General features: G+C 38.3%; 3 protein-coding genes and 2 long non-coding RNA genes across 8 annotated transcripts; 3 read left to right on the forward strand and 2 right to left on the reverse strand.

The window, feature by feature from the left end:
- Window positions 1–24,678: 24,678 nt before the first annotated feature.
- Window positions 24,679–32,124, forward strand: LOC104211123 (sulfate transporter 1.3-like). 3 transcript variants are annotated; one of them, XM_009760126.2, is made up of 14 exons: window positions 24,679–24,921; window positions 27,250–27,603; window positions 27,693–27,741; window positions 27,828–28,035; window positions 28,137–28,311; window positions 28,410–28,475; window positions 28,562–28,675; window positions 28,771–28,887; window positions 28,974–29,100; window positions 29,377–29,663; window positions 29,756–29,946; window positions 30,033–30,118; window positions 30,209–30,285; window positions 31,638–32,124. In XM_009760126.2, the coding sequence occupies exons 2-14, from the start codon at window positions 27,274–27,276 to the stop codon at window positions 31,779–31,781; spliced, it is 1,971 nt and encodes a 656-aa protein (XP_009758428.1). In that variant the 5' UTR covers window positions 24,679–24,921; window positions 27,250–27,273; the 3' UTR covers window positions 31,782–32,124. The 3 variants fall into 3 exon arrangements, with proteins under 3 accessions (XP_009758428.1, XP_009758436.1, XP_009758441.1); XM_009760134.2 differs by lacking the exon at window positions 24,679–24,921 and adding an exon at window positions 26,903–27,097; XM_009760139.2 differs by lacking the exon at window positions 24,679–24,921 and adding an exon at window positions 26,903–27,074.
- Window positions 29,205–30,222, reverse strand: LOC138880375 (uncharacterized). Its single transcript, XR_011403007.1, has 2 exons — window positions 30,134–30,222; window positions 29,205–29,685 (listed from the first exon to the last, which is right to left on the reverse strand). It is a non-coding gene; the product is annotated as an uncharacterized lncRNA (long non-coding RNA).
- A 6,726-nt stretch (window positions 32,125–38,850) lies between the features above and the next one.
- On the forward strand, window positions 38,851–40,205 carry LOC138879325 (uncharacterized). Its single transcript, XM_070158931.1, has 3 exons — window positions 38,851–39,020; window positions 39,566–39,782; window positions 39,831–40,205. Exons 1-3 carry the CDS (start codon window positions 38,851–38,853, stop codon window positions 40,203–40,205), a joined length of 762 nt encoding a protein of 253 aa, XP_070015032.1.
- Window positions 40,206–47,591: 7,386 nt separating this feature from the next.
- Window positions 47,592–67,781, reverse strand: LOC104211137 (acetyl-CoA carboxylase 1-like). Its single transcript, XM_009760148.2, has 32 exons — window positions 67,486–67,781; window positions 66,455–66,839; window positions 66,013–66,219; window positions 65,768–65,929; window positions 65,530–65,622; window positions 65,331–65,426; window positions 64,995–65,168; window positions 64,677–64,770; window positions 64,402–64,589; window positions 64,263–64,313; window positions 64,145–64,184; window positions 57,850–57,974; window positions 57,648–57,764; window positions 57,466–57,540; window positions 57,320–57,376; window positions 57,020–57,124; window positions 56,747–56,833; window positions 56,471–56,662; window positions 56,214–56,402; window positions 55,963–56,073; window positions 55,786–55,872; window positions 55,485–55,661; window positions 54,812–54,889; window positions 54,598–54,720; window positions 52,646–52,915; window positions 52,206–52,549; window positions 51,746–51,983; window positions 51,273–51,622; window positions 50,981–51,194; window positions 50,390–50,566; window positions 48,158–50,305; window positions 47,592–48,064 (listed from the first exon to the last, which is right to left on the reverse strand). The coding sequence occupies exons 2-32, from the start codon at window positions 66,827–66,829 to the stop codon at window positions 48,008–48,010; spliced, it is 6,801 nt and encodes a 2,266-aa protein (XP_009758450.1). The 5' UTR covers window positions 66,830–66,839; window positions 67,486–67,781; the 3' UTR covers window positions 47,592–48,007.
- An 8,548-nt stretch (window positions 67,782–76,329) lies between these two features.
- On the forward strand, window positions 76,330–98,580 carry LOC138880356 (uncharacterized). 2 transcript variants are annotated; one of them, XR_011402980.1, is made up of 2 exons: window positions 76,330–77,265; window positions 98,314–98,580. It is a non-coding gene; the product is annotated as an uncharacterized lncRNA (long non-coding RNA). The 2 variants fall into 2 exon arrangements; XR_011402981.1 differs by having other exon boundaries at window positions 76,330–77,258.
- The last annotated feature ends 45,599 nt before the right edge of the window (window positions 98,581–144,179 follow it).

Below are 144,179 nucleotides of genomic sequence, written 5' to 3' on the forward strand. Positions count from 1 at the left end.
GAGTACACTAATAATATACATTGCAAGCTGCCTCATTAAAAACCTTACTAGGAAAAACCCAGTGGGAAAAACCCGAGCAAGGGAAAAAGAGTACAGTGCAGAGATTTGGGTATATCTGGACCAAGGAGTTCATCATTCTCTTCTAGAGGTAAGAACGGATCCTTAATCCGTGTAGGAGAAAACTATATCTTACTAGTAAATTAACAAAAAATGATATGTCAGTCCTTGTAGCATTAGCAAGATACATTAATGCAGCAATTGCACTGAGATAGGGTACTTCGGGACCAAGGAGTTCCTCATCCTCTTTTGGAGGTCGGAACAAATCCTTATCCACTTCAAATGATCGAACAATCATTTTTTTACTCAATGGGTGCGCTTTGTCCATGTAAAAGCATTTCTAAGACCCTTTATGCATAGGCAGATTGATGGATAAAATCATGTCCGCTAAATGTATAATTTGCAGACCAAGACAAAGTTTTGTCTCATCAAGATCTTTCATTTCAAATGCTTTCTTAAGATATTCAATTATCATTTGGAGCTCTTCTGGAGTTCCAACAAGATTTATGTCATCAACATAAACAGCAAGTATATCAAATTCTGAATACATGGACAAATAACATCATATATGTAACTTTCTTTCAGTAAATATTCACTGAGGTGTCAGGACTACTGGTCCGATCCTCACAATATTTCACAGTATTGTGCACTATATCATATCAAATATATCGTCGACGATCATTTTGTATCGGTTCAGAAGTGACATAACTTGTTGAGATCTCATCACTTTCTTTATTTTCAGGTACCTGAACTTCTTCTGGAGTTTCATGAAATGTTATGTTGTGAGCTCTTCTAGAGCTCATTTCCTCCTCATTATGATCATTTTGATCATTAGCTCCTTATTATTTTTCAAGAATTGTTACCTTTGGAACCGATTGGTCTACCACGCTTCATGCGAACAGTAAACTCTATCCTTCAGGGACTTTAAATTTTAATATGAGCATTTGCAGCTAAAATATGATATTTGATTTTGGATCAGCAAATGCTTCTGGCATTTGACTTGAATTATCTTCTAAGTGAGGATCATATTAATGATAATTCGATTCATATATTATATTTTTCAGTTGTTTATTCCATCCCCTAAATGTTAGAAAACTAACATATATTCCCAATCTTTTTTTAGGAAACATATCTTTGTGCATTGTGGTAGAGAAATTAACCATATACTACATATCAAAAAATAGTAAAAATATTTAGTTTCTGATCCTAAACCAATTGTGAGGGGAGGACTTATCATATATTATTGGTCTGATGCATATAAGTGATGTTATATGCAATTTAGAAAATCTTAGACCAACACATGAATCTTTGTTCTCATAAGCAATGGTTTAGCTGTTAATAGGAGGTATTCAATGCTAAACCAGTTTGGATATAAGCCAGCATTATCAAGATGAACTGTCTTGATTTCATAATCTGAAAGTTTTGCTCTTAGTTGAGAAAACCAATTTCAAATGTCAAACTACAAGTTGACAATGAGCACACATGTAACCATCTTATATATGCATCTATGAGTGGTTCATATGATAGGTGAATGGGACCATATTCACCTTTATATATTCTAGAATTCATGGGTTAGTCCCAACTTTAGCCGGTATAACCAATTTATTATGAGAACAAGTAGCACAAGAAAATTATTGAAGAATCTTTTGGTTCTTCAGTATATGCTTATCAGAATTCTCAAATAGCTCATTTAAAAAATGGCAAATGAAATTTCAAGTTTATCATGGCATGTGCTATCTCTTAGTAAACTAGAAGTTTACTATGGCATAAACTTTTTCAATAGTAAACTTCTGGTTTACTATGATACATGATGAAGTACAAATTGAAGATATAAGACGGGTAACTTCTCATATACATATTATTTTGCCCCCTATGATTGTGGAAACATGAAGCTTTTTAATCTTCCAATTATTTGTAGCCTCAATATGATAGTCATTTGTATTAGTAAAATTCAGGTTTACTACAACATATGTCTTGACCATAATCATATAATATGAATGACATATTTGTACATAAACTCTTCGAAAGCCTTCATTTATTATTCACAATTTAATATTTATCATACACTACTGGTGTCATGTGTCTTCTAAACAAACAGTTAGCTCTTCAGGAGTTGTTGATATATTTGTACTATCAAATATTACTCAGAAACTTCTGGTATCATGAGAGAAAATCATAATAAAATGAACACTATAAAGACAATTCTAAGTTTATAAATGTGAGAAATTAAGAATTTCAGTATTTTTACCACCAACTTTGTGACAAATGTCTCCTTCAGGGAGAAACGCCATTAACATCTGAATATTTTATATCAAAGCGGCAACCACATAATCATTACATCCTTCAGGGAAAGATACATGAGTTGTTATTTCCTTCGGGGAACTCGATAACTAACCATAGCATATTAATGTGGTTGTAGTACAAAGCATTCTACAAAAATGTTTTTGCCTTAGAATGATATTTAATAAAATAATTTAAGATATTTTACGTACAACGGATACGTGCGATAGTGATTTTTATGTCACAAAAACAAGATTTATATCCTTTGTTATTCTACCTCTTCAGGAGGTGAGTTGTGGTATTTCTTCATTCACTCCAGGGAATAAAAATATGCTTCAAAAATAACTTTGAATAGCTTATTATTTTATTTAAGCACACAAAGACAGAGTTTCATAATATTTTCCTTCTTCAGGAGAAAATTTCAGTCGTGTTACTTCTTCAGGAGTAAATTTAAAATACGAAAAAATGAGTATATATTCTCTCAATCATATTACCTCTTTTGTAGGTGAATTGTAATATATTTACATCAAAAGCGCGTTCACATTTACGAGCTTTATTAATATTGTCACATTCACTTCGGAGAATGGATTAATATTTATCAAAAGTTCTCATCCTTCATGGAACGGAACATAATTATCTGAACGTGCATTAATCACACCAAATTGTGTGATGCTTCAACCTCATTTAAGATAATGTTACTTCAGGAGCAAATCGAGGCATGCAAGTAATATAGAGAAATTTTCTCTAGCTTATCTTCAATTGTAACCATAGAAAGCCTAAAGTATTACTTTTGGTGGTCATATGCATATACCACTTCTGGTGGTTAACAAAATTTCACAATGAGATATATGAAACATAACCAATTCAGGTGGTTGTATATATCTTACAAACTCTGCTAGAGTTTAAGTGAATCTAACAATGTTATCCAGTTTGCAACCCTTTATTAAGATAACTAGAATGAAAATAAGCACAAAATAGCTATTGTATACATATATGTAGACCGCATTCGTTTGCCACATAAAAACTGGTGTGTCTCGCGACCATATAACAACTTAAGTAAAATCAATTGTTCTTTTCAATTTCACGAGACCACATCCAAGTAAAACGACATCTGCATCATTAGTTGGCTAGAAAGACATTAATTAACATACATGATAAACATATATTTATTCAAGCTTGAAAGACATAAAGAACATAATTTAATAGTAGTACTTATCTTAAGAATACCAGTAGGATTGCATCTCATGTGTTCAGAGAAATGGAATTTATAACAAAGATTAACCAATTACTTCACGAGAGAAGAAGTACTCCATTTCAAGGATATAATCTGCTTTATGATGCTCGGAATGAAAAAGATCTAACCACGGATGTAAGAGCGTCGCCTTACATCGGAGATGAACACTGAAATAGAAATTAAATTTGAAGTAAGTGCTCAAAGTTGCGGAGTCCCGTGCTGATAACGTGTGATAAAATAAAGACTTTAAAGTAAAGAAATCAAAGACAAGTAGAGAGAGAGAGATTTATTATTCAACTTCAAATTCATGTACATAATAAACTGAAATCTCCTCTATTTATAGAAGAAAGGAAGTTGTTGTATAAGCTGCTATTGCAAGTTGCTGTGTAACTGTGTAAGCTTTTTATAAGTTGCTTGTAAGCTGCTACTGTACCAGATATAGATAATCTTCTGTCGGGGGTAATATTTATCCATAACGAAGTACCGAAATGATAAGCTTCTTCAGGAAACTTATTTACAATGGAATACTAAATGAACATCCATAATATAATATATATATATATATATATATATATATATATATATATAACATAATATAGGGAATAGTTGGTAAAGTTGCGTTCTGATTATTCCAACTACTACGCACCACTTAAATTCAGGATACCAATCACACCGACTAGGGATGGCAATTGGGGCGGGTCGGGGCAGGGTGGGGCAGGGCAACCTTTGACCCACTAAGATTTTGACCCGCCCTGCCCTGTCCCGTTTAGCCTTGTTCCAAAATTTTGCCCTGCCCTGCCCTGCCCTGCCCTACCCTATTAAGCCCTGCCCCGCCCTGCCCCGTTTAGATTCATTTTCATTTTTTTCTTTTTTTTTCATTTCCCAGTAAATACTTTGTCTTACCCGTATATTTATATAAATACCATTTGGTTTTTATCCATCATCTTCGAAGATTAACTATGAGAAGATACATAATTTTTACCAGGTATTGAAATATTGCAATTATATGTATTCATATACTGATGTTTGTCTTTATAAATATTGACAATTAAGAAGGGACTTCGGTATTCTTTTTAAAATTTTATCACGAATTATAAATTGCGAACAATTAAAGTTGGCATTAGTAAATATCACGGTTGAAAATCATACAACACATGGCTTCTCTCACTCTCAAGATAACGCATAGTATGTATACTTTGGATTGTCTATTTCTTTAATTGTAGCTTCCATGTTACATTCATTAATATGTAGAAAATTCTACCATCTTTTAAAGGTATTATTCCAAATTTGCGTATGTGACATCCTCTAGCTACTTCAATATCAATTTATGAAAAATAAGACATGGACAATAAAGTAAGCAAGGTGCTGACCTACAACTTGCCCTGCCCCATTAAATTTTTTCAAAAATATAGTTTTGCCCTGCTCTGCCCCGCCCTGCCCCATTTACATATTTCCCTGCCCTGCCCCGTTTACTGTTTGCCCTGCCCCGCCCTGCCCTGCCCCAATTGCCATCCGTAACACCGACTATCGTCCTCCACTGGTCATATACTCACCGGTCATCCCAACATAATTATTCATATATATTTCTTATTATTTCTGTCGTGTTTTAGCTTGACTAAGACATAGAGCTTTAAAATATTAAGAAATTTAAATCATTTGATCTTAAATTAAATATATAAAAAATACTCTTTGAATCTTGTGTTTTTAAGCTAAATGCATGTATAACATATAAAAAATACCCTTTGAATTTTATGATCTTAAATTAAATGCATGTATGATATTTCAAAAACATCTTTTAAATCTTGTGGCATTAAATATATCATGGTATCCCTACGATACAAGTGTCATTAAATGTAAAATGAAAATCTTGAAATTAAAAACTTACTAAATAAAAGAGTGATATTCTCTTTTAAATCGACTATAAAAAGTAGTATTCTCTTCGGTCCACAATAAGTGACCAATTTGCTTTGGGTACACTCATTAAGAAAATACTAAATTCTAGACGAAAATAGTTTGTGTGACTAAACTACCCTTCATTAAATGTTGCACCGTAGTTATAGTAGCACTTACTTCTCTTTTCAAATGTGATGAGTAAATGACTTTTTAGGGATACATACATAAGGATAATTTTAAAAAAATAAATTGAATTTTTTCTTGATTATATAAATGGACATTTATTTTGAACCAAAAATAAAAATGTAAATTGATCACTTATTGTGGACCGGAAGGAGTAGTAAAATGGAAGGAGTATTATTAATCAATTACACCATAAATAACACAAATTCGTGCAAGCTATAGCAAAAAATTACACTATAAATAACACAAATTCGTGCAAGCTATAGCAAAAAAAATTCCCCAGGACACAAATTTTTTTTACTTTTTTCGAAATCAGCGTTTATTCATAAAATTTTCAATTTTCACTTGAAGATGCATTTTGAAATTTTTTGAAAATTTAAAAAGTTCTAAAAAACTGTTTTTCAAATTTTCACTCACAAAACTTCAAAAACAACCCAAAATTTTATTCATGTCCAAACACAACTCTAATTTTCAAATACCATTTTTACTTAAATTCTTTTTTTAAATTTTTTTGGAATTTTACCATTCTTATGTGCAAAAGCCCACTAAACCTCCAAAACTTTCGTCTACCAAAGACTTTTCCGACGTAAGACCTTTTTGTCAAATAAGAACGAGGTCGTCATTTTCCCTTTTTTGTTTTGTCCAATTATTGACATTGGATTATAATAAAGTATCAGTAATAAAAGAAAGATAATATTCCTTTTATTAAAATTCAAAATTCAAAACAAAATACTCAAAGAAACTTCCATGACATTAATGGCACATCCAACGCCAACACATCATCTTTATTAAGCATATTTAAATTTGTTGTCTTAACACTTTTATTTTATATTTAATTCTTCTATTTTTAATTGAATATGTTTTATTAGGCCCAATCGAAAGAGAAAATATACCCGATTTTGGAGTCAACGTTGAATCTTGCATTGCACAAAAATTTATAAAATTTATCCGCTTCGAAATACACTTCAGAATTTACATCTGAAATTACAAATTTAGGGTTTGTAAAATTTGAAGTTCTTCTATCGCTTCAATGTGTAACTTCATAATCGGATATAAAGTTCTTCCATTACTTCAATGCAGCTTCAGAAAGTCGGATCTCAAGTTCTTCCATCGATTCAGTGCAACTTTAGGAAATTGAATATAAAATTCTTCTATCGCTCAGCTTCAGAATCGCGTCTGAAGTTCGCCTGAAGCAATCTTAACTTCAATTCTCTCTGGTATAAGATTTACTAATTAGCATCAACCATGCTCTCTCTAACGGATTTGATTCGAAATTCTTCATTTTTGAGCTAAAGTTGTTTTATGGTGCAAACAACTAGCACAGTACAAAAAAGAATAATCGGATGGTGAGAAAGGAATAGACCTGTGGGTTCCTCAGTAAATACAACATAACCTATAAAGCTTTTCTGGAGAAGGGAAGAGAAGAAGAGAAGCGAAAGAAGCAGAAAAAGCGGAAGAAATCTGAAGTGCCTCTATATTGGGTTAAGAAAGTGATTTTTAACTTTTTATACACTATTTGAAACCTTATTATCTTCTCTACTCAAGTTTTAATTTAATTACATGGTCATGTACAATTTATAAATTATATACAAATAAATTTTAAATGAGTATCTCTTTATATTAGGAATTGAATAAGGAATATCAATTATTTTCTTATCCCTTTATATTTGCCCACTCTCTCCCCTCGTCTCTCTCTCTCTATACTATCATTCTCTATTTTTTCCCCCAATTTTTCTTCATTTGATGGTAAATAAGATTCAAATATTGTATAGTAACGAAAAATCCATTAAAAAAGCGGGTACATATTAAATGGGGACGACCAAATTAAAAGCCCCGTGAAATTTTTAGTAGTCTCGATCAAGCCTCAGGAGCCACAGACTTACTTGGGCCGGGCTAATCTCATTCTTAAATGGACTCTAAATCATATCTCAATCCTACTCAATCACGGGCCGAGCCTGGATGACACAGTGGACCAAGCCCATATCATCAACTCTACCCATCAGCATAGAGTTTATTGACATTAAAGTTGGGATCTGATTATTCTAACTACTTTTTACACTACTTAAATTCAGAATACCCAACGTCCATCGTCATCTCTTTTATCTTATAGTTCTCTACTGTTCATATACTCACCCCACAGAAGAAGAAAAATTAGCAGGAAAAAAATAGATTTCAATTTCTCCCTTAAGAGGGGTTGAGCTGGTTTTATTTTCAGAAGTAGCACAAAAGGAGAGGAAATACTTTTTCGTACTTGGTGCATATATTAAATTAACAATTGCATGATATTTTTCTTTTATATAAGACTTACCATTAAATTAAACATAATTAATTCATATATACGTTTCTTACGATTTTCTTTATTTTATGTAATGTATCTAGTTTGATAAGTCAGGATTGTAGGCATATAAATTTTAAATCCTTAAAAGAATTTGGACTATATTTTAAATTCAAGATATATTGATCCAAATAAATATATGGGCTAATATAATTAGATTAATTATATAAGTCCAACATATATGGATTGAATAAATAAGTCTTAATCCATTGGGCTAGCCCATTTAATCGGGCTGAAGTGATGAGCCCACTTCATTAAGCCCAAGAGTCATCTTCCTAGAGGCCCAGTTTGGTGCCACATGTCAAATGACGTGGCACGCCAAGTCAAGCGGAAGAGCCAATAGGACCATGCCACATGTCAAAATGGCAAGGCATGTCCAGTCACGCTAAAAGGCCAATGAAATCGCGCCACGTGTGCAAGTAACATGTTTTGGCCAATCAAATGCAGTCATGTCACACTTCAATTTGATTAGTCGGAAAGAGTTTGTTCTTATCACAACTCTTCCCTTCCACAACTATAAATAGGGGTCTTCATAACTCAAAAAAGACACCAGAAGTTATAACAAGAAGCAAGAAAGAGCTCGTGGATCAAACGCTGCAAATTCCTCCACAAGTTTCAGGCTTCAAGTTCAAGTTCAAGAAATCAAGTGCAAGTTCAAGAACGAAGAACAAATCAAGGTCAAGTTCAAGCAATCAAGCTCAATCTCAAGAACAAGATCATCGTTCGAGGCAACAAATACATATTCAAGATCAAGCTCAAAGGTCCTTGAATTTATTTACTATTGAAAAGTAGAATCAGAGGATTCATAGAGATTGTACACTCATATTATTTGAAATCAAATACTACGATTGTTGCGATATTTTTCGGTCTTGATTTTATTTTATCGACGCAAATTTATTGTCTACAAATTCTGGCACGCCCAGTGGGACAATCTCTACCTCTCATCTCAACTTTTCAATCACTAAAGTTCAAGAACATTGAAATGGCTTCGAAGAAAATCAACTCCAGATCAACATCCACCAAGGCTGCTAACTCCGGGTTCTATGCTGATGTGGAAAGCATCCTCGATGTCATCTTTGGAAGCTTCGGACCAGTTACGAGGAGCAAAGCAAGCTCTTTAGGACAACAAGCACCCCAAGTGTCGTCCGCATCAACCCCTGTTTTCGAATCTTCATCCTCAAAAGGAGCACGATCTTCCACAAACGCATCTGAAGGAGGAGGCGATGTTGCTGAAAAGATCAAGAAAACTCTTGCTCTGCTTGACCTCTCCGGCTCCAAGCACGCTGTTGTGAAGGAAGATGATGATGCTTCAAGCGATGGATCCTCCCCACTTACACCACATAGCGTGAGCCAGTCAAGGATCAATCTGTATGAAAATCCATGCTACTCTCCGTCATCCACGACAATCATGCAAGCCATGGTGACAAACACTTCATCTACAAAGTAGCAGTTGACAAACTTGACGGAAGCAATCGCTGGCTTGACCAAATGCATACAAAATCAAGAAGCTAGAATTGACAAGCTAACAGACATGGTGGGAATCTTGATGGAAGAAGAATCTACCCATGCACCCGGCAAGCTCTCAGAAGTTCTAGAGAGTGGCTCTCCCCCAAGACAAGCAGCATCCACTAAGGCTATCCTTGTCTCATCTGAAGGGATGATTCCAATCGATCAACTGAAAGAGTTCATCGAAGGAACCATTAAGAACAAATATGAAGTTGCTGCCAAATCCTCCCTTACATATGCAAAGTCGTACACTGCAAGGATCGATATGTTGAAGATGCCTGCTGGCTATCAACCTCTGAAGTTTCAACAGTTTGATGGTAAAGGTAACCCAAAGCAACATATTGTGCACTTCGTGGAGACGTGCAACAATGCTGGAACTTATGGAGATTACCTCATCAAGCAGTTTGTCCGCTCGCTAAAAGGAAATGCTTTTGACTGGTACACGGACCTCGAGGCTGGATCTATCGACAGCTGGGATCAACTAGAGCAAGAGTTCCTCAATTGCTTTTATAGCACAAGACGCACGGTGAGTATGATAGAGCTTACAAATACTCGTCAACGAAAGGGGGAACCAGTTATCGACTTTATCAATCGTTGGAGGAACGCAAGCCTCAACTGCAAAGACAGTCTTAGTGAAGCTTCAGGCATAGAGATGTGCATCCAAGGCATGCATTGGGGATTGCGCTACATCTTGCAAGGTATCAAGCCTAGCACATTTGAAGAACTTGCAACTCGTGCCTATGACATGGAATTGAGCATGGCCTCCGCTGGAAATGAAAGGTTACCCATCTATGAACCTCGCAAAGTGAATGACAAGCAAGAAGTCAGGAAGTGGGGCAAGTTCGTACCCAAGTCTGAAAGCAGAGAAACTATGAATGTCAATACGTCACCTATGAAGTTCACGACGAAGGTGAGCAAGAAGCAGAGTATGAAATCCACTTCTTTTCAAGACAAGCCAAGTGGAAAGTTGACTCTAAACGAAATGCAGGAAAAAGAGTACCCATTCCTGGATTCTGATGTGCCAGCCATTTTTGAAGAACTCCTCGAGTTAAATCTCATTGAGCTTCCGGAGATGAAGCGACCAAATGAAGCTGGGAAAACAAATGACCTAACTACTGCATATATCACCGACTTGTAATCCACCCTCTGGAGAAGTGCTTTGTCTTCAAGGATAAAGTCATGGATTTGGCTCGCGAAAAGAAGATCGTTCTTGAAGATGAGAAAGCAAGCACAAACCAAGTCTCTATCACCTTTGGCTCATTCAGTCCGGATGACTTATGTGGTTTTAAAGAAAGTAAAGATGAAGAATTACTGGAGAGCGACAAAGTTGAAGTCAATCAACCTGATGACGATGAAGGTTAGACATTGGTGGCTCGTCGTAGGCACCACAAAAGGAGCCCACGAAAAGAATTAATAGAACAACCAACAAGGAAGATGATGGTAAAAAGACCAACGAAAAAGAATCCAGTTAGGCATTTGAAGAAAACAAAAGTGGAGATGCACCATTCTCAAAAGTCACGAAATCCAGTGACCTTGGAGGAGTTTTTACCAAGTTGGTTCCGCATGAAGATTTCCCATGAGGGTATTGATGCCTCTTGTTGCCATGCTGACAAAGGGGAAGAAAAGAGTGATGACCTACCGTTGGCACCATCTTCAGAAAAGCCCATCGAGTCCATTCCTCAAGAAGTTAATGCTTGTGAGGAAACGGTCACGTTCACAAATGATGATCTTTTTCTAGGTGACACTCCTCATAACCGCCCATTGTACATGGTTGGCTATATGCGCGATGAAAGGGTAAATCGGATTTTGGTTGATAGAGGATCCTCAGTGAACATTTTGCCAATCCACACTATGAAAGAACTTGGTATTCCCTTGAACGAACTCTCAGAAAGTCGTGTGATGATCCAAGGATTCAACCAAGGGGAGAAAAGAGCCATAGGCGCGATTAGGCTAGGAATCACTATTGAAGATATGCAATCAAGTGCATGGGTGCATGTGATCGACGCAAAGACTTTATACAATGTTTTGCTTGGGAGGCCTTGGATTCATGAGAATAAAGTAGTTCCATCTACCTACCATCAATGTTTAAAATACTACGAGGGTAAAGTCGAGAAGACGGTAGTTGCTGATGATGAGCCATTCACCGAGGCTGAGTCACACTTTGCCGATGCAAAGTTCTACTTGAAGAACCGCATTATGAAGGAGCTGAAAGTTGATGATGGTACGAAAAGCAAGAATGACGAACCCATAACTAAAAGAGCTGATGTGACTATTGGTAAAGCCAAAACTGTTACTGAGGAGGTACCCGCCAACGTGAATAAATCTCATTAAATGGGTATTGCGTCTTATGGAAAGAAAGTAAGTACCGTGCTCCAATATGTCCCTAAAAGGAAGAAAGACGACGGCGGATCACATAATCTCCAAACCAAGACGCTAAGAGAGTTAACTCTTCCGGTAAAACGAATTGAGGCAGTAAAGTTGTCTTCAAAGCCACTTGCAGGGTTTGTAGCCCAAAATCGTTTGTAGAATGTGGCACTTCCTACAAAGCGAATAGATGAAGGTTTCGATCCTAACGCTTACAAGCTATTTGCAAAAGCTGGATACAATCCCAATGAGCCGTCAAAGTTAGGGAAGCTCCCATCAGAAGCTCCAATGAGGCAACCACGTGAAGGTTTGGGATACAAGCAATCATCACCAGTGCGCATCTCAATAAGAAGGGCGAGTAGCAATTATATCAGTGTAGAAGACGAATTTACCGCTTCTAACAGGCCTTCTGTTTTTGATCGGCTTGGAAAATCAACTGTAAGAACTTCTGTATTTGAGAGATTGGGTCCATTAAAGAAGGTGAATAAGTTCCAGAGAAACCATCAAAATACAAGAACACCCGCTTCACCCAAAATTCAGGAGATCTCTAAGGATTTCCAAAGTTTGGTTCCTTCCAGAATGAGGCGACAAACAAAATTGGTGGTTTCATGTGAAGAAGTACTGAAGGTAAATCCATATACTGTGGTCTACACTAAGGAACATGACGAAGATGAAGAAAGTGTAGGTTCTTCGTATCATGTCACTGTACAAGGCGAGAATGGTGTTTCGTCTTCGATGGAAGATAATGCGGAATTGGAGGATGTTTCGCCGTATTATCACATATCCTTCAATGATGGGGACCCTCAAGAAGATGAAGATGTGAAAGATGCTCCACCTGAACTTGAAGAAGGAGTGAAGACGACAGTTGATGCTTTAAAAGAAGTTAACCTTGGCACCGATGAGGAACCAAGACCCACCTACCTAAGTGATTTACTAGAAGCTGATGAAGAGAGCACTTATATTGAGTTACTCAAAGAATTCAAGGATGTCTTTGCTTGGAGTTACAAAGAGATGCCTGGCTTGGACCCGAAAGTAGCAGTCCATCACCTTGCAGTCAAAAATGGTGTTCGCCCTGTTAAACAAGCTCAAAGGCGTTTTAGGCCGGACTTGGTTCCCCTGATTGAAACTGAAGTTAACAAACTCATTGAAGTTGGCTTTATTCGTGAAGTTAAGTACCCAACATGGGTTTCAAGTATTGTTCCTGTAAGGAAGAAAAATGGCCAGATTCGAGTGTGCGTTGACTTTAGGGATCTTAACAATGCATGTCCCAAAGATGAATTCCCGCTTCCTATTCCAGAGCTGATGATCGATGCTACTACTGGTTACGAGGCAATGTCTTTCATGGACGGTTCGTCGGGCTATAACCAAATTCGTATGGCACCAAAAAATGAAAGAGCTTACTGCGTTTCACACCCCCAAGGGTATTTATTGCTACAAGGTAATGCCTTTTGGCTTGAAGAATGTTGCTGCTACTTACCAAAGGGCTATGCAGAATATTTTCGATGATCTTCTCCACAAGAATATCGAATACTATGTTGACGACTTGGTGGTGAAATCAAAAGAGAAGGGCGACCACATGAAAGACTTGAGGATGGTATTTGAATTGCTCCGGAGATACCAACTTAGGATGAATCCATTGAAATGTGCCTTTGGAGTTACTTCTGGAAAGTTCCTTTGTTTCATTGTCCGACATCGAGGGATCGAAATTGATCAAGAAAAAGTGGATGCCATTTTGAAAATGCCCGAGCCTCGAGATATCCATGAATGAAAAGTCTGCAAGGAAAGCTAGCATACCTTAGAAGATTCATATCAAACCTGGCTGGGAGGTGCCAACCGTTCAGTCGTCTCATGAAGAAAGGCGTTCCTTTCAAGTGGGACCAAGCTTGTAGCAATGCCTTTGAAAGTATCAAAACCTACTTGATGAAGCCTCCAGTTTTAGCAGCTCCTATACCTGGAAAGCCATTGATACTATACATTACAGCGCAGGAAAGATCTGTTGGAGCACTGTTGGCCCAAGAAAATAGTGAGGGGAAAGAAAACTCTCTTTACTACTTGAGCAGTATGATGACACCTAACGAGTTGAATTAAAAAGTTGTATTTGGCGCTAATCTTCTTAATTCAAAAGTTGAAGCACTACTTTCAAGCTCATGTTGTCCGTCTTGTTTTTCGTGATGTCAAAACCTGTTCTTAGTGATCGACTAGCGAGATAGTACCTCTAATTTCAACAATTCGAGATTTTGTACATCCCTCAAAAGGCTGTAAAAAGACAAGCGTTGGCAGACTTCTTGGCAGATCATCGGATACCTGATGACTGGGAGCTAACTAATGAACTACCTGATGAGGATGCAATGGTCGTTGAAGTTCAACCTCCATGGAAGATGTACTTTGATGGTGTTGAGCATCGTGGGGGAGCCGGGGCTAGAGTAGTATTTGTCACTCCCCAAGGTGAAGTCTTACCCTACTCCTTCACCTTGACACAACTCTGTTCCAATAATGTTGCTGAATATCAAGCATTAATACTTGGGATTGAAATGGCCGTTGATATGAAGCAATTGCAATTGCAAGTCTTTGGTGACTCCCAGTTAGTGGTCAATCAGCTTTTGGGTAGTTACGAGGTCAAGAAGCCTGAACTACACCCATATCATGATTACGCTAAAAAGTTGATGGGATGGCTCGGTGATGTAACTATTCAGCATGTGCCAAGGAAAGAAAATAAGAAGGCTGATGCTTTAGCTGCTCTAGCTTCATCATTAGCCCTGCCTGACCAAGCGCAAGTTACTGTCTGCCAAAAATGGGTAGTACCACCGCCAAATGAGGCTGAAGGTGAAGAAAACGAACTCAAGCATCTTTGATGCTGTTTCTGAAGTTGAGAAAGAAGAATGGCGACAACCCATTATCGACTACTTATGCTATGGGATCGGATACTTCCAGAAAATCTGAGGAGAAGGACTGAAATCCGTCGTCGCGCACCTCGCTTCCTTTACTACAAGGATACTCTATACAGAAGGTCGTTCGAGTGGGTGCTCTTGTGATGCCTAGGAGAAGAAGAAGCACTCCAAGCTTTACAAGAGGCACATTCTGGGGTATGTGGGTCACACCAGTCTGGACCAAAGCTCCACTTCCATATAAAAAGGATGGGATATTATTGGCTAATGATGGTAAAAGATTGCTTGGACTACGCCCGAAGATGAAAGGCTTGTCAATTCCATGTGAATTTTATTCATCAACCTCCTGAAGTGTTGCACCCGACTGTTGCATCCTGGCCATTTGACGCTTGGGGATTGGATGTTGTTGGACCACTGCCAAAGTCCTCTGGTGGCCACCTATACATCTTGGTTGCAACTGACTACTTCTCAAAATGGGCTGAGGTTGTTGCTCTTAAAGAGGTAAAGAAGGAAAATGTTGCAAGTTTCATCCAAGTAAACATCATCTATCGTTTGTCATTCCCCGTTACATAATAACAGATAATGGCAAGCCGTTCGACAATAGGTTGATGAATAAGATTTGTGAGCTCTTTGACTTCAAGCAACGTAACTCTTCGATGTACAATGTTGCCGCCAATGGTCTAGCTGAGGCATTCAACAAGACTCTATGCAACTTGTTAAAGAAAGTCATCTCCAAATCCAAACGAGATTGGAATGACCGTATAGAAGAAGCTCTATGGGCATATAGGACGACTCACCGCACGCCGACACAGTCGACTCTTTATTCACTCATTTATGGAGTCGAAGTCGTCTTGCCACTTGAGCGTCAAATACCTTCTTTATGACTGGCTATTCAAGAAGGGGTCACTGATGAAGAAAATGCTTGACTTCGGTTAGGAGAGTTGGAAGCTCTTGATGAAAAGAGATTGGAAGCTCAATAGAGCCTTGAATGTTATCAAGCTCGATTATCTCGCACCTTCAATAAAAGAGTTCGCCCGAGATCCTTTCAAGTAGGAGATCAAGTCCTTGTCGTACGAAGACCCATAATTACTTCCCATAAACCTGTAGGGAAGTTCACTTCAAAATGGGATGGTCCATATGTCGTACAAGAAGCTTACTCAAGTGGGGCTTACAAGCTGGTTTATGTAGATGGTATGAGGATCGACCCTATCAATGGCAAGTTTTTGAAGAAGTATTATCCATGAAATTGCAAGTCATAATGCTCCTCGACGTACGAGCCTAAACTGCAAGTCATGATGCTCCTCGACGTACGAGCCTAAACTGTAAGTCATAATGTTCCTCGACGTACGAGCCTAAACTGCAAGTCATGACGCTCCTTGACACACGAGCCTAAACTGCATGTTGCTACACTCCTAGCCCGCATGAGTCTAAACTATGTACACCCCACCCACCCCAAAAAAAATCCGCTAGGTTGAAAATCTCGAAAGAGGTGGTCTAGGAAAAAGTTAGGACGTAAAAAAAAAATCTACCCAGTCTGAACTACGGTATGACTTGATCCTCTTCACCGAGGTACGTAGGCAGCTTAGAGTTTCATTCTAAGTTCAGTCGCATAAGTTCAAAAGATACATATTGCCCCAATTATTGTTCGAATGAAGTATAAAGGAATGTAAGATCAAGCTGAAATGCCATCCTCCTACTGAACTTTGACCTCATTTGATTTAAAGGGGCAACCCTCCATGGTAAATTGATATCTTCGATGGGCCGATTTTAGGAGAATGTCAAGTATTTGCATTGAAGTCCAGGAATTCTCTATGTCTTCAGGTTCGCCAAACCTTCAAGTTTGTTGGTCTCCAAGTCCGCCCTTTGCCTTATAAAAAAAGGGGAAGAGAAGAGAGACATCAAAAGGAAACACAAGTATAAGGAAAGGATTGCTTGGCACAATGTTTCAAATTCAGTGAGACTTGAACTCAAGATATTTGTGAGAATATGGATCTTAAATTTCGATTGATGGCAAGTAAGACATCTTCTAATTTCGACGTTCCTACACTAAAACATGATTTTTTTTGGTGAGACTGCGCAAATCTGGAATTGATAGCGTGGTGCAATATAAAGTTGATTTCAAAATATTATCTGGGACGATTCTGAAGTTTTTTGATTCAGAATTTTGGATATATGCTAAATCTTGAAGTCTAGTTTTCTTGAAATCAAACGGTTTGCAATTTCGATATTTCTACATCGAGATATTAATTTTTTGGTGAGACTGCGCAAAACTGAAATTTTTAACATGGTGAAATCTAAAGTTGGTTTCAAGATATTATCCGGCGTGATTCTGAAGGTTTTTGATTTTGAGTATTGGATATATTCTAGATATTGAAGTCATCAAACGGTTCATTATTTGGACTCTCCCACGGCAAGATATGAATCATTTGTTACAAGCACGTAAAGCTAAAAATTATGCGACTAAGATAAAAGTCGAACAATGTAAAGCAAAAGAGAAGATGAAATATTTAAGCCCTCGAAGTCTCCAAGTTGAAGTCTTCAAGTGTATCCAAGTTGAAGTCCCCAAGTTGAAACCTTCAACCACGTCGGTCTTCAAGTTGAAGTCTTTAAATTCGCCGATCTTCAAGTTGAAATATTTAGGCCCTCCAAGTCTCAAAGTTGAAGTCTTCAACGCCGTCGGTCTTCAAGTTGAAGTCTTCAAATCCGCCGATCTTCAAGTTGAAATATTTAGGCCCTCCAAGTCTCAAAGTTGAAGTCTTCGAGTTCGTCGGTCTTAAAAGTTGAAATATTTAAGCCCCCCAAGTTGAAGTCTTCAAGTCTTTCGGTCTTCAAGTTTCAGTCTTCAAATTCGCCGATCTTAAAGTTGAATTGTTTAAGCCCTCCGAATCTTCGAGTTGAAGTCTGCAAAGTCCACCAAATCTTCAAGGTTTTCCAAGTGTTCAAGTCGATGTCGTCTTCAAGTTGAAGCTTTATAACTTTCCAATCTTAAGGTGTACATATAAGTCCCTTTGCACCTTAAGTTGGCCTCTTCGCGGGTTTGCCCTTAAAAGGAACTATAACTTTCCAATCTTAAGGTGGACATATAAGTCCCTTTGCACCTTAAGTTGGCCTTTTCGCGGGTTTGTCCTTAAAAGGAACTATAACTTTCCAATCTTAAGGTGGACATATGAGTCCCTTTGCACCTTAAGTTGGCCTCGCCGATAGTCGAGCCACATTGAGAGTAATTTCTCCAAGAATCGGGCCACATTGAGAGTCATCTCTCCAAGAATTGGGTCATATTAAGAGTAATCTCTCCAAGAATCGGGCCATTTTGAGAGTAATCTCTCCAAGAATTGGGCCATATTGAGAGTAATCTCTCCAAGAATCGGGCCATTTTGAGAGTAATCTCTCCAGTAGTCGGGCCATGAAAGTAATCCCTCCGATATTTGGGCAGGGATGAGTACCCATCCCCTCAAACCCCAAGATTGTCTTCTTCATGCATGGATCATCTTGTTAAACAAAAACACATCATTCTCGCTTGACCTACAAAAAAAAAAGACAACAAAACAAGAAAAGCATAAGAAAAGAAGAAGAAATTACCTTCGCGTTATGCTTCCGAGTCTACAAAACTAGACTCAAGTGGCTTGCGAAGACTGCGACTGATGCTGAATAAACACTGAGTATATGGCTTTATATAGATTTTCGTAGATGGCTTGCTTTAGCCTATTCTCGATGTGGGATCAGTTAGGAGGCGGCAGAAATTGCAATTCGAGTTGAAATCGAATTGCAATTCTGAGTTGTAATCTGACGCCGACGGTTTAGCTACTCAACAACGAAACCTTCCATTCATTCTAATAGGCCAAATACACAACCAAGTACCAACTCCGTTAAATGTCCATCTTCGTTATTTTACTTTTTTTTATAAAGTAGGACCATGCCACATGTCAAAATGGCAAGGCATGTCCAGTCACGGTAAAAGGCCAATGAAATCGCGCCACGTGTGCAAGTAACATGTTCTGGCCAATCAAATGCAGCCATGTCACACTTCAATTTGATTGGTCGGAAAGAGTTTGTTCTTATCACAACTCTTCCCTTCCACAACTATAAATAGGGGTCTTCATAACTCAAAAAAGACACCAGAAGTTATAACAAGAAGCAAGAAAGAGCTCGTGGATCAAACGCTGCAAATTCCTCCACAAGTTTCAAGCTTCAAGTTCAAGTTCAAGAAATCAAGTGCAAGTTCAAGAACGAAGAACAAATCAAGGTCAAGTTCAAGCAATCAAGCTCAAGCTCAAGAACAAGATCATCGTTCGAGGCAACAAATACATATTCAAGATCAAGCTCAAAGGCCCTTAAATTTATTTACTATTGAAAAGTAGAATCAGAGGATTCATAGAGATTATACACTCATATTATTTGAAATCAAATACTATGATTGTTGCGATATTTTTCGGTCTTGATTTTATTTTCTCGACGCAAATTTATTGTCTACAAATTCTTGCACGCCCAGTGGGACGTACCAATACTTCAAGCCTTATCTTGTGTTCAACAAATCTACATTTTGACAAATCTTGAAGTAGGGGGCATTTGTAGGCATATAAATTTTAAATCCATAAAAGAATTTGGACTATATTTTAAATTCAAGATATATTGGTCCAAATAAATATATGGGCTAATATAATTAGATTAATTATATAAGTCTAATATATATGGATTGAATAAATAAGTCTTAATCCATTAGGCTAGCCCATTTAATTGGGCTAAAGTGATGAGCCCACTTCATTAAGCCCAAGATGTCATCTTCCTAGAGGCCCAGTTTGGTGTCACGTGTCAAATGACGTGGCGCGCCAAGTCAAGCGGAAGAGCCAATAGGAGCATGCCACGTGTCAAAATGGCAAGGCATGTTCAGTCACGCTAAAAGGCCAATGAAATCGCGCCACGTGTGCAAGTAACATGTTCTGGCCAATCAAATGCAGTCATGTCACACTTCAATTTGATTGGTCGGAAAGAGTTTGTTCTTATAACAACTCTTCCCTTCCACAACTATAAATAGGGGTCTTCATAACTCAAAAAAGACACCAGAAGTTATAACAAGAAGCAAGAAAGAGCTCGTGGATCAAACGCTGCAAATTCTTCCACAAGTTTCAGGCTTCAAGTTCAAGTTCAAGAAATCAAGTGCAAGTTCAAGAACGAAGAACAAATCAAGGTCAAATTCAAGCAATCAAGCTCAAGCTCAAGAACAAGAACATCGTTCGAGGCAACAAATACATATTCATGATCAAGCTCAAAGGCCCTTGAATTTATTTACTATTGAAAAGTAGAATCAGAGGATTCATAGAGATTGTACACTCATATTATTTGAAATCAAATACTACGATTGTTGCGATATTTTTCGGTCTTAATTTTATTTTCTCGACGCATATTTATTGTCTACAAGGATATTTAAGAATTGAAAGAAAACATTTAAATCTTGTGATCTTAACCAAATGCATGTTAACATATTAAAAATATCCTTTGAATATTGTGATCTTAAACCAAATGCATGCGTGACATATTAATAATATACTTTGAATCTTGTAGTCAAATATGTTATGTCATCCCTTATAATATAAATAAATGTGTCATTATGATAAAATAAAAGTATTGAGATTACTCTCTCCGTTCACTTTTACTTGTCCAGTATTTTAAAAATGAATTTTCATTTTTACTTGTCACTTTTAGCATATCAAGAGAAGATAATTTTTTTCTTGTTATGCCCACAGTATTAATTGCTCATTTCAAATCATTTTCTCAAATTCATTTAAATTATGTATCAATTAATATGGGTATCATAGTAAATTATGCAACTCATTTATTATTTCTTAAGGAATGTGAAAAGTTCATAGTGGATAAGTAAAAGTATGGGTGTTTATCGGGCGGGCTGGGACGGGCTGAACGGGAAAATCCCCAGCTCGTTCGGTTAGCGGGCGGGGCTGTTAGCGGGCTGGGGATAACGAGCTGTTATAGGGTTGTGATTTTTCTGGTTTTTGTGGGCCCATACTGGTTAGGACTCACACGGGCTCGGGCGGGCCGGGCTCCAATTTTTTTTTTAATTTAAATTTTATTTTTCTTATTCAATGTTATTGATAGTTAAGTATTTGCAAACTTTTAAGGGTTAGAATTAAATATTGAAGTTTAAAGTTTAAAGTTTTAAATTTGAAATTTGTATTTTAAAATTATAAAATTGAAATTAGAAAGTAAGTGGCTACAAAAAATTATTTAATAAGAGTATATGACCAATAGGCAAATGTAAGAAACAAACTCTGAAGGCTTTCATTTATATTTTTAATACTTCAAATTAATTTGCAAGTTCTTTTTTGATTTTTTATTTATTTTTGAACTTGCAAATTAAAACTTAAAGGTTTACAATAATTATAAAAAATAAGAAATAGTACATCACATGCTTTGCATCATTTTTGTAAGTTCTTCCATGTTAACATGAAGTTCTTGGTTTCCGGGATTGGTTGAATCGGAACCATAAACCATTATATCTCCAATTTCTTGGTCCTCCTCTTCGTCTACCTCGTCACGCCCTTGATATCGTTGTTCTGATCTTATCCAATCTCTGAAGCACACTAGAATTTCCAAAGCATTGCTGACCAATGATGACGGGTATCTCCTAGCTGTTGCCTTGCTTGGCAAAATGTGCTCTCTGATGCGACTGTTGAAATCGGCACATTTAGCACGTCTCGAGCCATGGCCGAAAGAACAGGAAATTGATTTGAGTTACTCTTCCACCAACTCAGCGGTAGAAAATTCTTTGTGAGGGGCTCTGGTGACTTTTGCAAGTAGAATTGTAGTTCATCAATATTCCTGCTGCTAGTTTGTTGATGCTCTCCTAGTGTAGACCAAATCTGATAATCTTGAACACAATTATCATCATCCATAGTTGTTCCAGATGTTGAAGGATTAGTTGAAGGAATATTTGCATCTACAACCGAAGAAGCATCAACAATGTTAGCATAATAATTATATAAAGTTTGTAAATGTGTGTGTAGCTCAGAAATACAAGTGTCAATATCAGGAGTTTAAGTTGGGCCAATATCCATATAAGTATATAAAGCTCTAATTAATTGGCGATACTTTATCATTTTGACAGTAGGGTTTAAAATAACACCAATTAGGTAAATATAGGGAATTGGATAGAAATACTTTTTAAATTTATCTAGCATAGATTCAACAACAGTAGCATATCCTTCTTTCTGCTTCAAATTATGTAGTAAAAGAGAAATTTCAGCAATATAAACTAAACCATTTGAAATGGTAGGATAATAAGCTCCAGAAAACTCAAGTGTAGCCACATAAAATTTTTGTAAAAATTGTATAACATCATGAATGACTCAAGTTCTAGATGTTAACAAACGGTTAGGACCAGTACAATGAGAATTAACAACTTCAGTTATAGGCATTCTATATTTATAACAACATATTAAGAACAAATAAGTATAATTCCACCTAATAACTATTTCTTCAGGTATGAGTCTTGGTTTTAGTCCATAGTGTACACATTTTTCCTTAAATGCATTTAATCTAGCACTTCTATTATTTCCTTGAATTACACCAACAGCTCTCCTAACTAAAGTAATTTCATCTCTAAATAATTCAAGGTCACTCTTCACAATCAAGTTATAAATATGACATGCACATCTAACATGAAATATTTCAAGAATTGGTGGGTGTAGATGCAATTTTAATATTGTAATAGCAGCAGTATTATTAGAAGCATTATCAAATGACATACACAAAACTTTTTCTGCAAGATTATAAAATATAGCAACTTCATGTATAGTATTACTTATAAATGCACCAATATGACTTTGATCTTCATCATATTTAAAAGCAATAATACGTTTTTACATAGAAAAATTATCATCTATCCAATGGCATGTAACAATCAAATAATCATTACCATTCACAGCACGACCAATATCAGAAGTAAGAGAAACTTTACAAGGAAGACGTGCGAACAAATAACGTACATATGTCTGATATTGTCCAAAATGCCTAAATATATCAGCTCTAGAAGTACTTCTAGGAATACCTTTAAACATAGGGTTATAAATTCTTTAAATATAAGTAGCAAGATATGGTGAAGAAGCAAAACTAAAAGGTAAACAACCTAAAACAATCATTTTAGCTAATTCTTCCCGATCTTTCTTAATATCGTATTTCCCCAATAACCCCCAGTACTCGGGTTAAGTTTTTGTTGCCCAGATTCCTCATCTATTCCTCAATCAAGAGGGTGTTTCTCTTCTATATTCCTATGAAGTTGACCCGTTCCCCCTCCTTTACCGGGTTCATGTTTATAATGTTCACTACAAATTTTACATTTTACATAATTTTTTTGATCTTCTAGTTTTTCAAAAAACATCCAACACTTACTTCTTAATTGTCGATTCTTCTAATTTGGGAGGGGTTTAAAAGAAATAAAAAAAATTGTCGATTCTTCTTAATAGGGAGAGGAGGCCTATTTGTTGCACCCCTAATATTTTGAGTTTGACTAGCATTATCAGATGTAGGTGGTGATGTTTCAAGATTATCAGGTGATTGAATATCATCTAACAAAGCATCTAATCATCATCTATACCAAAATTTTCTTGCATTCGATCATAATCTACATTTAAATTCTCAGGTGAACTTTCAGAAATATGTGTAAAGCTACTAGAAGAACCAACACCACCTCTTGTTCTTTTTGAAGTTTTCTTACTACCACCTCTACTAGTGCACGCTTTTTTGGCCGTTGTAAGTAAATTCATTGTATAAATTAAAGTAAGAAATTAAATTAGGAAATTCAAGTAAGAAATTAAATTAAGAAACTAATTAATAAAATAAGTGTACACCAAATAAGAGAAAGAGATGGAACGAGTGTACCGGGATTCCTTATGCCGCACTAATTTTGAACTTTTTATATCAAAATTCAAACTTTAATTGAAAGACCGAAACTTGACAGTTGATAATATTTGAATACTTGATAATTGATACTACACTTCACTTGAACAATTGTTATTTGTAATAATAATTTTGTAATGGCTAAACTAAATAATTGATGAAACTTGAAATAATAAATAATTGAGAATTTGAGATTTGAGAATTTAAGAACTATAATATCAAGAGAGAATTGAGAGTTTGATACTTGAGAGAGAATTAGAGTAGTAAGTGAATGAATTTGTGAGAAAAAAATGAAGAAGAAGGGGAGCTATTTTAGATTTTAGGGTGGGAGGGCTATATTATTAATGGGGGGGGGGGCGAAATTGGCCATTTCTGCAATTTTTGGCCATTCCCCAACGGTCATTTCTGAATTTGACCGTTGGGAACGATCCAATTTAATTAAAAAAAAATAATTCAAACGGCAACCAGGCTGCAGCCCGGGTTTAAGCGATTTCGAGTTCAACGGGTTCGGGGCATCGTTAATCTAAACGTGAACGTACACAACCCGCCCCCCTCCCTATAACAACCCGTCCTAATATGAATAGTAACAGGCTGAACTGGGTTGAAGCAGATTGAAAACGGGTCAGCCCAGCCCGATTAACACCCTTGAGTAAAAGTGAACGGATGGGAGAATAACTTGATAAATTAAAAAATCACTCTATTTTATAAAAATAGTGGCAAATTTTTCTGAAGAAAGTGGGCTCCAGAAAGCTCCACAGTGGAAGACCCAAAGTCCCAAACTCCAAAACCGAAGACTTTTCCAACGTAAGACTTTTCGTCAAATAAGAACAAGGTCGTCCTTTTCCCTTTTTTGTTTTTCTCCAATGAACCGGGACGCTACTACGTCAGGATCCATTAAAACTCTAGACCCCACATTCTGTGGAAATTAATTAAGTAAATCTCATACAGATGACGAATGACTTCTATGGTATGAAGTTTACTTTTTTCCCCTCACACACGTTGAATAAAATATATTAAATTAGTAGTATCTTCTTTTCCCCTTTTGACACAAACAATGCAAATAATACTACTTTCGAGCAGTCTCTCATTGTGCTTTTTCCTCCACTTTCTGAACATGCATTCATCTGGATATCCAAACAGAGGATAGCAAATCTCCAGGTTTTCCGTTTTCCCTTCTGTCATGATTAGAGGGCAAAGTAAAATAATTAAAAAACAATTCCAGGAATAAAGTGGATACATTGAACCTGGACAGTACTTGGTTTCTTGATTCTCTTCAGGTCAGTTGTTTTTTCTTTTTTTTTCTTTTGTTTTTAGCTTCAGAATAACTGGAACTTAATTTTTGATCCCTGAAGTATGAGGACCATTGAGTGTGCGTACCTTGCTTTTTTATCTACATTTTACTTTTTGAAAGAGATTGATTCAAAATTTTAAGTTAATGATCCTATTGGAGAAAAAATACTACCAGGCATTTGTTCAAGTCTTGGTAGTGAAACCTGATATTTGTGCCACTAGAGGTAGCAGATACCTCGTGAAATTAGTCGAGATGCGCACAGGCTAGCCTCAAAACCATGGTTATGAAAAAAAGAATTTTAAGTTAATGAATTATAAAATGTGCTTACTTCCATTTTTTTTTTCGTCTGTCCAAATTTTGGTGGCCACAGAGGTACCGCTACTTGTGCTAGTAGGGTAACAAATATCCCGTGGAATTAGTCGAGATTCACTCAAGCTAGTCCGGTGATCATAGTTATGAAAAAGAATTTTAAGCTAATGAATTATAATGTGCTTACTTTCATTTTTATGTGCGAATTTAATATAGATATATGTATTAAAAAATTTGGACTATATACCAAATAAAGAGAGTTGGAGTTGAAACTAATTGATGCCTCAATAACCCAGAAAAGTGGGACACTATCCTCTTAAGGCATTATGATTTTTGATTTATTATTTGCTCTGACCAAATATGTGCTTCTTTTGTAAAAATGGACAAAAGTTATGAAACACATAACTGCACTTTTACCCTTTTGTAGTTTTTTATAAGTAGAATTATATGGGACCTAAGGCTAAGTGGATGTACGTTTTATGGTTATTTTATTAGGTGCTAATGTGGTCCACTATCAATGGTTTCTAAATAAGGCGTATGGAAGTTGGCTTTAGTCTAGCCAATGCTTGTTTGTTTTGCTAAAATTAGAATAACAAACTTTATTATATTAAGTTATTCCAATAAATTAATCTGGACTTCAATTTTTTAGTCAGTTCATGACTTCTTTTACTTAAATTAGCATTTTCATCATCCTCCGTCAAAACACATTTGATGGAAATACTTGGACAAATTCTGAGACGGTGGGAAATAGAGAGAAGTTAAAAGAGAACGAGCATAACCTTGGAAACGTACCATGAGTTTAGTGTCAAGTCCAAAATTTAGACGATGTGTTTGAGTTGTGAGAGTATGTTTTGAAATGTATATCTAAAGTTAAAAGAGAACGAGCATAACCTTGTAAATATACCATGAGTTTAGTGTCAAGTCCAAAATTTAGACGATGTGTTTGAGTTGTGAGAATATGTTTTGAAATGTATATCTAACTTTATCAGTACTTGTTTTTCGCACATGTATATAGGTTCGTTCCGCTTTTAAAATCGTTTTGAGTCTCATTTTGTGGTGCTTTATTCATCTCTACTTAGTTCTTTAACTTTTATAAAGCACTCAAGTAATTTCAACAAGACATTTTAAGTGAGCTTTGTCTACCTTCACAAGGTAGGGATAAAGTCTGCGTACACTCTACCCACAGACCCTACTTTTTGGGGTTACATTGGGTTTGTTGTTGTATTTAATGTGAGCTTTAATAGATGCCTGCATTAGAAGAGGCATGAATAAGTTCCTCAAACAGAATAAAATCAATGCCTGATAAAATCTTAAAGCCCCTTTTGAGTTGAAGAAAGTATTAGGTTCTCTTTCATGAACTTAAAACTAGAGAAACATTACAACATTTAAGGTTCTATATTCCTCCTGGTGAAAAGATATGTCCCATGTTAGGAGAATGACCTGCCTAATTCTGATAACATACCAAACTGTAGATGCTGTTACTTTGTGTTGTCAATTGTTCAAGCTTTTCATACCAGCTTTATTCAAATTATAGCGGTCATTAACAAATCGTACTTTCTTTAAATCAATGGTTATCAATGATCCATTTGTCTATTGGTGAGAATATAAAATTGTGCTGTAGCTTCTAAAACCAGAATGTGCTAAGCAAAAGCTTACTTTTTGACCACCACTAATACTCTTATAGATTGAAAAACTTTAACCTGTAGTTTCCTGATTATCTATATAATGGACAAGCACGAACTTTCTAATGTAGTACAAAGTTCAACAAGATTTGGAACTTTATTAGCACTAAAAGTCTCCCTCTGCATTGATCTAATTTGAAAGATTGGTGTAACTTCTTAATTTATCACATGGTTTCACTTCTTATTATGGCCTTGATTGTTTTACTAATGAAATCCCAATGATTGTTAATCTAATATCTTGATTTGGCTTGATTAACAAGCTTGAATTTAGTGGAGCATTTCATTTGGTGATATAACTCAGTTGTATTTCCGCTGCATTACAGGTGAATTAGCTGTTCTTATCTAGTATGGGTCATTCTAGTGTTGAGGCAGAAGAAACCAAAGAGATGGATATCAGAAGTTTTTCATCCTCGCGACACAACCAAACGCCCTATATTCACAAGGTTGGAGTCCCCCCAAAACAGGACATATTCAAGGAGTTAAAGACTACTGTGAAGGAGACGTTCTTTGCAGATGATCCACTGCGTTGCTTTAAGGATCAACCGAGGTCTAGGAAGTTTGTCCTTGGTTTACAGGCCATATTTCCAATATTAGAATGGGGTAGAAGCTATAACTTTGCTAAATTCCGAGGTGATCTTATTGCTGGTCTCACCATTGCAAGCCTTTGCATTCCTCAGGTAAAGAGAATGTGTTACTGTGCTAATGAAATCAAGATTGTAAGGATCTTTACAAATCTCTTATCAAAAACGTTCAACTGTAATGACAGGACATTGGCTATTCCAAGCTTGCAAATTTAGCTCCTCAGTACGGATTATGTGAGTTTCCAGCATGTTATTAACTTTATTTGAGTTACTAGACTATGAAAACCCCTTTTAAATATTTTCTTTGTTTGAAATCCCAGACTCCAGCTTTGTTCCGCCTCTGGTTTATGCCTTCATGGGCAGCTCGAGAGATATAGCCATAGGGCCTGTGGCTGTTGTCTCACTCTTGTTAGGTACTCTACTCCGGAATGAAATTGATCCGACTACAAATCCACATGAGTATCTGAGGCTTGCATTTACAGCTACCTTTTTTGCTGGCATTACTCAGGCTACTCTTGGGATCCTAAGGTGATTAATACAATAAGTACCAAGTTTAGGACTTGTAATCTTGTCCATTCGTTTCTTTGTTTCATCAGATTTAGTTGTCTTTTGCTTCGCTTTCTTGGCAGATTGGGCTTCTTAATTGACTTCCTATCTCATGCTGCTGTTGTTGGATTCATGGGTGGTGCTGCCATTACAATTGCCCTTCAGCAACTTAAAGGGTTTTTAGGCATCAAGAAGTTTACTAAGAAAACAGATATCATATCTGTAATGAAATCAGTGTGGCATTCAGCCAACCATGGAGTAAGTTTTCTTGCCACTAAAGAGCATTTTACATAAGATGTGTTTTATGGATAACTTGAAATTTATTCCTTTTTGTTTTATTTTTCAAAAATTTGCAGTGGAACTGGCAGACAATTCTCATTGGAGCAACCTTTTTAACTTTCCTTTTGTTCGCCAAGTACATTGTAAGAGTCCTAAGTTCTGTGGACTAAATTATATAAGAATTTGGTAGCCTTTAATTTCCTTGGTTCTAAAGTAACTTGGCAACCAGGGTAAGAAGAACAAAAGGCTGTTCTGGGTACCTGCAATTGCGCCGTTGATTTCTGTCATTCTTTCCACCTTCTTTGTCTACATTACTCATGCTGAAAAAAAGGGAGTCGCGATTGTAAGTGCTTGTTTTAGGTGCCTCCTGCTTTCATTAAAATTTTCTTTTGGAGCATATTGATCTATTTTTAATCATTTCTATGACAACCTTACCAGGTAGGACACATTGAGAAAGGAATAAATCCTCCTTCCGTCAAGGAAATATATTTCACTGGTGACTATCTCTTAAAAGGGCTTCGGACTGGTATTGTAGCTGGCATGATTGCATTGACGGTAAGCAAATTATTAAGGGAAATGTCGAAACAGGAACCTTCACATTTTTCTAGTAAATATCGGATCTTTCACCTTCTCTTTTATAGGAAGCTGTTGCAATTGGAAGAACCTTTGCTTCAATGAAGGACTACCAGTTGGACGGAAACAAAGAGATGGTGGCGCTTGGAGCTATGAATATTGTTGGCTCAATGACATCCTGCTATGTAGCTACTGGTAAGACAAATTAATGAGCAAATGGAGTATAAGTAAAGATACAATGTGTTTTACTTTCAGCACCTACGCTTCATTTTTAATCAGCCAAAAGAATCAATGCCAAATAATCTAATTATCTTTCATCTTATACACTATCATTCCTGAATTTTTATGTTCTATTATCAGGGCAGCAAAATAATGTGAAAAGAACTCATTTTTAATATAAATATTATTCAGTTATTTTCTCTTTCATGTATAAAGGTTTGTCCAAATAGTTGATCAGTTCATCTCGTGCAGGCTCCTTCTCTCGCTCAGCAGTAAATTACATGGCTGGCTGTCAAACTGCAGTTTCCAACATTGTCATGTCTGTCGTTGTGTTCCTAACTTTGGAATTCATAACCCCTCTTTTTAAGTATACTCCGAATGCAATCCTTGCTGCCATCATCATCTCTGCTGTACTCGGCTTAATTGACTATGAAGCAGCAATTTTGATTTGGAAGATTGACAAATTTGATTTTGTCGCTTGCATGGGGGCATTTTTTGGCGTGGTTTTTGCCTCTGTTGAGATTGGTCTTTTAATCGCGGTAAGGGCATCCAGCAACTTAACTGTTTACTTGAGAAAAATTATCATCATTCAACAACCAGAGCTGATCGATAACATTTTATCATTAAATAGGTCACAATATCATTTGCTAAGATTCTCCTCCAAGTCACAAGGCCGCGAACAGCTACTCTTGGTAGGATACCCCGGACAAATGTATATAGAAACATTCAGCAATACCCCGAGGCAACAAAAGTTCCTGGTGTATTGATTGTGAGAGTAGATTCAGCTATATACTTCTCAAACTCTAACTACATAAAGGAAAGGTAGGACACTTGTCTTACTTTTAATCTGAAGTTTTTTATATTGACAAGAAATAGCTAGGAACTTAACAAACTAACTTGTTATTCAGGATATTGAGATGGTTAACGGATGAGGAAGAACAACTAAAAGCAGCTGGCCTTCCTAAAATTCAATTCCTGATTGTTGAGATGTCACGTAAGTAGAGTTTACCTTAATTTGTCGCTGAAATTAAGAGCATGTTATCCTACTTAGCGACTCCCCGTGTTTCTTCTTTTCTACTTGCAGCTGTTACTGACATTGACACCAGTGGCATCCATGCCTTGGAAGAGTTGCTCAGAAGCCTAAAAAAGAGAGGTGTTCAGGTAATGATCTTAATTAACTTCATAATGTAGAAAATGTTTGATCGCGTTTAGAGCTGTCAATATGGGTCGGGCCGGGCTAGCCCAGCCCAACCCACGTAGGCTTTAGCAATTGACGGGCTGGGCTGCGCTAGCCCACCATTTTGATGAGCCTTAAAATGGTCAGCCCACCCCAGCCTTATGTGGGCCGCGGGCCCCACGGGCCGGCCCATCATTTTTAAAAATATAATTTTATATTTTTTCTTTAAGTTCTGACCTAAAAAAATAATAAATATTTAAAAGTTGAAAAATATCTTATTGGAAAAAATTCGCAAAACTTAATAACTTTTTATATTATTCCACTATATCACAATAAATACTAAAAAAAGTAAAAGACATGACTATATTTCATTCACTAAAAGTCAAAACTTAAAACAAACTATTCAAGAGAACGTTCACGATGCTTATGAGATATGCAACACATCATCTTCATCAAACACATTTGAATCCGTTTGTGACAAGGTTATCTTCACTTTCATCTACAATTCATACGCAATATTAATTAGTTAAATATTAAAAATAACTAAAGTTTAAAGATTAATAATATTTAGATTCACATAAAAAAATATTACCAGTTTGAGTTCGGGAAAACCTGTGCAGCCAATTTCGAGCAATAACAAGTGTTTGGACATTTTCATAATAAATGCAACTTCTGTACTTTGTAAGAACATGCCACTAATGCTAAATGTTGATTCCGATGGTATAATGGTAATAAGATGCTAAGTACATCATGCACCATCATTGAAAGATCAAGATAATTTCTAGAATGGTCCTTCCAATACATGACAACATCATCTCTTGAAACTTCTCAAGATCAAGTTTTGGTTCCTCTTAGTAAAGATCCAATTCTGACTTTCCATCTCTAAAGACAGTATACTTTTTATTTTTTATATATTTTAAATAAATATTTTATTAGGCCCACGGGCCGGGCAGGCCCAGCCTCAGTCAAGTCTCACGGGCCATAGACTTACTCGGGCCGGGCTTAAAAGCCTCGTTTTTAAACGGGCTCCAAAAATTCTAGCCCAGTCTTGCTAAATCATGGGCTGTGCTTGGCGCTCTAATCGCGTTCTAGCATAATGGCTATTTGACTAAATTACTCTTTATCTTTTCCTTAAACCAGTAATTAATCACTATAAGCCTTTTTGGAGTAGTGAGGTCAAAACCAACAAGTTAATGCCTTCTTGGATTTTCAAAATGACAACTTGGAATTTTTTTTTGGTAAATCGACAGATAAGAGGACCGTAGGGAGTAGTATTTTAACCTCAACAACTACAATTTTGTGTCTAAAAACCTTACCTTGTTCATTTCTTGAATAGCTTGTTCTCTCGAACCCGGGAAGAGTGGTGATTGACAAGCTACATGCATCCAATTTTCCAAGTCAAATCGGCGAGGACAAGATATTTCTCACAGTTGCAGATGCTGTGCTAACCTGTTCACTAAAATTGCCAGAAGAAGTTTAACAATGTAAAGAATGGATGCAAAAGAAAAAATCAACCAGAACCAAAATTGAAAAGAGTACACATATAGAGTGGTAGATAAAGGGACTGGATTCTATTTTTAGCGAGTGGTGGGATCCTCAGAAAAGTGATATATGATATGATATACTAATCCCAAACAGCCAATTGCGATAAGGAGTTGTTATTTGGTTTTTAAAGTTAGTACATGTTAGCCATGCTTTTAACTTTTATGGTTAAAATACAGTCGTCCATAAGAATTCCTTGTTTTTGCTACAGGCAATTATGTACTAATTAAACTCCTCTTGTGATCATAATCTGTAAAATATATGAGATGGTTTGCTGATAACATCTACAAAACGCTGTGTTTTTAGTTTTATAGTTGCTTTTTTTGGGGTCCTGTCCTTGTATAATAGATTGTGTCAGTGTTGATTATTTTCTCTAGCAAGTAGCAGACATATCTACAAAACCAAATATGTTACGGATAACATAACTATACTAGACATAAGACATTAATATGTTTTTATTTTTTATTTTAAGTGTTTAACTTCTATATATCAGGATTCAAGTCATCTAAGGGATAATACTGTACATACTAGGCGGAATTAATTACTTGGAATTAAAACACTCTTTATCATTTAAGACATAGCCACCATATCTATCTCCTGTGTTTTTGTCTAGAATGTTGTATTATAATATTTATTGATTTTTTTACTCGGTCAATCTAAAAGTTCTTGCCCTCGTCCAGCAGCTTTGGTCTCACAAAATTATGGTGTGGGTTTTTTTGAAAGTAAAGATAAACGTGTGAATCGGAAATGGATGGAAAAAATTAGAGAAAAATAAAAATTTGAATTTTTTTTTTTTACAAAGGAACTTTGTCCCCCATTAGGTAGGAAGAGGAAAATTGTTGTGCTTACATATAATAATACTTCTTCTAGCTCTTAAAAATTTCAGAAGAGAGCAAGCGCGCTGTCATCGTAGATCAGTTTCAAATTCAAATTTATTTTTTGCGCGGGATTTTAATTTAATTATGAGTGAATTAAATTCCTTAAGTAAACATAGTTTTTTGTTGGGCTCAAAAAAATTTATTGTTTTTTTTGTTTTCACATTTTTATTTGGGAAAGTTTACTATGAAAAAAGAATTAAATTTACCCTCCGTTATATTTTTTGTACAATGAATCGAATCTCTCTTCCATTAAGGTTGTTCAAAGGTGGACATCTAATCCTACACGACATTGACATTTTGGCCACGTGGCATGCTACCTTACTACACAAACCCATTTTATTCCTCTCATTCACTTCTTCTTCCACTACTAACACCTCCTACCCATTTTATTCCTCCCATTCACTTCTTTCTTCCACTACTAACACCTCCTACTCTTTCACCATTAGTACCACCATCAACACCATCATGATCACCATTTTCACCATCTCCACCTTCACTTTCTAGACCGAACTTAGGGAAAAATATAAAAAATTGTAGCAAAATATTTTGTTAATATTTGTCATGAGTTTTTTTTAATTTTTTTTTTTTTCCAAAAGGAAGAAGAATGTTTTGGTGATAAAGCGGAGATTACAAACATGCATTAAAAAAGAAATCAAGAACAAATGACAGTTCAGTTATCCAGCTACTGGATTGGTCGAATTATGCTTTTCCTTTCTTTTTTTTCACATAGTGTTAGTACACATTTTGGCACTGGATTAATTGGGATTAACGCCGGGAGTCAAACAAGCATTTACAAATAAAGGAAAATTTTCGTTCCTATATCATAGGAAACTATATTACCAAATATGTTTATAGTTTGCATATTACCCTTCATGCTAATAGTATTTCTACAAAATATAGATCATGCATTAAATAAGGAATCATTGTAGTTGTAGGCTTCCTTATTTAGGCGCGCTAAAATTGGAGGATTAAATATTCTTGTAGATCTTCCAAATGCAAATCACGCACATTAATCTTCTTCGTCAGTTTCGTTTCAAATTTAGCGTCTCTACATCAAACGCAATTATTCTTCTATAATTCAAAAACGAATTGATTATTCTTCTACAATTCACAAATCAAAAACGACTAAATCTTCTACATCAAAGGCAATTATGTCCAAATTTCAGTAATACAAAGCAAAGGAAAAGAGAGCAACAATTCCACCATTGACAACCATTAAAAAGCTTGAAAGCTTTGAATTCAAATTTGGGTTTTCAAAAATCATTATTTGTTTGGATTGGGTATTGTTGAAAATAATTGGGAATATGATTTGGAGTTTATATCTCAATTTTGAGGGGTTTTGGTGAAGATTAGACTTGGTTTTGACTGAATTTCAAATTGAAGAAGAAGAAGAAGACGTATATTGCAGAAATTATAGAAAAATTGTAGATAAATTGAAAAAAATTGTAGACTGTTGTTTATTTATTTTTCTTTTATTCATTACCTATTGTATGAAAGTTGAACAACATTGTATAAAAATTGTATTTAAGTGGATGATTTAGTACTGTTTTGGACAAAAATATATATAAAAAATGTGAAACATACATTTCAGGGGAAACATGTCGAGTCCAAATATGTACCCAGTTTGTAAATATTTTGTAGATAAATTATAGATTATTTGTATTCTGATTGTAGATGCTTTATTTTCTATTTTCACAAATAAAAAAAGACTAAAACTTCTACAAATCTTCTGAAAAAACGCAATTATGTCAAAAATCTCAATTATGCTACAATTGAATGAGAATTGGGATATTAAAATTCAATGTACCCAGTTTGTAGATATTTTGTAGATAAATTGTAGATTATTTGTATTCTGATTGTAGATGCTTTGTTTTCTGTTTTCACAAATCAAAAACGATTAAAACTTCTACAAATCTACTACAAAAAATGCAATTATGTCGAAAATCCCAATTATGCTACAATTGAATGGGAATTGGGATATTAAAATTCAATGTACCCAGTTTGTAGATATTTTATCGATAAATTATAGATTATTTGTATTCTGATTGCAGATGCTTTGTTTTCTATTTTCATAAATCAAAAAAGACTAAAACTTCTACAAATCTTCTGCAAAAAACGCAATTATGTCGAAAATCCTGATTATTTTATAATTTTGTGATTCTCATATATGCTCTTGTTACTCCTTACGAAACTGCTATGCTAAATATGGAATCCAAAAAAATATTTCTGCAATTTTTCTTCAAGAAAAATAAATAAACAATAGTCTACAATTTTGCTTCAATTTATCTACAATTTTCTATAATTTTTGCAATATACGTCTTCTTCTTCTTCTTCTTCTTCTTCTTCTTCTTCTTCTTCTTCTTCTTCTTCTTCTTCTTCTTCTTCGAATTTCAATATGAAATTCAGCCAAAACCAAGTCTAATCTTCATCAAAACCTCCTCAAAATTGAGATATAAACTCCAAACCATATTCCCAATTATTTACAACAACACTCAATCCAAACAAATAATGATTTTTGAAAACCCAAACTTGAATTCAAAGCTTCAAAGCTTTTTAATGGTTGTCAATGGTAGAATTGCTGCTCTCTTTTCCTTTCCTCTTATATTACTGAAGGAACCCGAAATCATAACCATCAAAAGTTATTGCTGTGTATGAAACTTTGAAGATTTGGCTTCAATTTTGACTGGTTGTAGAAGAAAAAACCTTGATTTTGGACGTTAATGGTAGAGGGTTTCAATTGTTTTTCTGGATTTAGCAGAGAGTTTTAATTGTTTTTCTGGTTTTTCTTTTTTCTGGGTGTGTGATGATACATGGGTGAGGGTGTGGGGTTGGGAGAGAGAAACGTGAGGGGGGGGGGGCGGATTTGGAGGAATATACGGTACCATAAATGTAGGAGTGATATAAGGTACAATTAATGTACAGTTAAAAAACCTTATGGTACATAATTGGTAATTAGGTATACTAAATGTAATTATATCAAACCTTAAACATTGAGGGTAATATAGTTTCCTATATGACATAGGAATGTAAAAATTCCTTACAAATACCAGACGAAGCCTAATTGAAATATGCATATTTTAATGGCTTTGAAAATTATTACAGTGATTATAAATTTTATGAAATGAATATAAAAAAATATTTTGCAACCATTGTTTATATTTTTTCCCTAAGCACGGTCTAGAGAATAAAGGGGGAGATGGTGAAAATGGTGGTGTTGATGGTGGCACTAGTTGTGAAGGAATATGAGGTGCTAGTGGTGGAAGAAGAAGTAAAAGTGAGGAATAAAATGGGTTGATGATAGTGAGGTGGCATGCCACGTGGCGAAAATGTCAGTGACACATGGAATTGAGTGTCCACCTTAGATAACCTTAACGGAGAAGAGGTATATTTGACCTAATTGTATAACAACAGGTAGTGCTAGCAAAATGAGCCCATATTTTATCAATTACCCGTATTTTAGTGGGTTGGATGAGTGATATTTAAGTTGAATAAAATTTGGGCTTCAACCCATAGAAATATAGGTATTCATTGTAAAATATGGATTAGCCTAGTGGGTTATCTTCCAACTTCGTAAGTTTCTTCTGACTATAATTGACTGTGTGAGCATTATTGTTTTTTCTTCTTTTTTTTTTCCTTCTAAATATTGTAAGTGCTTTTTATGATTTTTTAGCGTTCTTGTTCTTTCTAGATGCATATTTGAATACCGAAAATAGTTTTAGAAGTAGAAGCAATTTCGTCTATTTTTTCACCCACCCCCACCCAACACCTCTCCCCACTCTAAATAGAAATACTATTAAGAGTACTTTATTTTCATGTTGTAGATAGAGAACTTTCTTTTTCATTTCAACAAAATGAGTTTTTTTTTTTTTCATGATGTAAAAAAAATATTCTCTTTCATTTCAACAAAAAAAAAGCACTTTCTTTTCATGAAGTAGAAAAAATATTTTCTTTCATTTCAACAAAATAATATAGAAAAAGTATTTTCTTTTATTTCTTTTCATGATAGAAAAAATATATTTTATTTTATTTCAACAAAATGAGTACTTTCTTTTCATATTGTAGAAAGAGTACTTTCTTTTTCAACCAAAAAAATATTATTTTCTTTTTAATTATGGAGCACAAATTTCAACATTATCATGCGTGAAAAAGTAAAGCAATACATTAGTTCATTTGGGTTTGTTTGGTTTTTTAAAAGAATAATTAAATTCTTGAAGAAAATAAGTCTTGAAAACGTTGGGTATTTGGTGTGTGGGGGGGGGGGGGAGAGCACAGGAAATATGAGGATTTGGGGGAAGGGGGTGAGGAGAGTAACATAAAAAATTATTTTCCTAAAAAATATTTTCTACTCTCTAACCAAATAATAAAAAAAATTGAAAAAGTTTTTCACTCACCTATCAAATAAGGAAAAATAAGTGATAAAATTTCATTTTCCATGGAACGAAACACACCTTAAGAATTTGTATTTTTGCTCTTTTTCCCTTTTTATTATTATTACTATTACTACTACTACTACTATTATATTTTTTATTTTTTTTTAGTTTTATATTGGAATGCAGACGATATATGAATAAAGTGGAAAATGCAGAGTTATTTATTAGTAATGATTATTGCTTAAGTGTATTAAACACATTTCTTCCTAGAATAAAAATTGTCATATTAAAAGTAACTTAAGTTTACAATATGATAGTCAAATTTGAATAAATTTAATGAAGAATAGTATATATTATTCCAGTTAAGATTATGTTACTAAATAATATGAGCAAAAGAAAAATCATCAAGAGCTTCTGCACATGGCTCATTCTCTCTCGCCGCAGGATAACTAACGTGCACCTACCATGGGGAAAAGGGCACGTGTGCCATCACAGGAGCTACTAATGGCTCAAGCTTCATCTTTGCTACTTCAGAGAGGACAGAAGAACAATCAAACTCCTGCTCAAACTCGTCGCAGTCCAAATTGGGGAAAATCCAATGAAACAGTAACAAGGAAAAGTGAGGCACAAAAGCAACATGCAAATGTTTGACAACAATGGGAGGAAGCCATTAATGAACCTATCAGTGAATCATCAAGCAGTGGGAAGAAATCATGGGCAGATCAAGTTAAGGAAGAGGAGAGAACAGAGAAGACGAACTCAATCTTGGACAATTTTCATATCTCTAAGATATCAAATGCTGGATTCAAACTAGAATATGTATCTCCAATTAAGCAGGGTAAGTCTATTATTGTTGAAATTGATTAAGAGGATATTGTTTTTGAAGTGGTATTTTGGAAGAATCATGTTGTTTTCTATGTTTTAGGAGCGTTTCCCCCTTTTTCGGTTATAAAGGGATATGTACAGAGTTTATGGGCAAAGCATAGTTTGAACAAAATAGTGATGCTGAAAAATATAATTGTACTTGTTAAATTTGATAGTGTTATGGGTATGAATGAAGCTTTACAGGGGGGAATATATCACTTTGACAATAAGTTGTGAAGCAATGGAACCCAGACATGGAGTTCACAAGAGAAATTATACACAGTTCCAATATGGATCAAACTTCCAGGTTTAGAATTTAAGTATTGGAGAAAAAAAGGTCTGAGTAAGATCGGAAGTCTAGTAGAAAAACCAATGATGGTGGATCAAAACACTGAGAAAAAGTTGGGACTCAGTTTTGCAAGACTTTTAGTGGAGGTGGATGTGAAGGCAGACCTTCCAGATGTTGTGAAGTTCAGGAATGAAAAAGGGGATGTGATTGAACAGAAAGTCTTGTATGATTGGAAACCAACACTCTATACCTATTGTAAAAAGTATGGGTACTTTGAGAATGTTTGTAGGAAAAAGAACCCCCCCCCCCCCCCCAAATCTGTTGAAAAGCAGGAGGCAAGGGTTCAGGATGACAAACAGAAGAAGGGAGAGGAGGAAAAGCAGGATAGAAGCAAAGACACAGAGGCAATACAAACTGCAAACAAAGCCAGTGGAAAGAATATAGGATGGATCACACCTTTGAGGACAGCGAAAGCTCAGATAATAGGCTCTTAACAAGTTGCAAGGGCAAACTCTTTTCAGGCACTTGATAAACAAGAAACTAGTAAGGCACAAGAGCTGGTTTCAGTGGGAAAAGTGGAAGGCCAATCCATTCCTGTGTCAGGGAATGGTTAATATTCTCTCCTGGAATGTAAGGGGGCTTAATACTCCCAATAAGCAAAAGGAGACTAAACTCCTTTGCAATGATGAAAAGGTTGGAATGATAGGATTATTAGAAACAAAAATAAAGAAGGATAGAATTGAACAAATAGCAGGGAAACTATTTAGTGGATGGCAGTATATCACAACTTGGAGGCTCATTATAATGGGAGAATATGAGTTACATGGAGGCCAGACTATTACAGAGTTATTCTAAAGAGCAGCACTACACAGGGAATAACATGTGAAGTCTATTATATTCCTCTCCAGATGCAATTTGCTATCACCTTTGTGTATGCATTTAACACTAAGAAATAGAGAAAGAGCTTATGGAGTTGGTTAATTGAGCAAAACTCATATTGTAAGTTGACATGGTTAATCACAGGGGGACTTCAACTCAATTTTAAATATGGAGGACAAGATAGGGGTAATCCAATTACATGGGCAGAAGTAGTAGATTTTAATAACTGCATGGGAGAATGTGGTTTCATAGAACTACCATACCAGGGCAGTAGATATACATGGAATAATAGGCACTGTCAAAAAATAGATTCAAAAATAGATTGGACTTTCATTAATGGGGAGTGGTTAGACCTTATACCATCATGTAAATCTAAAATTCTACCTGAGGGTATAAATGACCATTGTCCTGTATATATAACTCTTTCATATGATAATCATAGGATTAAAAGATACTTTAAGTACTGCAATGCTTGGGCACAACACCCTCAGTTTAATCAGATTGTTTCATATGTATGGACAACATTTGTAGAAGGATGCAAAATGTTTCAGATTGTTAAAAAGATGAAGTTACTGAAAAGGAAGCTTAGGGAACTTAACAGTCAATACTTCAGCAATATTGAGCAAACAACTAAAGTAGACAGACAAGCATTGAAGCAGGTGTAGGAAAGGTTGCAAACTGATCCTAGTAATCTTGGTATTCAACAGGAAGAACATGAGAAATATCAGAAGTTTAAAGAATCATCCAACCTTGCTGAAATGTTTCTACAACAGAAAAGTAAAGCTACATGGTTAAGGCTGGGAGATGACAACACTGGGTACTTCTACTCAGTAATAAGACACAAAAGATTGAAGTTAGCTACTATCCAATTGAAAGATGACCAAGGGGTATGGCAGACAGAACCAGAAGCAATTGTAGACTTGTTCCTAAGCTACTATCAAGAACTGCTTGGGCAAAAGGCTAGTTCAAGAAGGAGAGCATACAAAGGCTTCATACAAAATGGTTCTTTACTGACAACAGAGTTGCAGCTGAGATTACTGCAGCCTATTGAGGAAAAGGAAGTTAAGAAGGAATTATTCTAGATTGATAGTAATAAAAGTTCAGGGCCTGATGGGTATAGCAGTGGGTTCTTTAAAGATTCTTGGCACATTCTAGGCAGGGATATTACTGATGTTATACTGGATTTCTTCAGGAATGGAAGATTGTTAAAGCAGATCAATTGCACCAACATTGCTCTAATTTCTAAGATAACTGATCCTGAGTTTGCAAGCCAGTTCAGACCAATTGCATGTTGTAATGTCTTGTACAAATATATCTTAAAGGTGATTTGCAGCAAGTTGAAAAATGCAGTAAATTACATAGTAGCAGACAATCAGTCAGCATTTGTGCAGGGTAGATCTACGATGCATAATGTGCTTATTTGCCATGATTTACTCAGGCATTATAATAGGAAGACAACACCTAGATGTCTAATGAAAATTGATCTCAGAAAAGCCTATGATATGGTCAGTTGGGAGTTCTTAGAAGAGATTCTGCTTGGCTATAGATTCCTAGAAAGATTTGGCCAATTGATTATGACTTTTGTGACTTCACCAAAGTTTTCAGTCACTGTAAATGGAGAACAACATGGGTATTTTGAGGGGCAAAGGGGACTTCAATAAGGTGATCCTATGTCACCAAAACTCTTTGTGTTGTTTATGGAGTACCTCTCCAGGACTTTAGGAAGGATGGTTGAATTGCTAGATTTCAAATACCATCCAATGTGTAAACATTTGAAGCTGAACCATCTCATTTTTGCTGATGATTTAATGGTCTTTTGCAAAGGTGAAGGGCATCAGTGAATAGAGTAAAGGAAGCACTAAAACATTTTAGTGAGGTGTTAGGTCTGAATGCAAACTTGGACAAATCTAACATATTCATGGCAGGAGTGACTGATTAAACTAAGAAGAGACTGTTGAATGTCACTGGGTTCTCAGAGGGATCTTTTCCTATCAGATATCTTGGACTACCTTTGTCACCTAAGAAGTGGAGTCTATTGGAGTGTCAATAGCTGGTAGAGAAGATCACTCATAGAATCAGTGTTACCTATGTAAAGAGGCTGTCATATGCAGGAAAGCTTCAAGTGATAACTGCACTTCTATTTTCAATATACAGATTTTGGGGTACAGTGTTTATTTTACCTCAAAGTGTATTAAGGGAAGTAGACAAAATATATAGAAATTACTTATGGGTAGTTCAAAAGACAAGAGAGGAGTTCCACTAGTTTCATGGGAGAATATATGTTGTCCTAAGAAAATGGAGGCCTAAATATCCAAGGATGCAGTAATTGGAATAAAGCTTCAGTGGGAAAACTGTTTTGGCAACTAACTCAGAGTAAGAATTCATTATGGGTCAAATGGGTGCATCGCATCTACATCAAGAATGATCCTAATGTATGTTCTCACATTGTGCCCCAAGATTGTAGTTGGTATTGAAAAAATATCACGACCCCAAACCACCCCGACCGTGAAGGCGCCTATCGCAGTACTAGGCTAGCCGATTCGACATTTATAACATAAACATGTCTTTTTCTTAATTCATTTACTAATTAGATATTATTACAAATCTTTCGTTTAAACATTTCAAGACAAGCGGATAAATATGCAAAACATCAGACACTGCCCGATCCTGGAGTCACTAGTCATGAGCCACTAAAATACAATCTGATAATGTTTTCTCAATACAAGATGAGTCTAATAAAATAAACAAATGCTAAATAGATAGGAAGGAAAAAGGCAAGGCTGCGGATGCCGTGCAACTACCTTGTTAACTCTGGAAATGCTCTGAAGGAAAGGAACAGCTCTCACTCGGATGCCCTAGCACCTGGATTTGCACACAAGGTGCAGGGAGTAACGTGAGTACGCCAACTTAGTAAGTAACAATTATAAATAAAGGCTGAGTGCAGTGACGAGCATTAATAATCAAATACATCTCATAACATAAAAACCTCAGTGGAAATAATAAGATCAAATCAGTAATTAAATTCGGAACATCTCGTATAATAAAACTCCAGTTTCAATAAAAATTGTTTAAAACATTTGTTCAACATTTTCAATAGAGGCTTAGTATAAAAGAAAAGTAAAAACAGTAATTTCATAATACAAGCCCAGCACTCACACTCAGCACTCACACTAAATAGGTACCTTATAATAACCGTTGCGGCGTCAACCCGATCCATAAATACATAGTCAATTGCGCTCATTGGGGGTGAGCAGACTCCGGAGGGGCTCCTACAGCCTAAGCACTATATCGTTGCGGCGTGCAGCCCGATACACACACACACACACACACACACATATATACCTCTAGGGGTCCAAATAGTACGGCACAAGGCCCCAAACGTGGCATTCAACCCAAGTTAACAAAATCATTTTTAAAGCACATAGATATCACATTAGAGTTTATCAAAATATGCAACTCTACAGTTGCCACGGGACGGACCAAGTCACAATCCCTATTGGTGCACGCCCACATGCCCGTCACCTAGCATGTGCGTCACCTTATTTATCAAAATAGTACAAAATTTCGGGGTTTCATACCCTCAGATCTAGATTTACAATCGTTACTTACCTCAAACTGAACGCAAATCTACTTTGCAATGCCTTTGCCACTCGACTCGGTCTCAAATCGCCCCGAATCTATCTAAAAATTAGAATCATATCATCAATACATGCTAAAGGAATAAAGCCCATGCAAGAATTATCAAATTAAATCAATATTCCTGAAATTGGCCAAACCCGACCCCCGAACCCACGTCTTAGATGCCAATAAAAATCACAACACTAGAATCCTTATTCACTCACGAGTCTATACATACCAAATTTACGAAAATCCAACTTCGTTTGACCCCTCAATCGCCCAATTTTAACTCTCAAGTTCCAAGCCCTAATTCCCCAATTTTCACCCTTAAATCCCACAAATTACAAGCTTAATCTACTGAAAATCATCATAGAATCGAGTACTAAGTCAAAAAACCTTACCTCAACAAGTTTCCCCCTTGATTCCCTCTTCAAAACCATCCAAAAGCTTCAATCCCAACTTCAAAAATGGTGGAATGGGCCAAATTTCGCGAAGGGGAACTTATATAATTTCTGCCCCAGGAATTCCGCACCTGCGGACAATATCTCGCACCTGCGGTCACAGGTGCGCACCTGCGAAAATCACTTAAAGGACCGAGATCGCATCTGCGCCCAGTCACCGCACCTACGATGCCGCAAATGCGTCCAAATAACCGCATCCGCGGTTCTTCTCCTGATGGACAAAACACGCACCTGCGATCTCCTTACCGCATTGCGTCCTTGCACATGCGGTCCCCAATCCGCAGGTGGGGAAATGATAGAAGCAGCAAAATCTGCAGCAATAACTCAAAGTGAAACTTCTCGTCAACCACCCAAATCCATCCCGGGGCCCTCGAGACCTCAACCAAACATACCAACAAGTCACATATCATCATTCAAATCTATACCATCCTTCGGAACACTCAAAACAATATCGAAACACCATATCACCCTCGGATTCAAGCCTAAGGATTTTCAAACTTCCGAATTCCGCAAACGATGCCAAAACCTATCAAACCTCGTCCGAAAGACCCGAAATTTTGCACACATATCACAATGACACAACAGACCTACTCCAATTTTTGAAATTTCATTCCGACCCCGATATCGAGATTTCCACTGCCGACCGAAAAATGCTAAATTTTCAATTTCGCCAATTCAAGCCCAAATCTACCACGTACCTCCAAATAACATTCCGAATCCACTCCTAAATCCTAACACCTAACGAAGTTATCCGAACCATAAAACTTCAATTCCGAGATCATTTATCCACATGTTAACTTTCGGTTGACTTTTCCAACTAAAGCTTCTTAATTAAGAGACCAAGTGTCTCATTCCATTCCACGACCACTTCGAACCCGAACCAACCAACACGATACGACGAAATACAGCTGAACAATACATAAAGAAGCAGAAATGGAGGAAACGGAAATGTAACTCATGAAACGATCACCCGGGTCGTTACAAAAATATTGAACTCCCTTAAAGAGAAGATGCGTGAATGGTATGTACAGGGTAAATATATACTAACTCCTAAAGGGGACTATTCCCTAACAAGTAGCTATAACTCATTACTGAGAGGACAAGAGAGGATGGATAATGCGAGCCTATTTTGGAGCAAATTTACACAGCCAAAATACAGATGTATTGCTTGGCTTGCAACTAAACAAAGACCACTGACAAAAAAAAAGACTAGGGAAATGTGGATTATAGTACCAGATATGAACTGCTGCTTATGTGATGATCAAGAAGTTGAGACCAGTCAACATTTATTTGGTAATTGTCAATGGATACAGGCTATAAGAAGATCACTGCTGCAATGGACATGAGCACAATTGTATGCGGGGTATCCTAAACTGGTATTTGATCGAATTAGAAGGAAGCACTGGCAGAAACTCAAGAAGGAAGGGATGGCTGCCATATGGGGTGCAACAATCTATCATGTATGGACTGCCAGGAATAGAAAATTGTTTCGAAATGGAACTGTACATGTGGATATTATAGTTACACAACTCAAGAAAGAGATAAAAGAGAGAATAGGGATGATTAAGCTGTCAAATATAGGAAGTAGAAATAAAGGATTCATATAGAGACTATTGTGTAATTAGAGATTTGGAGTCTCAGTTTCTTTGTGAAGTTAGGAGCTCATTAGGTGTATTGATTAATTTTATTATCAATGGTAATATTCACAGTTGTTACCAAAAAAGAAAAATCATAAATTGCACTTGAAAAAATATTACACTTATATAATATGGGTTAACCCATATTCAACCCACCGATTTGACACCCAATCCATTTTTTACCCGCATAAAATATGGGCGAGTTGAAACCCAACCCATTTTTAACCTATCCAAATCCAACCCTACCTGATCATTTGCCATCACATGAATATTCTTAAGGTAAATTTGATCCTTTTCTCACGGTGGAGGGATAAATTTGAACTTTTTCCCTTTTTATTTCGAACACAGGATTAACTGGCTTGTCCCGTGGAGAATTGGCCTTAGCAATTCGTTCTACCGAAAAGTAATATTGCCAACGGGAGAAGAGAAGAACCAACAAAAGATTGTGTGGATTTCCAGAATTGTCAAAAAGACAGTGCGATAAGAAGTGAATATGCTTTGAATACATGACTTTGAATGGTTCATTGTGTTAGGAGAAGTTCCAATGGCATTAGCCCTATTACTGAAATGAACTAGTTCATCAAACTCTTCTACTGTGAGAGACAAAAGTTCTAGGGATGGAAAACGGGGAGGTGCGGGTGCTGGGTGGTTCGGGTTTAAGATTACGCAAGGCGGGCGAGTTTAAGTTGGGAATCTTACAGAAATGTTCCAAAAAAGTCTCAACTTACCAACCTCTAGTCATAAATCATAGACTGACCAAAACTAGCCAAACACAGATAAAAATTAAAAAAATAAGGTTCTTTCTCTCTAAGAATCATACACAAAGATCTCCTTCTATATTTCTAACCGTGATTAAAAATATTAGATGCAAGACAAAAAGAAAATTGCATGGATAAGGCAGCAAATAAGGTGTGTATATATATGTATACCAGATTCCAAAAATCTAAGCAAAAAAAGAATTTTTGTAATGGATATGGTTGAGATTCATTGAAAACATATATATGAGTCAATTTACAAAATTAGCAAGATTGGAGGTGATTTGGACTGAAATGGTATCAAAATTCATAGTTAAAATCGAGTTCAAAAAGTTCTTATGTGACACATGTATCAAACATGTATAACACATGTATCTCACACGCAGGTATACATGGAAATACATGTGATACACATTTGATACAAATATGATACATATCTGATACACAATGTGATATACATGTTATTTTTTCATCTTCATCTTCTACTTCGAATTTTCAATTCAAATCACCTCAAAACTCCACCAAATCATCCCAAAACTAATATTCAAGCTTCTTTAGATGTACCCAATTTATTCTAACAACACTCACTCAAAAGAAAACAAAAATTTGACTTTCTTTGGCTACAAATAACTAATTGACTAATATTAGTAATATTTTATGAATTAGCTAATTTTTATAATAAGCTATTTATAAATGGACATAATAGATATTTTTTCGTAAGTTTTCGCGCTGGGCGAGTGTGGGACGGGTTCAAGAATATTTTAAAAATTCAAAGCGGTTGCGGGACGATGGCAGTTTTGACTTTTGAGCAATACATGTATCGTACATTACGGCTCTTCATTAAAAAAAATCAACTATTTTGTACTTTTCTGTTCAAGTAAATTTCTTATAGACTTTCTCAGTGGTATTTGGCATTTATAATTTTCCCCTTGCTAATCTTTAACATTTTTTTTTTAAAAAAAAAATTTAGTTCATTTATCTCCTCCTCTTTTTCTTGCTCCTTTAAGCTTAAATTTGCAGGTCATATCTAGCTATGATCTGGACGTAGATATTACAAATCATTCAAGCTCTTTTTCTTCTTTTTTGTTTTCCTTAAATTTCTTTAATTGTTCTATAAGGACCCATCGCATGACCAACACTTTTTGACCCGTTTATTTTTGTGCAAACTTCATAGTTCTCAAAAAGAAAAGAATATCGATGCCAGCTTCTGTCGGGTAGGAGCGTTAGCAGTTTTAAAAATATATACTCCTATTTAATACCGATTAATATAATTAACTTTTTAATTAAATTACTACTTTTATGGATTATTACGCTAAAAAACATTTTCTAACAATATAATTAGTAGACATCCATAATCCAGCAGCACAACAGGAACGGCTAAGAAAAAAGAAGAAAGAAGGCTATATTGCTAATTTTTTCTTTTAAAAAAAAATCAAAGAGAAACTGCACATTAAAAATGAAAAAGGGAAGTTTTGCTTCGCGGGGCGGGTTGAAAATAAAAAAAAATTGCTATGCGGTGCAGGGCGATAAGGGTTAAGGCTAAACTCGCCCCGCCCCATTGCCATCTCTCACAAAACTGATGACTGATCAGTAATAAAACTTCATCATAAGTAATTGAGGCTCTTCCAATTAATTTATATTGGTGAAAATCTACATTCAGTAAGCTAATCAACATCTATAAGCGGCTAAGCTGGTCATGAAGTGACATTTTCTCCCCTCAGATATATATATCCTCATGGATTAGTAAAGTTCCTCATCGTTTAGCTTTGTATTTATTTAATAATCTAACAATCTAACATAATCTAGACAGCCAACTCCAACGTAATTTTTGTTTTTCAACAGTTACTTAGTGATTAACTAGGAAGAATTTTTTACTTTCAATAAATTAAACATGGGTAAGGAATACATATGCCGTCATCAAAAACTAATAATATCAGTGAATAGCACTAAATAATACTCCAGTAGTGGAAAGAGAAAAAGAAGATTGCAATTCCAAATGAGAAAAAACACTTGTACTGAATAGCAGGAGCATGAGTCACAGCTCATATTTTATTTGGACATTCAAGGCTAACCAATTGTTAGACAGGCTAAGATAACAATGCAAATATACATAAAGAGCTGCAGTAATTTCAATAAAAAGGAGCCTGCTACGTAAAGAATATTTCTGCTCAAACAAATGAAGACTACACCCTACACTCTCAAGATGCTACTATTTACACCTCGTCAAGACAAATTTAAACCACTTGTCTACCAAGCTTGTCCAACATATAATAGAGAGAACCATCATCATAGTACAGGTTGAGTGCTAACCGCTCTGCTCCTCTTAACAGGCAGATGCACTGGCCGGCAGGAAACTGTCCTAGAAGAAATGGCAGACAACAATTGCTGGCAACGTTAGTTACAAGCTGCTTCATCAATTAAGCAACTTTTTTAGATCACTGATCAATTGCTCTCTGGTTGCTGGCTCAACCTGCAGACCAAAACTTGAAGCTTGTTTCAGGCACCTTAAACAGGTAAAGATATAATAGTGGTGGAACAAAATTTTGAAAGAGTGACGGCTAACCTTCTGTAGGAGGGAAAGAAGACCCTGTGGTAGAGCACGTAAATCCAATGTCGAATCGCCAATCTTTGATAACTGAACTAGTACCTTTTGCACCCGCAACTGTTGTAATTGTTCCTCATAGTTCTTGGGGTCATTCTTCCATGAGAAAAAGGCTTCATCATCTATCCAAGAATCTACTTTGCCTCCTTTTGAATCCAAAAACCAGGTTTTCACCATATCCATAGCGGATTTGTAAGAAAGCTGGTCCCCTGCAGCATTCCTCACAGTTTTGACCAACATCTCCTCCTCCACTCTTCGAAGCAGACGTCTGTAAAAGAATGAACGAGAAGTTTCCCAATTTACTACTTCACGGATCACCCCCTTCGCTGCCATTCTTAACGAAGTATCATGCAATTCTGCAAACTTTGTAGCTATCTGCGTGTATACTGGCAAAAGCTGTGTCTCACGTGTTTTAATTTGCTGCTGTAAGGCCTCAACATTAGTGTATACTCCTGCAGTCCTGGCTTCCTGAAGCTTTAACTTGAGATTTATAAGCTGTTGGTCAAGCCTACCCATGCACTCCAGTAGTTCTTTTGTTCTGAATTTAATTTCAATCATACCTTCTGGCTCAAGGACATTTCCCTTGGCTGTCCGTTCTGCGTACATTTCAATGTGGTCTGAATTGATTTTACTATCCACAACCACCCATGCCCCACCACGGAGTTCACCCATCATAGGGATGTAAACAAAAACAGGCTGTTTGTACGTTCTAAGGTTCTCAACAATGGTTGATCCTGCCTGAAGGATACCTTCAAAGAGATCCCTCTGTCCACCGGAAAAGCCCCTCCAGTTGGCAAGAATGAAAAGAGGTAACTCCTCCCTATTGAAGTCCATCAATGCTTGAGCTGTTTTAGTTGCAGAGTCAGGAAACCATACTTGCCCTGCTTGAGGGACAACCCTTTCATGAGAATCGAGCTGTCCAGGATCGGCAGGGATTACTTGCATCATAGTTTGTGTCTCAACAGCAACTATTCCTACAGGGATTCCTCCGAGTTTTGCCCTGCCTGTCACAACAGTTCTTGCCCAACCTTCCAGTGTCTCAATGAAGCTATCCTTGTCAAAAATGCCCCCCAGCCACTTTCCACTTGCATCCGTGTGGCCAGAGATGGCAGCACGTGGATCACATGCGGTCTCTGGGAAGTACTCAACAGGTCTCTGTGGAGGATCCAATGGAGTTGAAATAGGAAGTGGACCACCAGAATATGGCGGAACGAAGCTCAACCAATTTAAAATCTTTGATATCCCCTCGAGGTCATCAGAGACAGTCAGATGAACAACACCATTAGTTCCCATAATTTTAGGTCCGCCAAGTTGCATGTGGGAGCTATAAACTTCCCGGCCCAAAAGTTTGTTAAGTGCAGAATAACCAGTAAGAATAATTGGCTGATCAAGCCTCTGTATACACCGCATACCAAGACGAGCAAGATAAGCACCTATTCCAACTGTTCTCCCGGTTACATATGTCAAGGTAAATGTTTCATGGTATGCCCGAGAATAAGCACTTGCAATGGCTCCACTGCCACTTAAGTTCTCAACACCCAGGCCATCCTCTTCTCCAATAATAGTATCTATCACCCATCGAACTTCTCCATTTGACAGCTTCAATTCATGTGCCATGACAGAAGATTTGATACGTTCATGATCCTCAGGAATCAAGTATATATACTGAAAACCACGCTCGGGGTTCGATTCATCAGACCATCCAACTTTAAAGCAAGATTTTACCTCCTCAGCTGCACCAATACGAGCCCCTGAATTTGCTGCTAAATAAATAAGTGGCAGTTTCTGTGTGCAAGAAACACCAGTCACTGCTTGGAAAAATGCATCCTCGCTTGGGCCAAAAGATCCATTTATGAAGGTGACATCATTTGCTACAACAAGAATTTTCCTGCCCGTAGGGAACTCAGGAGTAGACATTTCCATAATCCATGCCACCATGCCGACGTCATTGAATCCAGGCTGGCGCTCCACAGGGACAAGAGGAGTACCCCAGCTTCCTTTTTTGTCAACAAAAGTTAACTCTGTGACTTTCAAGAGGACATTGTCCTTAGGCTTGTCTGTTCCAGGATTATGACTTGCCCAAGACTTCTCCAGTGCTGCTTTAAATGCCTGCACAAGGGAATTTTATGATATGTTGACATTGATCCAGATGGTAATAACTGGCATAATGTCTACTTTCATTCAAATGTTTACCAGTGGAAAATCATAGCAGTAAGTGGTGTCGTTCTTGCGGGCTAAAAGCCGTTTCTGGTCGAGCACAGCCAGCGGTGGATAAGGTGCTGTTACTGGCACTCCATTCAAAGGACCATGGCCAATAGCTGAATGATACACTACTCTTTGTACACCTGTATCTTCCACTTCTCGATAAATCTGAGAGTTCAATTTCGAATAGCATGATGTCAATGTTAATCACAGACTTCTATGGCAGAAACTAATACTTGAAGTTGGAATGAAACAAGTCATGAGGCATTAGTATGTCCGCCGGAATGCAGGTCCAGCAAATGGTTTAAGTCAATACAACGGAACAACTTATCTGAGTCCAAAAGTTCATGGGCTAATAGAGAACTAGACACCATTTCCATTATAAGCATGATTAACTTCAAGCTCTTTACCAGAAAAGGTAATAGAAGAAAAAAGAAAAAAGAAAGAACTAACAAAAGAAAGTAACCATTCACGGTTCAAGCGCAAAGCATCGACTGATATTTGCTCTCTAACACAACAGAAGTCAGTTTTGTATCAGATAAGCCATCAAAAAATTTCAAGTACATACTAAATTCCACTTACATGCACAATGCAGGTGTGACCTGTCACATTCGCAACCACAATCCTCCAAGCACCAGTTGCGTCTCCTGCAGATGATATCCAAAGTTTCACTTCCCACTCACAAACGCCTAACCTGTGCATCCTCACACCAACAGAAGCATTGATTTCATGAGCTAGCTCTTCTAAGATTTTCTGAACTTCCGCTTCTTTGTGCTCGTTATTTACGTCTGCCCTCCTGCAACAGAGTCATGAAGTGAGCAATGGGCCAACTTTTGTCCCTAATAGCAAGCATAAAGACAAAAAAATTACTGACTTGTGGTATGGCAACAAATCATCAAACTCTTGCTCTCGTAAAATATACAAGTACATATGAGCATGGTCAGCTTTGAGAGTTGAATTATGGAGATTAAGTTCAAGCTCTTCCAGTGCAGATATTAAGGACCTCAATATGCTCCTTGAAGTAAACGGCAAATTCAAAGAGGAATGAGCCGTTCCCTGATTTAATCCTTGATACGCTAGTAAACCATCATCTGTTGGTTGTCTTACAAGTGTTCTGAGAAACATCCTCTGGATTGGATTCTGCTTGTCTACAACAGTGTAGAGGTGCCACTGACGGTCCCGGGATGGAGTATACTTTATATTATCATAGATTTTAAGCTTTTCCTGCATTTCCGGGAAATTATGAACCTAAGATCAGCTCATGGTCCAAGAATTACAAAAATAAAGCATCAATAGTAATATAGGATATAGTTAACAGGAGAAAATGTAGTTAAACAAAATACAAACCAATTCAAGATAAATGGATAGAGGAGGCTCTAGATGACGCAGTAGAGCCTCCTCCTCATAATATAGCTTCTCTGTTGACCAGTGAAAGGAGTGCCTCATTGGCACCCTCCCTTCATCTCTTTGTATGATGCAGCTGATAACCCCTACACCTGCACTTTTAAGGCTGGCGCTCGCATCTTTGTCTCTCAGTATTTTGGCTAACTTGTAAATTCTCTCTTGAGCCTGATCTTCATCACCACTGCAAACAATGGTTTGTACCATAAGTCAGTTTCTCGCAAATCATTGGACCAGATACACATGTAAAATATTTGGCCATGCCAGATAGAGGTCTATCCTATTACTTCCTTTTAACGGGCATCTATTTATATGTGCCTCATGATTTATCCATATATCTAACTTAAAAGTTACTTTAGCAGTAGAAATTTAGCTGCGAGATCAAACATAATAACACTTTTGATACCTATCCTGAAGCAAACTCATTTGGTTGTTGATGCCCACCAATGCAATGTGCAGCATGTTACCATGACTGACTGGTTGAGTCGATCCATTCGACATCTCTGCATGCAAGTCATGCGCAGTCTCCCTTAATGCAGAATTTAATACTGTTGGCAAGAGTTGGAGAGATTTGATAATAACCATGGCTCCCCATTTTCTCTCACTGTGTTTCTCAACTAACGGTTTTACTATCACGTTGTCTCCTCCAGACCCACTCTTTCTCTCCACATGCTCTTCCATAAACTGCCATGTAGCTATTAGTCCAGATCTGTGCCACTGCATCCTCACACTCCCTTGAACGAGGTAAGGCTGGAGTAGATATCAAAAGTTAAATTAAAAAACTATACATATGTCTTAAATATAGATGCGCCGAAACAAGTAAATCAAGACTTTGAAATACAGTACCTGATAGAGTCTACGAATGTAAGTCTCCACAACCCGCCTCTGAAGGGTGTGATCACTGTGATCAAAAAGGCCTACAAGTGCATCTTCGACTGCTAACGGAGCACTCACTAGAACTTCCATCCTTTCGTTGATGGCACTTTTTCGCTTAGGAGTATCCATGCTGTCACCTTCTTCAGTGAACATCTCCAGCTCAGAAAGATTTCTGGCAATACTCGAACGTAGTTCACTCAGTTTAGTCTGTTCGAGGAGTTGACTGGCCTTCAGTGCCAGCTGTAAAATGAAATCGAGAATTAGAAACTCTGTCAAGGAGTTTCAACGTAACCCACTTAACAATACAGAAACTGATAAATGATGAGAATCACAGAATGTTGTCAAACAAATTCACACTAGGTGATTTTTTAGAAGGCAAACTACATAAGTTACCCCCTGAACTATAGACCAAATCCCTGTTACACACTTTTTGCAGACGAAAATCATCTTGCACTCAACCTTTCCAGAGTGTGCCTAAGACACACTACTTTTGTTTGACAAATTTTTCAAAACATATGTAATATCATGCACCAATAAAGTCGTGACACGTGTCATTATTTTTTATTAAAACATAAAACACTTAAAATTACAACTATACCCCTTAACCATCTTCTCCATTTCATTTCTTTCTCTTCTCTGCAAATTACCCCCTTTCATCTCATCTTCCCAGACACCCCATGACCTTGAAATTACATATCTTCTCTGCCACCCTTCTCCACCTTCATCTATCTTCCATCTCCGACAAGAAGCCCATGACCTTGAAATTACATATTTCCAGCCCAACTCAACCAAAGTTGAAAGTGATACGGCCTAATTGATTTATTTGTTTTCCAACTGCTTCATCAGTTCATCTGCTTTCAGGGATTTATACATCTTGAACAGTTAAATCTTATTTCATTATCAATGACCAATTTTATTCAACCAATTTCGCTGATACCAAATCTAAAATTCATTACACAAATCAAATTACAAGCTAATTGTATTAACTGAAATTTTAGTCATTGCTCATTACTTTGAGTATTCTGTTTAAACTCAGTTTTACTAAAGAGCATTCATAAAAACTTGCTCTATTTGTCAATTTGACTTATAACTTGAAGTTGCCTTTGCTTCTGGATACCGCGAGTGCTAACAAGCACCAAAAAACTATCCATATTTTCCACTTGCCCCCCCTACAAAATCACCCACTTTCCTATCCATCATTACAGATCTGAAAAAAGAAAGCGAGAACAGAAAAATGGGAGATGAAATGGTGGAAGTTATGTGTGAAAGAGATGAAAAGGGGGGAGGCGTATGAGGAAGAAGAAGAGAAGGGAGGGGTGGGGTTCTGGTAACAATTAATTTAAAACAAAGAAAATATATAAAATTTTGACATGTGGCACTTAAACATGAATTGATTTTTTTTTTAAAGGGTTCACGCTCTTTATCTTTTTGATTATACACGTGCCTTCCATGTAATAAAAGTGGTGTGTCTTATGCACACTTTGGAAAGGTTGAGCGTGCAAGATGATTTTCGTCCGCAAAAAGTATATAACAGGGATTTGGTCCATAGTTCACTTATGTATTTTGTCTTTTCTAGAATGGTATCTAATGATGAGCCACTAAATGAACCATTAAAAGAATATAAGGATCCTTTGCATTTTCTTTTTTTTTCCCTTCCTTTTGCTTCTTCTAATGATCGGTATATTGATTGATTGATTGAGAGAGAGAGAGAGAGAGAGAGAGAGCAGAAGGATGTGATGAAGGATTGGGACTAGATGGTCCCCAGGGAGAGCAAGAGTCATTCCAGGAAGTTTTGACTTAATATCAAGATTGTATGTCAAAGATATGAAAAGCAAAAGATAAGGTTACTCAAGTTCCCGCAAGCACAGGACAATGCAAGTACGGATATCAATGTCTTTACAAAAGATGTATGGAATACCAACCTCGGAATAATTTGTATGGTTGAGTGCTGAGAAACGGATAAGTTTTTCCCTGTATGCTGCAGGATTGGGATATACCAGTTGCTCCATCAGACTAAGTATAAGCTTATTTTTACGCCTAACACCCTGGAAAATAACACATTAATGGTACCGCATATTTTCCAGCTTAACAACAGCAGAAGAAAGGAAAGTGAATACATTAACAATTAGCTTATACCTGATGAGAAAGCACTATGTCGACAACCTTCAAGAGATCTTTCTTATATTGAAGCCGGAGACGTTCAATCACATCAGCCTGAAAAAGGAAGGCATCAGAACTGAATAACATAACATAACCAAGAAATCAAGATATGCAATGTTACATATTGACAACATGATAAGATGGAGAACATGCAACAATAAGTAGCATTTTGATAATCCAAATGATCTTGAGGCCTTCTAGAGAGATGATTGACAATAAAATATTAGCTTCTTATGGTACATAATACAAATAAGATGAGAATGCATAAGATGATCTACAACGTAAATCATTTTAGAAAAATCATGGTATACCGTATATGAATAGAACAGGCCGCTTTGTTGGAAAGAAGTTGGGTATTGTTTACCATACCAATAATAAGAAAATTCTGTTAAAGAAAATGGAAAGGCCCCTCAAGGGATTAAGGCTGACTAAGTCGGAGGAATTAAGTTTTCTGGTACTTTACATTTCTAGTATCTCACTTTGAGTAACTCTATATCCTCATATGATATAATGGTTATAATTTTCTATAACCGTTGTTTAATTGCAGATGCTGAAGGTATATATTCCAAACTATAAAGATGCTCGAACTTAGATATCTAGTCATGCAGAGGATGATTATCACACAATAATTGTTTGCATTACAACCCACCTGGATATTGTCACTAAACAATTCTTCAACAGTTAGATACTCTTCAAAAAGGGAATGGACGATACCACGGGCATGGCTCTCTCTTCCACCCTCATAAGACTTGACGAGACTCATTAAAGGTTCAACTAATCTTTCTTGAGCTCCTTTTTCTTTTTCTGAGCAGGTTCTTAGGTGAGCCTAAAGCAAAGCAGAGAATGATAGACAAATAAATCAATGTTAGAAAAGATAGTATGTGAACGTTAAAAAGAAATAACCAAAAAAAATTAGTGTGAAGAAAAAGAAAATGTAGTAAAAGACTCACCTCAAGGACACCTCTCAGAATTCTAGCAGGGAAGTCGACAGTTTGCAAGCCCGAAATCCCCTCATATTCCTTATATTTTGCTTCCAACTGCAACAAGAATACATAAAGCGAAATAATTAGCCAGAGATCTACTAATTTCCCATAAGAGAGGAAAGAAATCATTATCCGACCATTTACCTCATATCTGAGGTCCTTCGGAAGTCGTGTTGCCAGTACGGAGAGGCATTCTTGCCACTGTAGAAATGGAAGCTCAGGACTGTCTAAGCAACTTAGCAAGTTATGAACCACCTGGATCGGAAGATTAAGTTGTGTTCATCAGAATTTATTTCATTATGTATTGGTTAAAATATTTTCTAGATAACTGTTCACAAAAAGATGTTACACAAGCAATTACATTCTACATCAACTCCAAATTATAAGTTACCTACATCATCAACATTATGGTCATATCCGGCAAGAATCATCCTTGTTGCATTAAGACTTGCGGCACATCTCTGATGAACTTTTCCAGATATGGCAGTTGGAGGTTCCAAAATAGGAAAGCTTCCACGAAAAGGCTCTGCTTTTCTTACTGCAGAAGGGTCATCTAAATCAAGTGATGCTATAAGCTCACCAGCCTACAAACAAAGTTATCTTTAAGTTGCTGCGGAGAAAAGAAATATATGCTTTATTGCTAATACAGTACCTGCATTGCTTGACCTTCAGACATCTTAAAATGGATAACTCCTGAAGCAGGTGAAAGAAGGGGCATGCACATCTTCATCACTTCAACCTCTGCATAAGGTGTGTCAGCATCAACATGACTACCGTCAGACATCAAATATCTCAGAAGTTTGCAAGGTGTCTCCGCAATTAACTTTGACGGATCGTGATCATTCTGGAACCGACGAAAGCTATATATAAGAAGGTGCCGTTTTTTAAATAAATAAAAATATATTGGGAACTGAATAATTATCGGCACCTGCAGCAAGCATGTTCTTCCATCTATTAGAAGGCGAGTTCCAGCTGCTTCCTCCTCTGCATATATAACATGACTGTTTCCATCCAGCTGCAGTGATCAAGGGAACTTAGATGTAATAATATAATTTTCGTATTTGAAAAAAGAATCAATTAGTCTTTCCCCACATTGGTTCTACAAATTCTATGCAACATAAAAGCTTATGGCTACTACAGACAATAGTGTAGTTTCTGGTAAAAGGGTATATAGAGAAGTTGCAGAGGGATTGATTATTGCCTGCATCAGTAGTCCTCCATCACGCAGAGTATGTATTTCTGCTTCGATCTCTGACTCATTCATCCTCAACCTGTAGCTTCCTGGTCCTCCCCTCACCATATTAATCTAAGAGACAAAACCGACCAATTACTAAGTTGCAAACAGTCCATGAAGCAGAATCAAAAAAGAACTGGAAACAACTTTATCACTCTTTTGTAGCGCTAGCAGGATAGTATTAGCTAATTTCCCTTTTTCTACTGATACCACGAAGACAACGTCACAACAACATGTAGAATGAAGCGAGTACAGCATCCTACTTACTGTGTACTTGCTCCCTTCAATGTTTAGTGAGACTTGAGAGCTCACAAGGGAAATATGCTGCACATAGATGGATGATGGGTTATTCCAAAAAAGAGATGGAGAAAATGTAAGATTTTGACCAGGACAAACATTCTGAGACTGAATACCTTGGGTGGGATTTGTCCTTTTTCAAGATAACCAATATATTCAGAAACCAAGGCTGCACCACTTGCAGAAGCTTTCTGAGATTGACAAGTGACAACACGGTATACTGGTATCAATTTTGCAAGTAAATTCCCAAGATAAAACCTTTAGGAATCTAACATCAGTCATGAAACGGGAAACTTACATAAAGAGCTCCTCCAACCACAGAAAGATACCAAGGAGGTCTTTCTGCTCTAACCCTCATGGCAATTCTACTGTCCAACCAGCCGGTATGTATCTTATTTTCTCTGTAATCTGAAGCCTGCAGAAAATGTGTAACTTAACGCAGAGAAATAACACTCGGATGGAGTTGGTCCTGAACTTTTTTGATTATCTGAGACTCTTACATGCAATAGATCAATTGTGTAATCAACATTTGTACGAATCTCTCCTCGGATCTGGATTTCCTTCAGTCCAAGGACCATATTTGCAATGGCCAGGGCTCTGGACTCTCCAAAAGCAAAAACATGTCCTGCGTCAAGATATAGCAATCCATAAATTCAATAGGTTAGACACAATATTTAGAGTTTTTTGCTGGGCACTCATATTTTGAAATACAAGGTATGATATCTGATAGCGTATGTGGAAACATTTTTATAAGAACTTCTAGCAATTTTCCAGCCAATGTTTGATAACACTGTCACAAATTTATAGGAAGAACCAGAATAGAGTTGGCATAAAAATGAAGCAAAGTCAGAAATAGGCTAAATGCACACTCACACATACACAGAAAAGTTGAACGTAGCAGAAATTTGATGCAAATCTGCACGGGCTGACACAAACCCAGATACAAGTTTGATATTTCTAATTAATCTTGTGTTAGATAGCAATTTCCTATTGTTAACAATTCTTCTGGAAACAGCATGAGTTTAATAGCTATGCTTTAACTAGTTCACAAATTAAAAAGAGATTGATATATGCATGCTTCACTGGTGATTATTCTTCAGTTAAGTGAAAGTAATTAAACCTGGTTTATAATGTTTTTAACTTATAGAGGTGGGAAAACTGCATAACACAGCTTGAGATGCAAAGGAACTCTTTAGTCCTAATGCATCTTCTGAGGTATGCTTTTGTCCATAAATAGAATGATGCAAAGTATTTCCCGAAAGAAGAAACGAAGGAATTCAAATGAAAAGAAAAGTTCATAATCTTTTACAAACTCGAGTCGTAACCCTGGTAGACCCAAAAAAAGAAGCAACTGCCTAATTGAAGCTGAATATTCTAGGTTGATATTAAAAAAATTTAACTAGGAAAGTGATAGAGTCCTGATTCTAAAGACATATTCTAGAAGAAAGTATCAGCGAAAGGATAAAGAATTGAATAATCTTGATGAAGTACAACTGCTGCAGTTTCTGAAATGCATATCTGATGAAACTGTCAACCAACAACTGCTCCAGCAGTTTAGTATATTCCTAGTTTTTAGTTGTCTGATCTTATCTTATTATGTGGTTCTATAAATATGTAATTAGTACTAGTTATTTAGGCATGTTCTATCAGAAGTAAAAGTACTTTATTTGGAGCCTTGTCCTCTTCGTACGGACAACTTTATAGGTGTAATTGTGTTTAAGATTCTTGCACAAACTATTGCCAATAATATTAACTTCTTTATTCTATTTCTTCTATTTTCTACTTCTAGTTACTATCAGTTTGGTATCAGAGCAGATCGATCCAAAATGGTCAATACCAGATCTTCTAATTCTCAAGAAGACGTTCCCAATGTTGAATCCCTTGCCCGACAATTATCTGTCATAGCATCAAAATTGAATTCAATTGATTCACTGGCAGCAGACATTGAAAGCCCAGACTGGTGGCACCCAACAAGAGGAAACCAGTTACCGAACCCGTCATGGAGGAAAGTCCGCTTGGCAAGAAGAGGAAGAAGATATCAATAGTCCAAGGTGGCCAAAAAATCCTTCACGGAGGCCACACACGAAGATGGAATTCCCTAGATTTGAAGGAGGTGATCCTAGAGGATGGATTTTGAAAGCAGAAAAATATTTCTGCTACTATCAAACTCCAGAAGAACATAAAATTGACATTGCAGCAATGTATCTAGAAGGCGATGTTCTTGATCTCTTCTCTTGGATTAATCGTGAGCGGACGTTGTTGTACTGGAAAGAGCTTGTGAAAGCATTGCAAGAAAATTATGGTCCTGCGGAGTTCCAAAACCCGGACGAGCATCTCTGTAGCATCCAACAAACAGGTTATGTACAGGAGTACCGTCAAGAATTTGCAAAACGTTCTTCTAGAGTCACAAACTGGCCAGATCATTGTTTGTTAGGTGTGTTCTTAAATGGGCTAAAGGAAGAACTTAAATCTGATGTTAGAATTCACAAACCCAGAACAGTTTACAGAGCAATGAGTTTGGCACTTGAATTTGAAAACAAATTAGGCCCAGTTCGCAGCAATAGAGGGCCTAATTGGACCCCAACCAGTAGACCCACTATACAAAACCCATTGCACTCTATTAAAAATGCCCAGGATAATGCTGCTTCTTCCTCTGCACATCAAAATTCACGAAGCAATGTTTCTACCAACCCATCAGCCTCCCAACCACTTCAAACACGAATATGGGATATCGAGAGGAGAAATCCCATGGCACAGGGACTTTGTTATCGTTGCCACGAGAAATTTGCACCAGGTCATAGATGCAAATCTACAAAACTATCTCTCATGGAACTTACAGGAGGAGATCAATTAGATGATGTTGATGACATCAACGCCACCAGCGGTGGTGACCCTCAAGAAACTGACATTGCTGAAATTTCATTTCATGCCATTTTGGGACACTCAGTTGGTACTACAATGAAGCTTTAGGGTGCAATCAACCAGAGACAGGTTTTAATACTTGTGGATAGTGGTTCCACGCATAACTTTGTGGCTGAATCCATTGTAGAAGAGCATAAACTTCCAGTAGAAATTGTTCCAACATTTGGTGTGCAGATAGGGAATGGGGACATCATACGTTGCAATAAAGTTTGCCGGAATTTTCAAATTCAGTTGCAAGGCTTAACCATCATTGTAGAAGAGCATAAACTTCCAGTAAAAATTGTTCCAACATTTGGTGTGCAGATAGGGAATGGGGACATCATACGTTGCAATAAAGTTTGCCGGAATCTTCAAATTTAGTTGTCAGGCTTAGGCTTAACCATCACTTAGGATTACTACCCTTTTGCAATTAGAGGGGCTGATTTGGTATTTGGTATCAAATGGTTAGCTTCTCTTAACACTATTCAAGCTAACTGGAACGATATGTTCATAATTTTCAATTGGCAAGGGAAACGCTACAAATTGCAAGGGGTGAGATTGGCGAATTCCACTGTGGCTTCCCTCCAATCTTTTAACAAGTTATCAGAGAATCCAGGTAATCCAATTCAGACACTTTTAGATGAGTTTCAGTCTGTGTTTTCTGAACCGATCTCTCTTCCACCATTTAGAACATATTCCCATGTTATTCCTCTGTTACCAAATTCTAAACCTCCAAACATAAGACCTTATCGTTACCCACATAGCCAAAAGACTGAAATTGAGAACCAAGTTGTTGCTTTATTAGAATCCGGTTTCATTCGTCCCAGCTCAAGTCCTTTTGCTAGCCCAGTTCTGTTAGTGAAAAATAAAGATGATTCTTGGAGGTTTTGTGTGGACTACCGTAGCCTTAACAAAATCACTGTACCAGACAAATATCCCATACCCAATATTGATGAGTTACATGGACCTACTATTTTTTCAAAAATTGATCTACGTTCAGGATACCATCAAATCCGAGTCCAACCTGATGTTGTCCATAAAATTGCCTTCCGCACTCATTCAGGCCCTTACGAATTTCTTGTAATGCCTTTTGGGCTCACTAATGCACCTTCCACGTTCCAAGTTGCCATGAACGATCTTTTCAGACCATATCTTAGAAAATTCGTCCTGGTTTTCTTTCACGATATTCTAATATATAGTCCTGACCCTCAAACACACCAACAACACCAGCAAACAGTCCTTCATCTTCTCTCCGTCAATTTCTTTTTTGCTAATCCAAAAAAATGTCTATTTGGACAACCCCAAGTTGGATTTTTGGGCCATGTGATTCCCCGAGATGGAGTAGCCGTGGATCCGGACAAAATATCCGTTGTTTTGGAATGGCCTGTGCCAAAAAATGTCAAGGAATTTCGTGGTTTTTTAGGTCTCACAGGGTATTACAGGCGGTTTGTTAAGAACTATGGGATCATTGCTCATCCTTTAACAGAATTGACCAAGAAAGATGCTTTTCACTGGAATGCAAAGGTAGAAGAGGTTTTTGACATCAGTTCCGGTGCTTCATCTTCCCGACTTTACTCAACAATTTACAGTTGAGTGTGATGCTTCATCTGATGGAGTAGGGGCTATTCTACTATAACAGTACCATCCCATTGCATATTTTAGTAAGGGATTCTCCTTTTCTAATCGCATTAAATCTACTTATGATCGCGAGTTATTAACTTTGGTCCTTGCATTGCAAAAATGGAAGCACTATCTTCTGGGCCGACATTTTATTGTCACCACTGACCATTGCAGCCTCAAATAACTCTTGAATCAACGGGTGACTACTGCTGAATAGCAACGATTGTTGCTTAAATTGTTGCCTTTTGATTTCACTATTGTCTATAAGTCTGGAAGTGAAAACAAAGGAGTTGATGCCTTATCCCGTCGCCCTCAACATGCTGATTTTTTTACTTTGGTAATGCCTATTCCATTAGACTTTAGTGATTTGAGAGAAACAATTGAAGTTGATCCATATACTAAGCAGATTTGAGATCAACTTTCTTCTGATCCTTCAACTCATCCAGATTTTTCGTTGTCTGCTAACCATCTTTATTACAAATCTCGGTTGGTTATTCCCGATTATCCTGAGCTCAAAGCCAAGATTTTAGCAGAGGCGCATGATTCTCCAACTGGAGGGCATGGAGGATACTTAAAAACTCTCAGAAGAGTATCTGCAAATTTTTTCTAGCCTTGTTTGAAGCATGATGTTAAGTTGTTTGTCCAGAATTGTTTGATATGCCAGCAACATAAATATGAAACATTAGCTCCAGCTGGTCTCTTACAACCTCTGCCTGTTCCTAACAGAGTCTGGGAGGATATCTCCTTAGACTTCATTGTTGGACTTTCTCCTTCTAATGGCTTTGATACTATTCTTGTCGTGGTGGACAGGTTTAGCAAATACAACCATTTTCTGGCTTTATTTCATCCCTTCACTACCGAAAGGGTGGCTGGTGTTTTCTGTAAAGAAATTGTCAGATTGCATGGTTTACCTCGCTCCATTCTTTCGGATCGTGATGTTGTTTTCTCAAGTATATTTTGGCAGGAACTTTTTCGCCTTAGTCGCACGCGTCTCCGTATGGGTACTTCATATCATCCCCAATCTGATGGTCAAAAGGAGGTAGTCAATCGATGCCTTGAAACGTATTTGCGCTGTTTTGCACACGACAAGCCAAAATCATGGCTTCAGTATATACCTTGGGCTGAATACTCTTTCAATACTGGTTACCATTCTTCAGCCAATATGACCCCTTTCCAGATTGTGTATGGAAGAGAGCCACCGCCCTTGCATTCTTTTGTTCATGGGCGAAACTAAAATTGCTGACCTTGAACAGCAGCTCGTGGAGCGAGATCAGATGTTAACATTACTACGTTCCAATCTCTTGAAGGCACAATCCAGGATGAAATCTCAAGCCGATTCCAAGCGGCGTGACTTATCTTTTAATGTGGGTGATGCTGTCTTCCTTCATCTGTAACCTTATCGGCAGAAGAGTTTAGCCAAACGTCCTAATGAGAAGCTTTCTCCTCAATATTTTGGCCCGTACAAAATTGTGCGCAAAGTCCTGTTGCTTATGAATTGCAGCTGCCTCAAACATCCAAGGTTCATCCCTTTTTTCATGTTTTGTTGCTTCGCCCTGCTCGTGGTTGTTCTGATGTTACCTCTCCACCACCCTTACCACTTTCGGGTGAATTGGAACTCATGTTGGAACCTGAAAAAGTTTTATCGCATCGTTGGGTGAAAGAATCTGGAGTGTCAACTCTGGAACTACTTATTCAATGGTATCATCGTCCTATTGAAGAGGCTAGTTGGGAAGACTATGACCTGCTTGCTGTTCAATTTCCTTCTTTCTGCCTTGAGGACAAGGCATCTTTTCGGGGGGGGGCACTGATAGAGTCCCAATTCTAAAGACTTATTCTAGAAAAAAATATCAGCAAAAGGATAAAGAATTGAATGCTCTTGATGAAGTACAACTGCTACAGTTTCTGAAATGCATATCTGATGAAACTGTCAACCAACAACTGCTCCAGCAGTTAAGTATATTCTAGTTTTTAGTTGTCTGATCTTATCTTATTATGTGGTTCTATAAATATGTAATTAGCACTAGTTATTTAGGCATGTTCTATCAGAAGTAAAAGTACTTTATTTGGAGCCTTGTCCTCTCCATACGGACAACTTTATAGGTGTAATTGTGTTTAAGATTCTTGCACAAGCTATTGTCAATAATATTAACTTCTTTATTCTATTTCTTCTATTTTCTACTTCTGGTTACTATCAGAAAGCATCAACTTTTTCAGCTGAAAATTCAAGAAAAGTCAAAAAGAACAAGACAACTGCATAATTAAACTTCAGCTTACCAAACTGAGAATCTGAAAATTCATGAATGCCTCCACCAGACTGCAAAGAAAAAGATTTATTACGCTCGGCAAAAATTTAAGCACCCCAACATTCTATTTCCATCTAGTTTATAAGTACCTTGACAGAGAAGTACGCCCACACATTTGGTTTGCTCTTAAAACTCAGCTCCTACATTATGAAATGTAAATTAACAAATGTTCATCCTAAAAGCACAGGACTAGAAAAGGGAATTGAAACTTTCCAGAAGAAATTTTACCTGTACTTTACCACTGGTAGGCTTAAAACCGTCATCAGGATCCTCACTTGTTACACGTACAGCCACACAATGACCTTTTGGCCTTGTCGACTCAGCCTTGTCAAAATCAAATGGTGTCGCAGCAATAGATGTTTTCCTCCAAGCATCATATCCGGCACCATGTTCCATTCCATAGAATCGCCTTATTTCTAATAGAATCAATGAAGAAAGCTTAAAAATAGGAAAAGAAGAACCTGAACATCTTAAGCCGAGAAAAGTGATATCTGGTACAAAACCTGGAATTTGCCACAAAGGAATCCCCATTCCAACAGCGACTTGAGCTGCTGGCAGGTTTATTTCTGCTATCCATTCAGTAACGGGGTGTTCAACCTAATAGAATGAGAAAGATGTGATACAAAATAAAAAGGTTCAAGATCATCATGTAGGTGATCACAACCAACATCAACTTAATTCATTACTCTAAATGCTTCTTTAAACAAGCATGAAAGAATTATCACCCAAATGGAAAAAAAAGAAGCCAATGTAGATCAATGCCTTCCTCTACGTGGTGAAAAGAAATAGTGCACATTCAAGCAGATGGCAGTATCACCAACCTGTAACCGAGGGTTGAGTTCCAAGAAATAGTACTCTCCAGTGTCCATACTGTAAAGATACTCAACAGTGGCAGCTCCAACGTAATTGACACTTATGGCCAGTCTTCTAGCAGCCTGCTCAAGTTTTTTCACCGTGTCTTGTGGAGCTACTGTAATTGGGCCCTCCTCAATTATCTAAGTTCAAGAAAATTAGACACATTAGTGATGACATTCCACTGATGTAAATGTGGCTGCCTCATGAAGGCTCTGCTAGTTGCTTCAACATTGCAAATAGAAGATAAGTGTTGTCTTTCAACTCATTACTAAACAATAATAAAAAATTATATATAAACTAACCTTTTGGTGTCGCCTTTGAACACTACAATCACGGCTGTGCAATGCTGCAACATTGCCATATTGGTCACAGAGTAATTGGACTTCTAGATGCCGACTCTAGTTATTTGAAAATCAAAAAACAATTCTAATGTTTAAAAGATACTCTCTCTCCAAAGATATGTTGAAGCATTAAGGCAGACAAGAAAGAAGATGGCTGAACCTGAGAAGCAACTTTCATTATAAATATTGGGGAGCCAGGAACTTCACCCTGAACTTGCTTGAATAGTGCCCTAACTTCATCATCATTATGAACCTGGAATGAGCAAGCAAGCCATGTACTTAGGTCGAATGAATACCTTATGTGTTCTGCTTAATTTTTCAATATTTTTTTCAAGAAGAATATATATTAAACTAATTGATTGCACTACTCGCAGCGCCTTGTTTATTAAAAGACAGACCTTTCTTATGCCTTTACCACCACCGCCCCAGGATGCCTTGATCATTGCAGGGAAACCTACATCTTGACAACTAGCAATTGCTTCTTCCGTCGTATGAACACATGCTTTAGCATATATTTCATCTGGGATAGAGACCAAAGAGCTTTCTGGAGGAACTTTGACCTGTGCCATTTACGAATTGTCCATTAAAAGCAGACTAACCACTGCGAAACCAACAGAATATAATCACAAGCATAAAGACTTACATTGGATCCACTCCATGGGAGAGTGGGTACTTCTGCTGCTTGAGCAATCAAAGATGAACCAATTTTATCTCCTAGTGCTGCCATTGACGTAGCCGGTGGCCCAAGAAATATGATCCCCTTTGCATTCAATGCATCTGGCAGTTCGGGATTTTCTGATGCATGACCCCAACCAGGCCAAACTGCATCAACATGAGTCATCTCTGCCATCTATGCAAAAGAAAGTACACCATGTATAAGTATTTACATTTTATTTTTGGCATTGTGTCCCTGGTCTTTTTACAAGAAGGTGTTAAGATGTAACAGATACAACCAGCTACACAGGCTAGACCAAGTTATCTGGAGACAAGTTGTTACCATTGGCTTGATGATCGGCTATAATTCATCTTGCATCAGGATAATGAGGTATATACATTATGACATCCTTAAAAAGATAGCTACAAACCTCTACGATGAGCTGCACATTGGCATAGTTGTTGTTATTCGTCCCACCAGGAACTTCTACAAATTGATCAGCTATTCTAATGTGCTCAGCATTTATTCTCATGTCCTCGGATGTAGCCATTGCAACCAACAAAATTGCCTTCTCTGTACCAAATGTCTCGTACGCCCACGTCCTAATACTACGTATAAACTTGACAGCTGCCATCCCATTGTTTGCAATTAAGATACTATTAATAGGCCGCTTCCCACCAAGGGCATTACAGAACTCAGCAACTTCAGCTCTAGCCATTGGAGACCTCAATGGAAGTGCACCATTGACGTGTCCATTTCCACTCTTGATCCTGATCATTGTTGGCATCCTTTGAGCTTCCGACATGTTGCAACGCCTGAAATCAAGAGGGAATGTACAATTTCAACAAGGGCTACTTTTGGCTGCAATAATAAATCATCCAACAACTATCAACTAAAACTTAATTGAGAGACAAGCGACCTACTTCTACTTCTTGACCTCCTATTTCATAATCCAGCCTTTCAAGTGACAAAACTAGATAACTTGAGCTATATCAGTATTAAAAAAAAAATAGTAATAAATAGTAGATTACTTAGGTTCGGAAAAAGTAAAAATGGATTAGCAACCTACCAAAGCAACTTTACATAAGACAAAAAATGCAGCATGAACTATATTATGATCATATGATTCAAACTGAATAGCAGTCCAAACCCGTCCCCTCCACCCAACCCCCCCCCCCCCACGCACACACAAAAAAAGATCTTTTTTATTTTCAATTGCAAGAGGGGAAGTACTCTTTCAACTAATCACATATCAACTCAAACTCAAAATATATATACTTAACAACAACAACAATAAAAACAACAACAGCACCCAAAAAAAAAAAGGAAAACAGGAAACCAAAAAGAATTTTAAAAAATCAAGAATCTACAGTTGACAAATTACAAGTTAAATTCACCAGAGAGGTGCTCAGCAGTAAATTTAAACTTGTCCAGTTTGATTAAAAGAGAAAATATACATACCCGTATAGCAAATTCACACTGAAATATGAAATGGGGTGTCAAAAAATTGCAGAAAGTTTCAATCTTTTAGAGTAAGAATTAAAGAATGTGAATATTTTCAGTCTGATTGGGCCATGTGAAGCAATATGAATGGTTCAAGAATAGAGAGGAGACCACAATGTGAATGCACAAATCTGAAGTAGGAGATTGTTTTTATTTGCTCTACTGCACAGAAGAGAAGAAGAAGAAGTAATGGGGGTAGAAAATGGTGCAATTAAATTTTGGTTTTTTGTTTGGTTTGGATTAGTTGGGGAGTTCTTTAAATATGAACTCATCTTTCAATGACTCCTAGCACGTGGTACCTGCCTTTGCCACCCCACCCCATTCTCCTACCTTCAATGAAAAACTTATTTGCGTTTATATCTGATTAAACCAATTAATATACGACATTTGTTTTCTCTTCTTAATTAATTGATTTCTATATTCTTTATTAATGACTGCTAACATTAAATATAACTTAAGTTGATGGAACACTAAAAAAAAACTTTTTATTACCGCACGCTTCTTTGTTATCACTATGCCTCGTTTCTTTTTCTTTTTTTTTCTTCAGAAAAGACCTAAAAATGTCACTGAACTTTAAGAAATGGTCTATCCATATCATCCGTTAAAAAAATGCTTATTTCATGTCACTGTCGTACACATTTGGATCATCCATGCCATTATTGACTAACGGCAGTGGCATGGATGGGCCAAATAAAAATTGAGCCGTTAGTCAATAATGGCATGGATGGACCAAATGTGTAACAGCAGTGACATGAAATGAGCATTTTTTTAACGGATGGCATGGATAGACCATTTCTTAAAGTTCAGTGGTATTTTTAGGCTTTTTCCGTTTTTTTTTTTAAAAGAAAAACCCTCCGCACGTTGAAGCTTTGATAATGTAGCATTGCACCCATGGCTTCATTTATGATCCTAGATGTGGAATTAAAGCATAAATTGATAAAGAGTTTCACTTACATATTTTAATTAATAATATAATTGATTTTATACTATCATTTATCAAGTCACATAAGTGATTTCGACTTGGATTATTGATAGAAAATGTGATTTATAATCTTGACATTAAGATAAATTGGTAAAAATTGCACGGGACGCTCTATTTGGTCGCTCCCATTTAATCTATACCCATTTTTTTTTAAATTTTTAACTTGTACCCACTTTTTAAATAATTTCAGCCCTCTTTTCTCCTCCTCCTTCTACTCCTTCGTTTTCTTCTTCTTTCTTCTTCTGCTGTTGGTGCAGATTATTTTTTAGGTAAAAAAAAATTTAAACTATTTGTGCATAGAAGTTAAAACTTTCTTTTGTACCTTTATATGATTAAAAAAGAAATTATTTTTCACAGTTCCTTTTATGAGTGGAAACTATCAAGATACCATTGTTAAGTGACGACGTCTTTGCATTTTAATAGTATTACAAACCTCATTATTTGTTCTCGCAATCAGGGATGATTAATTTGCATTTATTTACTTCTTTTTTGGGGTTGTTTTAATAAATATTATTAAGGTGAAAGTTGTTTCTTGTAAACCTAAATTGAGTATCTTAGCACATAAAAATTCTTGAGCCCAGTGCTGAGATTTTACCCCAAAGATTTTAACAAACTAGCAAGTTGTTTGATGGATGGATCCCCAGCTTATTCGAGCAGGTCCTATTCTATAGCTAGCTTCCAAATAATTTCAGCTCTAGAGCTGAAGTTTGACAGTTACAAAACAAAAACTTCAGCTCTAGAGCTGAAGTTCGTCAGTTACAAAAACAAAAAGTTCAGCTCTAGAGCTGAAGTTCACCAGTTACAAACAAAAACTTCAGCTCTAAAGCTGAAGTTCGACAGTTACAAAACAAAAATTTCAGCTCTAGAGCTGAAGCTTACAAACAAAAACTTCAGCTCTAGAGCTGAAGCTTACAAACAAAAAGCCAGTTACAAACAAAAACTCCAGCTCTAGAGCTGAAGTTTGACAGTTATAAAATAAAAACATCAGCTCTAGAGCTGAAGTTTACAAACAAAAATTTCAGCTCTAGAGCTGAAGTTCGCCAGTTACAAACAAAAACTTCAGCTCTAGAGCTGAAGTTCGACAGTTACAAAAAAAAACTTCAGCTCTAGAGCTGAACTTCAGGCCCGGCTACTAGAATGCTAAAGTTTTGCGTGATTGCCTTTGCTACTTCAGCCTCGTATGTTGAAGTTATGCAAAAAAGCGGGTGCGTTTGCAATTTTTTTTTTTGCAAAGCAGGCACAAGTTAAAATGTGGTACAAAAAGCGGGTATAGATGCAAATGAATACGACCACATGTAGAGACCACCTGATAATTTTTACAATATCAATATATACTCTTTTTAAAAAAAATCTTCAATCGATTTTATACATATACTTTCTATCTCTTCATCCATCTCTGTCATTTTGCGTTACAATTTTTTTCATAGTTAGGTTGTTCCGAAAAAAATAACACCAACTATATTTGAAATTTTTTTTCTTTAGTTTCTCACCTTAAACACATCTTTTATATCTATATCTATTTATCTATCTATACTATATTAAAAGCACGAGTCCCCTTAGTGAAATATTTTTTGCCTGTTTACCCTTTAAAAGCAGAGTTTACATTGGACAAAATTATAATTTAAAGTATATTCCTAATATTTAGGATTTTGAATCAACTTAATTTAGGTTAAAAATCTTTTTTACTTGAACTAGGTAAAAAATCCTACAATATTCAAGATATTAAAATCAGTTAAAATTTTATTTTATATCAATTCTAACCATAATTCATTCCATGTTATGTTTGCCCAATCCTAATGGACCTGTTTGGCCATAGATTTTGCCAAAATATATTTGGAATTTTTTTTGGTAAATATATGTTTGGCCATAGATTTTATCTACATTTTGGCAAATTTTCAAAACTCAAATCCCAAAATCAGCTCAAGATCTGGTTTTGGCCCAAAATATCACTATTCTATTTTTAAAAATTGCCCCAAAATTTTGTATTTTATAAAAGAGTCCACCATTTATTATTTTGTAATAATGTTGCTTCATCTTCTCGGTCATCTTATAGTGTATTATGTAGTTCATTATAAAAATGATAATTATGTACCAAATTTATTTATGTTCAGTACTACGATTTGCGATAATATAATAAATGTTATTGATAAAAGTACTATTAGGTATTTGTGATAGTTTTTAGAACTTGTGGGTATAAGTCATGTTTCATGTTTTTTCAAAAAATAAGAAGAAATATGTTTTGAAAACATATGTCCAGACAAATTTTTATCTTCAAACCAAATTTTACCTAAATCAAATTTTTCAAAATAAAGTTTGAAATCTATGGCCAAACGCTAGTTTAGTAGTTTTCCACGATCATTCCATGTTACGTTTGCCCAATCCTAATATTTAGGAGTTTTTCACTTTATTTTTTCTTATTTGTCTTTCTTTAAAAAGTGAACCTAAACTAAATTTATGTTACTTAATTGAAACTCGAATATTTTGAATGAAACAGAATTAAACTAATGTTAAGACAATATTGAAATATCTTGTCTGGAGTCTTGTGTGACAAGAATGTACCATCGAAACTTAAAGGTAAGTTCTATAGAGCGGTGATTAAACTAGTCATATTGTATGCGGTTGAGTGTTGCCTAGTCAAGAATTCACATATCCAAAAGATGAAAGTAGCAGAAATGAGGATGTTGAGATGGATATGCGGGCACACTAGACTGGATAAGATTAGGAATGAAGATATTCGGGAGAGGGTGGGTGTGGCTCCAGTGGACGACAAGATGCAGGAAGCGTGACTTAGATGGTTCGGGCACATGCGGAGGAGAAGCCTAGATGCCCCGGTTAGGAGGTGTGAGTTGTTGGCTTTGGCAGGTACGAGTAGAGGTAGAGAGCGGCCTAAGAAGTATTGGGAAGAGGTGATCAGGCGGGACATGGCGCGACTCCAGATTTTCGAGGACATGGCTCTTGATAGGAAGGTGTGGAGGTCGAGCATTAATGGTGTATGTTAAGGGGTAGTCGATCGTTTTTCCTCTTTGCATCAGCTAGTATGGTAGTGTTTTGTCTAAGATTGCTAGTGGTTTATATTGTATTTCACACTTTTGCATAGTATTTGTGTTATTGCTTTTCTATTTATTTGTTGTCTCTTACGTTACTGATATTATTTTTTCTGGTTTCTGTTGTTGTTACAGATCTATTTCTCTTAGCCGAGGGTCTCCCAGAAATAACCTCTCTACCCCTCCGAGGTAGGGATAAAGTTTGCGTACACTATACCCTCCACAGACCACACTAGTGGGATTTTACTGAGTTGTTATTGTTGTACATTTAACCAATATCCAACAAACAAAGATATATTATTTATCTTGAATTGTTAGAAAAGGTAGTAATAAATAATGTGTAGATAGTGTTCATATTAGAAACATAATTATTTTTTTAGTATTTAGCACTTTGAAATCAACTAAAATTTAGTTATTAATTATTATTTTTTAAAGTATATATGATGTCCTAATATTTGGACCTTATATACACTATTTCCTAATATGAATAGACAATCGATCCTTCTTTGTGTACAATGATATCTATGGTTATTGCCCCATATGTTTATTTTATTTTAGTGAATGGACTTGCAACTTCTTGAATACAACGGGAAACTTCACATGGAATTATTAAAAGTATTTTAATATGTTCCTTTTCATCCATTCTTCGTTGGTATTATATTTAAACCGTATTCTACACTCAACACTTACAGAACGAATAACTTTAAAAATGTTTAAACTTTTCAGAGAAAAAGTATTTGCAAGAATTAGTAACACTAATAATTTTGTAAACGTATAGATACAAAATAAAACTATTATTACAGTTAATAATCTAAGACTTAGGATACTAAAAATTTGAATAAAATAAATTATCCCCGTTAATGTTAAGAATAATTCTAAAATTTTAAACTAATTAGCAAAATTATCACGACCCGGAATTTTCACCCTCGGGATCGTGATGATGCCTAACATTTCACTTGCTAGGTAAGCCAACGTTAGAGTGATTCTTTACCAATTTTAACCACTTTGAACAATTTAACCAATTAAATAGAAATGAAATTCATAATAAAGTACGAAATAGCGTAATAAACCAATATTCAATACAACCCGGATCTGGAGTCACAAGTACATGAGCTTCTAAAGTTTCTACAAACAAGGTTTGAAATAAGTACAACTATCTCGAATGAAAAGAACAGTAAATAGGGAGAAAGTGGAAGAGGACTTCAAGGTCTGCGGACGCCAACAGATCTACCTCGAGTCTCCAAAAGCTAATCCGAGCTGATACGCCTCACGGACAGCTGGGACCAGTATCAAAATCCGCAAAAGAAGTGTAGAGTATAGTATGAGTACAACCGACCCAATGTACTCCGTAAGTGTCGAGCCTAACCTCAACGAGGTAGTGACGAGGCTATGGACACCCACATAAATAAACATGTGCAGACAATAATATACGTACAACTTAACAACAAATAAAGGCTTAGCATGTACTATTGGGAGGGGACATGTGAAAGGTGTACAAGATACGATAAATACAACAGGGAATGATAACAAGAAACAGTCAATAAGCCTTCAACCAATAAAACAAATAAACATAATGAATAAAACTGTACGACATCATCCTTCTTGATTTTACTCTCAACCTCACTATAAAACAGTAATAACTGCACGACATTACCCTTCGTGCTTTTACTCTCAATTTCATCATGAATCAATAGATACGAGACGATATCACCCTTCGTGCATTAACTCTCAAATACGGCACGACATCAACTGTTGTGCATTAACTCTCAAATATGGCACGACATTACCCTTCGTGCATTAACTCTTAAATATGACACCATCACCATTCGTTCATTAACACTCTCCCTTACCATATAATAATAAGGAGATAGAATAAACAAGGACAAACCTTACGTCAATAATGGTTCCACCATACCAAACTCAACATCAGAAACGATACTCAATTATCACAGATAGCCCATAAATGCGGAGAGAACGATCAATTTAGTAATTAACTAGTCTAAGCATATATATATAATGATCAAAGAAAGCAATAAATTACAAGAAACAAGTACCACCCATATGCTTTAACTCAACAACAACACTTAAGTACTCGGCACCTCACATATACGTTGTACCCAATATTTAAACAAGTAGCAAATAGGCAAACAAGTCCTAATCCCTCAAGTCAAGGTTAACCACGACACTTACCTCGCTCCAAAAATCAAGTCAAAGCTCAACCACAACTTTGCCTTTCAAACAAGCCTCCGAACCAACCAAATCTAGCAAATTATCAACCAAACAATTCAAAATAAGCCTTAGGAACTACCCACAATTGCAAAAGATTCAATTTATGTCATTATTGAAAAAATCAACAAAAGTTAACTCCCAGGCCGGCTTGATCCAAACTCGAAGTTTAAACCAAAACCCGAATACCTATAACGACCCGACCGATCGTTTTGAGCAAATGCGCTTCGCTCGCCAGTTCTCGAGCATGACTGTCACGACCCGGATTTCCCACTCTCGGGAGTCGTGATGTCGCCTACTAGTGAAAGCTAGGCAAGCTGATCCTTTGAGTTATTTATCTTTTTCCCATTTTAATCCTTTAATAATTAATAACCAACATTAGATAAACAGTGGAATTTAATAAGCGGAAGACTAAAATGTAATATTTTAATAAAGATGTCAATACCAATCCATACATAAACTACCCAGAACTGGTGTCACAATTCCACAGACTGTCTAGGAATACTACAAATAAAGGTCCGAAAGATTTATTACAACACTATCTCTGAAATATATAAAAGAAATAGAATAAAAGGATAGGAGGAGACGCCAAGGCCTGCGGACGCCTGCAGGACTACCTCGGATCTCCGAATGGACTGAAGACAGCAACCCAAAGCTACGGTCCGTATGCTCCAGTACCGGGATCTGCACACAGTGCAGAGTATAGTATTAGAACAACCGACCCCATGTGCTGGTAAGTGCCTAGCCTAACCTCGGTGAAGTAGTGACGAGGCTAGGACCAGACTACCAAATAAACCTGAGCAGTTAAATCATATACAACAGAAAATAAAAGCAAAACTTTACAATTAAAGATAGGAAGGGGAGATCATGCTGCGGGGGACAACAAATAGCAATAGAAACCAACAGTTAAATGTAAAGAACACTGTAACAGAATTGTCAATAAGAATCAGGAAAATCAAAGACAAGTGCACGACATCACCCTTCGTGCTTTTACTCTCGTCCTCAGCATAAAATCAATATAAATGGCACGGCATCACACTTCATGCTATAATACTCTTCCTCACCCAAACAACAATCACAAAGCAATAAGAGCAAGGAAATCAACAAATTTATAATAAAATCCCGGCAAAGGAACAATATTGCAACAATCATATCCCGCCAAGGGAAACAATATCAAAACAACAACATCTCGGCAAGGGAGACAATATCATAATCCTCTTTTCTTTTTCACATTTACTTCCCAACCCTATTCATAATTGGAGCCAATACTCTATAAGGTTCAATTACCAATTATACTTCCTCAAATCATTTTACAACTTGAGCCAATGCTCTTCAATGTTCAAATACCAATATTACTTCCACAAGCCTTGCTCAACAATAGAAATCATCACATAAGACATGAACAATACAAACGGAGTCACATTAATCATAGTATAAGACTCACGGGCATGCTTGACACCAATGTATATATACTCGTCACCATGCCTATACGTCGTACTCAATAATTAACACATAGCAAATAGGACACAACTCCTAATCTCTCAAGCTAAGGTTAGACCAAACACTTACCTCGATGCCACGAACACAATTCAAGCCTCAACTACCGCTTTACCTCTTGATTCCACCACCAATTCGCTCGTATCTAGCCACAAGTTACTTAATTATATCAATAAATGCTAAATGAATCAATTCCAATGCATGAAAATGGGTTTTCTAAAGTTTTTAAGTCAAAAATTAACCCTGGCCCACATGGTCAAAACCCGATTACCCATTCACCCACGAACCCAAATATATAATTTATTTTGAAATCGGACCTCAAATTGAGGTCCAAATCCCCAAAATTTGAAAAAACCTAAGTTCTACCCAAAACACCCAATTTCCCCCATGAAAACCCTTGATTTTAAGTTGAAATCATGTGGGAAAATGTTAAAGATTGAAGAAAACGAATTAGAAATGACTTATAATCGATTTGGAGAAGAGCTTTTCTTTGGAAAATCGCCCAAGATAGTTTATGTTTTAAAAGAGTTTGAAAAATGAAAGATTTTCGGCTAACTTATGAATTTGCAAGTCGCACATGTCGTAATTGCGACCAGAGTTCGCAACTACGAACCGTTAAGAAACCTGCTTTCCTCGCATTTGCGAACAGGGGTTTGCATTTGCGAACCCTGAGGATTCCTGTTCTCTTTGCATTTGCGATGCTGCTGTCGTATTTGCGATAAATGTAGACATGTGATTTTTGACCCTCCCCAAGATTTTTTATATTTTAGCACGTAAATATTTAATCCAGGCCTAATATAGCTATTTCAACTAATTTTTACTCTTTTACTTTATTTTATTACAAGAAAAATGAAAATTATAAAAATTGTTCCATTAATGTTTTGTTAGTCATTTTTAATCTTGAAAAAAATACCAAAAAAATAGTTTGTTTTAACGATCAGTCTTATTTTAATAGTTATTTTACTTAAGTAGAATTAATTAATAAATGAGATCGCATTTTTAATCTCGTTCGCAAGGAAAGAATAAAACTTGGGCTCGAGCAACCCATTTTTAGGCATAATTTTTAGACATAGCCCATAATTTCCAAGCCCATAATTTCTAGGCTCATAACCCTAACCTAATCCCTACCCCTATATAATAGTATCTAGTCCTTAAATTGACCTAGACACTCTATTACACACAATCAGTCGTTTCTATCATTTTGAGACCTAAAAAAGAGACTAATGCCCTAAAAGACCCTAGACTATCAGCGCCGTTTTTAACCAAAGACCCCCCTCCCATCGGCGATGAAGGATCACCTCCTTCATGGAGAATGAATACAACAGAACCCTAGGAGATGCTGGAGCCATTTGTTTAGGATTTGGAAACTCTAGACCTTTCCTCTTCTTGAACAAAAGTCACAGATTCTAAGATGAACGCACACAACCATTTTTTAAGACCCTTCATCTTCTTCAAGATAAAAAAACCTAGAATCCTAGCATGAGCTTCAGCGTTTTTTTCTGAAAAATACACAAGATCCTTCAGCATTTTCTCCTCTTTTTGAACCTAGACATGAACAACAGCTTCAAACAGTTGCACCCCTGAAGAGAAGGACCTCCATCGTCACCTTCTTTTAGACGAAGATAGCCAGCCGTCCAACCCTATCTCCAAGGCGCTGCTGTTTCTGTCCAAACGACCCCCACCTCACCGGAGAACAGCAACCAACGACCTGCTCCTTCACCACCCATCTTCTTTGACTCCCTCCCGACCACCACAACAAAAAGAAGAAACTCCTCTGTTTACCTAGCAGATCTCAGCCATGAAACTAGCCATTTGAGGTTTCGTCCGTCGCTCCGATTTGGTTCGTGGTTGTTGCTCGATGTTTATGGCTGCCCTTAGTCGAGTGGAAGAGATGAGCTTTGTATCCGTCGATTTGGCTGTCAACTTTGTTTTGGGGTTGTAATCATAGATTTATTTTGAAATAAAGATCAGAGGTTTCTCCGGTATGAGGTTTGCTCTCCCTTTCATTTACTGTTATTTCTGCCCATTTCTCTCGTCTAAATAATTTAGATTTGGTGAATAATTTATGTTTTTAATCCTATGCATGATAGTCTAAATATTCAATTTATTTGGATGAAATACTTGGTGCTTTGAGCAGTTATTGCTATTTGTCAATTTTCGGACTCTAACGGAATATAGTACTACTGTTTTGCTTTTACGTGCTTTTGGGTTACACGTTTCTGATCCAAAGTTTAATTTTTGTTTTTTTATGTTTGGTGGTCTATTTTGTAAAATGCCTAGATTTCTCTAATCGTGATTTGACGAATGAACTAAATTGCATTAGTAGTGTTTCTACTTGCCTAGCTTTTACACTATACAATTTGGTGTCTCTGATGGCAAAGATCTAGCTTTTGTTTCTTTAATACGAGGCTACGGGTACAACTCTCGTGACATAGTTGTGATTTGTAGTTAATAAAATTCGGGGGTGCATTTTATGTGACCCGATTTCAATCCTCAACAAGGTTAGATAGAACGTGTCATGAACCGTGGGTGCATTTTATGTGGCGTGGCTTGCGATATGTTTTAAATAACCTTGAATTAACTTTTTAAATAAATAAAAGCGATTTTAAAGTTAAAATGCACATAGGTTTAAAAGTATTTTAAAATCAAATAAAAAGGCCAATAATAACAGTTGAACGATCGTGCTAAAACCACGGAACCTGGGAATGCCTAACACCTTCTCCCGGGTTAACAAAATTCCTTACCCGGATTTCTGTGTCCGCAGACTGTAAAACAGAGTCAATCTTTTCTCGACTCGGGATTTAAACCGGTGACTTGGGACACCGCAAATTATCCCAAGTGGCGACTCTGAATTTTTAATAAAATGATCCCGTTTCGATTGTCACTTTAAGTTGGAAAAAACTCCTTTATATACCACTTTACGGGGGTGTAGGAAAAAGGAGGTGTGACAATTAATACATCGCATTTGCGACCAAGGTAGCCCGGGCCATAGTTCGCATTTGCGACACATTGTTCGCATTTGTGAGCTCGCAATGCGAGCTTGCATTCGCAATTGCAAAGCCTACAGGCCTGCAACACACCATCAATTTCCTAAGTTCAAATTTCACTCTGTGGCATATCCAAAACTCACCCGAGCCCTCGGAGCTCCAAACCAAACATGCACACTAACCTAAAAACATCATACGGACTTGATCGTGCAATCAAATCATCCAAATAACATCAACAACTATGAATTTAGCATCAAAATCAAAGAAAATCTCAAGAACTTTCAAAGTTTCAAATTTTACAACTAAGGTTTCGAATCACGTCATATGACCTTCGTTTCTTACCAAATTTTACAGGCTCAATTTAAATCACATATAAGACTTGTACCGGGCTCTAGAACCAACCCGATACCATCAAATTCAAAGATATTTCATTTCCAAACACTTATATATATATATATATATATATATTCCAGAAAATAACTTTCTTTAAAAATTCATTTCTCGGGCTTGGGACCTTGGAATTCGATTCCGCGCATACACCTAAATCCCATATTTTTCTGCGGACCCTCCGGTACCGTCAAATCACGGGTTCAGGTCCGTTTACCTAAAATGTCGACCGAAGTCAACTTAAATTCATTTTAGAAGCAAAATTCACCACTTTTCACATAATAGCTTTCCGGATACATGCTCGAACTGCGCACGCAAATCGAGGTGAGATAAAAAAGGAGGTTTTAAGGCCTCGGAACATAGAGTTTAATTCTAAAACATTCTCCACCTATAAAATATCCCTTCTTCCTCGAACGGACATAAGAAGGAAGTACCTGAGTCGAGGAAAAGATGGGGATAATGGCTCCGCATATCGGACTCGGACTCCTAGGTCGATGCCTCAACAGGCTGACCTCACCACTTAACACGAACAGAAGGGAAACTCTTCGATCTCAACTAACGAACATGCCGGTCTAGAATAGCTACTGTCTCCTCCTCATAGGACAAGTCCTTGTCCAACTGGACAGTACTGAAATCTAACACGTGGTATGGATCGCCGTGATAATTCCGAAGCATGGACACATGAAACACTGGATGCACGACTGATAAGCTCGACGACAACGCAAGTCTGTAAGCCACATCTCCCACTCGATCAAGAATCTCAAACGTGCCAATGAACCTAGGGATAAGCTTGCCCTTCTTTCCAAATCTCATTACGCCCTTCATAGGCGACACCCGAAGCAACACTCGCTCGCCGACCATGAATTCCACATCTCGAACCTTACGGTCGGCATAACTCTTTTGCCTGGACTGAGCTGTACGAAGCCTATCCTGAATCATCCTGACCTTATCCAAGGCATCCTGTACTAGATCTGTACCCAACAACCGAGCCTCTCCTGGCTCAAACCATCCAACCGGTGACCGACATCGCCTACCATATAAAGCCTCATAGGGAGCCATCTGGATACTCGACTGGTAGTTGTTGTTATAGGCAAACTCCGCTAAAGGTAAGAACTGATCCCACGAACCTCCAAAGTCAATGATACAAGCTCAGAGCATATCCTCCAAAATCTAAATAGTACGCTCGGACTGCCCGTCCATCTAAGGATGAAATGTTATGCTCAACTCAACCCGTGTGACCAACTCCCGCTGAACCGCTCTCCAAAAATATGAAGTAAACTGCGTACCTCGGTCCAAAATGATAGACACGGGCACACCGTGAAGACGAACAATCCCCCGGATATAGATCTCAGCTAACCTCTCGGAAGAATAAGAGACTGCCACAAGAATGAAATGTGCTAACTTGGTCAGCCTATCAACCATAACCCACATTGCATCGAACTTCCTCTAAGTACGTAGGAGTCTAACAACGAAGTCCATAGTGATACGCTCCCACTTCCACTCAGGAATCTCAATCTTCTGGAACAAACCACTAGGTCTCTGATGCTCGTACTTTACCTGCTGACAATTTAAACACCGAGCCATATATGCAACAATATCCTTCTTTATCCTCCTCCACCAATAATGTTGCCGCAAATCCTGATACATCTTAGCGGCGCCCGGATGAATAGAGTACCGGGAACTATGGGCCTTCTCTAAAATCAACTCTTGGATATCATCCACATTTGGCACACAAACTCGACCCTACAGCCTCAAAAACCCATCATCTCCTAAAGTAACCTACTTGGCACCACTGTGCTGTACCGTGTCTCTAAGGATACACAACTGAAGATCATCATATTGCTGATCTTGGATACGCTCCAATAAAGAAGAACGAGCAACTATGCAAGCTAATACATGGCTTGGCTCAGAAACATCTAACCTCACGAACTGATTGGCTAAATCCTGAACAACCAAAGCAAGCGGTCTCTCACCGACTGGAATATACGCAAGACTGCCCATACTGGCTGACTTCCTACTTATCATAGTCTTTCAATAGCTCCAACCACCTTCTCTGCCTCAAATTTAGCACCTTCTGCTTGAACAAATACTGTAGACTCTTGTGATCCGTGAACACCTCACATGCCACGCCATATAGATAATGCCTCCAAATCTTCAACGCATGAACAATGGCTGCTAACTCCAAATCATGAACAAGATAGTTCTTCTCATGAATCTTCAACTGACACGAAGCATAAGCAATTACCTTGCCAGCCTGCATCAACACCGCACCAAGTTCAATACGAGATGTGTCACAATAAATTGTATATGGCCATGAACCTGTGGGCAAAACCAACACTGGTGTCGTAGTCAAAGCTGTCTCGAGCTTCTGAAAGCTTGCCTCACACTCGTCCGACCACCTGAACTGGGCACCCTTCTAGGTCAACCTGGTCATCAGGGCCACAATAGATGAAAACCCTTCCACGAACCGACGATAATAGCCTACCAAACCCAATAAACTCTGAATCTTTGTAGCTGATGCAAGTCTAGGCCAGTTCTTCACTGCCTCTATTTTCTTCGGATCTACCTGAATATCCTCTGCTGATATAACATAACCCAAGAATGTAACAGAACTCAACCAGAACTCACACTTCGAAAACTTAGCATGCAACTGACTATCTCTCAAAGTTTGAAGAACCGCTCTCAGATGCTACTCATGCTCATCCCAGCTGCGGGAATAGATCAAAATATCATCAATGATGACTATCCTGAACGAATCCAAGTAAGGCTTGAACACTCGGTTCATCAAATCCATAAAAGTTGCGGGGGCATTTGTTAGCTCGAATGACATCACCAAGAACTCATAATGCTTGTACCGAGTGTGGAAAACTATCTTAGGGACATCGGATGCCCTAATTCTCAACTGATGGTAGCCAAATTTCAAGTCAATCTTCAAAAATACCTTGAAACCCTGAAGCTGATCAAACAAATCATCAATCCTCGGCAATGGATACTTATTCCTGATTGTAACCTTGTTCAATTACCGGTAATCTATACACATTCTCATCGATCCGTCCTTCTTCTTAACAAATAACTCCGGCACACCCCAAGGCGAGACACTAGGTCTAATAAAGCCTTTATCGATCAAGTCTTGCAACTGCTCCTTCAATTCTTTCAACTCAGGCGGGGCCATACGATACGACGGAATAGAAATAGGTTGAGTGCCCAGAGCCAAATCAATGCAGAAGTCAATATCCCGGTCGAGTGGCAAGCCCAGCAAGTCTGAAGGAAAAACCTTAGAAAACTCACGAACAACAGGCGCATAATCAATAGAAGGAACCTCGATACTAGAATCACGAACATATGCTAAATAAGCCAAACACCCCTTCTTGACCATACACCGAGCCTTCATATATGAGATAACACTATGGGTAGAATGACCAGGAGTCCCTCTCCACTCTAAACGAGGTAAGCTCGGCAAGGCTAAGGTTACAGTCTTGGCATGACAGTTCAAGATAGCGTGGTACGGTGATAACCAGTCCATCCTCAATATGACATCAAAATCAACCATATCCAAAAGTAACAAATCTACACGAGTGTCAAGACCCCCGATCACAACTATACATGAACAATGGACATGATCTACCACAATAGAATCACCCACCGGTGTAGACACATATACATGAGCACTCAAAGAATCACTAGGCATGATCAGATACGGTGCAAAATAAGATGACACATAGGAGTACGTAGATCCTGGATCAAATAGAACTGAAGCATCTATACTACAAACCAGAACAGTACCTGCGATAACTATATCGGAAGCCTCAGCCTCAAGCCTGGCTGGAAGAGCAAAACATCGGCGCTAGGCCCCACCACTCTGAACTACATCTCTAGGACGACCTGCTACAGGCTGGCCTCCACCTCTAGCGGTCTGACCTCCACCTCTAATACCTCTACCTCCACCTCTAGCTGGCTGAGCGGGTTGTGGAATACTCGGTGCCTGAACCATGGCACGTGAACCTTAATGCTGAGAGCTGCTCGATGGTCGAGGGAAAAATCTAGCAATATACCCCATACCACCACAAGTATAACAAGCCTTCGGCTGTTGAGACTGTTGACCCTAACGACTTGAATGATCACCCCAAAAACTCTGGAGCAGCGGTGCACTGATAGGAGCTGGTAGTGCACTATAGGACTGTTGAATAGAATATTGCATATGAGAACCACAACCACTTGAAGCACCGTGAGAAACCTAAAGTTCTGACTGAAAATGCCTAAGAGGATGGCCTCTGCCATACGATTCCCTGCCTCCAGATGAGGCACCACTGAATCTGCCTGAATGTCGAGGACTCTTGTCAGACCCCTGACCACCCCTTTGTGATAGAACCATCTCAACTCTCCTGACCACATTGGCCGCATCCTGGAAGGAAATCTCGCTCCCCATCTCCTTAGCCATCTGAAGTCAAATAGGCTGAATGAGTCCCTCAATGAACCTCCCCCCCCTCTCTCTCTCTCTCAGTGGGAAGTACAAGAAGAGCATGACAGGCCAAATTAATAAACTTGGTCTCATACTGAGTAACAGTCATAGAACCCTGCTGGAGACGCTCAAACTGCCTCTGATAGATCTCTCTTTGAGTGACAGGAAGAAACTTCTCCAGAAATAGCTAAGAAAACTTATCCTAAGTCAAAGCTGGCGACCCAACTGGTCTAGCCAAACAATAATCTCTCCACCAAGTCTTGGCGGATCCAGACAAGCGAAAAGTAGCAAAGTCGACCCCATTGGTCTCCACTATACCCATGTTCCTGAGAACCTCATGACAATTGTCTAAATAATCCTAGGGATCCTCAGATGATGCACCGCTGAAAGTGGTAGTGAAGAGCTTGGTGAACCTTTCCAATCTCCATAAGGCATCAACAACCATAACTGCTCCTTTAACAATTAATAACCAACATTAGATAAACAATAAAATTTAATAAGTGGAAAACTGAAATGTAATATTTTAATAAAGATGGCAATACCAATCCATACATAAACTACCCAGAACTGGTGTCACAGTTCCACATATTGTCTAAGAATACTATAAATAAAGGTCCGAAAGATTTATTACAACACTGTCTCTAAAATATGTAAAAGAAATAGAATAAAAGGATAGGAGGAGACGTCAAGGCCTGCGGGCGCTTGCAAGACTACCTCGGATCTCCGAATGGGCTGAAGGCAGCAACCCAAAGCTACGATCTGTATGCTCCAGTACCGGGATCTACACACAGTGCAGAGTGTAGTATTAGAACAACTAACCCCATGTACTAGTAAGTCCCTAGCCTAACCTCGGCAAAGTAGTGACGAGGCTAGGACCAGACTACCAAATAAACCTGTGTAGTTAAATCATATACAACGGAAAATAAAAGCAAAACTTTACAATTAAAGATAGGAAGGGGAGATCATGCTGCGGGGGACAACAAATAGCAATAGAAACCAACAGTTAAATGTAAAGAACACTGTAACACAATTGTCAATAAGAATCAGGAAAATCAAAGACAAGTGCACGGCATCACCCTTTATGTTTTTACTCTCGTCCTCACCATAAATCAATATAAATGGCACGACATCGCCCTTCGTTTAACACTCTTCCTCACCTAAACAACAATCACAAAGCAATAACGGCAAGGAAATCAACAAATTTACAATAAAATCATGGCAAGGGAACAATAGTGCAACAATCATATCCCGGCAAGGGAAACAATATCAAAACAACAACATCCTGGCAAGGGAGACAATACCATAATCCTCTTTTCTTTTTCACATTTACTTCTCAACCCTATTCGCAATTGGAGCTAATGCTCTATAAGGTTCAATTACCAATTATACTTCCTCATATCATTTTACAACTTGAGTCAATGCTCTTCAATGTTAAAATACCAATATTACTTCCACAAGCCTTGCTCAACAATAGAAATCATCACATAAGACATGAACAATACAAACGGAGTCACATTAATCATAGTATAAGACTCACGGGCATGCTTGACACCAATGTATAGATACTCGTCACCATGCCTATACGTCGTACTCAACAATTAACACATAGCAAATGGGACATAACTCATAATCCCTCAAGCTAAGGTTAGACCAAACACTTACCTCGATGCCACAAACATAATTCAAGCCTCAACTACCGCTTTACCTCTTGATTCCACCACCAATTCGCTCGTATCTAGCCACAAGTTACTTAACTATATCAATAAATGTTAAATGAATCAATTCCAATGCATGAAAATGGGTTTTCTAAAGTTTTTAAGTCAAAAATTAACCCTGGCCCACATGGTCAAAACCCAAGGTTCGAACCAAAACCCGATTACCCATTCACCCACGAACCCAAATATATAATTTTTTTAAAATTGGACACTAAATCGAGGTCCAAATCCCCAAAATTCGAAAAACCTAAGTTCTACCCAAAACACCCAATTTTCCCCACGAAAACCCTTGATTTTGAGTTGAAATCATGTGGAAAGATGTTAAAAATTGAATAAAACAAGTTAGAAATGACTTACAATCGATTTGGAGAAGAACTTTTCTTTGGAAAATCGCCCAAGAGAGTTTATGTTTTGAAAGAGTTTGAAAAATAAAAGATTTTTGGCTAGGTTATGAATTTGCGGGTCGCAGATGTCGCAATTATGACTAGGGTTTGCAATTGCGAACCCTTAAGAAGCCTGCTTTCCTCGCATTTGCGAACAGGGGTTTGCAGAACCCTGAGGATTCCTGTTCTCTTCGCATTTGTGATGCTGCTGTTGCATTTGCAATATCGCATTTGCAATAAATACATCGCATTTGCGACCAAGCCAGCCCAGGCCATAGTTCGCATTTGCGACACATTGTTCGCATTTGCGAAGCCTGCAGGCCTGCAACACACCAGCAATTTCCTAAGTCCAAATTTTACTCCGTGGTCTATCCAAAACTCACCCGAGCACTCGGGGCTCCAAACCAAACATGCACACTAACCTAAAAATATCATACGGACTTGCTCGTGCAATCAAATCATCCGAATAACATCAACAACTATGAATTTAGCATCAAAATCAAAGAAAATCTCAAGAACTTTCAAAGTTTCAAATTTTACAACTAAGGTTCTGAATCATGTCATATAACCTCCATTTCTTACCAAATTTTACAGGCTCAACTTAAATCACATATAAGACATATACCGGGCTTCGAAACCAAAATACGGGCCCGATACCATCAAATTCAAACGTATTTCATTTTCAAAAACTCATATATATTCCAAAAAATATTAAAAATTCATTTCGTGGGCTTAGGACCTCGGAATTCAATTCCGGACATACGCCCAAATCCCATATTTTTCTACGGACCCTCCGAGACCGTCAAATCATGGGTCCGGGCCCGTTTACCCAAAATGTTGACCAAAGTCAACTTAATTTCATTTTAGAAGCAAAATTCACCACTTTTCACAGATTTTCACATAATGGCTTTCCGAATACATGCCCGGACTGCGCATGTAAATCAAGGTGAGACAAAAAGGGAGGTTTTAATGCCTCGGAACACAAAATTTAGTTCTAAAACAAATGATGACCTTTTGGGTCATCATAATGACTAGCCCTGTATGATGTATTACGACTTATGTAAATTGTCGATTTTAGTTTTTAGGATAATCGGAATAGATTTGGTAGAACAATTCTCAGTTTGAAACTTTAAATTTGAAAGGTTTAACCAAGTTTTGACTTCTTAGTATTCGATCTCGAATTTAGATTTTTATGATTTGGTTAGCTTTGTCAGGTGATTTTGGACTTAGGAGTGCATCCGAAATGGAATTTGGAGATCTAAGATTTAGGCTTGAATTTGTGAAATTGGAATTTGGCATTTTCCAATCGGTAGTGGAATTTTTGATATCGGGGTTGGAATGGAATTCCGGAAGTTGGAGTAGGTTCATAGTGCCATTGTGACGTGTTTGCAAAATTTCAGGTCATTCGGACGAGGTTTGATGAACCTTTTGATCGAATTCGAAATTCAGAATTTTTGGAATCCTTTAGACTTAAATCCGCGGGTGATTTGATGTTTTGATTTTATTTTGAGTGTTCCGAAGGTTGAAACAAGTTTGAATAATGTTATGGGATATGTTGACATATTTGGTTGAGGTCCCGAGGGCCTTGGTTTAGTTTTGGGTGGTTAACGGATCAATTATTGGTTTTGAAAGTTGGCAGAATTTGCTGGTGTTTTTGTTGCAGAAAACCCTTCTTCACGTTCGTGATAGTCCCTCATGTTTGCGAAAGGTTGTTGAGTGAGGCTGCAGGTTTATTCTTCGCGTTCACGATGAAGGTCCTGCGTTCGTGAAGGCTCAGGAGATCAAGCTACGCATTCGCGACCAGGGGATCACGTTCATGTAGGGTCGAGCTATGTGGTCTTCGCGTTCGCGGGTGGGCCCTCGCGTTCGCAAAAAAGAGAATTTTGGTCAAAGAAGCTTTGTGTTTCGCGAACGCAAGGGTACTATTGCGTTCGCGATGGAGAAAAATATTTGGGCAGAATATTAAGTTCTAAATACGAGGGTTTTGGTCCATAATTTTAAAATTTCATTAGAGAGCTCGGGAGAAGGCGATTTTGGAGGGGATTTTTAGAGGATTGATTAGGATACGTGTTCTTCACTTAATTTTGGTTAAAGTCCATGATTGTATCTTGATTTTTATCATATAAATTGGAAATTTGGGGTGAAAATTGGGGAAAAAGTTGAAGAGAATTGGAGAGATGGTTTTGGGGATTTGAATGCGCATTTGATGTCGGATTTTGATGATTTTGTATGTATAGACTCGTGAGAGGATAAAGATTCTATTGATGTGATTTTTATCAGATTCCGAGACGTGGGCCCGGAGGTCGAGTTTAGCCAATTTCGGGATTTTTGATGTAACTTGGTTATTTTCGAGTGGACTTTGTTCTTTTAGCATATTTTGATGGTATGAATATGATTTTGGTTAGATTTGGAGCAATTGGAGGCCGATTCGAGGGGCAAAGGCATCGTGGGCTAGAGTTTGGACCGGATTGAGGTAAGTAATAATTGTAAATACTGTCCTGAGGGTATGAAACCCCGGATTTTACATCATTGTGCTAAATTGAGGGGATGCACACGCTAGATGATGAGCGTGGGGTCGTGCACCATTGGGGATTGTGACTTGGTTCATCCCGTACGACTGTTAAGTCGTGTATTTGATTGGAAACTGTTTGATATTATTGTGTTTTAGAAAGTATTGCTATGTTTTGGGCGGAATGCCATATTTGGGCCTCGTGCCAACTGTTTTGGACCCTTATGGGGCTTTTTACTACTATTCCTCACTTTTTTGACTTAATAATTGTACTCAGTCATGCTGTATTTTACTGATTTCATAACTCAGCCTTATTTACTCAATTTTGATACTATAAATGATATTTTGGGCTGAACACCCTGTTTTACTGATAGTCCGAATGGTTTGTGAGGTTGATGACTGAGAGAGGATGAGGACCTGATTGTGAGGTTGATGACTGAGAGAGGCCGGGGGCCTGATTGTGAGGTTGATGACTGAGAGAGGCTGAGGGCATGGTTGTGAGGATTATATATTTATGGATCGGGATGCACGCCGCAGCGATATATGGATCGGACTGCATGCCCCAACGATATGTTAGGTCGGGCTGCACACCGCATCGATATAGCGCTTGGGCTGTAGGAGTTCCTCCGGAGTCTGCACACCCCCCAGTGAGCGCAATCGATTTTATATATGGATCGAGCTGCATGCCGAAGCGATATATGGATCGGGCTGCACGCCGTAGTGGTTATGATGTGGTACCTATTGAGCGTGAGTGCTGAGCGTGAGCGCTGATTGATGAGAATTGAGTCATGAATGACTGAGAAGCTGCCCGATGGGCTATATATATATACACATATACGAGTGATGCTTTGCTTGAGGGGATTGTTTATGAAATTACTATTTTTTACTCCTCCTTAAAGTGAGTTTCTATTGAATATGTTGATTAAATTAATGATTTCACTCATCTTTATACTGAACCTCTATTGAAAATGTTAAATAAATTTTTTAAATAATTTTTATTTAAACTGGAGTTTTTACGAGGTGTTGGAATTTAATCATTGATTTGGCTTTGTTACTTCTACTGAGATTTTTAAGCTATGAGATGTTTATGAATTTCTGTTTGCCCGAGGAACTTTATACGAACTATGTTTTGCTCGAGGGGCCGATTATGATTTTCATCACTTTCACTATAAATTGCATTGAACCTCTACTGAAACTGTTAGAAAGACCTTTTTCATAGGATTTTACTGAAATTGGAGTTTAACGAGATGATTTGAATTGTATCCTATTTTGGAAACATACTATACCCACTGTGATGCTATGACGTTGTTTACGCAATTTCTTACGGCTCAATATTTATTTACTTTTATTACGATGTGATGACCCAACCAGTCGTCTCATGAGTTACAGCTCCGTTTTCCCCATTTCTGCTTTTTTATGCTTTATTTATCCGTGTTTTGTGATATCGAGTTGATCGGATCAAATCCAGAAGGAATTTGGTAAGGTTTGAGACACTTAGTCTCTTTTAATGGATCTTAAGTTGGAAAAGTCAACCGGACGTTGCATTATGTGTTAGAGGGCTCAGAAGTGAATTCCTATGGTTCGGTTAGCTTTGGGAGGTGATTTGTGACTTAGGAGTGTGATCGGAATGAGTTTTGGAGGATCGGAGTAGATTTAGGCTTGAATTGGCGAAATTGATATTTTGGCGATTTTCGGCTGGTAGGCGAGATTTTGATATAGGGGTCGGAATGGAATTCTGAGAGTTGCAATAGTTCTACTTAATCAAAATTCCAGGTCATTCAGACATGGTTTGGTTGAGTTTTTGATCAAAAGCGTAATTCAGAAGATTTTAGAAAGTTTGGTTTGAATCCGATGTGTTTTGGGTGATTTGATGTTGTTTGAGGTGTTTTGATGATTGGAACAAGTTTTAATAAGGTTTTAGGATATGTTGGTGCCTTTGATTGAGGTCCCGGGGGCCTCGGGTGAGTTTCGGGTGGTCAATCGGATCATTTTGAAGTTGGAAAAATTGCAGAAGTTGTAGGTTCAGCTGTTGTAGGCTTTTACTCTTCGCGTTCGCGAGTGGACCCTCGCGTTCGCGAAGAGTCAGTGGGGGTCAGTGGAAGTTTAGCCTTCACGTTCGCGAGGGAGGCTCCACATTTGCGAAGGGCTGGAGGCTCGTGCATCGCATTCGCGAGATGTAAGTCGCGTTCGCGTAGGGTCTTTTTGGTCAGCTGGTCTGAGGTCGTGTTTGTTCTTCGCATTCGCGAGAGAGGGGTGCGTTCGCGAAGGGTAAGGTTGAGGAACCATCACATTTGCGATGGCCATGTCGCGTTCGCGTAAGAGAAAAATTGGTCAAAGTAAATTTATGCTTCGCGAACGCGAGGCTTTGACCGCGTTCGTGAAGAAGGAAATAAGGCCTGGGCAGAATGTTTTAAACTCGTCTTGTCCGCGAGGATTGGGTTTATTTCCTCCATAGTTGGTCATTTTGGGAGATTTTTGAAGGAGATTGAAGAGGGATTCAAGGGGAATCGTTGGAAGGTAAGATTCTCGGACTTAAAACTCGATTATTATGTGAATTCCACCTAGAAAATCATGGAAATTAAGCTAAAAATTAAAGAATTAGGGCTTGGAAATTGGACTTTTGATTGGGGATTTGAAGGACCATTTGGGGTCGGATTTGAGAACTTTTGATATGTATGAACTCGTGGGAAGATAAGGAACCTACTGGTGTAAAAATTTCCAAATTTCGAGATGTGGGCCCGGGGGTCGGGTTTTGGTAATTTCAGGATTTGTGCCATTTATTGATTGTTTTCGCTTGGGCTTCGTTCCCTTAGCATATTTTGACGTCCTCGTTCTGATTTTGGATAGATTCGATGCGTGTAGAGGCCAATTCGAGGGGCAAAGGCGTCGCGAGCTAGAGATTTAGCCGATTCGAGGTGAGTAATGATTGTAAATGATGTTCTGAGGGTTTGAAACCCCGGATTGCAGATCGTAGTGCTATGAGGTGAGACACATGCTTGATGATGAGCGTGGGGTCGTTCACTATTGGGGATTGTGACTTGGTCCGGCCCGATTGATGATTTTACCGCGTATTTGATTGAAAACTATTTGCTATCATTGTTATTTGGGTTGAATGCCGTATTTGGTCCTAGTGCCAACTATTTGAACCCTTCGGGGATTTATATTGATATCTTCCTCACTGTTTTGACTTTATACTTGAACTCAGTCATGTTATTTTCCACTGTTTTACTACTCAACCATGTTTACTTATTTTAATACTTAAATGATATTTTAAACGATGTTTGGGCTGAGAAACACTGTTTTACTATTGCTCGAGGGGCTTGTGATGATTTTTGACTGAGTAAGGCCGATGGCCTATATTGTGAGGAAACACTGATACTGATTGGAGGCCGAGGGCCTGAGATATATACGCCACGAGGTGTCTTGATTGATATGAGGCCAAGGGCCTGAGATATGTATGCCACGAGGTGGCTTGATTGATATGAGGCCGAGGGCCTAGTTTGATACCACGAGATGACTTGTTATTGCACTTGGGCCGTAAGGGGCCCCTCCAGGAGTCTGCATGCCCCCAGTGAGCGCGGGTACCCATTGTGATGTGAGATTGAGCCCAGGGGCTGGTATTGTTCTGAGATGTTTCCCGAGGGGCAGATTTGCTGATACTGTGCCCGAGGGGCAAACTTCTATTTATTTACTTTACCTTAATTACCCGTCAATTACTTATTTGCTTGTTGAAATAAGTTTTACTTAATTTTTCACTGGTTTACTGCTTTTTAATGATTTTTACTGCTTCATTATAGAATGTCGTGTGCCTTACGTGTTTTCTTACTTTCAATCGTTATTTACATTTGTTATTCACTGAGTTGGAGTACTCACTAAGAGGAGCTGTATAGGGAGTTTGAGTGGTTGCGTTAGGGAGAGATGACTGTGATGCAGTACGAGATGAGGTTCTTCGAGTTAGCTCGTCATGCTATTTGGATGGTTTCGACAGATAGAGAGAGGATTAGGAGGTTTGTTGATGGCCTCACTTATCAACTTCGTATTCTCAAGACCAGGGAAAGGATGGTGGGTGCTACTTTCGAGGAGGTTGTGGATATCACTCGTGAGATTGAGTTTATTCGTCGCCAGGAGCGAGAGGAGAGGGAGGCCAAGAGGCCTCGACGATCTGGTAGTTACAGTGGTGCTCCTTCGAAGGGTTAGTTTTAGCATGGTAGAGGACATCCATTCAGGCACGCTCAGCCAGCTCGCCTAGGTTATCGTGGGGCATTATCGGGTCATAGTTCTCACAGTCCTCATCAGGGCCAGTCATCACTTAGTGCCCTTCCAGCTCAGATCTCATCTCATGCTCCATATGTTCAGGGCTCTTCTATGCCGAGTGCATCTGCTAGTCACTCCTGTGCGAGGGGTTCCCTTCAGTCCCCTTCTCTAGCACTTGGGAGTTGTTATGAGTGTGGTGAGATGGGCCACATGTGGAGGCATTGTCCTCGTCGTGTTGCTAGTTCGTCCCAGCAGAGGGGTCAGTCATCGGCTTCAGCGCCAGTTTCTTCACCACCACCCGCTCAGCCAGCTAGGGGTAGAGGTCAGTCAGCCTGGAGTCACCCCAGAGGGAGAGGTCGATTAGGGGGCGGTCAGGCCCTTCCTATGCACTCCCAAGCAGACCCGATGCTATTGCTTCAGATGTTGTCATTACAGGTATTCTTTCAGTCTGCCACAGAGATGCCTCTGTATTATTTGATCCTGGTTCCACCTTTTCTTACGTGTCCTCGTATTTTTCTCGTTAATTGGGTATGCCCCGTGAGTTTCTTTCTTTACCTGTTCATGTATCTACCCCGGTTGGCGATACTGTTGTTGTAGACCGTGTGTACCGGTTGTGTGTGGTGAGTATTGGGGGTCTAGAGACTCGAGTTGATCTATTATTATTGAGCATGGTGAATTTTGATGTCATTTTTGGGCATGGATTAGTTATCTCCGTGTCATGCTATTCTGGACTGTCATGCTAAGACAGTCACATTGGCTATGCCGGGTGTGCCACAGATTTAGTGTCAAGGTGTGACTGATTATGTTCCCAGTAGAGTGATCTCATTCTTGAAAGCCCAGCGTATGGTTGGGAATGGTTGTCTTTCATGTCTAGCGTTTGTGAGGGATGTCGGAGCTGAGGCTCCCAGTATTGATTCTGTCCTAATTGTGAGGGATTTTCCAGATGTGTTTCCTGCAGACATGCCGGACATGCCACCAGACAGGGATATTAATTTTGGTATTGACCTGGTGCCGGGCACTCAGCCCATTTTTATTCTGCCGTATCGTATGGCACCAGCGAAGTTGAAGGAATTAAAAGAACAACTTCAGGAACTCCTTGATAAAGGGTTCATTTGGCCTAGTGTGTCACCTTGGGGTGCGCTAGTTCTATTTGTGAAAAAGAAGGATGGCACTATGAGAATGTGCATTAATTATAAGCAATTGAACAAAGTAACAATTAAGAACAAGTATCCTTTGCCTCGCATTGATGATTTATTCGACCAGCTTCAGGGAACAAGAGTGTTCTCCAAGATTGATCTCCATTCAGGTTATCACCAGTTGAAGATTAGGGACTCAGATATTCTTAAGACAGCTTTCAGGACCAGATATAGTCATTATGAGTTCTTGGTAATGTCTTTTGGGCTGACCAATGCCCTAGTAACGTTCATGCATTTGATGAACAACGGTTCCGGCCTTATCTCGATTCATTTGTCATAGTCTAAATTGATGATATTATGGTGTACTCGTGTAGTCAGGAGGAGCACGCGGAGCATTTGAGAGTTGTGTTGCAGAGATTGAGGGAGGAGAAGCTTTATGCAAAATTCTCCAAGTGTGAGTTTTGGCTCGGTTTAGTGGCTTTCTTGGGGCACGTGGTGTCCAGCGAGGGTATTCAGGTTGACCCGAAGAAGATAGAAATGGTTCAGGATTGGCCTAGACCGTCCTCAGCCACAGAGATTTGCAGCTTTCTTGGTTTGGCAGATTATTATCGCCGTTTTGTTCAGGGATTCTCATCTATCGCATCGCCCTTGACCAAGTTGACTCAGAAGGGTGCTTCATTTGTATGGTCGGACGAGTGTGAGGAGAGCTTTCAGAAGATTAAGACAGTTTTGACCATAGCTCTAGTGTTAGTTTTGCCATCAGTTTCAGGTTCATATACCGTGTATTGTGATGCTTTGAGAGTTGGAATTGGTTGTGTATTGATACAGAAGGGTAGAGTTATTGCTTATGCTTCTCGTTAGTTGAAGCCCCATGAGAAGAACTACCCCGTTAATGATTTGGAGTTGGCTACCATAGTTCACGCATTGAAGATTTGGAGGCGTTACTTGTATGGCGTATCTTGTGAGGTGTTCACTGATCATCGTAGTCTTCAACATTTGTTCAAGCAAAAGGATCTTAATTTGAAACAGTGTAGATGGTTGGAGTTGCTTAAGGATTATGATATCACTATATTATACCATCCGTAAAAGGCCAATGTGGTGGCCGATTCTTTGAGTTGAAAGGCAGTAAGCATGGGCAGTTTGGCATATATTCTAGTTGGGAAGAGACCTCTTGCAGTTGATGTTCAGGCCTTGGCTAATCGGTTCGTGAGATTGGATATTTCGGAGCCCAGCCGGGTATTAGCTTGTGTGGTTTCTCGGTCTTTCTTATATGATCGCATCAGAGAGCGCCAGTATAATGATCCACATTTGCTTATCCTTGAGGACAGAGTTCAGCATGATGATGCTAGAGATGTGACCATTGGAGATGATGGGGTGTTGAGGATGCAGGGCCAGATTTGTGTGGCCAATGTGGATGGGCTTCAGGAGTTGATTCTGGAGGAGGCCCATAGCTCGCGGTATTCCATTCATTCGGGTGCCGCGAAGATGTATCAGGATTTGAGGTAGCACTATTGGTGGAGAAGAACGAAGAAAGATATTGTATGATTTGTGACTTGGTGTCTCAATTGTCAGCAGGTGAAATATGAGCATCAGAGACCGGGTGGCTTGCTTCAACAGATGGTTATTCTCGAGTGGAAGTGGGAGAGGATCACTATGGACTTTGTTGTTGGACTTCCACGAACTTTGAGAAAGTTCGATGCTATTTGGGTGATCGTGGATCGGCTGACCAAGTCTGCGCACTTCATTCCTGTGTGTACTACTTATTTTTCAAAGCGGTTGGCAGAGATCTATATTCGGGAGATTGTTCGTTTGCATGGTGTCCCAGTTTCCATCATTTCAGATAGGGGCACTCCGTTTACTTCATAGTTTTGGAGGTCTGTGCCGCGAGAGTTGGGTACTCAGGTTGAGTTGAGCACAACGTTTCATCCTCAGACGGATGGGCAGTCCGAGCGTTCTATTCAGATATTGGAGGACATGTTGCGTGCTTGTGTCATTGACTTCGGAGGGTCATGGGATGAGTTTCTACCGCTTGCAGAGTTTGCTTATAACAACAACTACCAGTCAAATATTCAGATGGCTCTATATGAGGCTTTGTACGGGAGGCGATGTAGATCTCCAGTTGGTTAGTTCGAGCCCGGCGAGGCTAGGCTATTTGGGACATATTTGGTGCATGATGCTTTGGAGAAGGTGAAGGTGATTCAGGAGAGGCTTCGTATAGCGCAATCAAGGCAAAAGAGTTACGTTGATAGGATGGTTCGAGATGTGTCCTGCATGGTTTGCGAAAAGGTTCTATTGAAGGTTTCACCCATGAAGGGTGTTATGAGATTTGGAAAGAAAGGGAAATTAAGTCTGTGGTTCATTGGGCCTTTTGAGGTGCTTCGGAGGATTGGGGAGGTGGCTTATGAGCTTGCTTTGCCACCTAGCTTGTCGAGTGTGCATCCGGTATTTCATGTTTCTATGCTCCGGAAGTATATTGGGGATCCGTCTCATGTTCTAGATTTTAGCACGGTTCAGTTGGATGATGATTTAACCTATGATGTGGAGCCAGTAGCTATTTTGGGTCGTCAGGTTCGAAAGTTGAGGTCAAAGGATTTAGCTTCAGTGAAAGTGTAGTGGAGAGGTCAACCCATGGAGGAGGCTACCTGGGAGACCGAGCGGGAGATGCAGAGTAGATATCCTCACCTGTTTGAGGCTTCGAGTATGTTTCTTGATTCGTTCGAGGACAAACGTTTGTTTAAGTTGGGGAGGATGTGATGACCCAGCCAATCATCTCATGATTTACCGCTCTATTTTCCCCATTTCTGCTTCTTTATGCTTTGTTTATCCGTGTTATGTGATATCGGGTTGATCGGATCGAATCCAGAAGGAATTTGGTAAGGTTTGAGACACTTAGTCTCTTTTGAGGGATCTTAAGTTAGAAAAGTCAACCAGACGTTGACTTATGTGTTAGAGGGCTCGAAAGTGAATTCCGATGGTTTGGTTAGCTTCGGGAGGTAATTTGTGACTTAGGAGTGTGATCGGAATGAGTTTTGGAGGTTCTGAGTAGATTAAGGCTTGAATTGGCGAAGTTGATATTTTGGCGATTTTCGGTTGGTAGACGAGATTTTGATATAGGGATCGAAATGAAATTTCGAGAATTGTAGTAGTTCCATTGTGTCATTTGGGATATGTGTGCAAAATTCCAGGTCATTCGGACGTGGTTTGGTTGGATTTTTTATCAAAAGCGTAATTCGGAAGATTTTAGAAAGTTTGGCTTGAATTCGATGTGTTTTCGGTGATTTGATGTTGTTTGAGGTGTTTTGATGATTGGAACAAGTTTGAATAAGATTTTAGGATATGTTGGTGCTTTTGGTTGAGGTCCCGGGGGCCTCGAGTGAGTTTCGGGTGGTCAATCGGATCATTTTGAAGTTGAAAAAATTGCAGAAGTTGCAGGTTCAGCTGTTGCAGGCTTTTACTCTCCGCGTTCGTGAGTGGACCCTCGCGTTCGCGAAGAGTCAGTGGGGGTCAGTGAAAGTTTAGCCTTCGCTTTTGCGAGGGAGGCTATGTGTTCGCGAAGGGCTGGAGGCTCGTGCATCGCGTTCGCGTAGGGTCTTTTTGGTTAGCTGGTCTGTGGTCGTGTTTGTTCTTCGCGATCGCGAGAGAGGGGTGCGTTCGCGAAGGGTAAGGTTGAGGAAACATTGCGTTCGCGATGGCCATGTCGCATTCGCGTAGGAGAAAAATTGGTCAAAGTAAATTTATGCTTTGCGAACGCGGCTTGGGCAGAATGTTTTAAACTCGTCTTGTCCGTGAGGATTGGGTTTATTTCTTCCATAGTTGGTCATTTTGGGAGATTTTTGAAGGAGATTGAAGAAGGATTCAAGGGGAATCGTTGGAAGGTAAGATTCTCATACTTAAAACTCGATTATTATGTGAATTCCACCTAGAAAATCATGGAAATTAAGCTAAAAATTGAAGAAGCTTGGAAATTTGGACTTTTGATTGTGGATTTAGAGGACCATTTGGGGTCGGATTTGAGAACTTTTGATATGTATGAACTCGTGGGAAGATAAGAAATCTATTGGTGTAAAAATTTCCGAATTTTGAGACGTGGGCACGGGGGTCAGGTTTTGGTAATTTCGGGATTTGTGCCATTTATTGATTGTTTTCGTTTGGGCTTCGTTCCCTTGGCATATTTTGACGTCCTCATTCTGATTTTGGATAGATTCGACGCGTGTGGAGGCCGATTCGAGGGGCAAAGGCATCGCGTGCTAGAGATTTAGCTGGTTCGAGGTGAGTAATGATTGTAAATGATGTTTTGATGGTTTGAAACCCCGGATTGCACATCGTAGTGCTATGTTGAGGTGAGACACACGCTTGATGACGAGCGTGGGGTCGTGCACTATTGGGGATTGTGACTTGGTCCGTCCCGATTGATATTTTACCGCATATTTGATTGAAAACTATTTGCTATCATCATTATTTGGGCTGAATGCCATATTTGGGCCTAGTGCCAACTATTTGAACCCTTCGGGAATTTTTATTGATATCTTCCTCACTATTTTGACTTTATACTTGAACTCAGTCATGTTATTTTCCACTATTTTACTACTCAGCCATGTTTACTTAGTTTTAATACTTAAATGATGTTTTAAACGATGTTTGGGATGAGAAACACTATTTTACTATTGCCCAAAGGGCTTGTGATAATTTTTGACTGAGTAAGGCTGAGGGCCTATATTGTGAGGAAACACTGATACTGATTGGAGGCCGAAGGCCTGAGATATGTATGCCACGAGGTGGCTTGATTGATATGAGGCCAAGGGCCTAGTTTGATGCCATGAGATGGCTTGTTATTGCGCTTGGGACGTAAGAGGCCCCTCTAGGAGTCTGCACACCCCCAGTGAGCGCGGGTACCCATTGTGATGTGAGATTGAGCCCCAGGGGCTGGTATTGTTCTGAGATGTTTCCCGAGGGGCAGATTTGCTGATACTGTGCCCGAGGGGCGAACTTCTATTTGTTTACTTTACCTTAATTACCTGTCAATTACTTGTTTGCTTATTGAAAGAAGTTTTACTTGATTTTTCACTTGTTTACTACTTTTAAATGATTTTTACTGCTTTATTATAGAATGCTATGTGCCTTACGTGTTTTCTTACTTTCAATCGTTATTTACATTTGTTACTCACTAAGTTGGAGTACTCATTTTAATCCCTGCACCCTGTGTACAGATTCAGGCGTAGCTGGTCTCGCTCCCGAGTGCTGATTCATTCCAGCTTCGGCGGATCTTCGAGGAGTCTTTAGGTAGCTGTTGGCATTTTGCAGCTTGGAGCTCCTCTCTATCTATTTCCCTTATGTTCTTAGTTTAGTGTTTAAAACTCTGTAGTTACATTTGAGGATTCAGTACTATTAGATGCTCGTGACTTGTGACACCCCGGTTAGGGCTGTGTCGGGTTGTATTTCCGCTACATATTATCATTAAATCATGTTTCAGACTGCTTTTATGTTGCTTAACTGCTTTAACAAGTGAATTGGGTTTAGTTGGCTGGCCTTGTCTTCACGAGAGGCGCCATCACGATCGGGTTCGGAGTTAGGGTCGTGACAATTACTTACTGAGTTGTCGTACTCACATTACTCCCTGCACCTTGTGTGCAGATTCAGGTATTTCTGAGCTTGGTGGTAGGTTCATCGGAGTTAGCAAGGTAGTGTCTGGCGATCGTAGCCCTTCTTTTCTCCCTCCTTATTCTCCCTTAGTGTATTCTTGTGATTTTCCCGACTATATTGGTCTTGATGTTGTTAGACAGTTGTAGTAGATGCTCATGACTAGTGACATCCCGATGTCGGGCTTTCTTTCCGCACTATTGTTCGTTTTTAAACACTATATAAAAGTTTATTGTTAAATAGAGTCGATTTTATCCTAAGAATGAAGAATATTGATTGGTTTTAGGTTTGTGTCGGCTGACCTAGTTTCATGATAGGCGCCATCACGATTGGGTTGATTTTGGGATCGTGACATTACCCGTTCATCCCCGAGCCTGGTTATATAATTTGTTTCGAAATCCAACCTCAATTTGAGGTCTAAATTCTAATTTTACAAAAATTTCTAATTCTACCCAAACCCCCAATTTCCACTATGAAAATCCTAGATTTTAGGTTAAAATTTTATGAAATATAATGGAAGATTGAAAGGAAATAGGTTAGAATCACTTACCAATGAATTGGGGAAGAAGAGCTCTTGGAAAAATTGCCTCTAGGGTTTTCTAGGTTTGAAAATTTGAAAGAATGAAAAACTTTCCATCTAACTCAACTTTTGACCAAGCGTAGATGCCATCGCAATTGCGATAGTTTGTTCGCAATTGCGAACATGGACTCCACGCAATTGCGATCATTTTGATCGCAAATGCGAACCTTGCTTCCCCCAGCCCACTTCGCAATTGCAAAGAAATTGGTCGCAAATGCGAACCTGTGGTGCCCAACTATTCTTCACAATTGCAAGGAAGTAGCTCGCACATGCGAACCTGACAGGAATTCTGCCATATCGCAAACGCGAGGCCTGACCTCGCAAGCCTACACCAGAAACTGAAGAACACCAGTATTGTTTCTAAGTCCAAACTCACTCCGTGGCCTATCCGAAACTCACCCGAGCCATCGGGGCTCCAAACAAATATGCACACAAAGTCCAAAAACGTCATACAAACTTGCTCGCGTGATCAACTCGCCAAAATAACACCTAGAACTATGAATCAGACACCAAATCAAATGAAATTTTTCAAGAAACTTTAGAATTGCTATTTTAACAACCGGACGTCCGAATCACATCAAACTAACTCTGTTTTTCATCAAATTTAATAGATAAGTCATAAATATAGTAATGAACCTATACCGGATTCTGGAACCAAAATACGCGTATCAACTAAGTCAAATATTGGTCAAACCTTTAAAGTCATTAAACCTTTAGACTTTCAAATTTCGACAAAAGTGATAACTTGAGTTAGGGACTTCCAAATTCAGTTTTGGGTATATGCCCAAGTCCCAAATAACTATACGGATCCACCGGGACCGTTAAAATACGGATCCGGTTTCGTTTGCTCAAAACATTGATCGAAGTCAACTCAAATGGGTTTTTAAGGAAAAATTTCATATTTTATCAATTTTTAAAGTAAAAGCCTTCTGGAAAAATGTCCGGACTGCACATGCAAATTGATGAAGGCTTGAGGAAGTTATTGGAGGCTTCGAAACACGGAATTTAGGTTTAAAACTCTAGATGACTTATCGGGTCATCACAAAAATAAAATAAATTTATTTTTGTTTTCAAATTAATCATATAAGAAAATTATTTTTTAAGTCGACAAAATTTTTACGGTACATAATATTTTTTCATAAGAAAAGCATTGGCGATGAGAAATATGAAAATACACCAAATGTCAATTATAGTATAGTATTAAGAGCCAAATTGGTTAAAATGCAAAGTTGAAGTAATAAAGATGAAATAGTTGAAAAGAAAATCTGTTCTAAAACAGTTATATTTAATATAGCCAAATTGGTTAAAATACAAACTTGAAGTAATAAAGATGAGATAGTTGAAAAGAAAATCTGTTCAAAAAGAGATATATTTAATATTTTTTTGTTAATTTTAACAAATAACAAATTTTTATATATTAAAGTTATTTATTGTAAAATATTAACTCATTATTAGTCATTTTTAGACTCTATGTTGTCATTCATTAATTTAGTTCTAGGAGCAATACAGACAATCACTTTATTTTTAAATCACTGAAAAATCAACGATTCAACTTTTTAATTTTTGTGTTACTTATTTGTTTTCATCATTAAGTCACACAGATAATAATGAATTTATAACATATTTTCACAAAAAATCTCAGAAATTACAATAAGGTATTTGAGATTTTTGTAATACATGATTACTCTTTATTGAGCTAGTTAAATGAGATCAATATTCATCATTTTTATGAATTTATGATTTTAAGATAATTTTTATTTATAACTCAAATGCATTATCTAATAATATTTAATATAGAATACACGCACAAAGCGTATCTTGATGAGACTAGTGTTATAGAAATATCATGACATACGCAAGCTTTAAAACTATATTTTTGGTATATGCCAATAATTAATTATTTTCTCTCTAATATTTAAAATCCGTCAAATACTGTCATATAAACTGAGAGAGAGGAAGTGTTTCTTTCTACTTATATACTATACCCCTCGAGCTTGAACGAGCATAATGTTCGCACAACAGCCACTGATGTGGATTAACACTATATACACTCATATTTATGGGAGAATTAGTAAGGGAAAAAAAGAAGATAGAATTGAATGTGTGAAAAATTCAAATTCAAATTAATGTGTTATGTACGTACAATTAAATTTTAAATTATTTAATTTCAAAACATGAAAAATGGAGGAAGTTCACGGAGATGTTGAGTGTTTGAGGTGAAGATGTTGTAAAACAAAACATATTCTTTGTTTATTCTAGGACATAAACTTTTGGTGTTTAACAATTTGATATCTTTATCTAATTGTTTGCAAATTGTAATTCATTATTGCTTAGCCTTAGATGGCTCTTGGACCACATTATGGAGTATTACTTTCCAAGACCGATGTCGACCTTTATGTCAAAAGTGAAAAAAGGGACGAATTTCAATATTCACATTTTTCACATTTATACGCCGTTTTTGGAGTTTCTTGTTTCCTTTGGTATTTTCAAAATAAAATGGTGTTGGAAATTTAATTAGGCGGACTTTTAACTAAAAGTTGGGTGGTGTAGCCAACCTACCCTTCTCCTGTCACGAATGACTTGTCAAAAATAGAAGTTTGTTCACAGCAAATCTCCACCTATTTCTTTCTATAAGCATCATAAATAAAGCAAACTTTTGGTTTTCACTTGAGAGGGGAAGTTGCAGAGAGTAGATTAATTGTCAACAAATATATAAAAAGGGTAACGAAGGATGTAGCTACGTGATCAATGAAATTAAAACGAGAACAAAGAGATACTTTTAATCATTTGGCAGCCCAGAAACCGAATTAATTCAGGTTTACACTAAATAAGTTTTATAAGGAAGCGTTCTCTCTCAAAAGATCTTTATTTTTCATGTTCAAACATAAGACTTCGCTACACGGTGGAAGAAAACAAGTACTTAGTATAATATTTCATCGATTTCGATTTAGGTGATACTATTTGTTTAGTAGGCTATTCCAACCAAAAACACACACATTATATATATATATATATATATATATGAAAATAATTAGCTTTTATCTTCTCATTTACTCTTTATGATAAGTTTTTATAGTCACACAAATATTATAGCATATTTAGAATAACAAGTCTTAAAATCATATATAAAATAAAACGGAGAGAGGATACGATAGTGTTCGAGTAGGGTGGTGATTAATAATGAATTATAAGAATGAGTGGGCACAGCGATAGGTGCATGGGGATGGTTGTTTGGTTGTGGTTGGGAGTTAGGTATATGCATGCATTCATCACCTCTTTCGTCAATTATATTAAATTCAAGTACCATACATTTTGTTTGTTTACATCTTCCATGGCGTACGTCATCGTATTATAAGTTGCCAATGTTCTTTGGCCATGCTTTGTGAAAGCTAGAAGCTATTCAGGACTATTTTCAAATAAATAATTAAGGCCAAAAAGTTTGTTTTAGAATGAAATTAGTGGTTAATTATGTGCTGTTCCATATTGTTCCAAAACGTGTCAGTTAGTTATTATATTAGATAATTAAACTAGCAACTCACGTAGATGTCTTAACTTGAAGGTGAGGATTAATAAATTTTTATTTAATGATTTTGTCTTGTTAGCGGTAGGTTATAGTGTATTGGGGAAAATCAATATTACACTTGGAATTAATTATGTGGCTGACGTAGCAAGACACGCAGATCATTAGAAAATTGACAGCTGGAGGAGAGTACTTAAAGATATGCGAGTCTTAATAGGTACGAGCAAGGCGTCTAAGAGACAAGAAGAAACGGTCGCTCGGGTCTCTTCATAATTTAAAGAGATACCAGCGGAATGAATCAAGACAGCAAAAAATACAGATTCGTTAACCTTCAATTAATGGGCATGAATAATTAGAAACGTTACAGAATCTTCACGGAACAGTTACGATTGCCAATTATAACGTTTTATTAATGTCATTAATTGCTCATTATGACTCGATTATGAGAGGGAATAAATGTTGTACTTAAAAATAGCTATAAAAAGGAGAGAAATGACATTTGTATGGGGACACTCTGATTATTACTGAATATACTTATTTACATTGCTTTACATTGATTGCTTTGTTATTTCTCATTCTAATTTTCCTTTCTCATTGCGAAAATATTTCTTTATTTGATTATCAGTAGTCCGAGTACTTCTAAAAATAAGCTTTGACCGAAATTCCTATTTTCTGGTTAAACAAATTGGTTTTGTTACCGGGCATCTAATAATCTTTTACTTTCCAAATCAATCCTTCTGCCAAAAAATCATGTCGAACATCAACAACAACAACCAACAAAACCTACAAAACCAAGAAAATCAGCCACATCAGTTGAATTAGCAAAATCAACAAGGTGATGGAACTCCAGCCCCATCACCGCAAAACTCTCCTCGACAATCTCGAGAGGGGACTCATGATAGATCTGAATCTAATATGAATGACCAGCATGAGAACGATCAAGCTATTGATGCAACATTGAAGGAATTAATCGCCCAACAAGTCAACAATGCTCTTCAAGCTTTTGTTAGTAGGTTGCCAACTGTACCACCAACTCCACCTCCAAATAACACCTCAACCATAGAAAATCCCCGCTCGGGATTCGCTAATTCAGGCAGCGGAGGAACTCCCAGCGAATCTCGTGATGGAGGGTCAGGTAACCCAGTTAATTCTCATTTAAAGTTTAGTACTAACTTTGTAGAAGCAGCTGAAGGAGCAGAGCAATCTCATAGAGCAGATATCAAGGGAATAGATATGGAGAAATACTCTCAGCAACCTTGGAATCCAAGTGCCGCTCCTTTGCCGATTCCAAAAAAATTCAAGATGCCCGATATCCCGAAGTATGATGGAACAACTTATCCACGAGATCACGTAACGACATTTACAACTGGCGTAAAGGGCAACAACTTGACCAATCAAGAAATTGAATCAGTATTGGTGAAAAAATTCGGAGAAACACTCACAAAGGGAGCACTGACATAGTATTCTCTTTTACCTGAAAATTCTACTGATTCTTTTGTTGAGCTTGCAGATTCATTTATAAAAGCACACTCGGCAGCTCAAAAAGCTGAAAAAAGGATGGAATACATTTTCAAAATAAAATAAGGAGATACAGAGCTGCTCAGGGAATTCGTAGATAGATTCCAGCGTGAAAGGATGATGTTGCCACGTGTACCCGATAATTGGGCAGCTATGGCATTTGCCAGTAATCTAAATGAAAAAAGTTCGGAAGCCACGAGAAGACTCAAAGAGAGCTTACGAAAATTTCCCGCAATAACTTGGAATGATGTTTACCATAAATATAGCACAAAGCTGCGGATAGAAAAAGATACTATCACTCAGTCTCGGAAAGATGAAAGAGTAAGTTCAAGGCGGGCAAAAACTGAAAAAAGTTCCGGTAAAAATAGGTACGAACCTTATATGGGACCAGTTGGAAGGGATTCACGTTCAAAACAGGAAAACCCAAGGTATGTTCCTAGATCAAGGGACAGAGAATAGGGTTCGTCGTCAAGGTTCGGAAAGGAGCAAAACATGCGAGACGACAACAGAGGTTCAAAAGCAAAAATTGGTGATTACAGTTTTAATGTTAGCACATCCGAGTTGGTGGCTGTTTTAAGAAGCATGAGAGATAAGGTATAGTAGCCAAAAGAAATGAGATCGAACCCAAACAGGAGGAATCCTGATTTTTGGTGTGAGTTTCACAACGATCACGGTCATAAAACGGTGGATTGCTACAAGGTGAAGTAGAGCATCTATTAAAACAAGGTTACTTAACCGAATTGTTTAGTGAAGAGGGAAAGCAAACATATATGAAGAATAGGCAAGAACCGCCGAAACCTCCATCACCAAAAATAACGGTTAATGTCATAAGTGGAGGGGAGGATATCAATGGCGTAGCATATACGGCAGCAAAAAAGGTGTCAAAAATCACAATCACCCACGGGAAGCGAGTTCGTCAAGTTTTCGAAGAAGATAGTATAACATTTGATGATGCAGATGCAGATGGCATGCTGACCCTACACAATGATGTGCTGGTAATATCTTTACTTGTACATGATACTAATGTAAAACGAGTTTTGATTGATCCAGGTAGTTCTATAAATATCATTTTGTTAAGATTGGTAAATGAGATGCAAGCCAATGATAAATTGGTACCCAAAGCACGGACCTTGTCTAATTTTGACTACTCGAGCATTGTAACAAAAGGGGAGATAATACTCGCCACATTCGTAGAAGGAGTAGTCAAAGATACCAAATTTCAAGTGATAGAAATGGGCATGGCGTACAATATAATTCTCGGCAGACGGTGGATTCACGAAATGGATGTTGTTCCATCTACCCTACAACAAGTTATCAAGTTTCCTTCACAATGGGGAATACGACAAATCTATGGTGATCAACAAGCTTCTTGAAGCATGAACTCAGTGGCAGATTCAAACGCGAAAAGCGACGAAAAATAACAATTACAGAATTCAGTTGAGGATTTAGCAACACAAGCCTCAACTGTAGACGGACAAACGGATGTAGACTCAAGGCCCTATACTATTCAAGAACCAGAAGAAAATGAAAACATCAAAACAACAATCGAGGAACTGGAAGTTGTGGTATTATTTGTACATTGGCCGGATAGAAAAGTCTACATTGGAACCAACCTCAGCCCGGAGATGAAAAGTAAGTTGATTGAATTTTTAAAAGATAATGCAGATTGCTTTGCTTGGTCTCATTCAGATATGACAGGTATACCACCAGAGGTAATAACCCATAAGCTGAATGAAGATCCAACATATCCACCTATCAAACAAAAGAAAAGAAAGCAAGGGTCCTTCAAAAATCAGGTGATTTAGGATGAAGTACAAAAGTTCTTAAATACTGGGTCTATCCGCGAGGTAAAATATCCTGATTGGTTAGCTAATACTATAGTAGTGCCCAAAAAGAATAGTAAGTGGCGAGTTTGTGTAGACTATACTGATTTAAATAAAGCTTGCCCTAAAGATTCTTTTCCATTATCGCACATAGATCAACTAATTGATGCTACTGCAGGACATGAGCTATTAAGTTTTTTAGATGCATATTTAGGATATAACCAGATAAAATGGATCCTCTAGATGAGGAAAAAACTTCCTTTATTACAGACAAGGGGACTTACTACTATAAAGTTATGCCATTCGGTCTAAAGAATGCTGGGGCTACGTACTAGAGGCTAGTGACCAAGATATTTCAAGAACATCTAGGAAAAACCATGGAGGTTTATATAGATGATATGCTAGTCAAATTACAACAAGCAAGGGATCATATTCAACACCTGTCAGATACGTTTTAGATTCTCCACAAATTTAACATGAAGTTAAATCCTGAGAAATGTGCATTTGGTGTGTCGTCAGGTAAGTTCTTGGGATTCCTTGTTTCTAACCATGGCATTGAAGTAAATCCCATGCAGATAAAGACTATTGAAGAAATACCAGATATACTTATGAGCAAAAAAGAAGTGCAGAGGTTGACAGGTAGATATAGCAGCGTTGGGAAGATTTATTTCCAAATCATCAGAAAAATGCTTTAAGTTCTTTTCAGCCTTGAAAAAGCAAAATCAATTTGAATGGTCTGAAGAATGTCAACAAGCACTCAAAAATTTAAAAGCGTACTTGTCAAACCCACCATTGCTGGCCAAACCAAAGGTCGGAGAAAAACTACTCATCTACCTCGCTGTTTTGGAAGTGGCAGTAAGTGTCATATTAGTTCGAGAGAACCAAGGTAAACAATCTCCAATTTACTATATTAGCAAGTCTTTATTGAATGCTGAAACTCGATATCCTCATTTAGAAAAACTTGCACTAGAATTAATTATGGAATCTAGAAAATTAAGGTCGTATTTTCAATATCATCCTATCTCTGTAGTAACTACCTACCCCTAACATAATATATTGCATAAACAAGAGTTATTACGTAGGTTAGACAAATGGGCTATAGAACTAAGTGAATATGACATCACATATCAACCTAGAACTGCAATAAAGTCACAGGTTTTATCAGATTTTGTGGTAGATTTTAGCCCAAGGATGGTAGAGAGGCAGAAAAAAAACTACAGGTATTTAACGGGTCTAATCCAGGTACTTGGACCTTATTTACCAATGGCTTTTCAAATATAAAAGGAGCAGGTTTAGGCATTATCCTGATCCCACCTCCAGGAGAGACTATACGACAAGCCATAAAATGCCATCCTATTACTAATAATGAAGCAGAATATGAAGCTGTGATTGCAGGTTTAGAATTGGCATGAGAGCTCGGAATAGAGCAGGTCATAATCAAAAGCGACTCGCAACTCGTAGTTAACCAAATGCAGGGGACTTATATAGCTAGAGAGTCGAGGATGCAAAAATATCTGGAAAAGGCACGGGCTTAATTAGACAATTCCAAACTTGGAAAATTGTGCAGATACCAAGAGATAAGAATGCCAAAGCAGACACGTTAGCTAATCTTGCATCCGCTGCAGAAGTAACAAATGAAGAGAATGCTTCTGTAATACATTTGTTTCATTCGGTATTCGACCAAGATAAAAAAGAGGTAAATTTCAATAATTTAACTTGGATTGGAGAAACAAGATTGTCAATTTTTTGCAGTACGGAACACTACATGAAGATAAGAAAAAGGCTCAGGCACTTCATCGAAAGTCTGCTTGTTATTGCTTAGATCGGGGCAATCTATATCAAAAAATGTTCGGTGGCCCTCTAGCAATGTGTCTCGGACCTTCTCAAATGGAATATGTGATGAGGGAAATACATAAAGGACGTTGTAGAAATCACTCTGGAGGAAGATCCTTGGTAAAAACTTTAATTAGAGCAGGGTATTACTGGCCAAAAATGGAAGAAGAGGCGGAAAAGTTTGTGGCTAACTGTGACAAGTGCGAAAGGTATGGTGACAACATGCATCGACCAGCAGAGTTATTACACCCGGTTGTTGCACCATGGACTTTTATGAAGTGGGGTATAGATATCGTGGGTCCACTACCACAAGCCAAAGGCAAGGTATGATTTCTATTAATGCTCACTGAATATTTTACTAAGTGGGTAGAAACAGGTGCCTTCAAGTAGGAACGAGAAAAAGAGGTCAGAGACTTCATCTGGCGAAACATCATATGCCGATTTGGAGTTCCAAAAGAGAACATGTGCGATAATGGCCCACAGTTCATAGGTGCGCAAATCACAGAATTCTTTCAAAGTTGGCAAAAATTAAAAGGATTACTTCAACACCTTATCATCTAGCAGCCAATGGGCAAGCTGAATCAACAAATAAAGTTATTATTAATAACTTGAGTAAAATACTAGAGGATTCAAAAGGCAAGTGGCCAGAGGTGCTACTTGGAGTCTTGTGGGCTTACCGAACTATAACGACCCAAATCGATGGGCCGCGACGGGCACGCGGTACCATAGTCAACCGAGTACCAACATAAACTATCTTTTCATGTCATACTATCATAGATAACTAAGACGGAAGGCTGCTGTGAGATAAGTAGAATACAATATGTGATACCAACTTATACATAAGACATACGAGCCTATAAAGCCAAAATAACCACTCGTACACTGAACATAGACCGACAAGGCCATAAAATCTTTTATGTACATGACATCTGTCTACAAGCCTCTAAGAATATATAATTTTCATAAAGATCGAGACAAAGTCCCTCCATACCAACCAATGCACATCTAAATCATACTAACCAAACAAGCAACTCCGAAGCAAATGGAGCGCACCAACATCTTTCGCTGAGCTGACAGCTTACTTGGAGGGCTATCGACTTGTCTATCGGGACCTGCGGGCATGAAATGCAGTGTCCCCAGGCAAAAGGGATGTCAGTACGAATAATGTACCGAGTATGTAAGGCACATAAATTAGTACATAATAGACATGGAATAAATATAGTAAATGACTCAACCTATAAGTCTGGATAACTTTGTAAATCATGAAATACTTATAGTGTCATGCATATGCATATGAATGTCATGTCGTGCATAGGTACATATGTTCATAACATCATCAAGCCTCTGAGGGCATCCCATCATATCATCTCGACCACTGTGGGCAAAATCATCAACATATACTAGCTGATCAGGTGGTGGTACGTATATAATGCTATAACCTTTTCCCATATTCCATATGCATCTCTATACATATATATACGCATATATAACACCATCTGGTCATGGGTCAATGTGCATGTATAAATGCATATAAAATACATTAATAAAATCTCTTGGTACGTCATAAGACCATTATGCCTCTGATTAATATCATGAAATAAACTTTACCAACTTACATATTTTTGAGACCCATGAACAGATGATAGAACAATATGACACCAGGGAGAATAAGAATATACACATCTCTAGCATTTCTATGAATAGAGTTATTTATGAAAGTTGTGCATTTGCTCGTTTCGCTTGTGTCGTATAGATCATGCCAAAAAGAATGAAGGGATACCCTTAACATACATGGAGTAGGGGAAAATCCGTATGATATTCTTGGAAAAGATTTCATCCCTTAGAATCGCAAAATCTCACGTTGCTAATGTGCTAATAATTCTCGCTGGAATTGATTTGGTCGCAAGAAATTTTGTTGGAACTTTTTAGATTGAGTTCCAGTGTTTGGTTTGAAAATGCTTGAATTTGAATTAGGAAGAAGATAAATGGTTCTCATTTGATTTTTCAATGTCCAAGTGAAACCCGACTTAAAAGCCTTACACATTAATGTCTTATTGTCTTATGTACATCACTTTAAATGGCCACCTAAGCTAATATGACTAAAAGTCATTTGTACAACATGTGGCTTGCTACCACGTGGGGGGTGGGGGTGGGGGTGGGGGTGGGAATTTTAATCTTTATCCAACTTATTAGTTAATTAGATAATATTTCATTACCCGATAATTAACCAATTATCCGCATAATTAAGAATTATCTCAACTTACTTAAAATACTATTTGTTTTTAACATACCTTGTACATCTTACTATCATGGTCATGTATTACCTTGTATGGCACTAGTTCATAAATATCAGGTATCAACGCTCGACCCGTATTTTATCCCAACATGCCAAACTTGGACGAAAATTCATTTTCTTTGACTTGCTTCCCCTCTCATCCTCACGAATTTACTCATCACTTATGAAATAGCATAATTCTTATAATATCCGAATAATCTTTTCCTTGGACTGATGTCAATTACCTTACGACAAATTCAACGTACAATACTGTAGGGTGCAGCATCGTCGTAATTTAATATTGCGAAGCGTAACATCATCTTAATATAATACTGCGAGATATAATATCGACATAATATTGTGGGGCATAACACGAACAACAATAAAAATAAGTACGAGATAAACACCATTCTCACTTGTGTACGGTGCTGAAGACTTAATTCCAGTTGAAGTAGGGGAACCAAGTACGAGATATACTCAAGCAACTGAAGAGTCAAATGAAGAGGAGATGTAGGTAAATTTCGATTTGCTTGAAGAAAGGAGAGAAACAGCTTTGATAAGGATGACTGTACAAAAATAAGTTATTGAGCGACATTACAATCAGAAAGCTTGTCTTAGATACTTCAAGATTGGGGACTACATACTCAAGAAAGTTTTTCAATCCACAAGATATCCAAATGCATGAAAGCTGAGTCCAAATTGGGAAGGACCTTACAAGGTTCGAGGTATCGCAGGAAAATGTGCATATGAATTTGAAACCATGGATGGAAAGGTTCTACCCTCGAGTTGGAATGTTGTTCATCTGAAAAAGTATTATTTCTAAGAAAGGGAAAGGAAAGGAAATACCCACGATCAGGTACCTTTAATTACGATTTTTGTTTTTGAATAGTTAAAATTATACTAACAATTTTAGATGATAGGCAAAAAGCTAGCCCACGCCAAATGATGATATTAGACCTAAAAGACACGCAGAAGAAACATAATTCCCGGTGTAGGGTTACAACTTTTCTGATGGAAATATAAAGGGTTAAGCAGTCTTCATCTAAGTTATATCTCCGAGTCCCGTATGTTTTTCCTTTTCAGGAAAAGGACTGCGTGGAAGGAGTAATTAAGTGCTCGAGATTTCATACTTCAAAGCTCAAACACTTAGGGGACTATATAATATATGTATAAGGAAGGCAAAGAAGACTGGAACAATTAGAATTCAAGTCAAGCCTAAAGTCTACCCAACAAATCAAAAGTTTAGAGCAAAGCCACGAGCCAAAAACACAAGCCTGATTCAAAAACCTATAAAGAATACATCGTGGATGTAAATTCCAAAATCTTACGAATGTTTAGGTTAAAGTCAATATTTTGTCATGGATTATCAAGATATACCCTTGAAGTTTTTTTTCCACAAATATATTGTAAAGAAAATAGTTATGAAAGAATTATAGATGATACTTAAACACATGTAAAGTATTATTTAGTTCGAAAGTTCGAATGATACAAAACTTTCCTCAAAGTTATTCAAAGAAACATGTGTGTTCCTATTTCTTATTTCGTAAGTTTACACCATTATGAAGTTGAGACATCTTTTTCATTAAGTGTCATATATAAAGGGCCCTCTTTTTTAATATCGTGCTTGATTTAAAAAGTCACGAAATTAACAAAGCATTTTAAGTGCAAAAGTTAAAGGGTAAAACAAAAACCCACGTATTAAAATTAAAGTGGAAAGTAAAGCCCCAAACTTAAAAATAAAAAGGCATGGGTAGACCACTAACAGAGTAAAATAGAAACTCGAAATAAAGATATCATAAAAGTTGAACAAAAAAATTTATAGTATCTTAATAACTTAGTTAAAACTAAGTATAAACTTAGGTCCAACTTAATTGTCTTCACAAAAACCCCCGAAATGAACTAGGGGTATGATATTCCCAAAAAAACATTACCCCTAAATGGGACTAGGGGTAAACCTTCAATTGTTCCACCAAATAAAAAAAATCAAACAGCACTTCAAATTTCCTTAAAAACCTTTCACTGAGGGGCAAAATCTGAACCAGCAATGGTATCATCAGGGTTAGGATGGGTAGCTTGAGCAGAAGGGGGTTAAATAGTCATTTCACCAAGATTAGCCTCATCACCCTCGGGAGTATCAATCACGGGTGAAGAAAAACTCTGGCTTTGCTGGGTTTTCTCAATTGTTTCCTTAATCTTTGCTATCTCAGCAGCCAAGTTAAAACCTTCCCGGCTTGCCTCTATAAGAGTATCATAGAATACATTCAAAAAGGCCCAACTTACTTCAACAGTAGCCTTGTCCTCAAGAGCTTCGTAATCTCTCTCCCAATGCTCAATCTCATTCCTAAGCTCTTCCTTCTTAGCTAAGGCAGCATCATAAGAAACCTGTAAGGGGGCAAATGAACTCTCCAAAAATTGAACCCTATCGGAAGACACCCGGAGATATTCTTGAGCTTGGGTGAGCATTTGAACAAGCTCTCCCACATAAACTTCTTTCTCATTCAACAGAGCCTTGATACCTTTGATGTTACACCCCATGTTTTCGTACGTAAGAGTACGTCATAAGTCAATTAATGTAAGCTCAAAAATGGAATCATCTTTGAAAAGTTTACAAAGTTAGTTCATCATGTTAACGTGGAGGTTACAAATATTTAAGATCATTGATACCAAGTAGCAAGAGGGTTTGAAGGCTTAAAAGCTAAACAAATTGAAGAAAATAAGTTTCGTCAAAAATTGACAGGTTGGAATGTTTTACCATGTACTTTTTGGAGTGAAACTAGGGTTATTAACATTATAAGGAGATTATAATATTAGTCATTTTAGTCGTATGATAGTTGGTATTATGTTTTGAAGTCAAGCGAGTTAAGGAACAAAAGTTGGAAAAGGTCATCACAAGTTCCATTCATAAATATGCTGAAAATTAGATCAAATGTAACTGAGCTTTTATCCAAATATACTTGGAATTAGGGGATGATGTACCTACAAAATTAAATATCTATGAGTCTAGTTTCCAATGCAATAAACCATTTGTCAATACGATCTCGTAGTATAGAGATATTCATATTTTCGTGAGCCTGCGCAGATTGGTAAGGTGACAAGTAGGTGCATCACCTACTTGCCAAAACGAGGAACAAAATTAAAAGCCCCAAAGTCGGCTAGGAGGGGAATTTTAAGGGACTATCAACTCAGTTATTTCACCTATCTTTCAGACCAAGAAAACCAAATTGAACCCCTGCAACTCCTCCCCAAAAATCCCACACAAACCCTAGGTTATTTCGGATGTTACGATGTGATTCTGGTGCCGAAAACCCGGACAACTTGTTAGTTTCTCTTTCTCCTTCATGTAGCTGCGTTTGGGGACTAATTTTTGATGGAGAAGGACTTGGTTTTATGGTTCCTCTCAGTCCAAGGTAAGTTTATGCTTCTCCTTACATTATCTATGCGTGTATGAGTTGTAACTCGACCGTAAAGACTAGACCTAGCGAGTTTCGAATGAGTGGTATGTTGTTTGTTATTGCATCACTGTTGGCTGGTTGTGAACTTATATTTAAGTTGAATTGATAGCTGTTTTATAGTATAAGAGGCTTAATTATGTACTTTTGGTTGTGTTGCTCAATTTGAAAGAAAAGACAAGTCGAAACATGTTTTAGTAAATCGAAAAATCAGTTTTGAGTTGTTGAACTTGTGGGACTATTTTGTGGGCTGTTTCGTGTTGCTGTTGGGTTGTCTATTTTGCTACTGTTTTTATGGAGTTTGGGAGGATAAAGAGTGTGGAGAAATACCACATAATGGCAGGGTGTTTGGCTGGTTGTTCGTTGTTACACTTTTTAGGTTGTTGGACACTACTTTGGTTGTCGTATTATGTATGAAGTGATTAGGGTATGTCGGCTGTTTTGTGGTATATTTTGATGGAGATAAGGTTGGAAAATGATACATATATGTTGTTATTGTTGTTTTCTTGTGTTGTTGGTTTTATCTTGAATTTGGGAGGAGTAAGGATTATAGGGGAGATGCTGCCCGTTTTAATACAAAATAAACTTGTCGTTCGTTGTGCGATAATTGTACCTTTCGAAACATAATGATAGTATTATTATCATTGTTTTAGATAAAGGTGCGAAGAGGCGAGTTCAAATTGGTGATTGAAAAGATTGTGATAAGGTATGTTAAGGCATTTCCTTCTTTCTTTTGGCATGAACTAAAGTGAAATGAATACGCTATTTCATAACGGATCTACTCCTAGCAACTAAGGTTGCCCATGTTGTTCTTTCCTTATGAAGTTATTCTAAGCATGTATGTATGATCCTTGTATCCTATAGAAGCTCATATTGATAGTATGATGCCCACAATGTTAGTCAAAGGTGCAACGCCCTTAAGTCACTCCGAAAGGTTTAGAACGTGATTCTATGAGTCGAGCATGCATTATATATATATATGTATCTATTTTACTCAACCGAGTCACGCTATAGTCGGTCGGGTACAACACCTATTGTGCAACCACTGATCAGTTGGATTTACCGAGCTCCACGTGGCCAGATACGATTCTATCGAGCCTTATGATGGTCGGGTATGTTTTTACCGAGTCCTCTTTGAGGCCGGATATGATATGATGATTATGATGCCCATAGAGGCGAACATTTTTAAAAGTTTATGTATATATATGTATTATGCATTTCATGTCAGTAGCCCCCAGAGGCACTCATATGTTACAGGTTGTATCTCATCTATCTCTCTTTACATTACTGTTCTTGTTTATGTTTTCCAGCCTTACATACTCGGTACTTTATTCGTACTAACATCCCTTTTGCATGGGGACACTGCGTTTCATGCCCGCAGGTACCGATTGATAGGTTGACAGTCCTCCAAGTAGGCTATCAGCTCAGCGAAAGGTGTTGGTGCACTCCACCTGCTCCGGAGTTGCCTATTTGGTCAGTATGCTTTGGATATGTATTGATTGGTATGACGGGGCCCTGTCCCGACCTTTATGATATTAAGTACTCTTAGAGGCTTGTAGACAGATGTCAGGTGTATGGATACTTGTATAGCCTTTTCGGCATATGTTTTGAGTTTACAAATGGTCATGTCGGCCTTATATGCCCGTATGTCACATGTATAAGTTTGCATATCATGTTGGGTCGTCATATGTTGAGTATTCCCTTATGTTTCATTCTTGTTATCTCATGACGAGTTTTATTGCTCATTTACCCATGATAGTATGATAAGAAAGATATGTTACGTTGGTACTCGGTTGAGTAAGGCACCGGGTGCTCGTTGCAGCCCATTTTGTTTGGGTCGTGACAAAAGTGGTATCAGAGCAGTTCTGTCCTAGGGAGTCTACAAGCCGTGTCTAGCAGAGTCTTGTTTGTGGGTGTGTAGTGCACCACACTTATAAGCAGGAGGCTGCTTGGCATTTAGGACTATCACTCTTTCTTGTTACTCTAGATCGTGTAGTAGAGGTCAATTGTAAGAATTCAAACTTCTAAATTCTATTTTATTTGTAACACAATGATACCTCATCCAAACAGATAGTTGGTAAGAGATTAAATGTTGCTGTGGAAGAGTTGAGTCAATGGAATTCGATTTTGCATCATGCTTATGATGAGTAAATTAAGGTCTTCAGTAGATTATGTATATACTAAGACACGTAAGTTTCTTGATAAAGAGGCCTAAGGCATGAATATCTATCCACCCACATGGTTTAAAAACTAACAAGAGAATCAGAAGGTAGATACAAGTTTCAACAAATAAAAGAAGCAAGGTGGCGAAGGTTACGAGGTACCAGTTAGTGAAGGTTTTGAGTTTTTACAATTCAAGCAGAGAAATATATGTATTCTGAGTTACATTTAACAGTAACAGAGGTATGTACAATTGGCCACGCCCATCTCAATATGCCCTATGGGAGTTGACAGATATAGTTTAAGAGAAGAAAGGGATAGCAAGATCCAATTGGGGCTAGAGTAACCCAAAATGGTAGATGGATTATTATCATTAGCTAACATTTCCGAAGGATATTGTAAATGTGGTAATAGTTCTCCTTGTGAGACACCCCGATGGTGCAATCTAGAATAGTACATTTAGATATGAATACTAGAATGCCTGAAAAAATTTAGAAGATTGGCACTGGAATCCTAGAGGGGATAAATATTTACCTTTGTATGGCTCCCGTTCCTAGTAAAAAGAGAATGCTAGGTGACCTAAAGAGCCAGTGAGATGAAGCAAGCAGAGCTAAAAGTGAAAGAATGATTTGTTGAAGTTATCAGAATAAAGTGATAGACAGAAATATTAGCCGGAGAATAAGAAGGGAGTAAATGAAGCATTATGAGTAAGATGTAATAAATGGGTGATAACAGTAAATCAAAATACGACACGATGACAGAGTTTATAGTCATGTAAAGGAAGATACAAAAGGTGACAGGACTTAAGGCAATAAAAAAGTATAAGACATAAAGTCATATTCCCATTTCGAGAAATGATTTGGTGACTCCAACGTGATTACTAGAAGGAAAGGTTGGACCCCAGAGTAATAGGAATCAGTATGGGCTGGTAAACAAGATAAACCGAATATGAATAAGGGACCGAATGAGTTTATAATAGTCGTAATCGTGAGAATTTCAAAGATAGAATTGCAACAATAATAGAATGGACAACAAAAGAATAACCTTTAAGGTTTATACAGAAAGACACTTCTCTAAAGCAAGTGCAATAAGCAGAGTTAAGCTTAAGGGACTAAGTGTTCCAATTACACTAAGTGTCACCCATGTGCGTAAGAAATTCAACTATCCCCGGTGTAGAAAGGTTACCTCAAGGTGAGTAAAATGTCAGTGAAGATGTGGAAAAAAATAACAAAGATAAAGAGGTAACTATGGGATATTAAAGGAAGCATGTGGTAAAAAGGTGAAAGTAATGAGAATGCATCTATTCAGATCCTACAGATAAGATATGACTCCAAAACATTATGCAAGTATGATGCCGGGGAGAAGCAATAATGGTTCTGCACTCGACGATATTGATAAATAAGTGCAAAATGAACACTTGATACATAAGGAGCCAGTACGATAGGTAACTTAAGACAAAGTAAATAACCAAAGAGAGATTACGCGGAATATAGATATGAGAATGGACCAATGAGTAGTTATAGTTGATTCAGGAAGAGCCATGTTATGGTTAGATAAGAGGTTATAAGCAAATCAACAGATCATGCAATATAAACGTAGTGAATCCTAATATAGTGAATTCAGTCTCGCAGATGTGATGTCATAACCCTTGAGAACTGCTCAGATAGGAGTTGGGGTATTTAAAGGTATTGTATAAATGTACGAGAATAATGGAGAGTGCCATTAAGGAGACAATCAAAATCTGAGTTTAGAAGTAACCCTACAAGCACAAGGGCACAGAGGTATGTAACCAAGGATATTTGTAGGCGAGTAAGAATATCGAAAATTACTTCGTGTATACAGTATAACAAGATCACAACTTTACAAGATCCAGAAGGTCTCCTAAGTACTACCACGAATGACTAGATCAGTAAATAAGGAAGAGGGCTTCAACCTAAGTATATTAACTTGAAGAAGAATTGGTCTGGTAACAATAGTCTCACTGCAACATTGGATGCACTCCATAAGAAAGTGGCGCCTATAGTGGCTAATGAATGGAAAAAAAAGAAAATAAAAGGTGATGTTTGAGATCATATGAGGTATAGGAAATTATAGTATTAGTAGGCAATAAGACAAGCCAAGTATTCATGCAACAAGTGGCAGAATGACCAGGAAGAGTAATTGCTTACATTTAAAGACAACTGAGATGGCACAAAAGGAAATCTGTGATGTTAGCAAGTTAAAGGAATGATGTGAGTAGTACAATAGATATGTGTAGGTTGCAATCTAAAGTATGACAGAGTGACAAGATTTTAGGTATATGGGAGTAAGGATAAGAAAAGGTGAATTAGAAGCTGATAAGAATAGGTAAGACCTCAGTATTAAGCCCATCAAACAAGAGAGCTGATGGTTTATGTATGTTATAAAAAGCTCAATATAGCTTGAATTAACACAGAGGAGTCTAAGACTAGGAGCAATTAGAAGATATGAAATGATGCTCCAGTAGTAGAATAAGGGTGTAATTGTGATAGATAAGAGGATGACATTTATGCCTTTGATTGAGGAATAATTTAAAGAAAAGGGATTTTATGAATTGCATGGGATTGTAATACCCCCATAAGATGAATCATGTTAGGATGCTATGAAATACGGTTATGGAAGTATAGTATTGTCACTAGGTGGATCAGACAAATCACTACAGATATTCCCCGATGAGACGTGAGCCCTAGCGATAATGTACTACGTAAGAGGTTTCAAGTTATCAGCAGTAGATTATGGATCAACATTAAGGTGAATCGCCAATAGATGGATAAAATTTGCAAAGTATGAGATGAGATTAGACCGTCATTATTAAGATAAACAATAATAAGGAAGCATTAAAGGACTTAGATTTATACATATAGGACAAGCAGCGAAAGAGTAACCCGGAGCTGGGTGGCAGACCTCGGTAATAATAAGCTGAAGTAAGAGTTAGGATATAGTATGAACTACCTAGATGTAATAAAACTATAAGCATAGGTAACCAAGTCTATGAAGCAATGTATAGCAATAGTCGTAAGTTCGACAAAGTACCAAGCGAAGAACTTTAGTACACATATAAATGCCTAGAGGGACATCTTGTCATAGTTCTGTATATGTTCACAAAGTGAGGCCTAGAGATTGGCCAAAAGCTGGAGGAAAAAGGATAAAAGAGTCGCATAGGCAAACATATAAGTACACGGTTGTACATGATGCATGTCATAAGGTAACAACAGTTATGAGATTGGAAGAATTCTGACCACAGGTCGTGGTATGAGAAAGACGCCTAAAGGGGGGAATACCCAGGCCCTTGGATTTATTTACAGAACAGTTTCCTAGATGTCAAGGACAATATTAAAGTATTCGTAAGAGCTACAGGTTATGATACTGATAAGCGCATTAGTCAACATTCGAGGACGAATGTTTCAAAGGGGGAATGATGTTACACCCCATGTTTTCGTACGTAAGAGTACGTCATAAGTCAATTAATGTAAGCTCAGAAATGGAATCATCATTAAAAAGTTTACAAAGTTAGTTCATTATGTTAACGTGGAGGTTACAAATATTTAAGATCATTGATATCAAGTAGCAAGAGGGTTTGAAGGCTTAGAAGCTAAACAAATTGAAGATAATAAGTTTCGTCAAAAGTCGACAAGTTGTAATGTTTTACCATGTACTTTTGGAGTGAAACTAGGGTTATTAATATTATAAGGAGATTATAATATGAGTCATTTTAGTCGTATGATAGTTGGTGTTACGTTTTGATGTCAAGCGAGTTATGGAACAAAAGTTGGAAAAGGTCATCACAAGTTCCATTCATAAATGTGCTGAAAATTAGATCAAGTGTAACTGAGCTTTTATCCCAATATACTTGGAATTAGGGGATGATCTACCTACCAAATTAAAAATCTATGAGTCTAGTTTTCAACTCAATTAGCCGTTTGTCAATACAATCATGGAGTATAGAGATATTCATATTTTTGCGAGACTGCGCAGATTGGTAAGGTGACAAGTAGGTGCATCACCTACTTGCCAAAATGAGGGGACAAAATTAAAGGCCCCAATATCGGCCAGGAGGGGAATTTTAAGGGACTATCAACTCAGTTATTTCACCTATCTTTTAGACCAAGAAAACCAAATTTAACCCCTGCAACTCCTCCCCAAAAATCCCACACAAACCCTAGGTTATTTCGGATGTTACGATGTGATTCTAGTGCCGAAAATCCGGACAGCTTGCTAGTTTCTCTTTCTCCTTCATGTAGCTGCATTGGGGGACTAATTTTTGATGGAGAAGGACTAGGTTCCATGTTTCCACTCAGTCCAAGGTAATTATATACTTCTCCTTCCATTATCTATGCGTGTACGAGTTGTAACTCGACCGTAAAGACTAGACCTAGCGAGTTTCGAATGAGTGGTATGTTGTTTGTTGTTGCATCACTGTTGGCTGGTTGTGAACTTATTTTTAAGTTGAATTGATGGCTGTTTTATAGGATAAGAGGCTTAATTATGTACTTTTGGTTGTGTTTCTCAATTTGAAATAAAAGACAAGTCGAAACATGTTTTAGTAAATCGAAAAATCAGTATTCAGTTGTTTTGTGGGCTGTTTCATATTGCTGTTGGGTTGTCTATTTTGATACTATTTTATGGAGTTTGAGAGGATAAGGAGTGTGGAGAAACACCACATAATGGCAGGGTGTTTGGCTGGTCATTCGTCGTTACACTTTTTAGGCTGTTGGACACTACTTTGGTTGTCGTGTTATGTATGAAGTGATTAGGGTGTGTGGGCTTTTTATTGGTATATTTTGATGGATATAAGGTTGGAAAATGATACATACATGTGGTTGTTGTTGTGTTCTTGTGTTGTTGGTGTTATCTTGAATTTGGAAGGAGTAAGGATTATAGGGGAGATGCTGCCCGTTTTAAAACAAAATAAACTTGTCGTTCGTTGTGCGACAATTGTTCCTTTCATAACATAATGATAGTATTATTATCGTTGTTGTAGATTAAGGTAAGAAGAGGCGAGTTCAACTTGGTTATTGAAAAGATTGTGATAAAGTATGTTAAGGCACTTCCTTCTTTCTTTTTGCATGATCTAAAGTGAAATGAATACGCTATTTCATAACGGATCTACTCCTAGCAACTAAGGTTGCCCATGTTATTCTTTCCTTGTGAAGTTATTATAAGTAAGTATGTATGATCCTTGAATCCTATAGAAGCTCATATTGATAGTATGATGTCCACAATGTTAGTCGAAGGTGCAACGCCCTTAAGTCACTCCGAAAGGTTTAGAACGTGATTCTATGAGTCGAGCATGCATTATATATATGTATCTATTTTACTCAACCGAGTCACACTATAGTCGACCAGGTGCGGCACCTATTGTGCAACCACTGATCAGTTGGATTTACCGAGCTCCACATGGCCGGGTATGATTTTATCGAGCCTTATAATGGCCGGGTACGTTTTTACCGAGTCCTCTTTGAGGTCGGGTACGATATGATGATGATGATGATGATGCACACAGAGGCGACTGTTTTTAAAAGTTTATGTTTATATATGTATTATGTATTTCATATCAGTAGCCCCCAGAGGCACTCATATGTTACAGGTTGTATCTCCTCTATCTCTCTTTACATTACTGTTCTTGTTTATGTCTTCCTGCCTTACATACTCGGTACTTTATTCGTACTGACGTCCCTTTTGCCTGGGGAAACTGTGTTTCATGCCCGCAGGTCCCGATTGATAGGTTGACAGTCCTCCAAGTAGGCTATCAGCTCAGCGAAAGGTGTTGGTGCACTCAACTTGCTCCGGAGTTGCCTGTTTTGTCAGCATGCTTTGGATATGTATTGATTGGTATGGCAGGACGTTGTCCCGACCTTTATGATGTTAGGTACTCTTAGAGGCTTGTTGACATATGTTAGGTGTATAGATACTTGTATGGACTTTTCAGCTTATGTTTTGAGTTTACAAATGGTCATGTCGGCCTTATAGGCCCGTATGTCACATGTATAAGTTTACATATCATGTTGGGTCATCATATGTTGAGTATTCCCTTATGTTTCATTCTTGTTATCTCATGACGAGTTTTCTGGCTCATTTACCCATAATAGCATGATAAGAAAGATATGTTACGTTCGTACTCGGTTGAGTAAGGCACCAGGTGCTCGTCGCGGCCCATTTGGTTTGGGTCGTGACATCTGATCTCTTCTGTGGCCTTAGAAAGCTGTTCAGCAAAAGAATACTCAAAAATGTTCTTGTCCTTGTCTGCTTGGTTGGAAGAGACTTTCTCAACTGCTAGTTCCGCTGCCATAACCTTTATTTGCTGTTCCAGGGTACATATACTCTCTTCTAAAACCTTCATCTCAAGTTGAAAACTCTCGTAGTGCTCTTTCCAATTATCTACGTCAGTGTGATAATCATACATTAACTGCTCCGTATGGATAACTCTTTTCATCATCTCCGTACCGATGAGATTAATCTACAGAAAAAAAGATGAGATTCTAACAAAGTAAAATCATAGAAGATAAAAAGAGGGAGAATTTATACCTTCAAAGATGACTGCACAATATCGTTCATCCAAGTTAGAGAGCTATGACTTTCTAGTTTTGACTTCTCAGCTGGGCCTATCAGAGGTTTCAGCTACACGTCAGCCTGACCTGACTTCTTCAAAATATTACCATCGGCATGAATCTTAATGGTAACTTGTTTCATTGCCTTGCTACCGCTTGAAGAACCAATTTTAGTACGAGAAGTAGTGGTAGTAGGAATGGTCGAAGAAGTCAAAATAGCCTCGGGCAGAGTAGCAGCGGCAATGGTAGGAGCAGGAAAATGGGGTTCCACTGCAACAGACACAGGAAAAGAGGCAAGAGGCACTTCCTCAGAAATCAATCCAAAGGTTTCATTATCAAACCCATGAGAAAATAGGTGTTCAGCAAAGTCACGAGGTGCTATAGGCGTCTCTTCATCAGAACTCACTAAAGTGGCTTCTTTGGGCTCGACCACAGAAATAGGACGAGGAGGAGGAGTATCTTTATCATCCGAATAACACATCTTCTGGCTCGTGGCTTATGAACTAATGAGCTTCAATCCCTCTCCTCTTCATCTTCAGAATCATGTGGTCTATCGCCCTTTCTTTTTGATGAAGAACTCAAGATTATCTCATGGTCTCTTGCTAGAGAGATCCTTGAAGTCGTGATTGAATCAGCACTCGCACCCCGAATGGGAAACCCTGATAAAAAGAAGGGTTAATAAGTTCTAAAGTAAGAACAAAAGGAAAGGAGAAAGTGAAAGAGAAAGTTATCGTGAGTCTTAACCTTCCAACCAAATCTATTTGAAAGATACTTCCAAGACCTTACTTCCATGGGAGCAATTGTTAATAATTTTTCCACCCAACTACGGAAACCAAAAATCTCCTCAACGATTCCCATGGTTGCTGAAAAGAAAAAGTAAAACAGTTATGCGAAGTACATGCTCTACACAAAAAAAGGAGAAAAAGTAAAAAATTGAAAGGGAAACTTAAATTCAAAGTTCCACTAGGGCATATTCTCTTCACCTACTAACCCAATTGTAGGAGCAGCAACAAATCGGGAGTACCAGCCACGATCTTTATCATCCTCAGGGCTGACTAAAACTTCTTACTCCTTGCCACAAGAGTAAAAACCCCATGACGGAATAATTTGGGAGAGTAAAGATGGATTAGATGATAAAAGGTGAATGGTAATTGAGCCAGGTTAGCCAAATACCTAAGGCATGCTACAACCCTCCATACAATAGGGCCAATCTGTCATGAACACACATCGAAGAAGCGGCAAAATTCAATGATCACTAGGTTAATAGGAGGCCTAAAACCCAATGTGAAGGGATACGTATACACAAAAGAAAAGCCAGCTTTAAAAGAAGTTATTCTTTGGTTTTCATTGGGGACCAGAATTGGAAAATCAAATTTCCAATGACAATCTCTACGAATAACAGAAATCAAACCCTCAGTAATCTAGGAAGGATAAACATCAACTCGATCATGAAAGGTCATAGAGGTGACTTAATTCCTAATCGATTCTCTATCAGAATAAAAAGAAAGTTCAGCAGGGATAATCTCATCAACCGTAGGTTCACGAATTGGCTCGATGGAATCCCTAATTCTAGCAGAAGACCTATGTGAAAAAGAAGCCCTAGTTCTAGAAGACGATGGAGGAGTCGAACTAGGTTGAGAAGAAGAACCTCATATCAAAACTGACCCTAAACTACACAACCTACCATATCTCCTATTTCTGGTAGGAGCAAGGGGAAGTTCATCTACAATAAGAACCTTTTGAGGATCAGGGTTTGAAGAAGACATAGCTGTATAGAGAAGTAGAAAGTATTGAATGGCAAGATGTGGAAAACTTTTTCGTGAAAAAAAAGACAAAGGATATATTTATACTCGGAAGTAACCGTCAAACAAAAGGGTAATGATGGAAACGTCATTATGAAAACTGTCACTTCATGATTGTTGCAGCCATTAAAAAGCCCTAAAAAGCGTTGAAGAGTTGTAGAAGCAATCGTAGGCCACCACGTGTGACATGTATTAAATAGAAGTGACATACAATGCGTCAGTTCAGAATATGGTATAATGATATGAGGGAAACGGTGGCAAAAATTCCCGCTTTAATGAGATCCACTTCCCAAATTTTCAATTTCTCAATAGTTGGCAAGTGGGGGGACTATCTGTATTGGGGAAAACCAATATTACACTTGGAATTAATTATGTGTCTGACATAGCAAGATATGTGGATCATTAGAAAAGTGACAGCTGAAGGAGAGTACTTAAAGATATGCGAGTCTTAATAGGTACGAGCAAGGCGTCTAAGAGACAGGAAGAAACGACCGCTCGAGTCTCTTCATAATTTGAAGAGATACCTGATCGGTGCCAACCCTACACCACTACAAAGTGGCAAGAGTGGTCGAAGTAGCTTTTACCCGAGATGGTCGGGATCGAATCCACATGGAGCTAGAATTGGTTGGGAATGGTTTTTCCTAGACTCAAGCTCTCTTTCTCAAGAAGAACCCAAGTCAAATAGGCACAAATTAGTGTTTGCAACCACCAATTTAACATGGAAAACACAAATCAGTCCAAATATCAACTACCCATAAACATCTAAGCCTTAGAACAAAAGATCCATCAAATACCCACACTAGGGTTGAGCCACAACCCTAGATAATGGGTCTAGCTACTCATAATAATGGAAGAAAACAGAGAAATAGATGAAGAATAACCCATAAATTATGATTACAAACTAGGATATTGAAGATTCAGTGTTAATCTAGCTACAAATTACTCAAAATGGAATAAAATAGTTGTTCATGTGCTCCGCTCTCTCACAGATTACAAAAGATACCCTAAAAATGTGAAAAGAAAGTATTTATACTAGGCCGAAATTTTTGGACGAAAATACCCCTGCGGAGGTACAGCAGACCGCGGTGAGGCTTTTTGGCTTGAATATTCACTCTCTGAATCTGGCCACCATGGGCCGCACAAAATGCACCGCGGCCGCGGTGGCTTCATTGCGGTCCACATAAATGCTCCACGGACCACACTGGCTTCACTTGTCCAAACTTCCAACTCTTTGAAACCCCCTCTTCGCGGACCGCATAAAATGGATTGCGGCCGCGAGAAAACCTCCGTGGACCGCACTGCTTTAAGATCCAAATTTGCACCTCTCTTAATCTCCTCACCACGGACCACACTAAATAGATTGCGGCCGCGGTGAGTCTGTTGCAACTGTGCTTTGACTTGTTCTTGGTACTTGTGAATATTTCACTCCTTTTTGAGCTGGCTTTGAGTACTTGTCATCTTTTTGACCAAACCCTACAAACAAGCACATCATGTAAGCCTTTGAGACTATTTGTATATATTTTTAACCAAAACTCAAGTAAAATGGAGTGTAAAATGAACTAGAATCCCTAGTTATCAACTCACCCGAACTTAAGCTTTTGCTTATCCTCAAGCAAACAAAATAAGTCCCACCTCTTTAAGAGTAAAACCAAGAAAATTTAGCTGACCTATAGTGACCTCATCTAGCATCAATTGGGACTAACAATTGCCCTCAATTCAAATGAATCATTAATAACATTCAACCTTTTAAGCACCATGGTTTGAGTGCGACACAAGAGCATCAAGAGTTGATTCAACTCATCAAGGAAACTCTTTCTACTACTTTGGTCATTGTGGAACCCAAACACATACATCCTCGACTCTCCCTAAGCAAGCCTCACTTTTAGATTGAAGCACTCAGAACAAGGATAGTGGAAACACACTCAGCTCTCTCAAAGAAAGGTCACAAGTCCGGCTCTAAGTACCATAAGCTTGCCCTTTATGTGAGTCACCACTAATATAAGCTTCATTCAACTCAAGATTATATAGGGCTTTTTGTGGAGATGTAGTGAAGGCTTTTGGTGCAGGGTAGGAAATATTTGGTCTAAGTAGGTTCCATCTTCTCTTAAGCACTTCATTTCTTCATTTTGGAACGCATTCTCTTGACTATTTGAGTCATTTACTCCTTTCTTAGGGGTTAGAGAGACACACTGTCACTCTTTCTTGTTCTTTTGAAATCTTTTTATCCTTTCTAAACTTTCCACACTTTTAATCTCTTTTCTTTTATTGAATCCCTTCATTTCTTTTACATTGTTCATTCTTTTTGACTTTTTGATTTTCTTTTTTCTTTTTTTTCATTACCTTTCATTTTCTTTATTTTGTATCTTATACCACTTTGTTGCATTCCTCGTCTCTCCCCCCAAACTTATGCTTTTGCCTTGTGCTAAGGAAAGATCGGGTGACAAGAGAGGGCATTTTTAGAACGGGTAAAGGCTTGTATCATGGTTTTTGCAAGAAAAAGGGCTATGACTCAAAAGGGTTGACTAGGGATAGTATTATTGGCAGGCTATAGAAGTTTTCAAGATATCATTCGGATCAAAGAGAGCCTATAATAACTTCTCAATTCAAACTACACTTAGAATTTCGCCTAGACAAATATTCAAGGCAAGTTCTAGATTAAGGGCACGGGACTTAGACTTGCAATTCAAATTCTCATCACACAAGCTATAGGATTGCTAAAGAGATAGAGTCGGGGGCCCACAACAACCTTAGTTAAGATTTGAGCAACATGAATGGTCCCGAAAAACCATTTAATGATTATCGGCCAATACAAGAGTCTCAAGGTCACAACTTTCACCATCCTATACACAACAATTTGTTTTTGACCATAAGATCAAAGGCAAATGTGCTAGGACCAAGTGAAGCTTTGCTTGAGGCACCATTACTCACTAACTATTATTTACACAAAAACAAAAAGAAAACATACTCAAACCCTTAAGAAGGTTGTCATGCCATCCATCATCGGGAAGGGCCATCCGGTTCACACAAATTTCACCTTTGGAAAGAACCATGGCATTAAGAAAACCAAAGGCTTATTGAATGTAAAACTCAAAATAAGAAGCTACCAAAATGAAATAAGAAGTTATGAAAGAAAAATGCGGAAAGTAGAATGAATATATACAAGAGGGGATTTAGACGAATATACATAAGGGGGAATGAATCAGAAAGTAACTTTATATACAGACCAAAGTTGCAAAGTACGAAAAGTGAAATAAAATGGTAAAATTATGTACATACCAAAAGTGAAAATCAAAGCATAATAAAAAAAAAATAGTATCATATTTACTACACCAAATTATCCAAATAGGGTTACCCCCTCAAATGAAAGCTAGCATTGTCATCAATACTAACTAACCAAAATTAGCTCAAAATAAAATAGAGAGTAAAGAAAACTCCCTATTGGCCCTCCGTTTGTATAGGATCATGAGTCTGGGTCCCTGTGTCCTCAGACTACTCGGGAACCTGTGACTAGATTTCTGTAACTTGTGTCTGCATTGGGATCTGGGCCTGTACTGGGGCCTGAGGCTGGCTAGAGGAACCTCCCTGCGAGTCCTCCAACTCTATCACAGCATCATCAGCACGGGGAATCACCCTCTTCCTCTTTGCTGGCCTCTCCACCTCCTACTCCAGCTCAAGTTTAGTTGCTGGAGCCGGTTCATGCAATAATAGCTCCAAGGGCAAGTGATCGGCCTTTAATTTCTCTACTTCCACCCTCAACTCTTTCACTAACTCCTTTGATGCCCGAGTCTTTCTCAACTTCTTTGTTTCCTTTGTCAGCTCCTTCAATGCTTTGCCATGAGAACCTACAGCCTCCAAAATTAATTGCTGGTTCTCCAAGAGCTTCTTCTAGTTGTCCAAAAGCTCCTTGAGAGTATCCTCCACTAACTGTGGAACCTATGGCTGAGTGGGTACGGACTGGGCTACCACCGATCTTGAAAGCACAGACAACTTAGAAGTAACTGTCTGCATCCAGTTGTTGACACTAGCAAGGGTTTGGCTCAAACTGTGGGCAGTCAATGGGTAGGATGAAGATGAGGAGATATCTGGGGCAGCAGAAGTAGAGGGTCCTGAGGCAGTCTCTGGTATGGCTGAGGGAGGCTGAGAAGAAGCTACTACTACTACTACTACTGGCTCTTCAGACTGTTCAGTAGAGGCAGTGGCTTTGCCTTTAGGGTGTTTGGGGTTGTCCTCACCCTTGAGGCTATACCAAGAAAAGGGCGCCTTCGGTTTCACCTTCACATCGAATTTCCTTTTTTCTACATCCTGATCCTCAAAGTACATAGTCAGAAAATGTGGAAAGGGGTATGATTTATCACCTTTATTGACCACTAGTGTAATCACCATGGACGTAACATTCTCGATGTTGATCGGGTACCCCGCCATGATAGACGCCACCAATATAGCCCGGGAGATAGGAAGAGAGTTCTCGTGAGTGGTGGGGTATAGCCTGCTGCAAACAAATGTCTCCCACCTTTTTGCCTCGAAGTTCAGGGTTCTCCTCAAAATTTTGACTCCCGCTGTCAACCATGCTGGGGTGGTACCTGGGATTGCCAAGTACTCTGCTAACCACAGACGGGCATCCTCCCCCAATGCTACCTTTTCTATGTATAAAGTTTCATCCTCCTCCGGAAAGCCCAGGTAGTCATTGATTGTTTTCTTATCAAACTTTACTTTCAAATTTTGCACCTTAGTCACTATAGTGCCCTTTTTGATGTGGGAAACATTAGTGTAAAACTCCTTCTCCAAGTGCTCATTTGCATCCTCAACGTTGCCTATGAAATAATCCCAACCTGGCTTCTCTCTGAATTGCCTCTGCACATTTGGGTTGTGAGGCAGAAGATCCTTGTCAATGAATCTCTGTTCAAGTATCAACTTCCTCTCGGGCCACCATTCTCGGAATTTGTGGTAAGCAAGCTCACTGACAAACTATCCTGCCAAGCCTCCGGCTTTCTAGTTCTCTCCACCCCCATACTTGAGGCACACCCCCTTCTTCTTCTTCTTCTTCTTCTTCTTCTTCTTCTTCTTCTTCTTCTTCTTCTTCTTCTTCTTCTTCTTCTTCTTCTTCTTCTTCTTCTTCTTCTTCTTCTTCTTCTTCTTCTTCTATGGGATCCTCACCAGGTGTTGAAGCTGTAGGTGAGCTAGAAGAAACATCATGACCACTATCAGCTGAGCCCTCGGACAACTCAGAAGAAATTGCCATTGAAGCTTGAGCAGTAGGAGTGATCGGAGGTGTATCTCTCAATCTTCGCCTTTTCGGCCATTCAGGAACATACTCCAGCTCTGCCTCGGAGTCGGATGCCTCCCGGGAGGGTAAATACTCACTTCCCGAATGGGAAGTAGCTCTATCCGCAGCCTTTATTGACTTTCTAGTGTCGTTGATTTCCTGCCGGACTTGGGGGTCAATCTGATCATGCCTTGTCCCCTACCCTGGGAGGACTCTCCTTTTCCCTTTTGTTTTCCACCTCCGCCTCGTGATTTAACCATTTTATGCAAGTGGAATTTAGTTGAAGCTTGTTAGTATCACAGTATCAGAAGAATCAGAGAAGAAAGTAATTGCAGACAAAGAAGAAAATAGTACAGATAGGAGATTGCGGACCACATAAAATGCAGTGCAGCCGCAAAGGGACCACCGCGAACCGCACAAAATGGTACCACGGTCTGCATTGAGATGGAGGTCAGAATACACACTCTCTGATAAAGGCCACCGCGGTCCGCAAGAAATGGTCTGTGGCTGTGATAAGGCACCGCGGACCGCAAAAAATCGACCGTGACCGTGGTCCTCAACTTTCAACTTTCTAAAGTTTCACCACCGCGGTCCGCACAAAATGGCATCGCGGACCGCAAAGAGGTACCGCGGACCGCAATTAATCCATCGTGGACCGAGGTAAGCCATAGGTAGCAATACCAACTTAGGGTTTCAATTTTCATCTCATTTTTAGCCTAAAATCACATATCATTAACCCCACTAGGTGTTCAATCATTAGTCTTAACTAATTAACCCTAATTTAACATAATTATGTAAACCTACGCTACAATTTAAAGAAAAGGGAATAAAAAGAAGTACAACTAACTAATTAAAAGAAAATAAACAAAGTTAAAAACTAAGAAATATTAAAATTACCAATAGTGAGATGCAACACATATGATTTAGAAACAAGGTTTAAATTTGTGCAGTTAGGGCTTGGATGAACAGTACTTTTTACAATTGAGAGTGAGAATGAGCGAAAAGTTTTAAATGAAAGCCTAAGGTCCTATTTATAGAAAAGGACCCTGGGACCCACCGTACCTACCCATCGCGGACCACAAGAAATGCACCGCGGTCTGCGGTACTTGAACATATGAAGCACTAGGCTTAAGTGCACCGCGGTCCGCAAGAAAAGCTCTACGGCCGCGGCAGGGCATCGTGGACCGCACAAAATGCAATGCGACCGCAGTGCAAACTTCAGAGAGTGACATTTTGCCAACTTGGTCTTGCAATGCATCAAAACAATCCTACACACATCTCACAACTAGTTAGTCCAAAAGCAAATCCTATACTAAAAAGAAAATTAATGAAAAACAAAAAGAAAGACACATGGGTTTCCTCCCAAGAAGCACCTGATTTAATGTCGCGGCACGACGCAGGTTACTATCAAATCACTTTAGATGGAGCAGTGCCACCACGTGGCTGTCATCAATCTTGCCCAGGTAGTGCTTGACCCTGTGCCCATTAACTCTGAAGACCTCTCCATTTTTGTTTTTCAAGTCAAGTGCACCAAACGGAGTCACAAACACCACTTTAAAAGGTCCACTCCATTTCGACTTAAGCTTTCCCGGAAACAGACGTAACCGAGAATTGAACAAGAGAAACAAATCACCCACTTTGAACTCCTTACCATGAGCATACTTATCATGAAGGTACTTCATCTTGTCCTTATACAAGGACGAACTGGAGTAGGCATGGAATCGGAAATCATCAAGTTCATTAAGCTGCTCCACATACCACATTCCATTCAAGATTCAACATCCTCAAAGACCACATGGCCTTGTGCTCTAACTCAATCGGTAGATGGAAAGCTTTCCCAAATACCAACTTGTGCGGAGACATACCAATCAGAGTTTTGTAAGCAATCCTATAAGCCCATAGAGCATCATCCAATTTCTTTGACCAATCGGTCCTATTTGCATTAACCGCCTTTGACAATATACTCCTGATTTCCCTATTTGAGACTTCAACTTGGCCACTCGCCTGAGGATGATAAGGGGTAGAAACTTTGTGATTGACACCATATCTTGAAAATAGAGTATCAAAAGCTCTATTGCAAACATGAGACCCCCATCACTTATGATTGCTCGAGGGTGCCAAACCTAGTAAAAATGTTCTTCTTGAGAAATGCGACAACACTCTGGGCCTCATTGTTGGGTAAAACCATGACTTCAACCCACTTTGAAATATAATCAATCGCCATGAGAATGTATGTGTTCCCACACGAACTAACAAACCGGCCCATAAAATCAATGCCCCACACATAAAAAATATCAACTTCGAGAATAGTATTAAGAGGCATCTCATCTTTTTTCAAAATTCCAACCGCTCTTTGACATTCGTCGCATCTCTTAACAAGATCACTTGTATCTTTGTACAAAGTTGGCCAGTAAAATCCATAACTAAGAACTTTTGAATCCGTCCTTGCCCCACCATGATGGCCACCATAGGGAGAGGAATGACAAGCCTCTAAGATACTCAATTGCTCCTCCTTCGGGACACACCTTCAGATCACACCATCCGTGCAGATCTTGAAAAAGTATGGCTCATCCTAATAGAAGTCCAAACTATCTCGTTTGAGCTTCTTCCTTTGGTTAGAAGAGAGCTCACATGGGATTATACAAGTCACAAGGAAATTTGCAACGTTCGCAAACCATGGCATACCATTCACCGACACAGAAAGGAGTTGCTCATCAAGAAATGAATCATTGATCTCTAGGCCATCACGAGGCCTCCCCTTCTCCTCCAAGCGGGGCAAGTGGTCCGCCACTTGATTTTCACTACCCTTCCGGTCCACAATCTCCAAATCAAACTCTTGAAGTAACAAGACCCATCGCATCAACCTAACTTTGGAATCCTTCTTCGTCATCAAGTACCAGAGTGCGGCATGATCGGTATGAACTATGACTTTGGCGCCCATGGGATATGGCCGAAATTTTTCCATTGCGAACACAATAGCCAAAAGCTCTTTCTCAATCACCGTGTAGTTCACTTGAGCATTCTTTATCTTGCTCGCATAATACACCGGATGAAACATTTTATTCACTCTTTGACCCAAAACCTCCCCGACCGCAACATCACTCGCTTCACATATGAGCTCAAAAGGTAAGCTCCAATTGGGCGCGGTAATAATAGGAGTGGTGGTCAACTTGTTCTTGAGAAGTTCAAAGGCTTGCATACATCCCTCATTGAACACAAACTTGACATCTTTTTTCAATAACTTGCACAAGGGATTCACTACCTTCGAAAAGTCTTTGATAAATCTCCGGTAGAACCCCGCATGCCCATGAAAACTTCTAACTCCCTTGACAGAAGTAGGGGGAGGGAGTATTTAAATCACATCAATTTTTTCTTTGCCCACCTCTATACCATGCTTTGATATTTTATGCCCAGAACTATGCCCTCCTCAACCATGAAGTGTCATTTCTCCCAATTAAGAACAAGATTGGTTTCTTCACAACGGGCCAACTCTCTATCAAAATTTTTCAAACATTCATCAAATGAGTCACCCACAACACTGAAGTCATCCATGAACACCTCCAAAATATCTTCCACCATGTCGGTGAATATGGCCATCATACACCGCTGAAATGTAGTCGGTGCATTACACAACCCGAATGACATCCTAGAAAAGGTAAAGGTACCATATAGACAAGTAAAAGTGGTCTTCTCCTGATCTTTCAGAGCAATCAAATTTGGTTGTACCCAAAATACCCATCCAAGAAGTAGTAGAAGGTACGCCCAGCAAAGCGATCTAACATCTGATCAAGAAAAGGCAATGTAAAGTGATCCTTGCGGGTCACCTCATTCAACTTTTGGTAATCCATGCACACCTTCCACCTAGTGACAGTCCTTGTTGGAATCAACTCATTTTGCAAATTGGTAACCACGGTCATGCCACCCTTTTTCGGCACACATTGCACTGACGATGTCCAAGAGCTATCTGAGATGGGGTACACAACCCCGGTATCTAACCACTTGATCACCTCCTTTTTTCACAACTTCTTGCATTGCCTCGTTCAACCTCCTTTGATGTTCCAAGGATGGCTTTGTATCATCTTCCAGAATAGTCTTGTGTATACAGAATGCGGGGCTTATCCCCCGAATATCAGCTAATGTCCATCCAATTTCCTTCTTTTTCTTTTAGAGCACCGCCAATGTGGCATCAACCTACATGTTAGTAAGACAAGAGGAAAGAATAACTGGCAAAGTTGAACTAGGGCCTAAGAATTCATACCTGAGGTGTGGAGGCAACGACTTCAACTCTAACACTGGAGGTTCCTCGATTGAAGGTTTTATTGGTGGAGTCTTCCTATTCTCAAGATCCAAAGAGAGTTTCCTAGGCTCATAAGAGTAAGAGCCCATTCCATCTAAAGCATTCACACACTCCACTCAGCCTTCATCCTCATTTACATCAAGATTCAACAATACCGCCTCTAGAGGGTCCTCCACATTGATCATTGCACTAGTATCATCAACTATTACTGCCTTGACAAGTTCCACAAAAGAGCACACTTCAGAACTGTTGGGCTGCTTCATTGACTTGCACACATGAAAGACCACTTTCTCATCACCCACCCGGAAGGTGAGTTCCTCTGCTTCCCCGTTGCAAGGAAAGGTCTTCCCAATATGATTGAAACCTCATAATCTACCTTACAATCCAAGATTACAAAATTAGCTAGCAAGATAAATTTGTCCATCCGAACAAGAATATCATCAATTATACCCAATGGCCGCTTCATGGTTCTATCCACCATTTGCAATCTCATGGAAGTCGGCCTCGGTTGCCCAATACCCAAAGTTTTGAAAACTGAGTAGGGCATCGAGTTGATACTTGCCCCCAAATCACATAGAGCTTTAGCAAAGTCTGCACTCCCAATGGTGCAAGGAATGGTGAAAGCACCGGGATCTTCTAGATTCGGAGCCATTGAGTGCACTATTGCACTAACTTAGTGGGTTATCTTGATAGTTTCACAATCCATGAATATTTTTTTTGTCACCAAATCTTTCATGAATTTAGCATTACCCAGCATTTGCTCTAGAGCTTCCACCAAAGGCACATTAATGGATAAGCTCTTCATCATATCAATGAACTTCTTAAACTGGTTCTTATTTTTCTACTTCGCTAACCTTTGAGGATAAGGTGAAGGTGGCCTTGGCAAAGGAGCCTTAGCTTTAGGCACAACCATTTCTAGCATGTCTATTACGTGTTTCCTAGACAGGTTCACGTTATTTTGAGTTTCCACCTCGGCATCTTGGATATCAATCCTCACTTACTCATTCACATTCTCATCAATCACATTTTCAACCACCAGAGGGATCTCATCCTCTTGCAACTCAACTTCATCACTCAAAATTTCTTTTTGCTTGGAGGCATTCACATCACCGCCTCGTCCACTTCTTATAGTTACTGCCACTACATGCCCGGAATTGTTCCCACCCTTCGGGTTTACTACCGTATCACTAGGTAGAGCCCCCTTGGGCGAGTATTCAAGGATTGTGAGATTTGGCCTAATTAAACCTCCAAATTTCTGATTGAAGTATTGTGGGAAGCCAACTGAGCATCAGAGTCCTCATTCTTTTTCATCACTCTGTTCAAACATCATTTCAATTCTTCCCATTTCGTTGTTGGAAAAACTAGTACCTTGGGATGGAAATGGGAGTGGATTGTTCGATTATTGATACATTGGGGGTCTTTGAAAGCCTTACCCCCGATTTTCTTAGTTTCCATTTTTCCAACCACCCTGATTATTGTTTACACCCCAAATGTTATTGTTTCCACTCCAATTACCTTGATTGTTCTGATTGCCCCAATTGGAATTTTGGTTGTTGTTCCCCTAATTACTATTCCCGTATTGTTGTTGATTACCCCAATTTCCTTGGGGTCTCCAATGTTATTGGTTGGAAGCATTGCCCCTTTGGCCTTAATAATTGTTCACATATTGCACTTCTTCATTCTGCCTATCATAACCATCATCTTGGAATCCACCACTATCATTGTCGTATTGATCCGGACTCACTTGGTTCTATTTACCTCTTTGTCTTCTTTTGTTCACTAGCATGTTGACACCCTCCATAGCATTAACCTGTCATGGATTTTGAACCTGCTATAACTGTGCCTTTGCTAGCTGGTTCATTGTTGTTGTCAGCTCTGCTATTGCCTGCCCATGATCATGGAGCTCTTTGTGCAAGTGGATGACCGTGTGGTCACCATGTGGCACATTGGCTCTACTTTGCCAAGTGGAGGACGTGTCAGCCATCTCATCAAGAATGTCACAAGCCTCATCATAAGACAGGCTCATGAAATTACCCTTGGCAAGTTGATTCACTATGCACTGATTTGTTGTGTTAATGCCCCGGTAGAATGTCTGTTGTATCATTGCTTCAGTCATATCATTATTGGGACATTCTTTTACCATGGTTCGATATCTCTCCCATATCTCATGCAATGGTTCATTGGTCTCCTGTTTGAAAGCTAAGATCTTATCCCTTAATGCTACCATATGTCCTGGCGAGAAAAACTTAGCAATGAATTTATCCTCCAACTCATCCCAAGTAGTTATGGAATGGTTGGGAAGCTGTTCAAGCCAATCCAATGCCTTCCCTCTAAGTAAGAAAGGGAATAATCTCAACCAAAATGCATCCTCTAACACATTAGTTTGCTTGCTCCCCCAACAGGTATCCATGAAACCCTTGAGATATTTGTAAGCATTCTGATGGGGAGCACCCGTGAAGTACCCTCGCTGCTCCAACAATGTCAGCAACATATTTGTAATTTGAAAATTGCCCACCCGGATCTGGGGTGGGACAATTGCACTAGCATATCCTTGGTTGGGAAGCACTCGAGGAGCCACTCTTGGAGGTAGCGGAGGAGGGTCTGGAACATTATCATTAGCCTGACAGCCTCTCCTTTGTCCTTGAGGTAAAATGGGAACCTCATCATCAATATTGTCCTCTACCTCCTCCCTCGGTGGAAGATCTTCAAGAGGTGTGTTGTTTGCTACCATTTTGTACCTGAATTTGCGATACACACAAATTAGTAACACAAACGGAAAGAAGAACAATACACAAAACTATTTAGATAGACATCCAAAATCATTAGCTCCCCGGTAAAGGCACCAAAAAGTGATAAGGTGCCAACCCTACACCACTACAAAGTGGCAAGAGTGTTCGAAGTAACTTTTACCTGAGATGGTCGGGATCGAATCCACAGGGAGCTAGAATTTGTTGGGAAATGGTTTCCTATCCAAATTGGCAATGCGTAGTGCTCTTAATTACATTTCCAATCATGTTTGTTTGTTTTGTTACTTCTAATTTCTATGCTAATAGTATGCTAAATTAAACTAAGAGTGATTGCTTATAAGGTTATCTAAATAGTTAAAGAGGCACTAGGGAAGTGACTTTCTCCTAGGTGAATACTTGATGATCTAAAGCCTAAGGCAAAGAAGTAATGTTGGGGATTGTGATATAGCCAATGCATGGAATTACTCACTCTATACCTCTCGGTAGCTTGAGTGACTTTGCCCTAATTGACTTTCTAAAGACCAATTGGGTGTCAAAATTGTGCAAGCAATATAGACTCAAGTCGGGTATTACTATCTCTAGTTTTAACCTTTTAATTGGGGCTATCAATCTCTTGATTACTGTTACACCTCCTTTTTCTACCCGGAAAAGGGATATAAGGGAGTTTTCCAATTTAAGTGACGATAATCGAAACAGAATTATTTATTCAAATTCAGAGTCGCCACTTGAGATAATTTATGGTATCCCAAGTCACCGGTTTAAAATCTCGAATCGAAGAAGGTTTTGACTCTTATTTATGGTCTGCGAACAAAGAAATCCGGGTAAGGAATTCTGTTAACCTGGGAGAAGGTGTTAGGCATCCCCGAGTTCCGTGGTTTTAGCATGGTTGCTTTGATCAGACTTGTCTTAATTTGTTTTCATTACTTATTATTAAACCTATGTGCATTTACCTCTTTTAGTCCAGAAATTATCTTAAAATGAGTCATGCGTACGTGTACTCATTTTGTTTTGCGCGTCAAGAATCATGTCACGCGTACGTATACACAATTAATCACGCTTTGTTAATTATTAAGAAAATTTGGTCGAAGTTGCGCAAACGCATACCTCGATTTATTTTGAAAATCATAATTATGTCACGCGAACGTGTACACAATCACGATGATAAATTAAAACCGCGCCTAAACTAAACTACGAAATTGTGATTTATTCCTTCTAAATTTGAGAATATCGTGGAAGATATCACAGTTATGGAATTTTTTGCGAGTAAGTGTGATATAAGTCCTAATTACAAAGTCTATTAAAAGCTAAAAATTGAATTGGGAAATTATAGTCATCGCTGACGAAGTTCCATTTTTACACTTGCAAAGTTATACTACTACTACTACCCCTTTTTTAAAAAAATTATTTGGATCCACAAATCATTATTCTATCATGAGACAACACTGAACACCAAACAATATATATAATCTTTGCATAGAATCTAAACATTTATTTTACTACTATCTCTCGTCCTCTCCGCAGAAAGCATCCAAACATGGCAAAGCAATTTTCCAAACAATTGCACTAGCTCACAGGAACATTGAGCAAATTATACCACCTAATTAAACATATTAATTATCAAATCAAAGAAATAATAATAATAGAGGAAAGTTGGAAATAAAACCTCAGCTTCTTTTATTTATGATCGAGCCAACGGACCAGAAAACTCAACGGCATCCTCAAACACAGGCCAACGAATTAAGCTCCAACGCGGCCTCAAACTCGACTCGTGGAGCTACTATTTTTTGTGGTGGATTAGCAGCAATTTGAGCGACTTTTAGATGATTTTTGAGGATGTTTTCAGTTGGTTCTTACGGTGAGAAGGACAATAGTTTATCGTTCAAGCACAATTAAATATAGGTAATTTTTGATGAAGTTTCAGTGGACATCAAGAAGAAGAAGAAGGATCCCTCACTATATCTCTTCGCCTCTCTTTCTATCTGTCTCCTATATCTCTGTTTCTAAGAGCTCTTTTCTTAAAGAAGAAAAAAGAAAAAAATCATAAGCAAGGGGAAGGGGAAGGCATTCGATTTTTTTTTGGGTTTGGGGTCAGGTTCTCTAGACAAGAGGGGTTGCTCTGATGGTAAGCAACCCTCACTTCCAACCGAGAGGTTGTGAGTTCGAGTCTCCCCAAGAGCAAAGTGGGAAGTTCTTGGAGGGAAGGATGTCAGGGGTCTATTTGGAAACAGTCTCTCTATCCTAGGGTAGGGGTAAGGTCTGCGTACACACTACCCTCCCCAGACCCCACTAAGTGGGATTATACTGGGTTGTTGTTGTTGTTGTTGTTGTTGGTCAGGTTCTCTTTATTCGACAGTAAGAGGGACGGAGACGATGATCTCCCTTTTTGGAATCTGCGGCCGATTTTGCTTCAGGACCCCGTTGATTTTAGGAGTTAGGGATTGTTTTACAGGGGTAAGAATTAGGTTAGGTCAAATGGGGAATGAGTATGGGCTTAATGTTTTGGGCTATTCAAAATTGGGTCTTTTCAATTAAGACCAAACAAAATTAGCCCCAAATTTCACATTCTTTCTTCTAAAACAAGACCAAAAATACTATACCATTTACTAATTAATCCTACTTAAATAAAATAACTATTAAAATAAAACTATCCGTTAAAACGAGCCTATTTTTGGTATTTTTTAAAATATCATACTAAAAAATAAAAAATAGAAAAATTATTGTAAAATTAAGATAATACTCCTTGAACTTTTTTTTTTTTTTGTATTTTTGAATTTTATGTAAGGTAGCCAAATTAAAAGTAACTAGATAAAAATATTAATTAGCTAAATAAGAGAAAATATTTTTTGTAATTTTTGTTTTTGTGATAAAATAAAGTAAAGAGAGCGATACTAAACCTAAACTAAATATTTACACTAAAATGTGTAAAATCTTGGGGAGGGTCAAAAATTATATGTCTACAGCTGCCCCTCTTTGACTGGAAACGCGAAGAGTTTTCAGACAAAGAATGGAAACACAAAGAGTTTTCACACAAAGAACGACATGACAGATTTTTTGACCTGGCCCTTATTTAGAAAGACCAAAAACTAAGAGAAAAGAGAATCTGACCGAGCCCTGGTATCTGAGCTACCTACATATCCTTGGCTATAAAGGAATCAGGCCACGTGTAGTTCAGAAGTGAATGAGGTGATGGAGTGTACCGAGGTGGAGAGCCGAGTGAGGTTCCGTTCCGCCGAGGCTCCGGTCTGCGGTCCTATTATTACATCAAAAATCAAAATTGAAAAGACTAACTAAGCCTATCAGCTACAACTTACAAGATTCCTATCTGTGAGTCTTCTGAAGCTTGATCTTGAGTCTTGAATGGTTCTTCATGCGGACTTTAGATTTGAACCTTGGCGCTCGCTAGCTGCAGGTACTAGTTAATTGTCACCTTTTGGATCAAGACCGGACATGTAGCACTCATGACCTCAACCACGTCTTGAGCAGCTCACATCTTTTCCCTGCTTCTGCATTTTGGATTCACTTTTTTTTCTCTTTTTTTTTTGGATTGAGACTACTTCTATTGGTCATCTCGGATTGTTGACTCGCATTCTTGCTGCGAGCTTCTGCTACTTCTAACTTGTCACGACCCTGATTTCCTACCCTCGGGAGTCGTGATGGCGCCTACTAATGTGAACTAGGCAAGCCAATCCTTAAAAGCTTACTTCATTAATAAATCACTTCTTTTAACGATTATCAGTGATAGCATGAAAATAGCGAAATTTAATAAAAGTACGGAAGACTTAAATTAAAGAAACTAAACAATAATATGGAAATCAACATATGCCTCTATCCAAGAACTGGTGTCACATTACTCACGAACTTCTAAGAGTACTAAATACAACCGTTTGAAAGAAAGATATAAACTGTTTGTCTCGAATACATGAGATAACATACTGAAATAAAGATAGAGGGGACGCCGGGCCTGCGGACGCTTGCAAGGCTACCTCGGTGTCTCACTGGACTGAAAGTTGACTCCCGCGCTACTGCTGCTGTCCAAGACCTTGATCTGTGCAAAAGAGCACAGAGTGTAGTATCAGCAAAACCGACCTCATGTGTTGGTAAGTGTCTGGCCTAACCCCGGTGAGGTAGTGATGAGGCTATGACCATACTCCAGATAAACCTGTGCAGTTATATACTATATGGTGGAAAAGTAAACAGGTAATAAGAAATCAAAGCTGGGAAACGGGAAACATGCTCCGGGGGTAGCAGATAAAACAGAATACCAAAGAATAGTAAGGAAACTACAATTTAAATTCTAACACGGATAAGGAAAAATAAGGCAACTTTCACTTTCAGTTTCATCTTATTGCAGACGTGCAACCCGATCCCATTTCTCATATCTTGTGGTAGGTGTACCACCCGCTCCCATTTTAGTATATCTTGTGGCAGGCGTACCACCCGCTCCCATTTCAGTATATCTTGTGGTAGGCGTACAACCCGCTCCCATTTCATTACATCTTGTGGTAGGCGTACCACCCGCTTTCATTTCATTATATCTCGTGATAGGCGTACCACCCACTCCCATTTCATTATATCTTGTGGTAGGCGTACCACCCGCTCCCATTTCATTATATCTTGTGGTAGGCGTACCACCCGCTCCCATTTCATTATATCTTGTGGTAGGCGTACCACCCGCTCCCATTTCATTATATCTTGTGATAGGCGTACCACTCGCTCCCTTTTACATTTCATCACACAATCACAAGAAATTCCGGCAAGGGAACATAAATAATATAATAACTTCCCGGCAAGGGAACATAACAATGTTATAATTTTCCCGTCAAGGGAACAACAATATTGAATTAGTCATCTCGGCAAGGGAGAATCAGCTATAACCAACCTCAACTCAACTTGTACTCAGTTCTATTATTGAAAATGCTCAATCATAGAAGATCATTAAGTAAAGCACCCAAGTGTCATTTAAGAACACAACAGTTTTCAATTTAAGACTCACGGTCATGCTTGACACCATGCATATACGTCGTACTCAACAAGAAGCAAGTAGCAAGTATGACTCAACTCCTAATCTCTCAAGCTAGGGTTAGACCAAACACTTACCTCGATGCCTTGAACACCACTCAAGTCTCAACTATAGCTTTACCCCTTGATTCCACTACCAATCCGCTCGAATATAGTCACAAGTTACTTAATTATATCAATAAGTGCTAAATGAATCAACCCCAATGCATGAAAATGAGTTTTCTAAAGTTTTACCCAAAAGTCAGAAATCACCCCTCCCCCCCCCAGGACAACGTGGTCGAAACCCGAGGTTCAGACCAAAACCCGATTACTCATTCCCCCACGAATCCAAATATAAAATTTGTTTTGAAATCGGACCTCAAATTGAGGTCCAAATCCCCAATTTTAGAAAACCTAGGTTCTACTCAAAACACCCAATTTCCCTTATGAAAATCTTTGATTTGAAGTTGAAATCATGTTAAAAGATGTTAAGGAGTGAAGAAAATGAGTTAGAAATCACTTACGACCGTTTTGGAGAAGAAAGGTTGTTTGAAAAATCGCCTCTTATGTTTTGGAGTTTTGAAAAAGTGAAAAATAACTGAAATTCCCATTTATTTATACCCTTCTCAGACCCCCAGTGCGAACCGCATCAAATGGACTACGGCCGCATAGTCTCCACCGCGGACCGCACAAAGGCGACCGCGGTCGCGCTAGCCCCTCCCTGAAGACCTGCAGTTCAGCACCCTAGGCGGACCGCACAAAGGCGACTGCGCCCGCACAACCTCCACCGCTGACCGCACAAAGGCGACCGCAGCCGCGCTGGCCCCTCCGCGGTCGCACGCGATTTCTCGCGGACCGCACTAGAGGGTTCAGAGACTACAACTTTCTAAACCTGCAACATCTGACTTTTTAAGCCTAAGGCATTCCGGAGCCCATTTGAAACTCACCCGAGCCCTCAAAACTCCTACCCAAGTATATACACAACCTCAAAAAATCCTACGAACATATTCGTGTACTCAAATGACCAAAATAACATCACGAGCATCGAATTAAAGCTCGAGATCATTAAAATTTCTCAAAACTCTTTTAAACATCAAATTTCTCAATTAAGGTCCGGATCACGTCAAACGACGTCCGTTTTTAACTAAATTTCACAGGAATGACTCAAGTCATATATAAGACCTGTACCGGGTGCCGGAACCAAAATGCGGGCCCGATACCATTGCTTTCTAATCAGTTTTCACTTCAAATTTCCTTAAACAATATCTGAAAATAATTTCACTTAAAATTTCATTTCTCGGGATAGGGACCTCGGATTCCGATTCCGGGCATACGCCCAAGTCTCATATTTTCCTACGTACCCTCCGGGATAGTCAAATCACGGGTCCGAGTTCGTTTACCCAAAATGTTGACCGAAGTCAAATTTATTCATTTTAAAGTCAAGACTTAACATTTTTCACAAATTTTCATATTTAAACTTTCCGTCTACGCGCCCGGACTGCGCACGCAAATCGAAGCAACTCTAAATGAAGTTTTCAAGGCCTCGGAAGCACATAATGGGTATGAAATAGGTGATGACCATTTGGGTCGTCACATTCTTCACCTCTAAAACAACCGTTCGTCCTCGAATAGATAGAAGAAGGAAGTACCTAAGTCGGGGAATAAATGACGAAAACGGCTCCGCATATCGAACTCGGACTCCCAGGTCGATGCCTCAGGAGGCTGACCCCTCCACTGAACATGAACCGCAAGAAAACTCTTCGATCTCAACTGACGAACCTGCGTTCTAGAATAGCCATCGGCTCCTCCTCATAAGACAAGTCCTTGTCCAACTGGTCAGTACTAAAATCTAACACGTGGGATGGATCGTCGTGATACTTTCGAAGCTTGGACACATGAAATACTGGATGCATGGCTGATAAGCTAGGCGGCAATGCAAGTCTATAAGCCACCTCTCCCACTCGATCAAGAATCTCAAATCGACCAATGAACCTAGGGTTAAGCTTGCCCTTCTTCCCGAATCTCATCATGCCCTTCATAGGCGACACTCGGAGCAATACCCGCTCACCAACCATAAAAGCCACATCTCGAACTTCGCGGTCTACATAACGTTTTTCCCTGGACTGAGCCGTATGAAGCCTCTCCTGAATGATCCTGACTTTGTCCAAGGCCTCCTGAACCAGATCCGTACCCAACAACCGAGCCTCCCCCAGCTTAAACCATCCAACCGGAGATCGACATCGCCTACCATACAAAGCCACACAAGGAGCCATTTGGATACTCGACTGGTAGCTGTTGTTGTAGGCAAACTCTGCTAAAGGCAAAAACTGATTCCACGAACCTCCAAAATCAATAACACAAGCCCGGAGCATATCCTCCAATATCTGAATAATCCGCTCGGACTGCCCATCCATCCGAGGATGAAATAATGTACTCAACTCAACCTGGGTGCCTAACTCTTGTTGAATGGCTCTCCAGAAACGCGAGGTGAACTGTGTACATCGGTCCGAAATGATAGAGACTGGCACACCATGAAGACGAACAATCTCCCGGATATAAATCTCCGCTAACCTCTCGGATGAATAGGAGACTGCCACAGGGATGA

This window comes from Nicotiana sylvestris, chromosome 10 (genome assembly GCF_000393655.2).
Source record: "Nicotiana sylvestris chromosome 10, ASM39365v2, whole genome shotgun sequence".
Lineage (NCBI taxonomy): Eukaryota > Viridiplantae > Streptophyta > Magnoliopsida > Solanales > Solanaceae > Nicotiana > Nicotiana sylvestris.

Bases quoted from the DNA above. Each gene is read 5' to 3' on its own strand.
- LOC104211123 (XM_009760126.2), top strand. From the start codon at position 27,274: ATGGGTCATTCTAGTGTTGAGGCAGAAGAAACCAAAGAGATGGATATC. The intron at 27,742-27,827 runs GTGAGTTTCCAG...TTGAAATCCCAG, and splicing joins AGCTCCTCAGTACGGATTAT to ACTCCAGCTTTGTTCCGCCT. The intron at 28,036-28,136 runs GTGATTAATACA...CTTTCTTGGCAG, and splicing joins GCTACTCTTGGGATCCTAAG to ATTGGGCTTCTTAATTGACT.
- LOC104211137 (XM_009760148.2), bottom strand. From the start codon at position 66,829: ATGTCGGAAGCTCAAAGGATGCCAACAATGATCAGGATCAAGAGTGGA. The intron at 64,314-64,401 runs GTAAAATTTCTT...TTCATAATGTAG, and splicing joins CTACCAGTGGTAAAGTACAG to GAGCTGAGTTTTAAGAGCAA. The intron at 51,623-51,745 runs GTTTGTATTTTG...CCGGAAATGCAG, and splicing joins TATCCATTTATCTTGAATTG to GAAAAGCTTAAAATCTATGA.
- LOC138879325 (XM_070158931.1), top strand. From the start codon at position 38,851: ATGGTTAATATTCTCTCCTGGAATGTAAGGGGGCTTAATACTCCCAAT. The intron at 39,021-39,565 runs GTATATCACAAC...TGATAATCATAG, and splicing joins AAACTATTTAGTGGATGGCA to GATTAAAAGATACTTTAAGT. The intron at 39,783-39,830 runs GTGTAGGAAAGG...GGTATTCAACAG, and splicing joins ACAGACAAGCATTGAAGCAG to GAAGAACATGAGAAATATCA.